Source organism: Rattus norvegicus, chromosome 15 (assembly GCF_021556685.1).
Source record: "Rattus norvegicus strain SHRSP/BbbUtx chromosome 15, alternate assembly SHRSP_T2T, whole genome shotgun sequence".
Taxonomy (NCBI): Eukaryota; Metazoa; Chordata; class Mammalia; order Rodentia; family Muridae; genus Rattus; species Rattus norvegicus.
Window position 1 is genome coordinate 40005429 of NC_141548.1, and position 144179 is coordinate 40149607.

Consider the following 144179-nt stretch of genomic DNA (forward strand, 5'->3'; position numbering starts at 1 on the left):
TTACAGTAGAATTTACAGCGAGCCCGGTGCTGAACATCTACTGGTCTCCACACAGCTGCAAGCCATGCTCATAGTCTCTCCCCCCCCCCCCCCCCGAGTGGATTTGTGAGCAGCAAGGGACTGTATGCTCTGCATGGGATTTTGCTTCTGGGCTAGGGTTGACTGCAAGTTTGTTGGAATGAATGCTACATTTTGTTTTGTTTTGGCCATAAGGGACTTCTGCAAAGAGCCTTTTGCTCACCACGTGCTATGAGGAGAATAAAAAGTGTTTGCAGAAGGTTTCTTTCCCTGGGCTCAAAAGAGTAGAGTCACACTGAGAAGCCCACGTGATTCTCAAGCCTGTCTCGGATGAAATAAGCAGCCATGTTTGAGCACGTTAACTCGTGAGGGCTACTGGAGCCCAGTGGGAGGCTGCGAGAGCCCAGTGGGAGGAGCTTTGAGGGCTACTCAGCGCTGAGGCTGTTGATCCCAGTGGGAGGAGCTTTGTCGAAATCTCAGCCTTGCCACAAACTCTTTGTAGGATCATGGGAAAATAGCCAACACCGATATACACTGGACCCCAATTTCTTAAACTTCAGCCGCTCCTACTTTCAGCATGACGAGGCTCTCAAGTCTGCCTTTGTTCTGACAGCACAGAGTGAGCTGGTGTTGCCCTCCAATGGACCGTGGAGCAGACCCTTCGCTTCTGTAACACTCGACCCTAGATTCTGGTGCCCCTACTTTAGATCTCACAATATGTGACAGCTAACGTTTTCTTAGCGGATCTGCTTCCCTGTGGGATTCCTTACTGAAATCGGAGTCCATCTCATATCTATTTAGATTGTCTGTCCAGTGTCTAGTCCTACGCTGGGATTGTATTAGGTTCTTGACATTGAAAAAAGTGAAAAACACAAGAGAAAACCCAGTGTTTGATGGATGCTTTCTGCTGAGGCTGGGCAGGAATCTGGGTTTCTTTACTCAAAGATCTGTCCTGCTTATATCTGACCTTTCCTTTCCCTCAAGAGTAACAGTTAAGCGTGATATTAAATGAGATGATAGTATTGAAGATGAGAGCTCATTCTCATGACACCTTTTTTTGCTCCATTTGTTCAGTTCCTTGATTTTTAGTCATGGTGCTGTGAGAATGCCACTCTTCGTTGTCCTTCAAGGAACCCTGCCTCTGGTGGCTTAGCAGAGAAGTCTCAGCCCAGCTGAGGAGACGATGAGGGAGGGGAACGGGAACGTTTCTCAGGAGTTCTGACAACTGTATCGGAAGGTACAGCATACAGTTCTTAGATGAGGTTGATGTTTGCTCTCGGGTCCTGAAATCCCACTGCTGCTCCACAGCAGGCAGAGAGCCTTGCAGATCGACGTTAGGCACGAGGTCACCAAAGGCTTGTGCATGGAGCCACTGCCTCTGCCTGCTGCAGCCTAGCCTGCTTCAGAATAGAGAATCCAAGAGTCGAAATGATCCCACAGACCAGGGAACTGCTTTCAAGACAGGGCAACTAAAGGGATAGTAACAGGCACAGGAAGAAAGCCACTTCAGGATCAGCAGGAGAAAGGCCTCCAGCCATTGCTGGCCATAGGGACCCGGCTGAAAATGAAAATAGGTGGAAATTGAAAACATGCCTGTGTGTACAGCTCAAGTCAGACTTAACGAGAGAACGCACGGTTGGTGTTTAAGGGCCCTGGAAAATGACTTACGAGCCTTGGAGAAACAACTCAGGGCATTTGAGTTTAGTGAAGCTGGAACTCTGCAGATCCTGACTGGACTCCCAATCAGTGGGAGAAGAATTCAAGGACAGGGTACGCCCAGCAGCCTGATAGAGCGGAGGACTGTAAGGGATAGGCCGCTGCACGGTGGGGTCAAACACCAGAGAGCTCTGTGTAGTGCTGACTGCTGGTGGCTGACTGCTGAGAAGAGTGGAAGCCATAGGTCTGAAGGATTGCATCTCTGGCTCCCCTGGGTCTTGTGGAAGCCTGGAGTGGAGTATTTGAGGATAAGGCTCCCTCCCCTGCCATCTTTTAAGTTTTGTATTGTGGAGAATATAAACTACGTATAAAAATAAACATGGTAATCTAATAGACCCCTTTGTACCTATCAACCATTTTCAACAACTATACACCCACGATCTTTCTTACATAATTGAATCTAAAATAGTCCATGGTGTATTTCTAAAACATAAGTACTGTTGGGGCAGGAGAGATGGCCCAGCCCTTAAGGGCACGCACTGCTCTTAAAGAACCCAAGGGCAGTTCCTAGCACACACATCAAGCAACTCATGGTCGCCTGTGACTCCAGCTCCCAGGATCCAAAGCATCCGAGAGCACCTGTCCCCATATGTATACCCAAACACTGATACTTACACAGAACTGAAAGTAAAACTCTTTAACAGGACTTCTTTTCTTTGGCCTGTAGTGTTGCCAAGCATCAAGTAAGTGCCCAACTCTGTAACCCTTTCCCTCAGAGGAATGTGGTTTCAGTAGAGCTCTACCCTCCCCCCAACCCCATCCCACACAGAGAGAAAACTGAAGCAGGTACCCCAGCTAGGAAAGATGGCCTCCACACCCTCGCCATCGGGTTCTCCTCTGTAGTAATGCAGCATACATATGGGGAACAGAAAGGGTGACACCTAAATCGGAGGCGTGCACATCGGCAATACAAAGAGAAAGTAACCAAAAATCCCTAATTCTGGATGATGCCCAGAGGAGCGGGGCCTGGAGCCAGGAGCTGAAATACACTTCCATTGTCACTGGCAGATGACAGATTTAGAAACAGACAGGGGATCCTCTTATCATGAGGAACGCTGTCCGCTGAGGCCATTCACATTTCAAAAGTACAATCAAGCTAAAGTGAGCTGGGGGTATTAAACATGATTTTTCTCAACTCAAATGACCCCTTCTCCCTCCATTAAAGCTGCCTGTTTAGATCATTCAAACCGTGTGGCAGCAAATTGAAAACACGGGCTTTCTGAACTGTGTATTTTCTTTCTCATGTTGGAACACTTCCCCAGAGAACCCCAGGTCTTATGATCATGGCAAAGAAAGTCCCACATGACTTTCTGATTAAGCGCTTCTCGATGTGCACGTACAAGTTGATGAACCGATTTTTTTCCTTTCTTTTTTTTTTTCCTGGCTGAAGTGCAGCAGCTGCTTCGAAGAAGCACATTATGCTGCCACTTCTCTGTCAGCCGCTTGGTCTGTTTGTCAACAATGAATGCAAAGGGATTGTATTTCTGCAAAAGTAGTCTCATCTCGAGGCGGCTTCCCCTTAGATTCTACGCAGCATCACGATGACCCCGGATGACATTTTGCCTGGCTGTTAGATGTGGCTCTCTGTGGTCACAAGTCACTAAAGGACTTGAATAGGTATCTTCCCTACCGCCTGCTTGGAAGGGCTAATGCTTTCTGCTTTGAAGGTTGGGCTGGATAACTTCACATGTCGGCTTTTCGATATTTGTATCCACTGACTGATTTGAAATACAGACAACATACTGAAACCAGTCACTATTTACTTTAATATCAGTAATCCTGACTTGATCAAAAAATATTCACAAGGATTTTTCGCCCCTAGTTTGTGTATGTTTTTCCCATTTCTTTGAATTAATGCATCACATCAAAGTGTCTAGGTCTTTTTTTTTATAAAGCTTTGTTATAATTTCCTTTGACCTCTTTTATGTGCATCCAAGAAAAGGTCCATAAGCAGCAGCTGTCTGTGTTCTGGGCCTGAGGGGACTCCTCGGGGCTCCTCAGAGGCACTGCACTTCCCACCACAGAGTCCCTGGAGAGAAAGACTGCAGCTTCCCCTTCAGATTCCCAGCCATCAACCTTCCCCACTGTTAAACCAAGTATCTTAGAGGACATTAGATAATGGAGCCGACCTTAGTGCTCCACTCCCTAACTTCCTTGACTTTCTTCTGATGAAAATATGGAACAGATAGCCTTGTGGGTGGATGATCCTCAGTTCAGACAAGAACACCAAAGATATTTTCAGAAGAGGTCATTTGGCCAATAAAAGGGGGGGGTAGATATTCACTGATGAAAATTTTGTCTAATTAAACTAACCCCCCACACCCCTGTTAGAAGGCAGAGGTTGAAAAACAAGACTTCTGGGCCAGACATTACAAAGACAAGAAAGCCCAATTGTCTTCTGAGTCATGCGAAGGGAGACCATGGGCCTTTGAAGCCACTGAGCAGTAGCAAACCATGGAGACAGCCTGTCCCTCCCCTCTGAATAGCTTCTCTGAAAGTTCCCTGTCTGACTTCCTGATGGCAGACATCTGATGTGGGGAGGCAATGATGTGGTCTGGAAAGCAGCAGCTCTTTCAGGATCACGCAAGCCTCATGGGAAGTCTTGATGGTGTACTAGTTGGCAGATCTCCACGTTCATACCCAGCTCCACTCAGCAGTGATTTTCTCCCACCGATAATCTGCCGAAACTAACTGAGGACGGGAGCAAGTCGAGATGTTTCCGTGAGCTTCCGAGGTGATGCGTGTCTGCGGAGTGTAAAAGACTGGGCCTGATTCAGCACAGTGTAGTCAGCTCACACCTCAGCAGCGACAGGCCTCTGCAGACTGCGAAGGTGCCAGGCTAAGAGAGAATAGCGCCTTTTCATTTTATAGACCATTTGGATTTTTTTTAAGTGAGAAAGACACAGAGGGTTCTATACCACCATCCAATCCAGTTTTAACTTTCTTACCGAGAGTATAAAGAGCAGGGCTAGTGAGATGGCTCAGCAGAGGAAGGCTTTTGCCATTTCCACTCAAGTCCTTTTCGGGATAGTATGTGAAATTTAGATTTACAATTTAAAGGCTGGAGAAGTCTCGGTGGATAGAGGTCTGTGTTACCAAACTGTAACCTGAGTTCAGTCCTTAGAACCTCGTTAGTTAGTCCTTAGTTAGTCGTGGGGGAAGGGAAACACTGACTCCTTCAAGTTGTCCTATGCACCACCTCCACGGGGACAAATACTGTAAAGATTTGTCAAAGCCTTTAGTGCCAGCTGAGCGACCCAGGAAGATCACTCCACAATGTTGTCTGTTTATATCATTCAGTGACCTACTTCGCTCTCAAACTCAAAAATGCTGCTAATTCTGAACTAAGATTTCAATAAGATTTGCTGCTAAGGTAAACCTGGTTGATTTGAGTACTGTGGAATGTGTGCTAGGTTTTGATTAATGTACTATCACACATCAGAAGCTGATGCTGTATAAAACATCCGGGTTCAGACTCACGATTACCGTGTATTATGAACCTCAGGACTTTTTTTTTTTAACTTAACAAAGTTTTCTACTCTTACAGAAACACAATGGTTTACTTACATAAGAGAAAGCATTTTTGTTCTTTCTGTCACCGTTCCTCACACGTAAGCATATAGCTCAGCAACAGAGAGACCATGTGTTCTACAGAGACAAACGTCCTGAAGCACAGAGCTGGGGTCGGTTGGAATACCACCAATGTAGATTCCATAGGCACCCAAAGCCTTGAAAGCTGTGCGTTACACAAAATCAAAAGCTTGTTCAATGGTGAAGGATCACCATTGTTTGTAAAATGCCACATTCAGTCAGGAGTTTCCAAGATGTGAATAGAGTAGACAATGGGAATGCAGTTAGCAGCGTGCATTGTAAATACAGCCCTGGAATTCATTCGCCTTCCCATAGAACTCTATGGAATTGTGCAAAGCTCGAGGAAAGCAGCTTAGACCTTGGTGGAGATCTTGACTGCTGAGTGATGCTAACAGTCCTTAAATTGAGTCTGTTACTCATCTCTCACTTGGCACTCGCTCGTGCGATGTGGGGTGGGGGAATCCAACACTGGGCACTATTCTGGGTGTGTGACATCATTGGGCAACCTACCAGACACACAGCTGGTGCTTAGTCAACCACAGTGACCAAAGGGCATCTGGAGATGATCAATGGGGAGGACAGGGTGGGATGAGGCTGTTCTCTGATATCAGGGGGAGCAATACTGAGCCAAGGCTTTGAAGTACTCATGGTTCTTGGGTGTTAGACACTACACTCTATGCCGATTGGCCAAGTTTGCTAAAAATGAATACCCCACTGTCCGGACTAAAAGAATGGCCCCTTCCCAGGTGCTCCATCATGAGTCTCAGCTCTGATCTTACAGATTGTAGCTGGGCTCCTATCTGCATAGCAAGCCCCTCTGCCCACACCACTAATCAAGTAGATGTTTTAGCCATGGAAGGAACTGGGCTCCACATAGTCCTATGTACCTATGAGTAGAATATGGCCCTTCTACTGTATATGAATGTGTCCTACTCCAACCAAAGCATTACACACTGAGAATTTAATAATAGATATGCTATTCAATTTCCTGTTAAATTTTGGTTAAAATCCAAAAGTTATGCTCCTTTTGCTCTCACACTGTCAGATATGGCTTTGATTGTCGTTTCACCAGATCTTTTCTATAGGGAACCATGGTTACTTCTGTACAAATTATGATATTGATTGCAACACAAAGGTCATCACACACTGGGAAAACTAGGCTTTTCTCACCTCGTTCCCTAAAATTAACCATTTCTTAGAGGCCATTGGAATTCTCCAGTTGGTGGCCTATCCCTACAACAAAGAAACCAGGGAAATAAACAAAACTATCAAGGAAAATTCTTCTCTGGGTTGCAAATGGCTAAGGTCCCTACACAAGACCCTCTGTGTAAAATAGTTCTTCCCACCAAGTGCTTTGTAAAGGACAGGAACAATAGAGTGTTCTCTCCAAGAAAGGCATTAGTGCCGTCAGATGGCCGAAAGGGAGATCTGCTGACTTGACAAACCGTGACGACTTTTTACAGCTCGTGAAACTGTCTTCTTAAGAGCCGTGTTCCAGGATCTTAAGTTTATTGCACTCACAACCTTAGAAATGTCGTCTTTTGGAGAGATGAGACACCTCAATAAGAAAAGACAAGATTAATAGCAGAGCCTTTGCCCAACACTAAGCATGTTAGCATTTACGTTGCCAAACAGAGGAGAAAATGGAGATGAAATCTTCTGAAGCCAGGTGCCGGGGAGCTGCACCATCCATCAACAGAGATAACCCCCAACCTCACTTCATTTCTTATCAGGGCCTGTGTGTCTGCTCTTTTGTAAACTGATAGTTAATGGGCTCAGTTGGTTGAAGGCTTTACTCCTTAATAGACAGCGACTTGGGACACACCACTTATTAATCTTTGCAAATCCTTGGCCCTTCTTATGTGACCCTTCTCCCTGGAAACTGGAATTATCAGCCACTAAATGATTCCTGTTAAGTCACTCCTTTACTGAGAAGTGTCCAGGAGAGGAGGGCTGGTGATGTGGTTTGAGGATGGAGAGAATGTTTGGAACCCTCCAGTGGGTGACCATGCCATTCAGAGTATAAGTTATAATCCTGATGGTGGCTCCCAAGAGCCCACAGGGTCTGCTACCCATCTACCCAGCTGACCTTTCCTACTCTGAAACCTTCCTGCAGGTGACACACTACCATTCTTTCAACATCTTCGTGACCAGGATTCCTAACTCAGAAGGACTCTCCTCAAGAATCCTGTCAACCAAAATCTGCAACCTTCCCTCCAAAATCTTTCCCCCTTTACTATCTTGTGTTCTGGCAAAGCTTTATCTGTTTTGTTCCTTTGCAATGCTTTCCTACTGCCTTGCTGCTCCTGGAGGAGTATTTACAGAGGGAGAAATGGTTTTTCTCTTCATTGTATCTCAAGCTCCCAGAACAGTGTCTGACACACAGTTGACACTAAATACGTGTATCGAGTAAATGTAACATGATCAAGCACTTACCACTGTCTGGAGAATGCATATACCAAGCATCTTACTTCAACCACCGTGGCAAACACCAGCAAGACCATCAAGAGGCTCTCAGCTACCCAGGGAACACGTGGTAAAGATAAAAGTGTGTTGAGATGGGTTTTGTGTGTTTTTATTTTTCAAAAAAGGGGAACTTCTCTTGGTAGTAGAACGCTAGCTCATGATGTTGAACGAATAGAAGGATCCAGGAAACGCCAATTTTCATCCCACAGTGAAATAATCAACTCTGGCTTCTGCTCACCAGAAGGTGGTGCAACTGGAAAATGAGCGATGAACGAAGAATGCAGAATTGAGGGAGGCTGACAGGTCAGTCCACAGACTTCCTGCTTGTCAGTCATATGGGGTAGTAGGAGGGAGAGGAGGGGGGAGGAGGAGGAGAAGGAAGAGGAAGAGGAAAGGGAGGAGGGAAGGGAGGAGGAGGACAGGGAGGAGGAGGAGAGGAGGAAAAGGAGGAGGAGGAGAAGGAGGAGGAGGAGGAAAGACAAACAGAAAAAGAGAAAGGAAGGAAGAGAGAGAAGAGAGGGAAGGAAAGGGAGGGTGACCCTTCCCTACTGCTCTTCCTGCTGCTTCAGCTACTTAGGAAAGAGGGATAAAGGATAGGTTTGCTTTTTGAACATTCATTTATCTATTCCCAAAGCTCCAAATCTAGGGTTCCGAAGCTTCCTCGGGACACATGATAGGTGTTCTGGAAGGATCACCTGGTCTCTAACAGTCAGTGGTCTTTCCAGTGACCAGCAGCTTCTCACTGAGCTTCCCACAGCCTTCCTTCCTTTTGCTTCTTCTTTCAATCTGAGACAATTAAATTATCTGCAAGGAGAGGTGTGGGGAGTGAGCAGCTATGTTAAGACATCTCCTCCAACTCCCACCAGCTCCTGTTTCTCATTTTCATCACTTGGCAGACCTCAATGGGAGCCCCTATGGCAGAGGACACTTCCCAGCCTCTGTACACACACTGCTCTGTGAGCCTGTGACCCCCAGAGTCTGCTTGTAGCTGTAGAACTACCATCACTATCATCAGGCATTCGACCTTTGCAAAAAGGAAGTACACAGAGGTCAGGGATACATGACTGACTGGGAAACCTGGACTTCAGTACTCATAGTGAGTGATCCACATGTGAGGAGACCCCTGGAAACATCCTGCTGTGTCCTATCTATTCCTTTCATAGACAAATGAACCTACCTTCCAGTATCTGTGAGAAGTTTATCACTGGAATAAGCCCTCGGCCCACAGGCAGGGGAACTCACTCGTAGGTGGTGCCACTTCAAAAACCAATGTGCAGCTTCCTGGGAAAGCACAGTAACATCCCCCAGCATGGAAGAGAGTTAGGTGGCGAGCTCCACCTAGAAGGACCTCACTAACCACAGTCTTTCTAAAGCCAGCCTTGGAGGGCCCTCCTGGATTTGGCAGGCTGACTTTCTCTTAGAAAACCTATAGATAACTTGAAATAAAGGAAAACATGGTTGCTTTATGGGTTTGAATTGGCTGGTGTTGAAGAAGATGGACTGTGGGAGACTGGAATATGTTTCCTCCAAATGTGAAGAATTGTTAAGGAGGAGCAAGTTAAAGGCAAGTAGATGCAGCTGAGCTGTCTGACCCTACAAGCAAAGGGGGCCCATGGCCAGCCCCCTTCACCATCCCTACCTCTTTTACCAAGGAAATCAATTAACCACTGCCTTGCTGTAGATAGAGTCTCTTGTGCACTGTATGGTTACATCACCTGCCAATTAAAACACTGTTGACCTATTAAGTTAGGTAGAAAATAGAAGATTCGAGTTCTGGAAAGGAGAGAGGATTCTGGGATTGAGTCAGGCATGGGAGGAGACTGACCCTGAGGAGGAAATTTGCCCTGAACGCTGATGGAAATGGTCACTTGACCCTGAGGAGAGGTAAGTAGCCAAGTGACAAGACTTAGAACAGAATAAACAGGAGAACTGAGTTACAAGCCAAAGCTTTTGACCTAGGCATTTATTCATAAATAATTTGGTCTCAGAGTCGTTATTTCTGAAACTTGGGCACAGGTGGAACAGGCCAAGGTCACACCTTGCTCTATTCTTAAAACTGAATGCCACATGTGAGGGAATTTACAAAAATCAGAGGTCTCTTATGCCCACAGCTCAACAAGCTGGCAAGTCGAAGAGCATGATGCTGTCATCTGGAGAGGGCCTTCCTACTCCATCAAACCATGATCGAACTCCCATGTAGAGTTCCAGAGAGATTTTTTTTAATCACCATGCGATCTCAGCATACCCATTGGCCTCCATCTTCGAGAGCTTGGTCACTTCTCAAAGGTCCTACATCTCAAATACCATAAATATGTGACTTTGGGAATTAAGTTTCTAACACTTGAAATCTGAGGGACACAGCTGGCACTGAGGACAGTTTTGAACCCATACTGGCCCAGCGATCTGTCTTGGCAAGCTATCCTAGTTAACTTTTGCTGCCAGTTCACTCCTCCAAGTTGCTGCACTAGAAACTCTTTCCTTCCTTTGTCTAAACCTGTACTGTTCCTTAAGGAAGATGGCGTCTAAGCTGAAATCCAAAGACTCCTTTAAGAGTATCAGGGAAGAGGGTTGGAAGTATTGTAAGACTTGAAGGTCATGGAGATCTGGGGTTGGTACCATCAGATAACACCACCGTTGCGTTAACACCACCACTGCATTCATGAATTCATGGCTACTGAGGCTGCGGCATGAGATCAAACCAATCATCATTCCAGCATGGATTCAACAGGGATACAGAAGGCCCCACTCCTAGTTGAGGAGCTATTGACAGGCGATAGACGCTAAGGGAGAGGGAGCCAACTTTCTTTAGCCCTGGTAGGGGTCCCTGGTAGGTTGATCATGCTCCAGTAGATAGTCTCAGATGGATGCATATATGGGCAGCACAAATTGAACTCAGTTGATTAATTAAACAGGAAATTAAAAAAAAGATATGAAGTTGGGAGGAGCCAGCTTTGGGGGTGAGCATCCCAGAGGAGTTGGAGGGGTAAACAAGTCAGTGGAGATGATCAGCACAAAGTACATTGTGTGTGCACATGTGTGAAATTCTCAAATAATTAATTACATAATATAATATTAAAATGTCTATCTCATTCTGTGGTTAGACCTAGTACACACACACACACGTCTATGTTTATACATATCTGTTAAGGGTTTCTCCTAACAAATACTTTATAATTATAATTATTTTTGCCTTATAGGCTCAAAATTGAAGTTGGTATTTCTGATTATGCCGGGACAGGAGGGTGCCCATAGCTGTTGGTTCATTTTCTTCCCCTCTTTGAGAACAGGGCCCCTAGTATAAAGTGTGTGGATTCTGCACTTCTGGAGTTGTGTATAGGCACACACTCTATCACAAGTACCAGCTCAGGTTGACCACTGATTTTTCCTTTGGGTTCATGAATTTGTGCTATGTGATATTCCTCCTGGAAGGATGCATTGGGAAACTTAGGTGATGAGGTCATAGTGGCTACTAAATATTGTGAGAGATTAAGGTGCAAGGGTCTATCAGATGGCATTTCCTATGAGGTTTCACTATTTCATTCAGGAGGCACCAGCAAGCCTGTTCATAACAGAAAATCAAGTCGACATGGGAGAAAAGTAGTCAGAACAGAAGGTCTAACTGAGACCTGGAGAAAATTCCTGGACCTTGGGTGTCCTCAGAAAGACTTTTATCTGCTTTCCATTGCCTTCAACCTGAATGACTGAATTGGTGCAAGAAAAATTGTGCAAGAAAACTTGCTTCTGCACACCCAACACCAGTCTTGAGGCCCTACCCGAGCCTAGGGGAACATACAAGCAGATAATGGGCAACCTACATGTCAGTCTGTTTTCATTACTAACCACACGTCTGAGGCAGTTTAACTTTATAAAGAAATAGTTTATCTTGTTTTCTTTGGGGAGCTCTGATAACGTGTGCTGGCATCAGTTTATCTCTGGTCAGAGTCCTCTGGTCTCTGTCCTGTGTGTGGAGGAGGCCATATAGCCAAAGGGGAGCCGAGAGTCAGTCAAGGTCCTATCTGCTCTTGTAAGAACGCTTTCTCACGAGAACTTACTCCAGCTTTCTTTTGTGAGGTCAACGCATCCAGGGACTCAAGGATTTCCCTCTGGGTCCCATCCCATAAAGGCTACACCAAGCTAAGGGACAGATTTTCAAAACACGAATTTTCAGGACACACGATACTAACACTATAACAGCAGATCTACCGAAGGTCTCTGAGCTACGATCTCTGCAGAAAGTGACCTAGGATAACTAGGGTTTGGTCAGGGACTACAGGTTAGAGGAGCATTCAGAGGACCCTAAGATTCCCCAGATGGCATCAAATGCACTCCATCTACATTGCCCATTTCAAGCTACCTCATGCTAATGACCTCTAAGCAGGACACACCTGAAGACTTCCTCTTCCTCTCCAGGGAGCCTCCTGACCCCTCCCCTGTCTATAAGTCTCTTGCTAAGTACAAGTTTAATAGCCTGTTAGCACACATTTGGGGTGTCTGCTTCCCCAATGTCTAAAACTACAATAGACACGTGAGGATTTATTGTTTAAACAAATGCCTCAGAACCTACATCCCTGGTAGTGCTGCGTTCTTCAAGTGGCCTCTTTAGTGAGCTGAAGGGTGCTCCAGTGACATGGTCTTACACACACACACACACACACACACACACACACACACACACACACACACTGTGCTCATGTTCTTCTTGGCCTGTAAGCTATACAGGACAACTGGAGCTCAGATTAGTTTCCGAGGATTATAAAATATGTGAGGGAATGTGGTTTGCCAGGAGTTACTTGGGCTTCAGTCTTGTTGGATTCCTCCAATTAACTGGTACTTGCCCCCCATACGTTACTGTTCTTAAGTTCAAACGCTAGAATCCTGCCAAGTGGCTCTTTCTGCTTGTGCGAGCTTATGATGACTCGGGTTCTTGTGAAGGAACTGAACAACGAGGCTCTGGTTCTCTGGTGGGTGAGGCTATAGCAACAGGCCGTTGGGAGCATGAAGGAGCGGTTCCTATGTGCTCAGGCTACAGAGCTCAGAGTGAGCGCGTTGAGGACAATGGCTGGAAACAGTCTGTAAGTGGTTCAGACTAACTACTCAAAACGGGTGCCTGGTTCTCAAGTGATAAAGTCATTGAGTTATTTGGAATACTCACACTGACCTTTTGTTTGCTCTGAGGATGGAGATGACTGGCTGGCGGGCTATTAGAGCACCAGTGGCCTGATCTTTCCCCCTCTGTAGCTACTGGGGTAGAGATAGAGATCACTCCAATCCTCCTGCTCTCATCCCAGAAGCTCGGAGGCATCTCCTGTCCTTGTTAGTCTCTTCAGTCAACTCTTCCGCAGAGGTACATGTATTGGCATGTTTGTCCTGTAAGTATGAATGACCTTGGCACTGACAGGAAAGTCAAGGGAACCTAGAGGGTGGTGGCTGCCAAGCTTCACATTTGAAAAAATATTAAAAATAGATTTTTTTCATATCCTGCTTATAGTTTTCCCTTCCCCAATTCATCCCAGACCCCCCCTCCCATCCATATCCTTCCGTGATCTTTCTCATTAGGAAGCAAATATGCATCTAAAATGATAATAATTAGTAGTAATAATAATAAATAAACCAGAATAATCCTCACTAGGACATCATAAGATAGTGAGGAAAGGACATTTCACATGACTTGGTACCATGGACATGACCATTATCCAGCCCTGGCAGCTTTGGGAAGAGGCTGCTACTTCTCCCTCATGCCTGCTTGATCTCTCACCTGGGGTTAGGTATCTCTGTTCTCTTCTTCTAGCACACTCTGCTCATCTCTCCCCTCAGACATCTCTCTGATTGGGTCAACCTCCCAAGAGACCTTCAATTTCTTAGAGCAGAGACTGAGTCTGAGGATCACTGGAATTAACTGGATCAAGAAACAGGAATGAGGGGTTGGGGATTTAGCACTTGCCTAGCAAGCGCAAGGCCCTGGGTTCGGTCCCTAGCTCTGAAAAAAAGAAAAAAAAATAAAAAGAAAGAAACAAGAATGAGAAGTGACCTAAATCAAAATTGGTTCCTGGGCCTTTCGGGACTAGGAGGGCACTATATGACTATGTACACCTAGGAAAGCATATTTGTGTGTAAATTATTTGCAGATATTCATATGTTTGGCCTATGTTTCAGACTGTAGGGCTGAACTGCAGAAATACAGAACTAGAGCTGGTGATCATTTCCAAATGGCAGCTCGTGAGACCCAAAGAACTGAGCAGATGGGAAATGATTAAAAAAGTAACGTCTTTCAGTCATAGGTATTGTATTAGTAACACGACGATTAGAGTGGCTTTTTAAAGCATGCTTGCTGGGCATACCTGTGATTCTAACACTTGAGAGGCTAAAGCAGGACTAAGGCTAGCCTGGGCTACATAGATAGACCAAGACTCTAATACAAAAACATGATGGTTGGTGTTGTCAGCTTGGCAGAACTTAGAACTACCTAGGTGGACCTTTAGGTAGGTCTGTGAGGAATTTTCTTGATTACGTCAGTTAGTATGGGAAGGCCAATGTTAACTGTTGGTGGGACTGTGGAAGACAGAGAACCTGGACTGAGCACACATGCTTGCATTCCTCGTTCTGTTCTTCCTGGTGGGAGGAGTGATATGACCAGCTGCTTCAAGCTTCTGCTAACTCACTCAACTTCCTCACACAATGGATAAATCCTCCTTTAAATTGCTTTAATCTGTCAATGTTATTACAGAATAGAAAATAGAGCCAAAATAACCAACCAATGAACTGATAACATGGCTTTTTAAAAGTTTGTCTTACTTATTTCAGAGACAGAAATGAGTAACTTCTCAGAACTTCGATAACACAGCTCCCTACTGCTTCAGAAACTCTCCTGTAAGGAAAAAATATCTGACTATGCGCAGTAGCCAGGTTTGCCTCTCTGTGGGTTTGATCTCGTTCATCCCAATTTTATATCGACCTTTTGCTCTGTATGTGACTTAGATTAAAAGCCACCTTAGGATTTTTGAAGCTTTATTTTTTTAAAGTATAATTTTTTTAACGTTATTCTTTCTCTTGTTCTCTGTGTCTCTGTGTCTCTGTCTCTCTCTGTCTCTCTCTCTCTTACACACACACAAACACACACACACACACAGAGCCTTGGCATTTGAAGACAGATGCTTTATTACATGAATCCTATTACATACTTTTCATTGTTGTAAAAATCAGCATGTGACATTGTTTCATTATACTGAAATATCTTAATTTTCCCAGGCTGACTTTCATATTCTTATTTAGTCTAGAACCCAGCCAACATCTAGATAAAGTATTTGACATCACCTGTCTTGATCTCTTCCTGTAGCCGTCATTTTGTGTGTGTGTGTGTGTATGTGTGTGTGTGTGTGTGTGTAGTGTGTGTATGTTTGTGTGCATATGTGAGTGTATGTGTGTATGTGTGTGTATATATGTGTATGTGTGTATACATGTGTGTATGGGTATGTGTGTATCATTCTTATTGTATTCTTTCTGAGCTCGGGGAGAGAGCAACTAGCATGCCATTACATTGACTTTGCATATTGACTGAATTCAAGTTAAACTGTTTAGTAAGAACCCTGTATCTGTGATATTGTGCATGATTTTCATTTCTTTGCGTCACATTATAGCAGAAAAGTTGGAGAACAAAAAGGAAATGGCAAACCCCACTGTCACAAATCATACTACTATGGCATTCAGATACACTTAAAGCATTTTCTCTTTTTCCTTTCCAATAGTGCCGCTGAATTTCCCATCCCATCTCCTTGTCCTGGTCTGCCCAGATGTGAGCATGCAGCCTCTGCGACTGCCACTGCTGAAAACCACTCCAGTCTTGCCCTTGGTCTTCCATGTGTTGCTTCTGCTCAAGCATTTAGTCACACAGCAAGTCACGCTGTCAGTCTGTGTGGTAGAGCAGCAGCTCCCGCACTTGCTTTTCAGCTGTCAGACTGTCAGCAAATAACTTCTCCCTGTGTTCCGGCAGCCTCGGGCCAACCTGAACATTTGTCTTTCCTCGTTTTGTATCACCTATGTGTGCTTTCTCTGCTAACCCCTGTGCACCCTCCGTGTAGGGAACTGAACTCATATCCTAAGGCCAACAGTCCAATACTGCATTTACGTGTCCTCGTGTTGAGTGATCCAGAGTCTGTCAAGTGTTTTTAGCTAAGAGCTTAGTGTGAAAGGCCTTTAGTTCAGCTCACTGTGTTCCCTTCCCTACCCCAGTGGACTGTATTGAAAAATCCTTCTGCGTCAGCGTTTATACAGCGTGTAATTTTTTTTTTTACTCTCCTCCAACAGACACATTTGGGTTTACTATTTCACTTGAACAGCTGATGTTTACTGGCAGCAACAGGACAGAATTTATAGCAGCAAATGGAAGCTGAGCTCGTGCGCTGGCGTCTCAGAGAAGAACTTTGTTTGCCATTTCGTGGTTGTGAAAACAATATGGCCACGATTTTGTAGTCATCAGCACTCTGGTGTAACGACTTCCATCTGGTCAAAGAGAGGCGTTCAGACCCTTTATCTCCTTGACTTGAAGTCTTCATCCACTCGAAGGCAACCTGTAACAGACTTAATGCATTTTGAAAAGTGTCTGTAACAATCTGCTTCCCAGAGGAGAGCTGTCCTGAGGAGCCTGTGTGATAGGCAAGGAGAGACATGCCTGGACCAAACTAATGGGAGGGACTCTAATTGGAGCAGGATGGCGGGATGACTTTGAGGTGGGAAAGAATAAAGGGAGCAGGATGATTTGTGGTGCGTTTCAATTGGAGGTAATAAGGACTCAGAGCTCCACAGAGACCAAGGGATTGGAGGGTAATACCGGAGGCCAGTCACGTGGTAATACGGAACAGTTTAACATCCTGTCTTGTCTCAGAACTTGCCACTGACTGAAGAAATATGAAGCTCCTGATGGCCTCCACACTCTCTGTGACCCTCCTCATTCATTAGGTGAGACAAGAGTGCAGCATGATATTGTCAGTCTTCCATGTGCGTCTATTTGGCAAACATTTATTGCGTACTACATTGCGTATTGGGGATACCTCTGGGTGCTAAGATGTGGGATCCTGCACATCTCTTGTCTCCTGTTATAATTAAGTGAGGAATATGAAGTAGGCATAGGCTGGTCCTAATTTTGAACTGTAAGCAATCTATGGAGAGCTTTCTTACACCTCAGCATGCATATGCTCCATGGTGATCTTTTATTCTTCAGTTTCTTTTTTGTGTTTCATGCAAATCTTTTTCTATTTTAGCTTCTTTCTTTTTCCTCAAGTGAGTGTGAGGAGAAAGAAGTCTAGAAATAACTCTGAAACTGTTCTTCCTTCTAAGGAACAGCTGAACCTCGACCGGAAGGAGATTCTATGCACGACCTTACGAGCCTTAACTATCAACAGCATTGTGGGTTGTCAGTTGTTAAAGTCACAGATATGCAGAATAGGCACTAGTTAATGCATACAGATTAGCCAAGCAGAGCAAGCTGGGCAAAACTGTTCCCAGGCCCTATATCAGTGATTCACAATTGTCTGTAATTCAGCTTCTAGATGTTTGACCCCTCTAGCCTTGGCAGACACCTACACTTGTGTATATATACACACATGGAAATGAAACAAATCTTTAAAAAAAATAGCAAGTCTGAGGCTGGCAAAACAGATCAGTGGGTAAAACTAAGGTCAATCTCTGGCTTCTATATGCTCAAAGGGACATACATGTGAGCCATGCACACACAAACATGAATACCACATGCAAAAGAAAAAGGGTATATTTACTGTCTCATAGGTTAGGGGACCAGTTGGCACAGCTTGTTTTCTACTTGACACCCCACAAAGCTGAAATTGAGGCTTTGTTCCAGCTTCACTCCCTTCAAAGGCTCTAGGGAAGAATCCATTTCCATGCTCTCAAACGTTGTTGGCAGAATTCAGTTCCATTAGGCTGTTGGACCAAGGCCCCTGTTTCCTTGTGGGTTGTCAGCTAGAGACCACTGCTGGCTCCTTGTAGCCTCTCTCTGGTTCTTGTACAAGTCCCCTGTTTGAAAGCCAACAAGAGTGTAGAAGCCCTTCTCACACTACAACATCGTTTCAGATTCAGTAGGGAATGTTCTACCTTGAAAGACTTAAGTGTGTTGAGCTCACCCTATATTCAAGGGTGATCCCTTCACCTCAAAGTCTGTCAACTTGGACCCATCTGCAAAATCCCTTTGGCTATGTAATGTGAACTTCTTCACCATTTGCAGGGATTAGGCACGGGGTTGAGAGGGAATTTTTCATCCTCCTATAGACACTGGAACCTGAACATGTCAAAGGGCAGGAAGTAGACGGAGAGCCTGCGTTGGCTGAGTGAGAAGAAGCAGTGGTGGCTGGGGCCAGCCAGATGCCATCCAAGAAGGGAGCTGGACTCAGCTTGTAATGAGACTCCACATAAGAGAAAGTGAGAGACAGGCTTTCAGAAGCCAGGACTGAGAGAAAGCTGTGGCAATAGCCGCAAGGGACAGTTTCCTCATGTGCAGTGGATTATCTTCTGCCTTCCTCACAGTACTGTAGGGATAATGAGATGACATAATTGTCATGACTAGGCGTACTATGTATTCAAATTGTAATCTGTGTTTATGAGACTGAGTGCATTACTAAGCATTTATGCACAGTTATTGTCAATTTTTAAAGGCATCTGAGATAGTATCTTTAATGGACTCTTCCTATAAAGTGGAAGGGGCTGCCCCTGGGCAGAGTCTTGAGAGAGATAAGGAGGGAGACTGACTTTTCATTGTGTTATTTCTTGGACCTTTCAAATTAATACCATATGTGTACATTCACACCAATAAAATCCAAAAACTACTTGAGAGTTGAAGAAAGAAGATATATTTATTGTTAATAATGTCATTGACCTAATCTAATCTTTCTGGAAAGGAGCATTTCAAGAGCTTTAAAGTCTCAGGATTGGATGAGATAATTGAGTTGACATAAGCAGAACACAACCTGGCACCCGGAGGTGTTGGGAAAGTGGCAGTGGCCTTGGTTCTGAGGTCATCACTATGATGATTGGGCCCCAGTGAGTTGTCCACAAAGATACAGCTCATGGGATGCTGGATGTGAGAAGGTTTCTTGGACTTTACTGGGATGTTGGACACAGATCTAAGGGAAGATGCCAGAGAGTTGATGGATCGTGTGGAAAATGAGAGGAAAAGGTGAGTAGAGCCAGAAACAAGGCCGAGAGGGGAGAAGGGAGCGAGTCTGGAGAGAGGCGACTGCACCCGTCACATCATGAACTCACTTCCAGCTGCTGACATTTCCAGAATGCTAAGTGCATTTTACATATGGGGCTATTCCGATATTCGTGTCATTAAATGCTTATTAAGTAACAAATAACTTGAAATCTCATTAGCTTGCCTGCAGAAGTTTTTTTTTTTCTCCTCATTTTATGGGGAAGAGCACTGAGTCCATAAATCAGAGCACTTTATGGCATGGTGCAACACCTCGCTCCAATGCCAAGACAGAGAATCTGATAGCATGGCTCTTAAAATTAAGACCCCTGAAGACTGCGATTCCTGCTAACAGAATGCCCAGGGCGGCCAGACACCATGTCTCTCTCTTTTTGTTTTTAAAGTAGTTGCTTTGTTCTGTTGTTCTGTTTGAAGCAAACACCTAGAAGGACCCCTGCAACTCTGGTGACTTGAAAAGAGATTACAAACCAGGGAGGAGCCATCCCGTGCAGGAACTCCCATCAGTGCTGCCACATCGTGGGAGCCATTGTTGAGATTGTACTCGACAACTTAAAATTATGCTCCTCAAAATGTGTGCTCTTCAGCAAGTCTCAGGAACAAGAAGCAGAGTCTCGGGCTCTCCTCTCATACCTGTAGAAGGCCCAGTTTTACAAGATTCCCAGGTGATTCAATGAAGGTCAGACAGACCGTGAGTTCTGATTTAAACGTGCCAATGTGCTAGAGACAGAGAGAGACAGAAAGACAGAGACAGAGAGAAAGCAGTGAAAACAAATAGCATTCGTTTCTCTGATCACTTGGTCATTTCTTAAGAAAGAAGAATTAGTAAACTGAACCAAAAATATATTGTGGAAGCACTTTTTCCCAAAGGAAAGGTTTGGGGACAATGGAACCACTTAGGAGGCAATGGGACTTTGAGGAAGAAAAGAGGAGGAAGTAGTTTAGAGATGGAGGTTCCAATCTCACTGAGTCCAGCAGTCCCATTCTGGTCACCAAGAGGACAAAGGGGATAGTAAGTGAAGAAAGACTCTAAATGAGATGTTAACGATGTGGCGTTCAAGCTAGGAGAAGTAAAACCCAGGAATTTCTTCATAGAGTAGTCTGGTTTTTGAATCAATGATTCCTTTTGACACCAAGGGCTGGTTTCATTGCTTCCTTGTCTGTCCCTGAAAGAGTTCATCTATCAGACATTTACTTCATCGGTCGAGTAAGACAAGCCTTCCTTTCAGTGTGAGCTAACAGGTGTGACCATTGGGGTTGCTCTGGTTACAGGCGAAAAGCAAAGAAACGTGACTGGTTCTGTTGGTGTGTGATGCTTCCCGTGTAAAAAGTTGCTTAGGAAGTAACGAAAGGCTTTACTTGTCTACATGAGCCAGATTTTAACAAACGCAGAGTGACTGCCCCTGGAGGTATGGTGTGAGAACTAACAGCAAGGGTGGGTGGAGGGAAGCAGTTTTGCTCCTGTTTCTCAAGAACACAACTCAGTCCGGGGAAACAGGAAGGCATGGTCACTGTGGAGAAGGTTCAGGCCTGCCCCACTAGGAGAGAGAGCAGAGGAAGAAAAGCTATCAGGAATCAGCTACTGCCTCTGCATTTTGATCCTTGGTAATAAAACAAGGAAAATAATTTTGAGCCATCATTTCCAGTGTGGAGGGCTGTCGTCATTCTAAATTGTAGGGGGTCCAGGTTAATATTCATTCCAATGAACAATTTCTCTTGGAAATACCTCATTAATATCCAGACTAGCAGGAGTCTAGCCAGCTTTATGCTTTGAGTGTGTGTGTGTGTGTGTGTGTGTGTGTGTGTGTGTGTGTGTGTGTGTACCAACATCTCAATTCTCTGGGTGATACTCATTTGTCAGAGGTAAGGTTTTCAATTAAGGAAATGAAAAGGGAGTGCCATTTTTCATTTTTATTACTGAAACGCGAACCAGATGAGAGGAGTTCTGAGCTGGCAAGTTTAGACAGTGAGGAAGCAGCTGTTTTATGTGACAGGCTTCCCACCTCTTCTGATGCATTGGCTTAGGTGCCGCCATCTTGGAGTTGACTCATCCTTGTACATATTCGTATTTCACAGCTTGTGGTGATTATGCTACAGTCTCTCGGCGTTGCTGTGGACTCCTATGTGGTAGAGTTATCCAGTTCAAACTGTCTCACAGTAGGATGACTTCACAGCAGACAGTTGTGTAAGAATAGCACGGTCACGTGAATTGAGCTGCTAACAGATCCAGGGAAGCATGCTGGAATAAGCAGTCCAGAAAATTGCATTCTGGTCCTAACTTTGTGCAGCAGGGACTATTTATTGGCCCGGCAGCAAACATCCTTCTATTTTCTTATTCTATTTTCCTCTTTTGTTTCTGTCTTAGTCTGGGTTTTTGATTGGTTGCTTTTGAGGGGTGTGTGAGTGTGTGTGTGTGTGTGTGTGTGTGTATGTGTGTTTGTGTGTGTGTGTTGTGTTTAACAATACCTGATATGAGTAATGTAAACTCAATAAAACTATTAACAGTGGGACTTTGGTGAGGCTAATGATTAGGCCATGAAATGGTCAAAGTTAGAATATTGTGTATCCTTGTTTAGATAACAAAAGCACTTGGCCCCTTGCTACCCCAGGGTCTCAGCATGGAGGGAATGTGAGTGTGTACTTGAATTGCAGCAGTTGCCGAGGGAAGTGTGTGAGACAGCCCAAACCATCCCAGACTATAGACATTTTTGCTGCCATTCTCATAGAAAGGAACCAATGTAGTCAATCTAGTGAGTTGCTAAATCCCACCCTCATAACCATCAATTCGTTCTGTGGACCAACCATTTCCTTGCTCATTCCTTGACAGAGAAGAACTGGCCATGTCTTCTCTAGATATCAAAACCTTCTTGACAGGACATAAGGAATTTCTGAAGATTGAGAAGAGAAATTGTACTGTGAGAAAATACTTGACAGGACCTGTGGGAAGGTTCATGGAGGTACAGTTCATCCTGGTAGGGGAAGACGTGGTGGCTGGAGTGGCTGGCTCCTTGCAAGCAGGGGGTTTCGGTATCAGCCTTGGGAACCAGCTCTGTCCTGAAAGTGCAGGACTCTGCAAGCAGGCGAGAAGCAGATGGGGGTGCAGCTCTCAAGCCCTGCCCCTGTGGCCCACTTCCTCTTGTGAGGCCCTGCCTCTTAAGCGTCCATGGAACTCTCCACGGGCTGGAGACCAAGTATTCTTGAATCTGTGGGCGCCATTTTACATTCAAACCATAATGGTTATTCCCTGAAATTACTAGAAACAAATAAATAATTGAATAAACCACGGCAAAACCCTTTCTAGGTAACATAACACCAAAGGCAAGAACCCAAAAGGAAAGGCAGCTTTAGCTATATGTAAATGTAACACATCTGTCTACTCTAGGCCACCATAGAAGAACAAAGTGCAGATAATCAGCAGCAGGAGAATTAGATTTGTAACTCACATGACAGGTAAAAGCCATGCTATTGGTTGCATGGCTGATGTTATAATATTTACGTTCCTACCAAATGTCACTATAATGAGCCAAATAAGTAAAAATAATACAAAGTCATAAAGAACTCCCAGGAGAAATGCTGGAGGAGAAGCCAGCCGCCCCAGGCAGCCCCATCAGGACGCTCTGGAGCAGGAAGGGACAAGGAGGCTGAAAGGTGGAATATCTTAGCACAGGGAATGTGTAATGTCCAACAAAATGATCAATAATGTAAGCCAGTGAAAGAAAGGCAAACTTAAGAGATCCTTGTTCATTCACCTCACGCAAGCGGAAGTGGAAACTACTACAGCACTTTTCCAGGTTTAGGTAAAAACATCGACTGAAGTCACAGCCCCTGAGGAAATTGCGCAGGTGACAGAAGAGCAGCCTGGGTGTGGTGCAGGGTGTGTTCCGGGACTCCAAAGGCTGACTCAGGGAGGGCACCAGAACGCCATCCTAAGACCTCCTTTCTCTGTCACACTTGGCTTCTGTTTTCTCTCTTGTTATTAACACAAATCTACCACCCTTTCTGTGTGACAGTATCAAGCCCGTCCCATGACTCGGCACCCAGTGAGGAGGAGACAAAGGAAACCGGGCCAGCACAGCAAGAGACCCAGAATGATGGTGGCACAGAGGGCCATGGGCAGACGTTCCTGTAAGAGTGTGCATGAGCCTATTTGAACAGATTTTGCCTAATGAGAACCAGAGAGGAGGCTGCAGTGTACACTGAGGGCGGAGACAGAAACACCAGAACAGACCAGGTGCCCAAGGTCACCAGCACTCACAAAGGAGCAGATTCTTATTTCCTGTGCTGTGGTCCAAGAAGTCCTGACGCTGGGCAGGAGGGATGCTGGACGAAGGCTCAGTCTCCACTCCGAGGAGGAAAATCAGCGCAGGAAGCAGGGAGCTCACGGGTAAGGACCGAGGGGCACAGGGCCTGATTCCTCTGCCAACGGCATGCGTGTCTGTGCCACTGAAGTGAGACACAGTGGCAGAGAAAGCAGAGGAGAGCAGAGAGATGAGTCACATGCAGTCATGCCCTGATGGTCCCGCTGCTTACACAAAGGGACACGGAAACCACCAGTGTTTGTGGAGGTGCTCAAAGGAATCTCAACTCATTCTTGATGAGAGTCACAGACTTTGAGAGGGACAAGGACTGGGCAGAGCATGAAAATAAACACAAACGAAAAACAGACAGGTTTAGGAATACCAGATCAAAGAGCTTACTTATTTCAAATGACAGTAACTTAGTTTTTATTAAATAAATGAGACTTATAAGGTAAAAATCTTGCTATAATAATTAAGCTTAAATAATTTGTCTCCCAAATACATTAACGACCCCCTAGTTAAATAGACAAGAAAGATGTCTGCCCTTGTATCGGCTAACCATCCTGTATAGCCGGCCTCTGTGCTGAGGTTTTACACAGTAGGCATTTGTTTATATATGGGAGCATCACACATAAACACAGACCATGTTGAGCCGCCATAACAAAATATCGCAGAGCAGGTGGTTTAAACAAGAGACATTTGATCCGTTCAGTTTGAGAGGTAGACGTCTGACATAGAGGTGGATGAGGTAGAGGTAGACATAGCATGGATCTGGTGGGAGTCACTTCTGGGTTGGAGACAGCACTTTATCCCCATGGCCTCATGTGGGGAACGTGGAGAAGTGATCCCCCAAGAACTGCTGTCCTGTCCTGCATGATGTCATCTAAATCCACTCCTCTCCTGAGCACTGGATTCCCCAAGACCATCACGCCAGTTTTGGGGAGCCAGCTTCCAAACTGCGATGGGGGTGCACGTCATATCTCCAAAGTCAGGAAAGCGATGGTTAACAGTGAGTTCCAAAGGCCAGGATTACACGCAGTTCCCTATCTTTTACTTGTGTTTGTTTTCCAAGTTTGACTTACCAATCCTAAATGATACTCATATTTATAAAGTACTGGATTTTTAAAACAGAGAGATGCCTTCGTTCATTAGGTATGAAGTATCGATACGGTTGATAGAAACCTTTGAGTGACACACAGCCTAGCACCAACTGAGAAAATAACTTTAAGTTATGTTCCTCCTACTACTACTCAAACTACTGCAAATTAATGAACGTTACTATTCCTTCTTATAGTCACTGCAGGTTCTGCAGCTCCTCAAAATATTTCTCATAAGCTTTAATCTCAGTTGTGCTGGTCGCGTTATTTTTGTGTTCACGTTTTGCTGATTCTCCCCTTGAGTTTGGAGTTAAAGAGAACCTGAGACTCCTCCATCCTTTCTGCTCTCATGCAAAACAGATAACAGGATGAGAAAGGCACATATGCTACACCATTGCTCATGTCTTAGTCTCCTGAAAGGGAAGTCTGGCACAGAAGATATCAAAAGGAGCACAGCCAGAGACATCAGCAACTCTTTCACAGATGAAAAGAACATAGTCTTGTCAGGGAAGACTGGTGCAGAGAAAGACCACCTTGATTTGAAGCTGTCCTGTGAGTTCTATCAGTCAGGGTGTGCTAGGTTTTGCTGCAGTAACAAACTATCTCCCAAAGTCCAGGAATGTATTCCTCACACATTCATCCTATACGTTTATCTCTTTGCAGTGGAGTTGTCTATAATGATGGCCCAGAAATCCAAGTTTCAAGAACATTTGCAGCCTCAAACATCACTGACTGTCATTCTATAAGGATATAGAGGTACTGTGGATGGTCCTAGGCCAGCAATCATGCTCTCTGGTATAGAAATATAGGTGCTGTTTCTCCTTGTAACCCTCTTCACTCAAGAACAAGCCTAAAAGGAGAGATCTGAAATGTATTTTGAATAGCACTACTGCCTATAACAGGCACAGTCTGGACTGACTCGACACATACAGGCCCAATTCCCACTCCCCTCACCTGCAGCAGTCCTGGGTCCTACCTGGTGTCAGATATGACCTCCCAGGTTTGAACAGCTCGCAAGTTCAAGGCATACAAAGGAAGCCTGCTGCCTCAGGAAGGAGGCCTCTGAGGCTCACACACAGACAGGCACAGAGTTGTGTCCTGTGATTGACACAGTGAAGAAGCCTACATGTCTTTCGACTCCCCTGGCTCAGAACCTCAGGAGGTGCACACGGCATTAGCTCACCTCGTCAAGGAGGGCCAGACACTGCACTGCATCAGAGAGAAGGATCGAGGTTTCCTCCTTTAGCCAGGATAGGTTCCGTGTGCAGAAAGCTCCTGTCCAAAGTTAAGCTTCTGCCCTGTGCCTGGGCAGTAGCTGTTTCCCTCTAACCTAAGGCTTTGGAGCATAAATGAATTGGCCAGCCATGACACTCAGAAGTGAGAGTCAGCCCAGTCCATATACCCTGGTGACAGACTAAGAGTCAGTGGAATTAAGAATGTAGCAAAGGAGTCCAGAGGCGGGGCAGTGGTCAGGAGGAAAGGGTCAGAACTCATCTGCCTGGAGCTGAAGGTCCGGCTGCTGTCGATTGGGCTGTACAAACAGATGGAGGCGAGCAGGACTAAGCTGTACTTTTTTCTTCGTCTGTGCAGCATTGGCCGGGGAACATTTTGTTCATTTCACCAAGTCAGGCGGTTACTTTGCCAGTTTGGGGTACAGAGTCTAAAGACGATCATCACACTCCTGAACCAGGCTTGGATAGCGTAGTCATAATTAGGATTGGAGCACAGCCCTAATTAGGAACAGCTACTCGGCCATCCTCCAGGGTACGGTGCCCCTGCCTGGAGAAATTAAAGGCACAGCCAGCACGATTCTGGCACAGCGATCTCCACACATGACAAGGCTCACATGTGATCCATGATCTGACCGCAGATGAGAAAACCTGATGCTTGCTTCTAGAGAGTCTCTTGACCTGTTTTTTTTTTTTTCAAACGTATTAAATTTTGGCAGGAACTTTCATGATTCAAAAATGCAATTTTAATCCTTATTTAAAGCTTAATGTATGTTCAAAAAGAATTGAGTATTTGAGTATTTAAGTATATATCCATATATTAGATAGATAGATAGATAGATAGATAGATAGATAGATAGATAGATAGATAGGCAGACTCATCAAAACAAAAAAGCATGTCTCTGGTCATGTTTAAATAAAAGCCCTGCAATATCAAAGTTTTGCTAACATAAAAACTCTTCTTCAACAAGTTTTATATGCCAACTGAGTCTGATTTCTAAAATAGCCCAGGACAGACAGACACATCTGAAGGGGTATGAATAGGGAATCAAAGCCTCTGTGGGGCTCTAGAAGACGCAGCTAGGCTGTGGGCATCCTCCTGTTGGCCTCTGATAAAGCAGCCCCTCAGGAACTAAGAGAAGGCAGCCCTCCACCCTAATACACACACACACACACACACACACACACACACACACACACACTTACTTGAAAGAGAATCTCATTGTATTGGACTTTATTGAGAAGCTGGGAGTTGGGGGGCTGCGTTTTTCACCTACTACAAATAAAAGACCGTTCCTCTGAGGGCAAGTGAGATTCTGATGGACTGACATTGCAGTGCCCTAGGAAGACTCCAGCGAATGCTGGCCCTGTGAGTTACTAATGAGAGCTGTGTGCAGAAAGGATTCCTAGGCTCAAATAAATTCTACAACACAGACTCTAAACATGGCTTACACAGGTTGAGTAGTTTCCTTCTTAAAGACTTCCATAAACTAATGTGCATTCTACAACATTCATCTCCAAGATGAATATACCTGCCTGCAACATTCCCCAAAAGCAGTTCCCAAGAATCCTACCACACCCTTTTTTTTTTTCTCTAAGAAAACTAACAGAACGAAAGCTCTATGGGCGCTCACCTCCATGGACAGACAACACAGCACAGGGAGTCAGCCTCTGCATGGGCATTCACCTCCAGGACAGACAGACAGACAACACAGCACAGCCTCCCTGAGCTTCATGACTCTTTCTGCCCGTCTCTAAGGTTACATTTTGGAAGTGTTTGTTTTGAGTTCATAAGCACTAGCCTATCGATTGTTCTAAACACATGCCACATATTTCTTTCCAGTGCCGACTTAACTATAAACTATGAACTCCTTGGTTATCATGACATCTGCTCCCCTCCTTTGGTGAAGACTGACAAGCACCTTGCTGTGTAAGTACAAGGGCTGAGGTGGGAGCAGAGGACAGGCAGGCAAGACCTTTAACCCATGAGGGAACACATTTGTCTCACTCTCCGCACCTGTCATGAGAAATTCCCAGCAGACTCACTTGGTTAAGTCGGTGTCGATAAGCCTAAGATAGCAGAGATTCAAGCATGCAAGGAGAGAGGCAGGGGGGAGACCGGACAAGGGAATCGAAGGGCGATGGTTTCTCGGGTTCCTTATGGGGTCTGCATCTAGAGAGGATTTCCTTCCATATGGAAGTCAAAATACTCTTTGGGAAATTGCAGGAGCTTCTGCTTTTCAATTCAGATTGAGACGTACAGTTTGGATTTCTGCAGTTCTGTTATGAGTAGGCAAGAAAAGCATTTCACCAAGTTACCAGCTCAAACCAGTAGGCAGAGAAGCTACCAGTCTATCGAGTGGCTGCATCCTGGTAATTCCATTGACTGCCTTTGGAAGAGTTGGATGACAAGGTGGAATAAACTGAAGTCAGAGGGATGCCTCAGTGGTTCAGAGCACTGACTGCTCACCCAGAGGACCCGGGTTCAATTCCCAGCACCCACATGGCAGCTCACAACTGTCTGTAACTCCAGGATCTGACAGCCTCACACAGACATACATGCAGGCAGAACACCGATGCACATAAAGCAAAGATAAATAAAAGAACTGAAGGTGAAGTAAACAAAGTGTGTGCATTTCTACATGGTTGCACTATACCTGGGACTAGCGGCAAATGATATCATGAGTTGCAGAAGAGTAAATATTGTACTTTAAAACTAGTAAGGTGGGGTTCAGGAGAGATGGACGAACTGTTAAGAACACTTACTACTCTTGCCAAAGACTCAGGTTCTGGACCCAGCACATGGAGGGTCCAACTGTCTGTAACTTCAGTTCCAGGGACTATGTTACCCTCTGCTGGCCTCTATGGGTACTGCATATACATGGCACACATAACATGTAGGGAAACAGCCACACAGGTAAGATAAAAACATGTTTTAAATGGTAAACATAGACAATCATCCTTGTATTCGCAGTTTGTGGGTGATCAGATCTGGCAGGGTGAGTAGTGTGGCTACTGTAGCCATCGCAATGAGTGTAAGACGTAAGATGTATGTTTTAAATCTTTAAATTTCTGTGCCTAAGAGATCCAGGAAACAAAAATACCTCTCGCCTTTAAGCCCCTTGCCCAAGTAGAAATACTTCCTGAAACACTGGAGGCTATTTGTCTCAGTTAGGGTTTCTATGACCAAGGCAACTCTTATAAAGGACATTTAATTGGGGGTGGCTTACAGGTTCTGAGATTCAGTCCACTGTCCTCATGGAGGGAAGCATGGCAGTGTCTAGGCAGGCACTAGAGGAGCTGAGAGGTCAACATCTTGTTTCAGAGGCAAAGTGGGGAGACTGTCCACCATGTGGCTAGGAGGAAGGTCTCAAAGCCCTCCCCTACAGTGACACACTTCCTCCAACAAGGCCACACCTACAAATAGTGCCACTCTCTGGGCTAAGCCTATTCAAACCACCACACTATTGTTTATGGGCTATAACAAGCCACATTTTCACACCCTTACCCAAGTTTGCTCCCTTAAACAAGCTTATTGCACCAGATGTGTATCTGGGCAGGGACTATGTCAGAATGCACACTTGCCCCTGATTGGAAATGCGGTGAATTGTGAGTTTTGCCTTTTTAGGGTCAGGCAAAACGTGACTCGTGACCATTTTCTGGGAAATCAGAGATGGACCTGGACAGAGAGTCCATCAGCCTGGCCAGCATTTAATCAAAGCTTGCTTCAAATGGGCTTTACACCTTGGTGGTAGTCTTCTTCTCGAGCAGCAAGATATTAATGGGAGCTCTCTCCCGGAAGCTGCCTCACAGCCCATGAACAATATAAGCAAGAGACATACTGCCCAGAGAAAATGGAAGCCATCGTCCTTGTCTCCCTTCTCATGAAGACCATGGGTTCTTTATAGGTTCTCCCAGTTACAAAGCCAGTGCTCATTGTTGAAAGCAGAAAACTAAGACAAAAACATTAGTTTTGTCAACTCAAACCTGTAAACTTTTAGGTATCCTAGTGAAAGAGGAAAAATGACCTTACATATACTACTTCATTTATTAATTTATATCTGGATTAATTATATAAAACTAGGAATTAAGTTATATGCAGTCATTGAGGTAGAAATCTCACCTTATTCCATACTGGTCTTTTGTCTGTGTGTCACACACATCTTCTCTATAAGCCACCTTGCCTCCATTAAAAACACTTTTGATTTTTAACACTTTCTTAAAAGACACTGTCTGTTGTTCTACTAATGTAAATCAAAGGCATGCTGTTGGGATCTTTATTCTCCCTGAGGAGAGGAGAGAAGATGACTATTGCCCTATCCCCCCCCCTCTCTCTCTTTCTCTCTTTCTCTCTCTCTCTCTGTGTGTGTGTGTGTGTGTGTGTGTGTGTGTGTGTGTGTGTGTGTGTGCGCGCGCGCACATGGGCATGCATGTGTGCCTGTAGAACAAGGTTGATCACCTCATGGCAACTGAGAAACTCTAAAGATACAGATAAATATAGATTGGAAGTAAGAAGACAAGAAAATAGATATTGTAGGCTGCGGGGAACCTGGGAGTTGGCCTGGCTCAACTACTTTGAGAGGTGTGAGTCACAGGTTTTTCAGGTTAGAGTCCATGGCCCTTCGGGCACTGTGTACCTTCCAGTTCCTGAGAGACCAATTCACTCCCTCAGCAACCAGGATGCTTTGTGTTTCTCCGCATGTTCTCTTAGTAGTCAAGGAAGCATGGACACTTCAGAGGACAACTGGTCTTAGGACATGAACCTTGTGCATCCTGTAAGGTTTGTAAACCCCACTGTATCCTGGCAACCACAACTGTATTGATCCTGGCCACTTTATTCAGCTCCTCATAAAGTTGTAAAAAGTCTCACGCTTTCAATAAAATAGTCACAGCCCCAGTCTTGCCATGGTCCCGCCAACCATGCCTGATTAATTCCTTGAGGCCATACCAGGTGACCATGGCCTGGAAAATAAGCACTTACTAAGAAAGCTGGAATTACTGTATGATTATTATCAAAGCAAAGAAAGAAAATTTGGGCCGATAAAATGCCCATAAAGAAGTCTTTTAATCATTAGTGTATGTAGCTAATGGTAGAACTTGGCAATGCCTGTGACAGATATTGACAAAATTAAGGAAGAAACGGCCGATCCTATGATCTGAAAACTTGACAACTTTATCTCAAACATTTGCAAGAAAAACAAACAAAAGCCTCAATAAAGACAAAGAGATACGAATATCCTAGTCAATGAACCATTTAATTGGTATTGTAGATCGCTTTATCAAACAGCAGAAGACTAAACATCTTCTGGTGCACATGTTCACCAGAGAGATTTTAATCTTCAGTTTAAAGTAATTCTTAATAAATTAACTGACAGCAAAACCATGCACAATATATACATAGAACATCAAGCTCATACAAACAACTCAAAAAATCTAAATATCAAAGGAACAAGTAATGTAATCAGTAAATGGGAAATAAACAGTCCAGACACTTCTCAAAAGGATGATCAAAGAAATGTTGGCTGTCCTGAGTGACAGGGAAAGGCAACGCAAACTATCCCGAGATTCATCTCACCTCAGTCGGAAGGGAGATAACAAATGCCTGTAAGGAAGCAGGGGGACAGCCACCTCATGCGGTTTTTGTAGGATTCTGAGGTAATAGTGATGGAGATGTAGTAATTCTGAGTTTGTAGTGATGGAGAACCCTCAAACACCTAAAAGTAGAGCCACTGTATGATCTGCCTGTACCTCTCCTGAGGATGTGCACAGAGCCATAGGATGCCGCAGAGACACTTGACACATCCTTGTTTTGTAGCACTGTACACACATGGCATCAATGCCTAATGAAGTCACAGTAAGAAACGTCAAAGCTAGAAGCACAAGATAGTTTTCTTAGGGCTGAGCAAAGACTTCTTAGATTGGACAACATAAATACTAAAGAGCAGCAATTAGACTTCATCAAAACTAAAACTATACTCACAAAAGGGACTCTATTTCTGAAATGCATAGGCAAACACAGGTGGTAGAAATCCTCCAATGTGTGTCTGACAAAAGGCTGTCGCATGGGACATACACAAACCTGTAATAAAGTGACAAAACACAATGACCAGGACGCCTTAACAAAAGAAAGCATTCAACTGGGTTTACAGTCCCAAAGAGCTGCAATTCACTATGGCAGAGCAAAGGCATTGTGACAACTGAGAGCTTTCATCCTGATCCATAAACGACCAGAAGAGAGAGACACCAGGAATAGTGTGGGCTTTGGATACCTCCAGACCTATACCTAGTGACACACCTCCTCCAACAAAGCCACACCTCCTAATCCTTCCTAAACAGTTCCACCAACAGGGGAGCCCCAAGTATTCAAATCCTGTGGACTTATGAGGGACACCTCAGTTAAACCATCACACAGAGTAATAAAAAGAAAGGCAACCCAATTAAAAAATAGGGGGAAAATTTGATCAGATACCAAGGAAGAGATATGAGGGGCCAATAAATAGCATTCCATCTCTATTCATTAATGAAATTCAATTCATAGTATCCTTACATAATCACTAGCATAGCTAAACTTTTCAAATATCAGAGATGACAAGTATGACACTACAATAATCTGATGCTTTGTTGATGAGAAAGTCAAAAAGGATAACAGAGAGAGAGAGAGAGAGAGAGAGAGAGAGAGAGAGAGAGAGAGAGAGAGCCTGATACACCAGCGTGCCTGTATCCACACCACCAGAGTGAATGCTCTAGCACTGCCTGGGCTAGCTATCCAAAGCCACAGTAGGCAAAGGGCAGGGGCAGCTCACCCACACCTTTGCCACCAGTGCCAGCTCTACTGTGCTGTCCAGTTGAGGTGCAGGGTCCACTCTCCAGAGCGCTGCAACTAATGAGGAGTGGGGCCAGTTCTCTTGCTCTCATGACCTCCAAGCCAGCTCGCCCACATGCTGCAAACAGCTAGGGTCTCCTAGACCCTAGCTAGATCATCTCTCCTTTGCCCATACTACCCCATGGCAGACAAGGATTGGATCCAAATCTCCTATGCTCACACCCTCAGGGCCAGCTCACTTGCAGCCCTGCCCTAGGGTGAGCTCTACCATGCTGCCTAGGTGAGGTGCAGGACCCACCCAGTGAGGGCAGAGACAGCTCTCTCACTCTCAGGACCCCAGAGCCTACTCTCTTGTCTGCCATAGATGGTGAAGGGTATGGGAAGGAATTTGGTTTGGGTTTTGTTTTGAGACAGGTTTTCTCTGTGTAGCTAAGGCTGTCTTACATAACCAATGTAGAACTAAACAAGAACAATCAATCAAAACAATAACGTGATTTAATCTGAAACATATTAAAAGAGAAATAGCTAAAATGTCTAGTTGGCATACCTTTTGTGAGGTTCCAGAGAGGGGGAATATGTGAGTGCATCTGACTGAAAGAGTATCCCCGAGGGTAATGGGCAGATGGGTGAAGGATTGATGGGTGGATAGATGGAGCATCAGCTGAGGCTAGTCAGCAAGCTAATGACAGAATTGCCATGGTGACTTTTCCATGGAACTTTACTGCAACTTCCTAATACAGTGTTGCACAGACCTCAACCTTAATCCCTCAGTTGTTTAGAACCTAAGCCCACAAGTGATGATTCTTGCATTTTGATACTGGCATGCTGCAGAATCACCAGCACATGGTGATAATGAAAAGCAGATCAGCTTTCATTTGTGTTTATTACTCTTTCTGCATTCTCAATAGCAACTCACATTCTTGTCTGCGCCCAGGGTGGGTCCTCCTACTCTATTCTCTTGGTACACCAAAGCATCGTAACAAGAATCAAACAGATATGCCTGATGCCCAAGCCCCTTCCAGTACATTCTCCTGCTGGCTGCATTGCCAACTATGCAAAGTTGAAAAAGAAGGGATTATTGTCTACACGGAGAACAACGCAATGGCTATGTCTCATACAAGTCAGCAATAGATTTTCAAATGACGTACTGGAAGAAAATGTCAAAGCTTTTATGAGAATTGTTATGTCTAAAGTGTACTCTGCTTCTTCTCACCTATAGCCACTTGGAGGTTCTCTGTCACTCATGGCCTTCCAACTGAGTTCTTTCCCATAGTCTAGACCCTCCGTGAGCTGACTGAATTCCTCTAACTTCCTGTGCCCCCAGGGTTTCTGGGTCTGTCTTACTCTATAATAACAGGATGCTGCAGACCACGTCGTTGTAAACAACAGGAGTCCTTCTTGTAGCTTTGTAAGGTGTACAAGACTGAGGGATTCTGCACCACCAGGATTTCATTATGGCAGTATCCCATGTTGGAAGGTGTGTGTGTGTGTGTGTGTGTGTGTGTGTGTGTGTGTGTGTGTGTGTGTGTATGAGAGAGAGGTGGGGGGAGAGCATGGCAGAGGGATAAAACAGGGTGTAGGTACCTACTCCAAGAACAATGTCATTAACACCTAATAGAGACAGAGCCTTGTGGTCCAACCACCTATGAAAGTCCCTGCCTCTTAAGATTGTTGCTATAGCAATTCAAGTTTAAGATGAGGTTTGGAAGAGACAAACCTCAGTGGCGTACTCCATGACCATCGAGCATGCATACACACACACACACACACACACACACACACACACACGCACGCACAGGCACACATATACTCATGCACACCACAGTAGCTTACTTCTTATTGTATTCTTCTCTGCCTTCTGGCTTTTGCCAGGCAATGCTTTCTTCCTGGAAGGTTCTTCGCACTCCATTTAGCCTAGTATTTTTATCTCTTGTGTAAATCTAGCTATTGCCTAAATTGAGGAGTCTGCGTGACATGGATCTATATCTGATGTTTCTGATGATAGCCCAGTGAAGGGAGTAGAGGAGGCCTGAGGGAGTGAAGTCTGCAGTGAATGTGATTTGACACATGCATAGCTTGCCAAGCTATGACTCTGAGACCAACTGCGACACATGATAAATTGGCAAAGCCATTGTCCATATGGCCAGGCTCAAGACAGTAAAGGAGCCCAAGTACAAGAGTTCATGAAGGACTAGTGACTAGTATGTGCAAAGACTAGTCGCTATGGCTTGCTCTCCTGATGTTTACAGCCTGAGACTGTTACAGACTATTCTCCTGCAGACACTAGCTAACTCCTGTGCTATGCCTATTATTAGGTTCTGGGTTGCAGTAGGCAAAGAACTCCACCTGTGCCCAGCTTCTCTGTCTGTTTCTGTGTGTCTTTCCTCATTCCTTACTACTCCCAGCCAGAGTTCTGGGACCCAAGCTGCTCAGGTCGAGGTTAGGCAGCAGAAGATAGTCAACAGACATTTGCAGAGTAAATAGAACATAGCGATTCAGTGGAGTGGGGATTCCGTGACTGGATGAAGGGGCGTCTTACTTTGTTAAGGACTGGAGACAGAGAAGAATGCTGGTAGGGAGGCAGCTCTGTCAGAAGCTCAAGGGAGGAGGAGCAAAAGGGCTAAGGGATGAAACAACAGGCACTTCCTGTTAAAGTCAACTCACAAGGGGCACTGTGGTTGACCAGGAGGAGAGTGGGTGGGAATTATGTCTTCTAGGAAGGTGATGGAAGAAAAATTTACAAAACTGCCCACCAGTCACGTCTATGATGAAAGCTTCTAAGGGGTGCGCTTTTTCTACTGTTTTACAACCCCAACTGGCTGAAACTGGTTTATGGTCAGAATCCTAAGGCTTTCCACTTTTCTCATTAACATAGGGCAACATTAGCTTGCACCGTTTTGGCCAAATGTGTAGATACATGTGACTCTAACATACCAGAACACACAAAGCTCCCAGAGAAATGATTCCAGAGATCTTGAGTTCTTACGCAAGCAATGATGGAGAGAGAAGCACAGTGAGCAGAAGAGAAGTGGAGAGACATGATACCCTGTTGTTGAAAACACATTGGTTTCTGCTTCATTTCCTGACACATCATGGGGGCCTGCTTGGCAATTTAAATGCTCTGGAAAACTTGTACATACGTGCAGACTTTTATCCCAGCCTTATCTGGGTTCCTGTTTACGGATCCCCTGACATATTCCACTCCAATGATAAGTGACTACGTGAAGGATAGAAGCTAAGCTAATGTACACAAGGACCCAAACCTGATCATCCAGCAGATTGTTCTTTCAACATCAGGAGTCCTATAGGCAACTTTCTGTAACAAGAAAGATCAAGTCATTTTACATTTGGGACCACATACCGATTTACAAACCAAGCTCTTAACTTTCCCCCCTTAGCTTTCTTGGCAACTAGGCCTGGACTTTAATTTCTGAGTATGTGTAAAATTAGGATACCAGACAAATGGAGCCCTGCTGACTCCCATGACACATAAAGCAGACATTGCTAATCACCTACTGAGCTTTACACAGCACATTCTATCAGGCCCATCACTACCAATCAATTGAGATTGTCCATGAGTTGAAATCTATTTACTCTCCTGGAACAAGATGATCCCCATAGCTTTCTACAGCTAATCTCTAAAATCTAGAGTTGTAAAGCAATATCCCCCAACACAGAAGCAAATCAATTTGTAACTTATTTTTTAAGACAGGATCTCTCTACATATCCCTAGCTGTCCTGAAATTTACTGTGAAGACCAAGTTGGGCTCAAACTCACAGAGATCTGTCTAACTCTGCCTGGGATTAGAGGCCTATGCCACCACATCCAACAATTTATAGCATTTTAGAAGCTTTCCTAAATAGACCCAGATCGAATGAGAAGAGAAATAACTTTACTGAGGTTGGAGAGGTAAGTGAACATCTCCACCTTTTTTGTACCTTGTCGTGTATAAGTAAAAGTGTTCCTGATGCCGCATTCCCATGTCCCTTACTACACTTCCATTCTTCCTGAAGCCATGGAAATGCTTGGGACAGCCCTCTCCCCTGGGATGCCCTCCTCTTCCAGCCCTCTGGGCATCAGGGTCCTTACTGCCTGCTGCTCTCCCATCAACACCTCACAGAATGAAGAATCAACAAAGCCAGCCAAACTGAGGTATTAACTCAGCGATGGCCTAACAATGACTTTGCTTTGTTGTGACAATTGCTCCAAATCAAGGAAGTGCATGATCCAGTGCTAGGAGTATTTGTTTCCAAACTACAAGGGTTAGAAAGTTGTTGAGAAGAAGATGTAGGGAAGAGGACCTTTTCAGCTTCCCTGAACTCTCCTCTAAGGTTGGGAGGCTAACCCTGCTCGTCCTTGAAAACTGGCTTATTGCCATCTGCTGACCCTTGCAAATGTGTGGAACGTGTGCTCTGACATGGCTTATGAACCACCCAAACCAAGATGTCTCGGTACCTGCTGGAAAATATGCAGAGGGTTGAACCCTACCCAGAATTCAAAGCTCAGGGATCAGGTCTCAGGAATGTGAACATTCCCTGCTCACCAAGAGAGCTCTTATGCCCAAAGGAATCTGAGGAGCAGCTCCTTCAGAGAAAACTGGCAAAGCTACATCAGGATTTACATTCTTCCAGTTGGGTTGCTGTTTCCCAACAGGATTGTAAAATGCCAGAGGGTAAAGACGAGGCTTCATACTTTAAAAACTCTCCATGAGTACTCTTGGTTTATATTTTAAATGATGTCTACACTTGAGCAATGTTTTCACAATTAACATTATAAAAGAACTAATGTCTTCAGAGCCCAGGAGAAATCAATTAAGTAGACATTCATCAGATATTTAAATTAAGTAAGAATTAAACAGCTACAGTAACTGTTCTCTGCCCAATTTATGCCCCTTTCTTCTAGATGTGGTTCCCAACCTTCCTAAGGCTGTGACCCTTTAATACAGGGTTGTGGTGAACCCCCAACCATAAAGTTATTTCATTGCTACTTCATAACTGTAATCTTGCTAGTGTTATGAACCGTAATATAAGTATCTGGATATGCAGGATATCTGACATGTGGTCCTCACAAAGGGGTCGTGACATACAGGTTGAGAACCACTGCTCTAGGACTTGCACACAAGCACACCACGTAGTATTTACAAACCAACCGTGTTTTCTTTCCTGCATTACTATGATTCTGTCACACGGTAGAGGTAGCATGGTCTTCCCTAGCATTGGACATTGTGACCTCACAAAGATGTTTACTTTCCATACAATTCCTTGAGAACATATCTACTCAAGTGAATTTAAGCAATATTCTCTTTGTTCTGGTAGAGGAAGAAGGTCATTTAATACAGCTTTGTGTCTGTTGTTGCATGGTTGTCTAGCACAATGACAGCAGCTCCATACACACCATTCATCTGAAAGAAATACAATCAATGAACTGATACCATAGTAACGTTTAAAGTTCTCAAGTCTTTTTTCCAGATTTTTTTTCTTTCTAGCATCTGGTAGAAAGTTTATGTTCTTCTGAGTGAATGATTGCTTTGAAATCAAAGAGGTTGGCCTTTGGGGTGTGTGGGATGTGTGTGTGTGTGTGTGTGTGTGTGTGTGTGGTGTGTAAATAACAGTAAAGTGACTTATACAATCAACGCAGAGCTTTTTAAAGATCAAGCAACACCTTCCACTGGCACAAGGATACATGCTACTTAGAGGGAGAAACTGTTTGAAAGCTAACACCGGAAGCCACATTCTGGACACAAAGTTTATGGTGTGTATTTGGTGTGGTTTGCAGCCCTCAGCCCCAAAGCACGGAGATGACGCACTTGCAGGCACCCATGGACTAGCTGGGGTCACTTAGGGCCTTAGTCAGGATGCACCAGGAGCTAGTAAACTATCCAGAAAAATACAAGACTGGAAATAATTTGGTTATTGTGGGTCACATGATCCTTGTTGACCTGTCCACTGATCTATGAAGGCAGCCGTGGTCAACAAGGCAATGGGTTGGGCTATATTCTGGTAACATATATTAGCAGGTCACTGACCATGGACTGACAATTCCAGCCTAGAGTGTGAAGGAAGAACTCAAGAAATCTGAACTTAGGGTTTCTGTATAGTATAGAAACACCCCTCCTCATCAGGGGAGTTCTCATACGAGGTGCCAAAAGGGCTACAGAGTCACTGGGCCAGGTGCTTTTCATGGTGAATATCTTTCTTTAAAATATTCCTGTGGCCAAATAGCTATTGGAATAGTTGAGATAAAAAGAAAGAAAATGGAGAGAGGAGATGGAGAGGGAGGGGAGACAGAAGGGAGGAAGGTGGGGGAGGGGAAGAAGGGAAGGAAAGAGAGAAAGGAAGAGAAGGGAAACTTTTTTCAGGAAATAGACTCATTTGTACAGGCCAGGTCTGCACAAGCCTGTAGGACCAGAAAGGGTTTGGTGACAGAGCAGATAAGACATAAGTCTTTGCAGGCAGTGGTCTGCGTTGTGTAAAGCAGCTGACAAGTGAAGTTGGTGGTTAAGTGCAGACTCTAGAATCGGGAGGGCTAAAGTTTAGGACGTCTGCTTTACCAGCTAAACTAGCAGGCTGATTTGAAGTGCTGATTCAGAGGCTAGTTCTGTGATTTATCCACTAACTGGTGTTCAGCAAACTGCTTAACCCACCAGCTCCCATTTTATCCTCTGTGAAATGTAATGAGGATATGGCGCCTTCTGAGATATGTGAAAATAATAAAATGGTGTTGAATATTTTCTATACTATAAATGTCCAGTGCATGGACTAGTGTTATATCAACTAGAAATTAAAAACATATCCAACACAGCATTAGCTACTATATTGTTGCTGTAATAAAATACCACGTCCAAGACAACTTATTTTATTTTGGATTATAATAGTTCTAGAGTGTTAGAGGCCATAATGGTGAAGACAGCGTGGCAGCAGGCAAACCAGGGCAGCCACATGCACAAAGTAGAGACAGTGAACTGAACAGAGGCAGGTCTGGAACTCTCCCGCTCCCAGTGGCCACTATCTGCAAAAAGCCACACCCCCTAAACCTCTCTACAGCGCCACCACCTGGAAGCCAAGCATTCAAATGTCTGAGCCTATGGGGGAGCATTTCTCATTCAAACCACCACAGAAGTTCTCGGAGAACAAAGAACAGGCGATACCAGGCTTCCTGTTTAGAATTCTGCTTTCCTGCTCTGTTCATTTCATTCAGTACGCTTCTCAAGCACCTATCATGTTGCAGGCGCTGGGGAGTTTCCGTTATAAAAATGGTAAAAAATGAAGTTTCCTTTTCCTTTCTTTTTATTTTTTTTTTTTACTTATTCACTTTACATTCCACTCACTGTCCCTCCCCCATCCCTTATCCCCTTCTCTGAGTGGGTGGGGGTCCCTGGGTATTCCCCCGCACCCTGGCACTTCCCGTCTCTTTGAGGCTAGTCTAGGTGTATTCTCTCCCATAAAGGCCAGACAAGGCAGCCCAGCTAGAAGAACATAGCCCACCTACAGGCAACAGCTATTGGGGCAGCTCCGGCTCCAGTTGTTTGGGACCCACATGAAGACCAAGCTGTACATTTACTACATATGTGCGGGGAAGCCTGGGTAGTTGTACTTGTGGATAGTAACTACATTTGAGAGGTAAATCAAATGTAGCTCTCTGGGTAGATTATACTGGGGATGATGCGGGGAAAACAACAAAAACTACATTGCTGCCCTTCGCCAGCTGCTGCCTATGAGACTCTGCCAAGGGGGCAGGCTGTTGGGAGACTAGAGAAGGAGTGAGGATGGATGCTTTGTTCCTGCCTGCCTCCTGTGATGTCAGCATCAGCATAAGCACAAAGCCTTCCTCCTCCCCCTGGCAGCAGCTGAGTGTTTGCAGTAAACTTTCTTCCAGGCACCCCATTGCTGCTCACAGACACCAGCAGAGAGCTGAGATGGGGGAAAAAAAGAAACAAAAACCCACAACCTCTTCCTCCCACATCCTAACTTATTTCTCTGCATTATCTAAGCGACTCCTATTTCCTCCTGGTTCCCCAACACCTGTTCAGTGGCACTTCCTGCATTCATTTGGTGTTGCTGGTGTTGCTGGTGTTGCTGGTGTTGCTGGTGTTTGTTGAGGTTTGGTCTGTTGCTGTGTACTGTAATGCTAAATTCTGTACCAGAAGGTCTAGGACTACAAGTGAATTCTCAAGGTTACAAACTTTTGTTCTGTCAATCTTGTTCCTTAATTTAAAATCATTGGTTACATAAAGTTGGCTACAGCCGATTACTGGAGGGATTAGAGGTAGATGGGTGACCGAGTTACTGGTTGAGGGTGAAGAACAGAGGAGAAAGCCGCCCTGAGGGGAGACGGACCACAAGCGCATAGGCCAGGAGAAACAGCAAATATTTGGGGAACACTGCTGGGGAAGCAGTGAGGCCAACAGCTAGAAAAGTAGATTAGGGATTTCACCCTAGTAATTGTCAAAGCCAAGTTAAATAACCCTAGTCTGAGTCTCATTTATTTGTAAGCTAGTTGGAATAAGCTTAAAGTGGTTGTACTATAGGTATTCGTTCTTTGTTTCTCTCTCTTTTCCCTTCCTGTGACATGTATGTGTGTATGTGTATATGTGTGTGCATATGTGTGTATGTGTGTATGTGTGTGTGTATGTGTGTGTATGTGTATGGGTGTATGTGTGTATGGGTGTATGTGTGTATGTGTGTTTGTGTGTATGGGTATATGTGTGTATGGGTGTATGTGTGTATGGGTGTATGTGTGTATGTGTGTATGTGTGTATGGGTATATGTGTGTATGGGTGTATGTGTGTATGTGTGTATGTGTGTATGGGTATATGGGTGTATGTGTGTATGGGTGTATGTGTGTATGGGTGTATGGGTGTATGTGTGCATGGGTGTATGGGTGTATAGAGGTATGGGTGTATGTGTGAATGTGTGTATGTATGTATGGGTGTCTGGGTGTTTGTTTGTTTGTTCATTTTGTTGTTTTTCAGAGGTGGGTGAGCATACGTATCCCATAGTATTGTATGGAACTCAGAGGACAACTTTCAGGGGACAGTTGTCCCTTCCCACTCTGTGGGTTCTGAAGATGAAGCTCAGGTCCCCAGGCTTAGCTGCACTTATTCACTGAGTCTCACTGGCTCTCTCCGTGTGGTTCCTATCATTCCCTGTGCCATGGCTGTGCAAGAGATTAAAGGGCAAGCCATGAGGCACATTAGCAACTTCAGGATTGCAGGCTTTGTGACCAGGCTTTTATAAAGGAAAAAAGCCTACAAGGAAAGACTTGTTTTTAAAATACAACGGAGAAAAACCGAAAAGCCAGTTTAATCTCGAACATGGGTGAAAGCCAACCCACGCAATGGGGAAAATATTTGCAAATCACAAATCTGTTCAGAAGTTCATATAAGAATATACGTTAAGAAAATTCCACAGCTGAATGACAACGGCCAGAGCAAACAGCCCGACTGAAATCCTAGTGCCGGTGTAGACAAATCTCCAAACCACGAGTACAGAAAGGGCCAAAAAGTACCTTCAGCCTCGCGGCTCATCAGAGAAATGCAAAACAGAAGTGGACTCTGTATCTATTAAGATGGCCATCCAGAGACAGGAAAGGGGACACAGAGATCTGGAGCTCTTGCCCACACTGGTAGGCAAGTTAAACAGGTGCAGCCATTGTGGAAAGCTAGCATTCCCATTCACAAAGAGGAAATGGAGGGGCGTGGCTCAGTGGCACTGTGCTCGTCCAGCATGCACAATGCTTACCACCAGCACCAGCACCAAACAAGGTAGAACTGATGCTCGGTGACACGGCAGTTCTGTTTCTGGGTGTGCAGCCCCAGGGACCGAGAGCAAGAGTTCAAACATACACCCCTTCATTAACCTTTACAGAAGCATCAGTTACAACGTCTGAAAGGAAGGCACAGCCCAAATGTCAGAGGAATATATAAACAACATTCTGGCATATCCTACGACACAAGCCTGTGAGAGACATGTCATAACCAAATCATAATAGAGGGTTGTCTAATTGATAGAGTGTTAAAGTTTTGGAAGGTTTAAAACACTCTGGAGGTTGACAGTGGTAGCAATGTGAATGAACGTAGGCCGTTAAAAATGTTTGTAGTGGTGGCTTCTCTGCTACAGCTGTTTCACTGCAATAGAAGAGGAAAATATGTATGCCAATGTGACTATTCTTCCTCTGAAAATCCCGTTAGTGTGGACTCCTCGTCTCGTCAAAGGTGTGGGCTTCAGATTGGGAATGCTAAAGAAGGGTGGGGGAGGGGCTGTGTGAGAGGTGGGCTGTGATCTGGGTGTAAAGTGAATGAATGAATGAATGAATGAATGAATGAATGAATGAAGAAAAAGAATGCTAAAGAAATCAGGTATCCCCAAATGGCAGCATTAAAAGAGAACACTTCTCCTGGTCCCTTCATCCTATGATCTTTGGGATGGGTGTTTCTTCATCTGCCTGGTGCTGTGAATGACAGAGACTTTTCAGCTTCTACCAGAGGAAGGTGTCGGAGAGATTAACATATTTGGAGAGATTCAAATTCACAAAAGGGCAAAGAAATCAATGCTAATTAAAATTACAGCAATATAATTGTGACTTCCCAAAACGTGTTGACCACCTACAATGCACACTGCAGGATCCTGATGCCCATGCACACTGCAGGATCCTGATGCCCATGCACACTGCAGGATCCTGATGCCCATGCACACTGCAGGATCCTGATGCCCAGTAGCTGCCCTCCCACCAAGGCTAGAGAAGGCTGTGCCCCATCAGTTGACTATCGATTCATGGCTTCAACATTGTCCTTGGTACAATAGATGGAGTGGCAGAAACCCTTCTTCAGGCCCAGGAGACATGAGCTCTTTGAGAAATCCTGGGCACAAAATCAACTAGGTATTTTTTTAAACAAATTTATTTCTTTACTAGCAATCAACACTGATAAGGTATTTCATTTTATGACTTAGTTTCATATCCATTAGCTCTTTTGATCCATACACTCTAACAGTGAAGGGGTGTCGCCCCAGAAATGATATTTTTAAAGGCATTTAACACGCCTAGTCTTCCCTTCTCTTTCTCTCACTGTCTTCAAACCAGCTGTAATGAGGTTTCGTCCTTTATCACAGGTGTCAGTGGATACATCTACTCTTCCTGACACAAAATGTGCACTTTAAACATTTCACTATTACTATATTCAATACAATAAAGACAAAATTATGAATGCAGCAGGATGTGTGGACACATGCCTTTTATTAGTGTAACTTTAATTTTTTCTGGGAAAACTAATTTTGGCATATCTGATTTCTGTTACATTTATCCCTTTACAGCGAGCTCTTCTGCTTTGACACTGGTTCCAGGCCCTCCTATCAGAATTTGGAAGGAAGCTACAGAAAGGCAGCCACAGTGCAAGATGTATATATATTTTTTTTTCAGTAGAAGCAGGATACTTTATTGAGAAAAGATGGGCTTCTTAGGTACAGCAAGCCAGAGCAAAGAGAGAGTGTTTAGTGACTTCAATGCTTATTGCAAAAATGGTGGGGACTCCATGTCAGGCCGTGGGGCTTTTGACTCCTTCACATAGTACACACTCAGTATGTGCCCTGTCACATGGAGCTCCATCCACAATTTAATGCATGGCATATCTCGTTATTATCTTACTCTGGGGTGTGTGTTTTAACCCTTTTGTATGATATTTTTATTAATTCTTTGAGATTTTATATATGAATACAATGTATTTTGATTGTATTTCTATCCCACTTTTCCCACTAGCTCCTCCAGAGCCACCCTGCCCTCTCTCAACTTCCTGTACTCTTCTTTTTTCTTTTAACCCACCTAGGTCAATTGCGCTGCCCGTTTACTCATGAGTTCTCTGCACTTGACTAGTTATGAGTCTACATTATAGGCCATCTGCTGCATGAACTTCCCCGATGGGATTGGAGAGCAGCATCGCTCCTTGAGTACAGTAACACACGCTCAGAATGTAGAAGACAGCCTAAGTCTAGGTCTAGTTAGCAAAAGAACAGTAATAACCTCACTCCTAGAGCCTATGAACTCCTTAGTACCAGTTACTGACCAAATTTATAGTACCAGGTACACATTTCCTCATGAACTGGTTAGTTACCCCAGTAACATTGATTCCACTATTACTCCCGTGGGCATATTATTGTAGGTCACAGAGTTTGCAGCTGGATAAGACTACTGATAAACAGTCTCCCTTATAAAGTGCCTAACAGAACTATGAATGCTAATCAGTGTTAGGAATTCTTGATCAGTCAGTACCAACTTGATTTCTCCATGCCCTGTGTCTGAAGTGAACAGTGTCTTTAGCAATAGGGTTTCACCATCAAGTTCTGGTGGGTACTGAGAGCATTACACCCTGAATTGTTTGGGGTTCTCTGAGACCCCCAGAGATATACTCTAGGGGAAGTATCCCACACCTGACATTGGGTTTTTTATTTGTGTTTTCTGAGAAGAGCATATTCTCTAAGTTGCTAGGGTAACTCCAATTAAATTCATGTTATACAAGGATCTTACAAAATTGTGGGTTTCTATATGTATTTTCAAGCATCCTTGGTGTTATCTATCCCTATTCTGTGTCTCTTCTCTGCCTCCCTCTGCCTCCCTTCTCTCCCCACCACCACTTAAGTTGCCCTCCCCACCATTTCCCTCTATCTTTTTGCTATTACCCGTGGACTATTAGCCCTCTCTTAATAGTTTTCTCCCTCTTCCTCTTCCTCTTCCTCCTCCTCTTCTTCCTCCTGCTCTCCTTCCTCCTCCTCCTCACTAAGGGTCCCTTGATAATTTCCTGGGTTCTACAGATACCCCGAATTAAAGACACATCTAAAGATTCAATGTTAGGACCTCCATATGAGTGATAATGTACAGTGTTTGTCTTCCTGGTTCAGCTGATCTCATGTGAACTCTCAAATCAGAGGTTAGGTGAGCTGTGGAATCTGTTTTCAGGTTGGATTGTCTATATTAGAGAAAAGGATCCTGTGTGTGTGTGTGTGTGTGTGTGTGTGTGTGTGTGTGTGTGTGTGTGTGTGAGAGAGAGAGAGAGAGAGATTGTGTGTGTATGAGTGTGTAGGTGTGTGTGTGTGTGAGAAAGAGTGTGTGTGTGAGTGTATGTGAGTGTGTGTGAGTATGTGTGTGTGAGTGTCTGTGTGTGTGTGCTCAAGTGCGTGTGTATTTGAACACACACATGAATGCAGAGTGCTTTAGAATCACAGGACTCTGGAGACTACAGGGTTTTGGTTTTGTTTATTTTAGTCAGGTTCTCAGTATCTAGACCTTGCTGACCTGGAACACACTCTGTAGACCAGGCTAGCCTTGAACTCATTGAGATCTGCTTGCCTCAGCCTCCCAAATGTTGAGATTAAAGTGCAGGCCACTATGCCTGGCTTAGATTGAGATATTTTACAGATGATCTCTCTCACTCACCTCAATTTATGGCTAGAGAAATGCAGGAGTGTCACAGCCGAGGTGAAGCATCTAGTTCATGGTAAACAGTGCTAGAGTGGACACTGTTTTAGCTGGAGAGGTGGATCAGCTGTCAGAGGATCTGGGAGACCCGCATGCAGCTCCAGTTCCCAGGAGTCTGATGGTCTTCTCTTGCCTCCAAAGCTACTCGCATGCCTGTGGTGCATGTAAATACAGAAATAACATACACAGATATAGCCAATAATATACACAAACACATACACAGAAGATAAATAAGTACATCTTTTGAAAAAGAATGCATGATTTTGAGGCTTCACTCCATGCCCCATCTGATGATTTGCCTCCATTGTTCTTACAAGTCACCAGAATAGGTCGCCCTCTGCTGAGCTGTGAGTCTGCTAGAAACGGTTTTGCATTCACACGCACACTCAGCTCCAGTTGGAAAGAGTGGAGCTGTAAACTTTGACTTTGGCAGTTGAATGAGACATTGTTTGATGGAACTGTGTGGGCAGGGAGTCTAACAAATAGCCAGTTGCCAACTCTGAAGCAAACATACTCTCTTTATCGCCCGATGTAGTTCTTGACGTAATGAGCATGGCTTCCAATTTTCCTTGCAAATGGGTACACTGGTGACCATGGCAACTGGCATGCTCAAAAGATGTCCTGTGAAGGCCTTTGAAAGGCTACAGACATTTATATTAGGCGGGCACAACCATGCCAACGAGTGCTTAAGAAACACCCAACTAGACAGTGCTCCTCAAAACCAAGCAGCCTCGAAATAACATTTGTGATTCGTTAAGTAGAAATTAATAAGACTCCATTAGAGAGGAGAGAGGCAGTGTATTTTATGTACAGCTGTGTCTTGAAGTGACACAGAGAATACTCAAACAACAACTGTGCATGGCTGTAAAGTCTGCCTTTCACTCCTTATGCTGGTTTCATCCCTGTCCCCTCCTCCCTCTCTTTCTTTCTTTTGTATAGGTTTTTCAAAACTCAGTCTCAGGTTCCAAAGTTGGCCAGCACAGTGGTCTTGCCTGTTCCTTCACATGCCACTGGGTAGCCCTTTTATATTTAAAGTATCCTTGGTTTGCTGGTAAGCTATACTTGTGAAAAGCAGATTCATTCTCTCCTTTCATGAGGAAAGGCTAGAGGATTAATACTACTAGGACGAAATTAAACTCTTAAGACTCGGTGTCTACATATAATGAGAGTCTAAATGTTAAAAAAAAGTGGGGAGATGAATTGTGGGGTTTTGTGTGGCTGAAGAGAGAAGGATCAATTAGATTTGGAGTGTCTCTTGGGACAGTCTTTCCTCAGGTCCGAGGCCCCACCTTTTGTGAAAGGTGGTTTGTTACTCCATTACAGGATGGAAAAGGGAACTGGGGAAGGGAGCTGGTGAGTGTTTCTGATGAGAGACATGAGGAATTAAAGAACAAAATGATATGCCTTTTTGTTTTTGAGCCACTAGTCAGCGTTTTGAACACATATCTTCCTGGGGCAGCCATCTGTTTCAGTTCTTTAATGGGTCAACCTGCACATTTGTCATTTTGAGACTTTTACATATGAGTACTGCACTGACATAATTTCTGCCACCCCAAACCTCCTCCCATGGTACCCAACTCCCTCCCAAATTTATGACTTCTTTAATGATTATCACTGCACACACATATATGTACACAGTTGTGTGTTTATGTATATACAGCCTGCCAAGTTTACCTAGTGTTGTTTGTGTTTAAGTAGAATCTCGTGAGGCATCGTCCCTCAAAAAAGAGCTAAGGGCTACTGATGGTCCTGTGCATTTCTTCCCTTTTTATTTTTAAGATTTGTTTTTATTTTATGTGCACAAATATCTGCGTGTTTTGGTGCAAGTGTACCATGTTTTTGCCTGGTGCCCAGAGAGGCCAGAAAATGGTTTTAGGTCCCCTAGAATTGGAATGATAGAAGGTTGTGACCCACCATGTGTGTTTAGGGAAAGGAACTCGTGTTCTATGCAAGACTAGTAAATGTTCTGACCACTGAACATTCTTTCCAGCCCCATGTCATCATCATCTTCTTATTCTTATTCCTCCTCTTCCTCCTCCTCCTCCCCTCCTTCTCCTCCTCCTCCTCCTCCTTTGCAAGACTAGTAAATGTTCTGGCCACTGAACATTCTCTCCAGCCCCCGTATCACCTTTCTTTCTTTCTTTCTTTCTTTCTTTCTTTCTTTCTTTCTTTCTTTCTTTCTTTCTTTCTTTCTCCTCCTCCTCCCCCTCCTCCTCCTCTTCTTCCTCCTCCTCCTCCTTCTTTTTGAGATCAGGTCTCACTATGTAGCCCTAACTGGCCTGGAACTCACTCTGCAGACCAGGCTGTCCTCAAACCCACAGAGATCTGCTTGCCTCCGTCTCCGGAGTGCTAGAATTAATGGTGTACCACCATGCCTGTTTTCATGTCTTAAAAGAAGTTAGCACAAAATGGGGAGTAGAAACACCAATTGGGTTTCTGTTCCCAGGCCCAGGTGCCCATGAGCACAGAACCCTCAAAGTCAATTACCTCCCTGGTCACAGTGCTTCTTTATGGCTCCCCTAATCTGCCACCCAGAGTTTATGTCAGGTAAGTGACCTGGGCCTCTGCCACACTGCTCTTTCATTTCTGCTTCATGGTGTTTGAAGAGTTTCCTAACTGTCACATCCCACAGACTTGACTTCCCCTTTGGCCAGCTGTTTCTTGTGGTGTGTTTTCACCATCCTTGAAACTGCTAGAAACTTCTACTTGGCTCTGAAAAAAAAGACATGCTGTTCCACCAGGACCCTGGCTTTCCCAAGACTGCTTTCAGAAAAGAAAAAGAGGCTGGTTGGGGTTTTCATCCTCTCCCTTTCATTGCCAGGAGTGGTTAACTATCCAACAGAGAGCTCTCTGGACAGCCCAAGGACCTGAGTTGGTCAGAAAGGTGTTTTCCTGTCCATACACGATATGGCAGATTATTCCAGTGGGTAGCTGTAAGGCTGGAGGCAGCACAGAATGGAGTGCCAGTCTTTTCTAGACGGTGAGGAGAACATGAACAAATCCTTTGAGTCCTTAGGATACCGGCCTACCAATGACAATAAGAAGCCAGTCATTATGGCACTAAGCTGTAATCCCAGCATGAGAGAAGATGAAGCAGGGGAGAGGGGGCTGCAAGTTTGAAGTCAGCCTGGATTACATACATAGCAGGCCTCAGCCTTAAAATAAAATGAGTAAAAAACAAATAAATAATGAACTCGATGCATTCACAAATAGGGATACTGGGTTGTCAAGGTGGGTCAGTGTGCAAAGGTCTTGCTGCCAAGCCTGACAACTTGCTAGCCTGGGCGCCATCCCCAGATCCCACATGGTAGAAGGAGAAAAATAACTTCCTGTAAGTTGTCCTTAGACCTTTTTACATACGCTGTGGCACATGTGCACCCACAAATGTACATACACAGGCATGCACAAGCTCCATTAAGTAAAAAAGTAAAAATATGTTCCTTTTTAAAAATAAGAATACTGAAGAATGAAGTGTTTGAAGTAGATCAACAACACCATAAAAAATGGCGATGTATTTTTGAGCACAGAGTAGCATTCTGTTCAAAGCCAAGAATTGCTAAATAATGGGAGCCATGAGAAGTGGGGAGTAGCTCTTTGATTTGACAAACACACCCTTCCTATTAGTGTGTTATTATTCCCACCAGCAGGATGTGAGGGAGACTCCTGAAGGTACAGCGAGGGGAAGGAAGGAGGTGGAAGGGAGAGAGAGAGAGAGAGAGAGAGAGAAGGAGACTAGGTGGAGGGCAGGGAGATTGGAAGAGACTGGGAAGAAAGGGCTTTTTCTTCACCCGTTTCCAACGTAGTCCTCTTATGGCTTGGGAGGGAGAAGATCCAGCCAGGGAAGACCTGATCATCCTCATCACTATCATCACTATTTCCCCGGCAGCAGTGGGTCACATGCGGGACAAATACTGCCTCCCCCCAGTTTCACACCCCAAACGTTAATGTGGCCAAGTTGTTAGGCCTTGGCCTTCCTTGTGCTGCTCTGGCTTCCTTCTGCCTGTCTGCAGCCCAAACATCTATGAGGACTCTTGGCCCGTGTCATCTGGTAACAAGTTTCTCTCCAGTTGTGCTGTCTAAAGGGCCCTTTTCTTCCTCACAAGGCGGCTGCTGCTCACGACACCTTTCTTCCTCTTTTCAGCTGACTATGATTCAACCACCAGGGTGCTGCTTGCTTGTGCGATGTGACTGCTTGCGTTTGGCGGAGCTTCGTGGGCATGTGGGTGGCTGTTTGGGGTCAAATTTAAAGGAATTTCAACCAACACAGATGCGTGTTTCCAACTTCATTCCTGCTATTCTATCCTTGTGCGTGTGACAAAGGTCTTGAGAAACCCCAAAACTCGATGCCAGCCTTCTTATCGTTAAAACATCCTAACCTTGGTTTAGGTTGGCTCCCACAGTCTGGTTTTCATGGTTTCTTCTTTTTTTGTTTTAGTGTAACAAATCTCAGGACATTTTGCTTTTCAGTATTAGTAAATTTTTATTTTGGTCTTTCTTTTTTTAAGATTTATTTATTTATTATGAGTACACTGTAGCTGTCTTCAGACACACCAGAAGAGGGCATCAGATATCATTACAGATGGCTGTGAGCCACCATGTGGCTCCTGGGAATTGAACTCAGGACCTCTGGAAGAGCAGTCAGTGCTCTTAACCACTGAGCCATCTCTCCAGCCCCTCTTTCTTTCTTTTTTTTTCTCTTTCTCTCTCTCTTTCTTTCTCTCTTTCTTTCTTTCTCTATTCTTTTTTCTTTTTGTTCAAAGGAAAATCTTGATATGCAGCCTTAGCTGGCCTAAAACTCACTGGTTAACCAGGCTGATTCTGAGTCTATGGAGATCCAACCGCCTCTGCCTCCCTAGTATTGGGACTGAAGATGTGAACCATCCATTTTGGCGAGCCCAAATTCCACTTTCTGCCTCCTGATTTCCACTGAATTGCCAGCCTGTACTTCAGTGCTGTGAACCCCAGACTGGAGGGGCCGAATGTGTACCAACTGTGGGGAATTTGCTCACACTCTGTTTCCGTGTTTATTTCCAAAGCTTATGATAGTTAACATCCAAAGGTTCTGCTCTCCGTTACTCACTTTGATAATTCCCATGTGTGTCTTCTCAAGTATATTCTGGATAGTTCTATCCCATCTGTCTTTCCATGGGACAGCTCTCTTCTGAGGTTTGTTTCAGTGACTTGAATCTCTTAATAGAATTTTTTATTTCAATGACTATACCTTTCACTTCAAGAAAGTCTGGAGAAGTTGTGTGAGGCTCATGAACCTTCACCATGCAAAGGTCTTAATTTTCTCTTGTGTTTTCAGTTCTTTTTTGAACTACATTGTCATTTCGACAATACTTGTTTTACAGCCTTTGCCTGGCATCTTATATGACCTTTTCATTAAGGGTCGAAGCAGCTTGACCTCTACTCATGGTGGCTGTGACATTGTGTGCTTGAGGTTTTTACTCAGCATTAGAACCTGAAGTTTAAACACAGTTATATTTTATCTGAGATAGTGACATACTGTCCTTGGCAAAGGGTACAACCCTTCAGATAAGTTTTTCATCAAATTGCCAGAGTCCTATGTCATCACTCCCTGGATAGGCTTCAAAAGCATCCCAAATTCCAAGGTTTCTGTTCTGGTTAGCTTTACTGTCAACTTGACACAACCTAGAGTCACTTATGAGGAAAGTGTCATACTATGAGTTGCCACTATTGGGTTGATCTGTGAGGGATTGTCATGATAGTCTTAATTGATGAAGGGGGCCTGTCCCGGTGTGAGTAGCACCATTCCCTGGACAGATGGTTCTGGGCTGTAGGCAAAAGCCAGCTAAATACAAGCAGCCTGTGAGTGGGTAAGTCAACAAGCAGCATTTTTCTATGGCTGCTGCTTCAGGTTCCAATCCCAACTTCCATAATGGTGGACTATGACTTGGAAATCTAAGCCACAGAAACACTTTCCTCTAAGTTGCTTTTGGCCAGTGTTTTATCATAACAACAGAAAGGAAAATAGAACAGTTTGTCTACATTAACATTTTCCCAACTAACATGTGGGTTAAACTCATCATTTCTTTGACATAGACTGTATCGATGGGTAGGGGTTTTTAATTTGTTTGTTTTATAGTTTTTCCTATAAAGTTAACTATTTAATAGTGCTGGATCCATACATAATTTTGAGTCTCTGTGGGTTCAAGATTTTACTTTTATTTATGAATAGTCATTAAAATCTAAACTTTTCAGTTACCAAAATGGGAAAGGCCTTTCCTCTCAAATGTGGGACAATCACAGGACTAGCTGTACAGGACTTTATCTCAGTCCTTAGAGCGATTAACTCTACTTTTAAAAACTTCTTATCTATTAAAAGATTAATTTCCTCTCTCTCTCTCTCTCTCTCTCTCTCTCTCTCTCTCTCTCTCTCTCTCTCTCCATATTGTGAAACACAAGACCCCTATTACTAACATCTTGTAAGGAGCCTGATCTGTGGCTTCCAGATCTTGTTCTTCATGCGTATACTTCACATAAAAATCTGTTTCTATTCTCTCCAGAATTGAGGCTCTTGGGCAATGCTGCTTTGCATCAGCATGCAGCAGTGATCTGCAGGAATGCGCTGATGGCTTCTCTTTGTGAATCAGATACTGCTCTAGGATGCCCATGGTCACTTCAGCATCTGCAGGCACCCGGGTCTGCTTTCCCATGCTCCCTGCTGAAAGAGTGAATGTTTGCATTCACTGGACTAAGGGGATTTAATCTGACTTTTATGTTCAACTGTCAACTAAATCAGTTCTTCTTTAAGAGTCTTTTTCCTCTTCCACATCTTCATTTTAAAGTGGTAGCTTCCTCTTGTTGCCTAGTGTATTTATAAGTTGGACTGAAGCTATCTTAAAGAAGCCATGAGATGCTGGACATTCAGGATGCAGAGAGAGACGTGTCTAAGCAAACTAGATTTATGCAGACCTTCTTTTAGCCTTAGAATCTTCCTCTGTGTATTAAAGCAAGATCTCACCAGATACCTAGAGCTCACCCATCATCCTAACACTTCAGAGGCGAGGTAGGAGGGTCATAAGCTTGAGGCTCATTTGAACCACATAGTGAGATCCTTTCTCAACAAAGCAAAACAACAAAAATCACACAAATGCATGTGTGTGCACATGGGCACGCACACAGACACACACACACACACACACCAACATATGTTCTCCTTAGACGCTGCATGATTGAATGTGCAGGAGATATAGCAGGCAACAGAAGACCTGTGTTCCATCTGCAGACCTGTCTTTTGCCAGCCCCATCCATCATCCCCAGAAAGACCATGTCTGCATCTCTTTCTCTGACTCTAGCTATCATTCCTTGCAGCCATCACCCCAGGCAGGTAGGAGGAATGCAGCCGCTCTCTTCAATGTTCTGGTGAGCGTTCTGACAATTAGAAAATTCAGGAAGAGCTCCCCGGGTCACCCTGCTCATTGTGGAGAGTAACAGAACAAAAGCAAGCAGTGAGGAAAGTGATCATTGCCTCTGCCCATAGCCCATCTAGTAGCTTGCAAGGTTAAAAACCAAGAAGAACAAAAATCCCCCAAGCAAATAAAAAGCTCCCAACTTTACAAAGTCTTGTGTGGGCAAAATAAAGCATGCCTGTAGCCCAATTTGAGACACTAATGTAGAGAAAGAACCCTTAAATAAAGAGAAGAGCTGCCTATGATTTATGTGTTTAATAAGTTAGATATATTGAATTCTGAACTGCTGCGCTCAAGTTTACATCCCTTGCATTCCCTAATGATTTTCTGTGTAAATCTCCAGCTCTCGTTAGTCCCAGTGGGCAATCAAACCATTTACTCGGTGTTATTTTCTCATGAAGCCCAAGCACGGTGTGAAATAAAGAACAGATGTTTATTCTAGCTAATGTTTTCATGGAGCTGTAGATCTAGAAAAGACCCCAGGACCTTCTGATGCAGAGATGGTAGATGTTCCATGCCCAGCCAGGGTCTCACATCTACCTGACAAATCCTGCCAGGCACAGTACCTAGAATCCTGATCCTCACAGCCTGTACATCATTGACTCGAGACTCGGAATCTTCCCAAGACTTGGAGTGTATATGTGTGTTTGTGTGTGTGTGTGTGTGTGTGTGTTTGTGTGTGTATGTTTGTGTGTGTTTGTGTGTGTATGTTTGTGTGTGTTTGTGTGTTTGTGTATTACATGCATGTGTTTATACGAGTAGGTATGTGCGGGTACACATGGAGGCTGAAAGCTAATATCAGGTGTCCTCCTCAGTCATGCCCATCTTAGTTTTGAACCAGTGTCTCTTACTGAATTCGGATCTCACTGATTTGTCTCAGTAGGCACTGCTGCCTATCTCCACTGCCCCTGTTCCCCAGTGCTGGTGTTATAGACACGAATGGCATGCCCATGCTCACACATCAGGCCCTTTACCAACCAAGCGGCCTCCCAGTCCCCAAGTGCTATTTTTGAGGAAAAGCATTTCAATCTATAACCCATGTGTTTTATGGGCTGTCCCTAAGTATTAAATAACTCCCATGGTTGAATAAGTCAAGTCTTAGCTATGGCTTGAGTTCTGTCTATGTACCTTAAGTGGTTGGGAAATAATATAATTATAATACAACATGATAACAATTATATATTAGTAATAATTATGGTTACCACTCCCTGGAAACACAGCCAGGATCTATGAAGCCAGAACCAACAGTAAGCAGGTAGGCAGGAAACAATACCTGGCCATACTGACACACATGTACAGAAGCGCCATTGCTATTGCTATCGCGTGTCTTAGAAACTATCACACTTATGTGTGGACACAAATATTCCACCACAGTCACTCTAGAGAACACCGGTGGCGCTGTGCTTACAAAGATGAGCCCTTTCCTTCACCTGCCAACCTCCTCTTTCAGGTCTTACTAGTCAAATCTCATTGAGCGCATCCCATCCTCTGGGGTATCCTGAGGAATATGAGTTTTTAGAAGGATGTACATTAGTACTCAACACTTAATCTGACTTAAGTCAGCGGGGTCTCTGTTGGAAGGCTTTCCAGAGCTCCTTATGTATTATTAGGATGCTGACTCTACGAAGAGATTTTTGAACAATTATTTTATGACCATGACATACCCCAGCCTCTTACCTCATACACAGCTAGGCTGTTCTGTTAAGCACACTGTAGAGATACGCATATTAGACTGTTAATCTGTCGGCTGTTGGCTACTAGTAGCAAGTCTCTTCCTGTAAAGCACAAGCTTGTGATAAATCCTAGAGACAGCTGGCACAGGGAAGTGGTCCGTGTTGTCAAGATTGCAGACTTGGTATTCATAGCTTTGGTGGACTTCTGAGCAAATCTGGGGTACACAGATGGCAGGACCTCAGTGCATTCCTCCATCAGCATCACTCCCAGGCAGCGGCTCCTGCACCCCAACATACCACTGCTTCAAGCAGATTAGCACAGTGAACTCACAAAATGTACTTCTACTGGGGCTTTTTGATTCAAGTTCAGAGTTTATCAGCATTCCCAAATGTGAGGAGTCACTTTTTTCTACTGGTGAGTCACTAGTTACTCACCAGCATCTGTTTGCAAATTATTGGAAAAGAGCATTTACTAGTAATTTGCAGCATACTGTTATATAGGAATCAGGTTATAGCTAAAGATGCCCTCATAAAACAAGCTGTGATGTTTACTTTGTCTCTGTAGAAATATGTGCATTGTTTCCTCTGTGAGATGCAGTCACGGGTGTAGGGATATGGAGGTGGAGTATAGAAAGGGCTCTATCCTGATGCTTCAGAGCTGCTGGGATGAAATAAAACCAGCCCCGAAAAGTAGAGCAGCATCGGTTCTTACCCACAGGGATTGCCTCAGAGATCAAACCCAGGGCAGAGTGAGGAGATGAGGCATTTGACTGATCTCGTGAAGATGGACTCTGTAGCCCTGCAGAAGGAACTCTGGGAGGGTGGATGTCGGTAAGGATGTAGCCTTGACTTCTTCTGTGTGCTCTCTGGTACCTTCTCCGGCTGGTAAATCTCAACCAGTGGAGGTTATAAATCATTGCCTTAGTGTCCTGCTCTGCCCATCCAAACATGTAAAGCACCTTTCTTCCTTGATTTCTCTGGGCATAGAGGGATGGAGAGTCAGCAGCTCCTTTCTTTCCTCTCCTCTTCAATTTCCCCTGCCTCTTCCTCTTACTCCTTGTTTTAGTTTGCTTTTTGTTGCTACGATAAAATGCTCCAACCAAGGCAACTGAGGGGAGAGGAGGGTTTATTTGACTTGCACTTTCAAGTTACAATCTGTCATTGAAGGAACTGAAGACAGGAACTCAGAACAGGAACCATGGAGAAATTCTGCTTGCTGACCCACCCCATTCTCTGACTTACTCAGGCTCGTGATCAACTAGCTTCCTTTTATAGTACAAGACTACCTGCTCAGGAAATAGTAACACCCACAGTGGGCTAGGTCCTCCTAAATCAATTAACAACCAAGACAATCTCTCACAGACATGCCCAAGGAGCTAATGAAGAAAGCCTCTCAACCAAGACTCTTTCTAGATGATTCTAGGCTGCATCAGGTTGACAATACTTACTAGGACATACCTTGATATCCCCACTGAAATAACCAAATAATTACACTGAAAGCATTCTATCCTGTCTTTCCAGGCTCTCACACCCTCCTTTTACTATATGAATCAAAGGCAGCCCATCCTGACAGCCTATACGTAGAAACTGACTTAGCTATTGGACTTTAAAGCTGAGGCCTTAGCTACATTCACTAGCAGAGACATCAGACAGGCAATGCAAATGAAGTTTATTCATAGACCTAAATGGAAGCATTGCTGATCTCCAAACCATCCCACTCCAGATCAACCAGCAGGTATGCCCATCCACACAAAAGGGGTGGAGGTCACTGTGAAAAGCTTAGACAGGTGGGGCTTCACTACACTGCACGGCAGAAGTCGAGCATCTCCTCACAGGTATGGCTGCTCAGTGGAGGGAGAATGCATAATTGTCTTTTGAACAAAAGAAAGAGGGAGGTAGACCTGACAGATGAGTGGCTGATGCTGTCTGTCACAAAGAAGGAGGAGGGTAAAAAGGGAAGAAATAGGTTGTCATCAAGTTCAACAAGACATTGGAAATGGATATTTTGTAGGTACCTAATACCCATCACTAATCTCCACAGACCTCCAAGGTTAGTCCCTGCCATGACAGGGGAACCCATGGAGAGATCCCCACACCCAGGATGGTTCTTGCCATGCCTAGGGAACCCATAGAGAGATCCCCTCATCCAGGCCTCAGCTGTGATTGCTCTTGGTAAAATAAGAACCCAAGGTTTACTGTTTTCTGTTTTGTGTTTGCTTTGATCTTTGTGTGTGCACATTCATGTGTGTAAATGAGGGCATGTACCCTCCATGAAACATGTATGGCAATGGGAGGACAGTCTCCAATGTCAGCAGTCCTCATATTCTACCTTTTTATTGAAACGGAGTCTTTTGCTGTTTATTATTTTCCTGCCGACTGATTGGCTTATTTCTCTCTACACATACCAGTCCAGCTGGCCCAATAGCATCATGGATTTTCCTGGCTCCATCTTCTGTCTTACTGTAGGAAATCTTGGATTAGCTTAGTGTGCTTGGCTTTATGTGGGCTCTGGAAATTTGAACTCAGGTCCTTGTGCTTGTGTCAGAGATACTTTGCTCACCGATACAGCCCTAGCACTTCTTGGTTTAAAGAGCATTCCAACCCCAGCTGTAACGAGTCCCTGCAAAGCTCCAGTGCAGACATCTAGGTTTGCCCCTAGGTTTGCTGTGCATGAGGATTTCTGTGCTACCTGGATTCCTAGAATGTCCAAATGTTCTAGGGAGCTGTTCTAGGCTGGGAAATGTTGATGAAATGCCCAATAGCAATGCCCTGAGAGGATCGCTGTCTTCTTTGCTCATGAACTCGTGCTGGAAGGCACATTACCACTGACACCCGGAATTCAATTTGGGACATATTAAAGAAGGATTTTCTAGCTGCTTGCCTCAGAACATCAGTCTCTGGAGACCAGATGCTTTACATTACAAAAATGGATGGAAAAATGTACCTGGTACCTGTGTGAAATCCAAAGCTACAGGAGTTGCACCTGCTGTCTGCTGTGACGTCAGTAGCTCTTGCTTCCCCCAGAGAGCTGGAGGACTACATTGCCCTAGCTTGATGTTTCAAGAATTGAAGAAGAGTTCAAGAAGAAGGGCTGAGAGGAATCTACAGGAAATTAAACCTCCCCACATTCTTAACAGACCCATCCTTGGAGGAGTAGAGCCTTTTTGAGAGAGGAGCAGTGTTCAAGTGCATTTAACTGTGTCTCAACAGAGGACCAGCCAGGAAGTCCTCGCAGAGAGGAAAAAATGGCCATTGCTTTGAAATTCAGGCCTTGTCCTATATTTGTTTACTTTTACTAGCAGTAATATTGGACAGGCAACATGAAATTTCCAGACCTCTTTCTCTGATCTACTGCAGGGAGACCAGCCTCCTTCCCTGCATCCACACTGTCAATGGAGATATGTTTTGTGTTTGAACCTGTCCTGAGGCTCTAGGTCAACCATTGTCCATTAGATCTGTCTGTCACCAGCCTGCAGCCAGAACTCAGACATAAGAGCTAGCATAATGAATGAGTCTGGGGACTATGGGGCTTCTATTTGAGCCCCTCAGTGTCATATGTCAGGCACTTTGGAAGCACCATACGTTCATGTCACTAAGACACAACCTGGTTCTCTGCAGTCAATTTGCCCAGGGGCGATTTATGGGATAGCTTTGGCTAAGACTCTCCCTGGCAATCCCTTTGAAAGACCATCACTACCTACCCAGCCATGGCAGGACACAACTGGAATGGGAGCCAAACTTACCATGGGCGAGACAGGTAATGCTAAGGAAGCAGGAATTACACTGGACATCAACATTTAAATCTGTCACCAATATAGAGAGATTTCAGCTTACATGAAAAGATGTCAGAGCTAAAAATAATAGTGTCTAGGACTGAGAAGATGGCTGAGGGGATAAAACACTGACTGTGTAAACACGAGGATTGGGTTCAGATTCCCAGAGCCCACATAAAAGCTCCATGGTCATGATGGCCTGTCTGTAGCCCCAGTCCCCCCCTCTCCCGAAGCAAAGACAGGAAATCTTCTGGGGAATCTAGCCAGCTAGAGTAGCCAAATCAGCGAGCCTCAGGTTCAGAGAGAGACACTCCCCACACAGAGACACCTCAGTAAATAATCAAGGAAGATGCCTAGTGTCCACCTGGCCCACACACTTACACACACACACACACACACCCTTGAACTTATACACCATATACACACATGCTAAAAATAAATGTTCTTTACAAAGAAGCTTTGCCTATTATACTAGCCTCATTTCCAAAGTTGTAGTTTTGCAGGAGGTCATAGCAAGAATGGAAACTCTCCCCCTGGGCTTTTGCTGTATTAGACATAAATATGGCCATTGATCCTGTAGTCAGCATTACCCACTGGAAACTGAAATGTGAAAATTGGGCTGCCAGACATTCCTTCCAGCGCCAGCTCCGGCCTGAGAAACTGTCAGTGCCAGACTGAGTTGAGGGCTACAGCACAAAACAGTAAACTAAGCAACCCAACCCCTCTTCTCCTTGTGTGGCAGTGAGGGGCAGCCTCTGTGGCCTTGCTCTCTTCCTCACTGGCCTGCAGCAGAATTTCCCAATTTGGTGTCTCAGGGTTTCTATGGCTGTGAAGGGACACTATTATCCTGGCAGCTCTTATAAGGAACACTCCACTTGCTTGAATGTGGCGGCTACAGGTCAATCAGGCCATATTTTTACTTTTTTTTTTTTTTTTTGGATCTACAGCAGAGATGTGAAAACACCAGTTTATCCCAGCCGCTAAATAATGAGACAGAGGAGGGTTCAATCCTTCAGAATCACAATTGCTTAGATAGATCCTATTGCAAAGAACCAGTGCTACTAGAGAACTGGGTCGGGGCTGAGAGCAGGCACCATATTGAAACACAGTGTGGATTTGGCCACAGAAAGCCTACATTGAACACCATTTTACCTGCCCAGCTATACAGATAAGATTGGCATGGATGGGTTCATAGCTCTGGGAGAAACAGCTTTTGGACTTAGCATTAGCCCTAAGCTCCTCATCAAAGAGCCCAATCATTAGAGAGTCTGGCTTTTCCAATTACCTGTGCCAAGTACACTTGTTAATACACTGAAGAAAAGACACAACAAATTACATGAAAGTGTTTTTCTAGATCCCAGATAGTTGAATGGAAGCTTCCGTTAAAACTGGCATTATCCAACATGAATATAGTTTGCCATACAGACTAATCTAATCCCAGTAGCTCAGTAAACATTTGATAAATATGTTGGATTCAGTTAAAGGAGAAATCCAGAAAAATCAAGAACAGAGAGAAGTGTTTAATAAATATACGTTGAATGGGTAAAGAAACTTATCTAGAACCAGATTCCTTAAGTTCAAATTCCCACTCTAGAACATGGGGTCCCTATAGCTTTGGACAGGTCCCTTAGTTATCTGTGCCTAGTTGGATTCATTTGTAAGATGTAGATGATAATGTTCACGAGTAAATTTGAGGAAAATGTAAAATCAATTATTTTTAACTCATTAGGTAATGAAAGAACTAGTTCGATGTTATCACTCAGTCTTGGTTAGGGTTCTTCTTTCTATGACCAAAAGCAACCCAGGGAGGAAAGGGTTCATTTCCTCTTATACTTCTAGGTAACAGATCATCATCAAAGGAAGTCAGAGCAGAAACTCAAGGGAGAGGCCATGAAGGAACGATGCTTTCTAACTTGTTCCTCATAGCTTGCTCAGTCTGCTTTCTTATATACCCACCACCTGTCCAGGGACGGCCCCGCCCACAGCAGACTGGGCCCTGCCACATCAATCATCAATTAAGAAGATGCCCTACAGACTTGCTCATGGGCCAATTTGATGAAGGCATCTTCTCAGTTGAGAGTTCCTCTTCTCAAATAACCATAGCTTGTATGTTGACAAGAAACTAATCTGCACAGACTCCTCGAAGAAGAGCTTGGAAGTCAAGAAAGGTAAGGAAAGAAAGAAAGAAAGAAAGAAAGAAAGAAAGAAAGAAAGAAAGAAAGAAAGAAAGAAAGAAAGAAAGAAGGAAGGAAGGAAGGAAAGGAAGGAAGGAAGGAAGGAAGGAAGAAAGAAAGAAAGAAAGAAAGAAAGAAAGAAAGAAAGAGAGAAAGAGAGAAAGAGAGAAAGAGAGAAAGAGAGAAAGAGAAAAGACTGTTCTGTAAGATAAAATTTTTATTTTGTCCAAGAGATTACAAATGCCTGGGCTTATCTGTTTTAATGAGGAGAAAATACCTGTAAAATTTCTAGGACTAAAGTACTCAAACTAAGCCATGACTCCTCTAAGTCTGGGTATATTAGTCAACATTAAGCATTGAGGTGATCCAAAAAAATTTCTCAAAGGAAGTCCTTGGGTGACCTTTGCTCCCTGATGTCACTGCAAGAACGGGGGGGGGGGTCAGTTTTTGCTTTTGCTCCAAGTTTTAGGTCTTTTTCTGCCAGCGGCCTAGCTATTGTGAGCCTTGAATGGAGTGATATGTGTGAACTGCTAAAACGTCTACTTGCTATTGGCTCGGAAAATGACATTAAAGTTCTTCTGACTTTTCCCAGGCTGTTCAGGCAATTTAATAATCCCAGATGAGTGATTGAGTGACGATATCAGAAACCTGTTATCTGTAACCCTAGTACTTACGAGGCTAACCCTGGAGGGCTGCCAGTCCGCTCCATGAGACAAGTTCCAGCCAGGAATCTATGGTGTCTAGACTCTGCCTGTTCTCAATATGCTGCCTTGCTCCTGCTCCCCAGTGCTTTCTTTTGTCGCCTCTCCATGCATATCAGACCACCCATCCAAAGGATGTCTCTCTGCTTAAAGCCATTGCTTACTCCTCCTTGGAAACCTATTTTCATCTTCCTGATTCATTGCCATAGTCTGGCTCTCAAATGCCTCCCAAAGACCCATGTCTTCGGAGCACGAAGCGACTGGGAGGTGCCAAAGCTCCAAGGGATGGGGCGACTTTAGGAGAGAGTGCTTAAAGAAGATTGTGGGGCCCTGGTATCTTCTGCTTTCCTTTGCTTTGCCTTATAGTCCTGCTGTGATGTCTTATCTCTCTACAGGCCTAAGTCCATGGTCATGGTGTCTCTTTACAGCTATAGGACATAGAGCCTGGACAGGTGCCCCCGTCCTTAACCCTGCCTGAGAATGTGGCCAAAATATATTGTATGTAGTGATTCTAAGGGTTCAAGCTGGCCAATGATGTGTGTGTGTGTGTGTGTGTGTGTGTGTATGTGTGTGTATGTGTGTGTGTGTGTGTGTCTGTGTATGTCTATGTGTCTATGTGTGTCTGTGTGATGTGTCTGTGTCTTGTGTGTCTGTGTGTCTGTGCCTCTGTGTGTTTGTGTCTGTGTGTGCCTGTGTGTGGGTTTCTGTGTGTATAAGAGAGGTGGGGGATGGCGAGAACATAAATAAATAAAATCAAGGCTGAGGAAGACCAGGGTGAAGACAAGACAAGCTATTCTCGGACTGACTAGAAGGAATCTCAGTGGTGCGTGTATGCTCTAAAGAGACTCCATTTACCCCCTTCCACCTCTGCTACACCCATGCCTCACACTGTGTGTACAGCTAACAGGCTCTGCTTCCTACAGCTGAAAGTAAAGCGAAATTCCAGCACTTTCCAAGAGACAAGAGGTGAGACTGTGATAGGGGAAGATGAAAGTGTCCTGCGGGGTTTGGTGTGGCCGTGGAGCTGAAAAAGGCTGCTAGCTGAAGCCTCTACTGAGGAGCCCTGCAGGCAAGGGGACTTGCTCCCACTTGTTTATTGGGGGTGGGGTTGCTGAGAGTGGGAGTGGGAGCAAATCTCCAGCTTCTCCGGGGCACACCCCCTATCAATGGGATGTTCTTCTCAATCCTCATCTTTTCAACCATCAGCGGAGGGCGAGGTCCAGGGTGGCAGCTGGGCTACCTCGGAAGCTAGCAGAGCTGCTAGGATGGCTGCAGTGACATGGCCCTTGGTTTTCCTCTCTATAACTACAAATAAACTGCTTGAGTTTTGGAGAGCATACATCTGGAGCCTGCTTCCCAACACATAGCCTCATTGCAGTAGGACAGTGGCATCTGATTGCCTGTCTGTTGTTCACATGAAATGTTGCCTGGGGGGTGTCTGGTGTCCTCCATCATAACGTGCAGTGTGTGGGGTGTGCATGAGCATTCGGGTTTTTGGGTTGGAACTGGGCAGACACACAAACAAGCATCTAGTACTTATTCTTAAAAGCGTGCAATTACAATGCCTTTGGACTGGCCTGAAGAACAGCAGGATACAGAGGCAGACCACTCCATGTATGAGCTCCTAGGGTAAGCGCACCAAAATGAACCTCTGAATGATAGCATCCCAATTCCACACGGCAGCTACCCAAGCCCGGAGAAGTGAACTGCCCACTGTGAGTACTTTTAAAATAAAGTTAAAGGGCACATAAGGAGTGGAAACATCTCAGCACAAAGTAGTATTTCCGCAAGTCTCGGTATCCCAAAGATGTCTACTTTATATCCCTGTTTATGTATCTGTCAGCATTAATATTGCTTTTGTTTCAAAACTAAAAGAGACAAGATCTGAAGGGGGAAGTTGGAGCTGCGTGGGAGAGAAGTTTGTTTTTCTCCTTCCAGTCTTCTTAGAGTCTGTCTGAGACAGAGTGTAGACTTTGAGGTGTCCTCTTACACTCACAGGGATCTCGTGTGAACCTCAAGGATGTTCCCAGATTCCCAGGTCCCCTGATGGGTTTTCTTGGAATCTTTGAAGACTGACTGTGGAGTCTATCATCCAGGTTCAGGGACAGCGCTGAGAAACCTTTATCCTCCTCTCACACACTAGCAAAGAGGAAGTGTGCCAGAGACATTCAAAACTACAGGGAATGCAGACAGCCATGCTGTGGTGCCGAGCTCGGGGAGGAGGTGGAGTCTTACTGGCTGGGAAAGGAAAAGAACTTTGTCCACCACTCAATCCAACCATTTCTACCCACATCAACCAGCTTTACAGATGTCCCCAGGGAAACCAAAGATGCTCCGTTGGTTTCCTGAAGAAATAGTCATAGGATGTTTTTGTACCCACTTAAAAAGCAGTGTCTCCCCATCAAGGTAGGAAAAAAGAAAAGAAAGGGTTAGAAAGTTAATCACCAACCTGACTACTACTGAAGCTATGTCCCCAGGAATGTGGGAAGGCAAGGAAGGGTCAGAGCTACCATGTGGCCACCTGAATGAGGTGACTCTGGCCAGTCTCTGAAAGATGGGGTTGGGGCCAAGTGAAGACACAGAGGAAGAAGGCAGTAAATCCTGGTTCTGGGACTTCAAGTTTAAGCCCCATGGACTCTAATGAGCCCACCCCCACCCCTCCCTGCTGCAGACACCTGACTAAAAGAGAAGAGGCTCCAGTGACTGCTCTGCCTCGTGCCACCATGTTTGCTACCGTAGTCCAGCATCCGCTCTCTTTCTCTCAGTCAATCATGCAGCTTACATGGAGAAGGGAAGGGCAGTGCAGAACCCACCCATGTTCTCTCACCCAGTCTGCCTACATTCCTCGGAAGACAGCAGTAGAGATAACATGGCAGAGGTGGGCCAAGATGGCACCCGTAAAGAGCATATATACCACTGCAAGAGCATGACATGGCCTGGTCTTGTTTAATATTAATTAACGGCCCTTCGGTGTGTTGAAACATTAAAACAGACCATCTCGGAGTTTTCACTGACAAAGGTATCACGGTTCATTGCGTTCCTATTAACTTATCAATAAGTGGGTACTATTAATTAAGTATTTCACCGGCTGTCTGGAGTGTTAATTCCCATTGAGATTGTTTTTAAAGCTCTCTGCAGAATCGCGGTGCGGTACAAAGACCGGAAATGGAAGAAAGGTAGTATGATTATCTCCACCAGTGGCTACTTACTCATTTAACTAACTTTGTAAGTTAAAATATATCTGTGGGTTGGCAAGATAAGTACTTGCTACCAAGCCTGAAGACCTGAGTTCTAGCCCCAGAAATCACACGGTGGAAGGAGAGAACTAATTCCTGTGTGTTTTCCTCTGACTTCCACACACACACACACACACACACATGCCACAACACACATACTTACATGATATGCACACATTAATAATAAATAATAAAACATGGGTCAGAGCAAGTTCACTGGCATGCATAACCCAGAAGTTTAAGGAGCCTTGTGCATAGCTAACATGAACAGCAGCCACACTTCCTTGTTCTCCACAGACTATCAGTGACCTATTCCAGATTATCTACTCCATTGGGTGCAGCCCATGATGCCCCTCCCACTTGGCATGTGACTGAGTTCTGAACAATGGAACGTTGACAGAAAGTGAGGAATGCTGGATCACTTGCAGGCCCACTCTAAACTCCAAAGATGTCTCGTGTCCAGCTCTTCTGGCCTCTTCTGGCAACATTGAGTTAGATCCAGGGAAAGTCAGGAAGCCCCTGTGGCAGGAAAACAGGTCTGGGAGAGGGAAACAGAATGCCATTATCTGGGTGTGAGCAACACACAGAACCCTTTAATGTCACACTTTTAACAAAAAGCAGTGAACACACCCCAACACAGCAAACAAAACGTGCTGCAGACCAGCAGTGGGGATGTAAGTCTGTCAATGTTTAGAAATAAGCTTGGAACGGGGGCAGGCTTGAGGGGCTCAAAGCTCTGAGTATGGGCACACTGGATAAGGCTGGTTGTTTGGGAATAAACCACAGGAATATGAGTCAGGAGAGCAGAGCTAGGAACTTAGATTCAACCAGCAGAAGTAGCTGGCATGGAAAAGAGGAGCTCTGAGGGGCCTAGTCGCTGCAAGCAGGCTTCTATTCAGGCTCCAGCCTGAGCCAGGGCGAGTAGCACAGCCACTGGGAGACCTTCCGGATGGCCGCAGCCCAAGCCGGACTTTAACACTATCCCACTCTTTCTGGAGCCTGTTGCAGGATTGAGGAGCCCAGGTGAGGTGCTAATATTTCAGCACTCGCTTTCAAATAAATCAAAGGTGGTTTTCAACTGGGAATGAAAGAGAGGAAAAGAGTAGATAGCAACTTCTTGTCATATTTAAAGATGGACTTTCTGTGGTTTGTTAAGACTTTAGTTCAATAGCTGTGGCACTTTCTTGGGACTGGAAAGATAGAAAAAAAGACAAGAGGGTTGTTGTTATTGTTGTTATTATTATTACTATCATCATTTTCATCATCATCATTAAACTCAATAAAAGAGAAACGTCTTCCTTTGGGACGTGGCATGTCCACTTGATGCTACATGTCTTATGTTACTATTTCAAGATTATTATTCATTTTCTCCAGTTCTGTGCCCTAACACTAGCCGGAGCCTGAGGAGAAGACAAAGCATGTGGTCCCACTGCTTTGAACCGGTCCCACCCCAAGGGACATAGTTCTGCATGTTCATTAAATGTCTACTGACCCTTCTCCTGCCTTAGAACTTGTGCTCAGAGAGACCGTGCTAACAGGAGTTCATGGTCTAGCCACTGTACAACAAGGCAAACTTCCAAGTCCTTATAACGATCGACCACACAGAACGGCCTTGTCGTGACGGGTCATTTGGAGGGTGACAGACATCAGTCTGCCCAGTTGTGGAACCTCTTACTGATATTAATAGAAGCAGAATGAAAGGAGCGATAGAAACAATCTAGTCCATGCGGAATAACTCTGTGCTCTGAGTTCCTTCGAAATAACTAGCATGTGCAACACCATATGTATAACTCGGGTTACACAGCATTACAAACTTCACTGAAAATTTCTCCATTTAAAGCTAAAGGTGGAGTGCTGAGGGCAGCTTTCTCAAGATCGTGTTATCCTTTGGCGGTGGGGCCTGCAGCAGGTCCTTGTGGCGACCAGGAGCAAGCTGTCTCTACTACCTCACCATTGAGCCGCGCAAGGACTCCTGGGTACGTCAGTTCAGTTGGTCTCGCCCCGTCCGGCTGCAGCAACCTTAGCCAGGCAGCCTTGTTTCTCTGGAGTCCTTGCTCCAAGGTCCTGCCTGTGCTGCCCTGACCTCCTACTCTCTAAAGGGAGGCGTTCACCCTTGAGCCCTCCCTTCTCTCTCTAACTGGAGGGCCAAACTTAAACATGCATTCCACTCTCCATTCCCACTACTTGCTACTCCTTTGGCTTCCTGTCTTGGCACTCAAAGGCGGAAGCTGCCCAGGTTTACTTTCATCAGATCTTTTCGTGCTGACTTGTCTAGTATGGTCCATGCCCTACCTCCTCTCCAGGAGATTGGGCAGATTAGTGGCTATTTTGCAAGGGAGTTGTTTTATTAACTGTGGAGATTTCTGCCTCTGCAGTCATATTGAACTACACACAGAGACTTGGGGAGGTTAGGATCTTGTCTAAAACAGACTCTGTAATCCAGATGTGATCTTACACAACTGCAGTCCTTGGGACAGGCAGAGCTGAAGGATCATACCAAGTTCAAGGCCATCCTGGTCTACCTAATACATTCTAGGACAACTAGGGCTATATAGCAAGAGCCTACCTAGGAAAAATAATCAGTTGATGATTGATTGATTGATTGGAAATGAACTCCAAAATGACTGCTACACCCAGTCTTCTTCTGGTGCTACTGTAAAGGGGATTAGCATATTTTATATAAATTCTTTTGACCCAAGGACAATTGTTGAATAATGTTGTCCTCAGAAGTTATGCCAACTTCTCCTTCCTGGACTTGGAGACTATCTGATAGCTACATGATAGCTGTCTGTGCTGTGTTATCTTCATTCTCACAAGGGCAACGATGGTGGTACTGATGATCCACTCCTGTGCTGCTGAAATACTGATCTCCCTTGTTGGATTGTTCCGTGTGTACAGATTATCACACTGTGAAGAACTCTGAGAGAGGAAAAGAGAAGGGTTTGGGTTTTTGTTGTTTGTTTTTGTTTTTTCCTGAAGGAGAAAGATTGACAGGGGACCCTGAAGGCTCCAGACACAAGATCTGGATGAGGTTTGAAGAATAAATCAAGTCTCACCAAATGGGTAAGATGCCTACCCTGGGATTGACACATTGTAGGGAGTGCATGGGGGAAGTGTGGTATATAGGAAGTGTGACAGCATAGGATGGAAGCTTGTGGCATGAAAAGGACAGAGAGGTGGCATCTGGTAGCTGCAGCAGGTGGCATTCATACCCAAGAGCACTATAAACAGTGCTTACCCTGTATGACTGAGTATAAAAAGAAATTTAAAAACCTTCAAAAGTATTCAAGGGAGAACTTGAAAGTGAATACAGAAACCAAGAAAGCACTTCTCTTGCTGTTCGAAAGTCTCCTTCCTTTCAAAAGAAATTAGACACTCTGAAGACTATGGAGCCCTTCTCTTCTTGCGTAATTTTAAAGTACTAATTGAAACCAACTCCTCTTAAACTGTCCTTGGGTGAAGAAAGAGCACTAAGCGTGAAGAATATAGCCACTAGCAGAACTTTTCAAGCAGGACAAACACGCCATTCTCCTCCTGCAAACAAAGCACTTCAGCAACGAATGAGCATGGAGCAGCCGGGCTGAACAAACCACCCAGAGCCTCCAGTGTTTGGTTTGGACAAACACTCCACTTTGGGTTTTTGTACCTTCAAATCTTTGAATTATGGAGAGTGGGCTTGTGGTCCTTGAGGAGGTAAAGAAAGAGAGCTATCAATGGTGTTGATAACTCTGTGTGTTTCCTACCTCCTGAGATTCTCCTAGTGACCTGATAGATAATGGTGCAGCATGCAGCCTGGGGCCCTGCAATTCCCCACCCGTGTGAGGTTAGCAGAGGAAAGGCTTAGGAGATGAACACTGGCCAGCTAACCAGTGGGGACCACTCGCAACTCGACATGAATGTTTTTGGGTGGATTACAACTTACTAGAAATAAAGATTCTGTATTAGTAATGGTTCTCTAGAGAAAAAGAGCTGATCAAATAAAAATAGATAGATAGAAAGAAAGAAAGAAAGAGAGAGAGAAAGGAAGGAAGAAAGAAAGAAAGAAAGAAAGAAAGAAAGAAAGAAAGGAAGAAAGGAAGAAAGAAAGAAAGAAAGAGATAGATATGAGATTTATTAGAGTGACTTACAGGCTGGGGTCTGCCTGTTCCAACAATGGTTGTCTCCTAACAGAAGGTCCAAGAATCCAATAGTTGTTCAGTCCATGAGGCTGGATGGCACAGATGGTCTTTAATAGACCCGGGAATCCTGAAGAAGTGGGTTCTAATGCCAGTGAAGGGCTGAACTTGCCAGCAAGAGTGAGAGCAAGGAGGCAAATAACAAGAGCTCTCTTCTTCCAGGTCCTCTACACAGGCTGCCAGCAGAAGGTGTGGGGTTACTACCTACTTCAAATGATCCAATCAGATTAATCCTTCACATGCCCACCTAGCTTGGGTTTGGGTTAAGTGCAGATGTAGTCAAGTGACAACCAGGAATAACCATCAAATATTCAGACTCTGAGATGCATATCCCTTGCAAGAAGACCCCTTTACCCTTGTTTTTTAAAATTCCCGTTACTGGATCAGCCAGATGGCTCTGTGGACCAAGGTGCTTGGCACTAAGCCTCATGATCTGCACTCAACCCCCTCTCAATTCCTGCAGCTCACATGATGGAAAGAAAGAACTTATTGTTGTCTTCTGACTTCCACACTCAGGCACATGTATGTGCACACACACACACAAACACACACACACACACACACACACACACACACCACTAAATAAATAGGTAAGTAGGTAGATAAAAGATAGGTATATGGATGGATGGATAGATAGATAGATAGATAGATAGATAGATAGATAGATAGATGATATATAAATATAAAACAAGATGTAAAACCTCACAGCTTGTGAGATCAGCATGTTCACCAGAGAGGAGACTAAGTAGTCCCCACTTTATACACCATCTTCTCTCCATCCATCCACCTGCTCCCACTCCAAATATTGCATCATTCCAGACAGTCACCATCGGGCATCGTGTCTTTAGGCCTGCATTTCCATCTTTGTGTAGCCCCTTTCTGTCTTGTTTTATGGGAAAGGAGATAGAAGGCTGTCTATTGCCCTGCTACTTAAGAGATTTAGTTCAAATGAGATAGGCGACTCAACACTGCCCTCTTCTGGTTGCTACAGAAACATCTCATCCCTTTTTCTCCAGACTTCAGCCATATTCTCAAGGTGGGCAGAGTCCTCAGAACAGGGCGGAGGGGCAGCAGGGGTCTGTTAATCAATGCACTGTGGATTGAAATTTAGAATAACTATTAATCCATCTACCAGTGGATGCATGTGTAATTTCTAGAAGACTCTTATGTAGCATTAAGTTCAGATACCTCCTTGTAATGATTCAACTTCATGTGGCTTCCTTTTCCTTACAGCAATTTTGGAAGCAGGAGGCTGAATTCACAGAGATCCCAGCAGTCTACCTCCTTCTGCTCCCCCAGCGGTGTCATTGGTGGCTACTCGATTTCCAATTGATTTACAGCTACTTTCTAATCTTGAATTCCAAGATTTAATGGCCATTGTAACTTCATTCTCAACTAGTACGTTAATAATTGCACCTCCAAACTAAGCTTGTGGTAGTGCCTTAGTTGTCAGCCAACGGACAGACAAGTAAGACCCAGGGTGACTAGTGCCCCTGGGGACCCACCATGAGGGGCAGTCGGGCTCTGAAACCAGCCAGTGTTTCCTGGAGAGGTTCAAGGAAGGTCAGTGAAGAAGATTGGGCACACACACACACACACACACACACACACACACACACACACACACACAAACTGTAATCTCAGCACTCAAAAGGCTGAGACAGGAGGATGGCAAGTTGTAGGATGGCCAGCTTCTGCCACATGGTAAAACTCTGCAGAGGAAACAAGCAAGCTATACACAATTAGTACAATTAGTTATCATTGGAAAGCATTTGCCATGTTGGTCCCGCTAAACACAGAACACCAGAGGCAATTAAGAGGGGCTGATGAGGGCAATTAAGCAGATGTTAGAGTTGTAGGAAAAACTCAGGTCCAAACCAACTCTCTGAGGACAAACCCTTGATCTGAGTGAAATGTTAGTGATGTCTTAGGAAAAGACATCATTATGTCAATGGCTGAGCTGCTGTTATTTTTACACAGAAAATAATACAAGGATTTGCTGGAGGTTTTTCCTTAAAAATAAAATAATCTCAATATGTGTGTTTGTTTCTCCAACTCCCTTTAAAATATATCTAAATGTTTTAACTTTTGAATAGTTAATACACATTTGAGTCCTAACTGTAAAACCTGAAAGGTCTACGGGCCCTTCCAGGTGTATTTGACACAGCTGTGTGCATTTACTATATATGTGTATGCGTAATTTTATATTTTTATTTACCTATTTCTTGTTCATTTCCCCATACAACAATATAATGCACATAATCTTTTTTCTTGTGACCTCAGATATTTCCCCATTCATTTTTGTTTCATAGTAACTTTGCATTATATGTGTTCTGCAACATATTTGACCTGTGCCCTATTGATAGCACTCATCTCAATAATTTGTTGATAACATATATCATTTGCAAGCATATCCATTGGAAAATTCCTAGACTTGAAAGTGCTAGGCAAGAGATGTGTTCACTGGTCTGGATAGACATCACCTCACACTGAGCTACACAACCAGCAAATGAGATGCCCCTCCCTTAACCCCTGGGCTCTGCTTATTATAAAATGATTGGTCTTTGTCAGTCTGCAATGAGATTCTTTTCTACTAGATTGATGTGAAACTCTCATTTTTAGTGAATTAATACTAGGCTTTTTTCCCCAATGTTATTAGATTGTTAGATTTTCCTTGTAGATTTTTACATTTGGATATTTGAATATTTTATGTTGATATGTGGCTGGCACAAGTTCTGATTTACAATAAATAGAAAAAGTATACCAGATTTCTTATGCAAACAATGGAGATATTTCAGTTGTGGTACTGTATATCACTTATTGATCGGAAAATAGATCTGTGCAGCTAAACACAAAATATTATTAAAATGAATTCACCTCTTTGCTCTTAGCCTGACGACAGTGTTAGAGACTTTGTAGAGACCATTCTGCAGTTATTTCTGTTCAGTGGTACAGCTTCAACTGGGAGTTTCCACCCTTTGTCGAATTGTTTTAAATTTATAATTCTGTATAATATTCTTATGAGTTTTTACCCTGATGCTTCGGTTTGCTTCCCCAGGAAGACCAACTGCTGGCATCTACTTCATATGTATCAGTCATCGACAATGTGATGTCACGTGACTCTTTAATTTCCTGTGTCTCCTTTCCACTCACTTCTCCCAGGTGCTCTTTGCTTCTGTTAAAGCCCTGCCCACCATGTTTACTTGTGGCTTTCATCATTCGCTCTGAATTTTTTCCCTCTGCTTTGCTGTCTTGGGGCTGTTTCCTATGCAGGGGCCTCTAGGTTGTCCCTCCCATTTTATTTAAACCAGGGAATGCATTGTTTCACAATTGTAACCTGGCTCATGAGATGTCTTTGCAGTAACCGTTTCTTGATCACCTCTTCTCCCCTAACATCACTCTCCTTAAATGTCTCTGTGTAGAGCCTATACTGGGTCCTTCTATCTAACTCCCTGTGGAGTACAGTGTTGTAGAACCACCCCCTATGCCCCAAGATGATAATAGAATTATATTATCCCCACTTCCCTGTCCTCTCTCCAGACAACCTTCCATGTACCCCCAACTCCTACACTCTCTTTTAAGTTCATGGCCTCTCTTTCCTTAATGTTACATAAACCAGTTGTTTTTAAAAGACTTGTATGATAGAGAAGCTTCAGTCATGTTCCCCTGGCAGAAATTTTTCTCATGAAGGGAGATGGTGGTTATTCTGGCTTTTGTTTTTCTATAGCCAAATGGCCTCAGGCCAAAGGACCTTGCTCCTCTCTGGCACACTACAGCCAATTTCATCTTACCTCCTTTTTCTAGAAAGCTTTCCAGTGATATTTAGGGATGTTGCCCTTCAACTGGCTTGCCATTCCTTCCTCAGAACAAGGGCCAGCATTCCAATACAGCTACCAACTCCCTGCCTGTGTATAAATGGGTTTATGGGACTGTCCTGCCATCTTTTTTTTGTGATATATGGCTGTTTTAACACTACATTGGCAGTTAAGTAGTCATAGTATAGATTGTATGTCTCATAAAATAAGATATTTACCATCTAGCTAGCCCCATTGTAAAACACTGGCTTTACATTTCGGTACATGCCTTGGAGTGACACAGATGATGGAGTCATACGTTGTGATGTTTCAGAGGGAAATTTGAGGGTCCCTCAAAAAGCTACCAGGGAGCTGGTAAGACAGCTCGATGGTTAAGAACACTTGCCGCTCTTCCAGAGAATCTGGGTTTAATTCCCAAGATCCATACAGATGGCAACTCACGACCATCTGTAACTCCAGCCTCAAGGGATCCAGCACCCTCTTCTGACCTCATTTGCACACACATGGTACACAAACATACTCGCCAGCAAAATATTTATACACACAAAATACAATAAAAGAACATTTAAAGGCTCTTTCCAGGCCATTCTTGTGATAGTTTTGGATTAAGAAACTGTGGAAGCCAAACCTTCACTGTACTGGGACAACAGATGCTGGTCAGTTGGGACTGAAGAATCAGCTGGGCTTCGTAAAAGACTGAGGTGAATTCTTCTTGGGAATATTTCCTCAGGGTCAGCACACAGAAGCTGTGTTCTAGGAGTGGAGAAAGACTGCATCTCAATCTGACACCTAAGTTTGGTAATGTGCAGGATTCCCCCAACGTAGCACTGATTTTGAAAGCACCAGGTGTGGTAGAACCTTCCCCTAATGAATAAAAATTTCAAGGGACCAATCACTGGGCAGGGAGTAGGCGGGACTTCTGGGTCAGAGAGAGGAAAAGGGGGAGGCAGGAAAAAAATACTTTCTTTTGGACAGGAGAGATGATGGAGAAGACAAAATGTAGGTACGGGAGGTCCGGGTTTCAGGTGGGATTCGCTACAGGAGGATTTAACTTAGAATGGCTTACAGATTAGCATGCTAGTTGCTGCACCCAGCGATTGCGTTACCCGTTGGTTCTATACTAAGATTGTGTGGTATTTTCCTTCATGCAGAGACTCAGCAGGGTTACAGAGAGAAAGATACGGTGGCAAAGACTGGGTTTGTGAGAAGTGCACCCCAGTGGGAATTTGGAAGCATGGGGCTGATGTGACAGCGACCCAACACGGGAACTTAGCGAGCCAGGTGGAGAGATTTCAGAGAGGCTGCCCGGCTGAGAAGAGGCTAGGCTAGCCTGCCAGTGGGTGCCTTGAGGGAGGCAGCGTGGGATTCATATTTTTTATTTCCGGCAACAATGAAGGTGGTTCATGGAGAGCATCTGAGATTTATCACTGTGAGAAGCCAGGAAAGGTTAGAACACTGGAGGTACTAAGGATGACTACCATGGCCATGGGATGACCAGCAAGGACAGCAGGAGGTGTGAAATGGAGCCAGCGTGAGCCTATGAGATGCTGTGTGTGGATAACAGAGGCCGAAGCGGGGAATTCTGCCCACCCCCTTTGAGCCTCAGAAGACCATGAGTCCCAGCTCTGACTTTTGAACTTTTCATGATACTGGATTTTGGTTTGCTTTGTTACGTGCCTCTGTTCTTCCCTTTTCAGATAATAAAATAGTAAACTTATTTTGGTTTTTTTTTTTCTTTTTTCTTTTTTTCGGAGCTGGGGACCGAACCCAGGGCCTTGCGCTTCCTAGGTAAGCGCTCTACCACTGAGCTAAATCCCCAACCCCTTATTTTGGTTTTTACAGGCACCCACAGCTAAGAGACTGGATTTTTAAAGTGGACTTGGACTTTCATATCATTGAAATTTTTTGAAGACTGGAGGACTTTTAAAGATGAATAATGTTTTATATTGTGACATCAGCATGGATCTTGGGGACAAGAAATGGAAGGATATGGCTTAAAGTGATGTGTTTGTGTGTCGATGCTGACAAGGGGTGGAATGACATCGCTTTGTGATCAGTTCGACAACCTGGGAAAAGGGAAATTCCACAGAGTAATTGCATCCAATAGACATCTGTGGGATTATCTGTGTGACAATCTCTTTATTGTTGTGGGAGTACCCAAACCATTGTGGGTGGTGACACCCACAGGCACATGGGGCTGGGCTGTACGTAAAAGGTAGCTGGACTTGAGCCTGGAAGCAGTAAACAGTGTCCTCTAGGATCTCTGCTTCAGTTCCTGCCTCCGGGTTCCTGTTCTTAATTCTGCCCCAGCTTCCTTCAATAATCAACTATGACCTGAAAACTAAATAAACCATTTCCTTCCCAAGCTGTTTTCGGTCATTATTTTATGTTGCATTATTTATGCAACTGAAGGCAAACTAGAAAGACCCTTAAGGAGGTGAGTCTCAACAAAAGTATTTGTCACAGAAAAAAAAAAGGCTATTGTCTCAAGGAACTTAGAATTTCACAAGTAATAAAAAATACATGCTAGTTATCTTTAAAAACAGATGGAGACAATCTACTTTCAAAAAGCCTCACCTTGGCCCTCCAATTCTTCTGATATCTAAGTATCTTAGTTAGCTTTCTGTTGCCGTGAGGAAAACCATGACCCAAAGCGACATGGGGTGGTTTATCAAGTCAGTCTACGGACTGAAGCCACAGCAGGAACCCAGAGGCGGGAGCTGATGCAGAGGCTGTGGAGGCCTGCAGCTTACTGGCTTGCTCATTGTGGCTTAATGGGTTTGCTTTCCAGCCCAGGACCACAGGCTGGCTCCTGGTAGCACCGCCCACAATGGGCTGTGCCCTCCCATAATTACCATTAATCAAGGAAATGCTCTGTAGACTTGTAATCTGATGGGGGCATTTGCACAGTTGAGGTTCCCCTTCCTAGAAGACTCCAGCATATTCAAGCTAACAACAACAGCAACAATAAGGACACTACATATTAACTACTCGTGTATTGGTCTTATTTTCAAATTAAGCCAATATTTTCATCTTTTATGTAGTTGTATATTTCTCAAAACAATAGTACTCAAATATCTTTGCAAATTATAATTAGATTTCTAACTAAGAAATGTAATTTTTAGTAGAGGGAAATCACCATCATAATTACATTTTCTGGTACCATATCTGTTTGGATTTTTCCTTTTTTGTTCTACTTTTGTGAAAGGGTAGATTGGAAGATCCTGAAGTCGGAGAAATAGAGAGGTTCAGGGAGAAAGAATAGCAATGGAAGGTCAGAAACTTTGGCCGTGTTAAGATGAAGAAAGTGAACAAACGTGCCTTGGCTGGGACCTTCCCACCTCATAACTCAAGGACTTGGTCTGCATCTTTTCTGTTCTCCAGGGTGGTGACCGTTATGTCAACCCAGTCTGTGGTTATTGAAGTCTTCTCGAGGAATGATGCGAGACAAATATCCTTTTCAAAAGAAGAAAGGTGGGAGGTATCAGAAGTAGCAAAAGCTAGAAGGCCAGGAGAATGGCCTGGTGGGATAACAAGATGTTTACTGCTGGCCACCCAGACTTCCGCTGGAGAGAATGGAGATCTGTTCAGACAGAGGTCAGTCTGCAGGTGCTTCAGCTCTTACTAAGCCTAAGGACTTGTTAGTTCTCCCTACTACCCTTCTCCACTCTCATCTTTTCCAATCCCCCAACCCTAGGTCGGAGAGAGAGAGAAGGTGAGAGAAGGAAGGGGGCATCAGTATCCTTAGACCACTTCCTGTTGATTAAGGGTGTTGAGATCCGTGAGACAAGTCCCATCTTCATAGTCCGGACATCTTCAACCAGCAAGCAGCAAAAGCAGCAGCAGGAATTAGCAAGAACTAATAGTCTCTAGGGGCTCTGGCATTTTTCTACCCTCTTAAGAATTCCCAGAATTCCAAGCATAAACTCTTCAGCTGGCAGATTCACGCCCATGCTACAGCATGCAAGAAATCGGAGTTAGCTTCTGTGGACAATCTGAAGCAGCACCTTATCCATGCGTGTGATTAAAACAAAAATATATTCACATAACACTTCTATGTTTAAAGAAACCAAAATTCTCACTACAGATATTCTTGTTCAATTTTTGTAACAAAATCGGTGCTTTATATTTTTTCTTCATTTTTAACAGAAAAAAAAATCAGTAAAGCCAGACGTAGCATGCCAACCTGTGATCCCAGCACTCAGGAGACTGAGGCAGGAGGATTGTAAATCTGAGGCCAGCTGAAGCTATGTAGTGAGATGCTGTCAAACAAAAATAGAAACTGTGAAAATAAAGGTGGAGAAGTCACAAAGAAAATCGTACATACTGTCCTGGGTAGCATTTTAAATTAAAGGGCAGTTTAGAAGCACATGCTTCTAATCCCACCAGTTAGAAGACTGAGACAGTAGGATTGCTATAACTTCAAGGAAGCCTGAACCACATAGCATTACTGTGCCTCAATGTGCACATACACACACACACACACACACACACACACACACACACACACACACACACACGATTAAAAGGCACCACAGTAAAATTATTATGTTAAGGACATTTCTTAAAGTGGGACCAGTTCCCAGATTCTCTGTCAATTCTGCAAGTCTGGAACTTGTCTGCTTACTTGACTACTCTGAGCATGGAAATGATAACAGTTTGATGGAGGAGAGTCAGATGATAAAGTTCGGCCAGTCTTCCTCGCCAGCTCCTTGTCCCTGGGAGGTATTAATCAGTGATGTCTTTGCCTTGGAACATAGACTTTGAAAGGAAACCATAAGAACTTCATCTCCCAGCTGGAGGAAAAGAGAGCTTCACTCGATCTATTCCAGAAAGTATGGGCACCTGGGAACTGAACATTTCCTTCCATTGGAGCCCAATGATAATCTCATTAGGAGTGCTGCGTGCTCTGGGGGCGATAAACCAAGATGTGGTCTGAACTACTGCATAATTTTTGTTCTAAGATTACATCACACTGGGCAACATGACCCCATCAATCAACCTATCAACTGAAGTAGGAAAATAATCCTAGCTGGTCTCAGATAGTGAGAGTTCAGCTGCCTGAGAGACAGGTTTCTGGTGAGTTTGATCTAGGCATCAGTTGGTGCTCTCTATCTTCAGTCTGCCCAGGAGAGGCCACTCAGGCCAAGGGAGAAGCAGTTCTCCACAGAGCCTGTAACCCAAGATGGAGAAACTTAGCCAAAATCATTTTCCCCCTTTGGGGTGGATCCTGAGGCAGTCTAACCTGAAAGATCGCCCAAATACCAGCAGAGAGCTCTCCTCAAGTGTCTCTGAAACCTAGGTGTACTGGGACAGAATCTCACTGTCTATGTTCAGTGAAGATAATCAGGCAAATAAAGTTTGCTTAAATGAAAAAAAATTACAGTAACTTTTCAAGTAAAAAAAAACAAAAACAAAAACAACAACAACAAAAAAAAAGCTGCAAATACCCAGGAGAAGTTATTGTGACAGGGCGTTCTACTGGGTGATCCTCTAAGCCGGCAGCTACAGAGCAGATCTGTGACACAGCAGCTGGCTCAGGACAGGGGCAGCAGCCGATTCCCCCATCCTTGCTGGTTTTATTTTGAGTTCCAGGACAGCTTCTATGCAGCTGGTTGCTGGAGAAGAGAGGTGCTAGTGAGCCTTCACCACCTCCTCCTCACACTTTCTGGAAGTTCCCCTTGGAAACGAAGGCCTCAGCCCCTGGAGAACTTGCTGCTGCACGGTGCCAGGCTCTGCCCCAGACACTCTCCAGCTGGGTCTCCAGACTCAGTCTCATCTTCCAGCAGTGAGCTCTATCGTCACGCTCCACAAGAAGCTAACACTGGTTCTGACACCAATCCAGAGTTCTGAGCTCTTAAAGAACAGCCAGTTCAATGAGGCACAGCATTTCTTACAGTCAACGACTGCCTTCACGTTCTAAAAGAAGGGGACATTATGACAACAGAGGAAAAAGTCAAGAAAAGTAAGCACATGTCTATTAGAAAAAAGGGGTGGAGCCTTCTCAGTGCTGTTAGATCTCCTGGGCAACTCGTCTGTTTTCCCCGGCCTTCTCCTTGTGATCCAGAAGGCAGAAGACTACAGCAGGACGCAGCCCCATCCACCCACTGCATTAGGGAAAAGCCACAGAGCTCTTCTTGCACCAGAGGCTGGGGGTGGGGGTGGGGGTGTAGCATCCCATTCGTGCGTACAATCTGTCACCACTCATAGCTCGGTGGTGTGTGGTTTGGAGTTTTGGTTTATTTAAAAGTTTTACAAATTTTATATTGAGTACCCCCAAGAAGCTCATATCTTCTTTACAGCCCCGTGGAATGTCAAAGAGCTTAATGATGTTTGCCTTTCGGTGACCCCAAAAGTCCATAAATACTGTGACTGGGAAAGGATTTTGAACATTCTAAACTAACAGAGGTCAGTGAAAGCTTCAAGCTGAATAGGCTGCTTGCAGAAAGGGATGTGTGTGTGTGTGTGTGTGTGTGTGTGTGTATGTGTGTGTGTTTGTAGTGTGGTATGTATGTGTGCAGTGTGGTGTGGTATGTGTGTTTGTAGTGTGGTATGTGTGTAGTGTGCTGTGGTGTGTGTAGTATAGTGTGTGTGTTTGTAGTGTGTTATATATGTACATAGTGTGGTGTGGTATGTGTGTATGCTTGTGATGTGTGTGCACATTAATGCATGTGTGTACTTACACTTGTGTGTATGTGGTACCTATGTTTTTACATATAACTGGTATGTGTGTAATGTGGTATGTGTGTATTTGTGTAGTATGTTGTATATGTTTCTGTGTTGCATATGAAGTGTGTGGTATGTTTGTGCATTGTGTGTATGAAGTGTATGTTTGTGTGCACATTAGTGCATGTGTGTACCTACATGCATGTATGTATGCGGTACACATATTTTTACATGTATAAGTGAGGTAGGGGTGTGTGCGTGTGTGCGTGCGTGCGTGCGTGCGTGTGTGTGTGTGTGTGTGTGTGTGTGTGTATGTGTGTGTGTGTGGTGTAAGCTAGAAGGACTGCCAGGATAAGCCCCACTTTTGTTAGGACTCTTGAACCTCATTTAGTTTCTCTGACCTTAGTAGAGGAGCTCTGTACTTCAGCGCCTTCATAAAAGACATCTAACAGGAGAGGTGAACCCAGCCTGAGAAAGCTTAGACAGAAACTGGAAGTTAAGAACTCAGCCTGCAAAGTACCAGGGGAAAGAGGAAGAGGGTCATGGGGAAGAGGCCAGGCCCATCTACTTGGAACAAGCCCTCTGGCCTGCAGAACACACCTCCCCTGAGTAGAGCTGCATATGAGCTCTCCTGTAGGCAGAATTCCTATCTGCTAAACAGAAATACTTACAGTTGACTGGGATCTCCAAAGAACTGTGAGGGTTGGCATTTCTGAGGCAACTCTCCTCATCTACGTGTTCCTGGCATGGACACCGGTGTTTGGCTAGGGCACCCTTGTCAGAGCCAAGTGGCTGGGATGCTGAGCTGAACAAGCAGAGAGATAGCTCCTGTAATTGTTTTAAGGCCACGGAAGGGAGTGGCTGAAAAGGGACTGAAGGAACTGAGGCCAGCTCCAGCTTTGTGTTTAAAATCTAAGGAAGATGAGGACAGCATTCCCTTCTGACCTTCAGCCACAGAGCCCTCTTTAAACAAAAATGCTAATTGAAAATCATTTAAATGATAAGCCTGGGGGCCTGAAGGCATGGGAGGATGATCACTGGAGCCCAATTAAAAAATGTATGTATTTCTTATAAATTATGCCTACTTTCTCTGTAAGGTTAGATTGAAACTGATTTTCTAGAAGCTTCCTTATCATTTTCTCTAACATGAACATCAGAAGTTTTTGAACTTTTAAGTAAATAATACTAATTTAACCTAATTTAATAATTTATTTTATAATTAATCAATCTAATAATTAATAAATGGCAGTACAATTAATTTAAATAAGGAAAATAATTTTAAGTTAGAAATCACTCATATTAAAAAGCCTAGGCCCAGATTTCATATATAGAATAACATAAATACAAACATGGGGTTTTAAGTGATATATATTTAAATCATGTTGAGCTTCAACATGGGAAATTTTTAGGTTAGCAAAGGAGCACCAGTCACGTCTGGCAGAAAATCAAAGAAACAGCTTCTTTAGGCTAGTTTCAACTTTTAAAAAAATGCATAGAAACAGAAATGACCAGGTCTGCATCTCTCTGAGCAAAGTCATCATCATTACTGTGTTTTGAAAGGCCTCTGGTGAGAGGGGAATGTGGAAATAACACACACGGACACAGTCACATTTGAAAATGTGGAGTTAGGATGCTTGTTGCCCGGGTTTGATGAAGAGGAAGCTGCATATGGGCGAGCCAAGGGAGCCCATGGTTTGGTTTTATGGAAGATTTTGATGGTGGTCAATTTTATTACTATCTTAGTTACTTTTATATTGTCATGACAAAACATCATAATCGAAGTAACTTTAAAAAGAAAGCATTTCATTGGGGCCTTGCTTACAGTTTCAGAGAGTTAAAGTCCATCCCAGCAAAAAGCATGGCATCGGGCAGACATGGCACTGGAGTAGTAGCTGAGAGCTTACATCCAATCCACAGACACACGACAGAGAGAGAAAGCTAATTGGAAACGGCATGGACTTTGATTTACTTTTTTTTTTTTTCTTTTTTTTTTTTCGGAGCTGGGGACCGAACTCAGGGCCTTGCGCATGCTAGGCAAGCGCTCTACCACTGAGCTAAATCCCAACCCCCGGCATGGACTTTGAAACCTCATTTGAAACCTACCCCCATTGACACACCACCTCCAGTAAGGCCACACCTCCCAATCCTTCCCAAACAGTCCCACCAGCTGGGGACCAAGCATTCAAATCTTTGAGCCCATGGGGGCCATTGTCATTTAAACCACCACAGTTGTATAAAATTTAAAGAGTGAAGAATTATCCAGACATGAATATTATTAGATTTCTTTTTTAAAATTATTTAAAGAAATGGTTTTTGTGAAGAACAATATTAAGTAAATTGAAATTGATTCTGTGGTGCCTTAGATTTCCGCTGCAACCCAATCCATTTTCAGTCCAGAAAAACTGAGGACCGAGGCTGATGGATCAACAAAGACCATCCATACATCCATTATTTGTCCTTCCATCCATCCATCCATCTGTTTATCCACTCATCATTCACCCAGCAAGTATCTGTCCTCTTATCTTTTATACCTTTCTTGATGCCTCGCTCGCTTCTTCTGTGGAGTGGCAAAGCCACTACGAGTAGTTTATTTGGAAAACAACCTGTCATACTGACTTGCTAAGGTCTTGCCCTTTGCCCCACAGAATTATCTTCAATTTGTGATGAACTGCTCAAAGATTATAGCTCCAAGACAAATGCTCCATTGGAAATGTGATATAGTAGTGATTACTACTAAGTCCATTTGAGGACATGTAAGATACCTAATCACTACTTAGAGCTGTATGTCATTCTGAAGTTTCTCATTTCTATCGCTACATGTTTGTTAACAGAGATCCACTACACTCAAGAGATCTTCCCAACCTGCACTTCCGTCACCTAAATTAGGGCAAGAAGATTAGGAGAGAAGAGCTGGGAATAATTTGTTCATTGATATAGGAAAGTACACACACACACACACACACACACACACACACACACACACACACACACCCCAAATTGCTGGGTTTTGTCTTCAGTTACTCCATCACTGTTAGATCAACTGTTGAGCCAACTCAGTCACTGTGGTATAAGGAAATGACAAGCCTGCCACCCTGTGTACCTACCTATAGGGCATGGTGGCTTGCAATAGCACCATGATCATGTAAGGTGGGGCTGCTGACCAGTGCCTGGAAGCCTTCCTCAGGTACATGTGAATCTGTGAATGTCTGTGACTAATTAACACAGCATTTCAAAGCAAGACCCATAGGAAAGTGGCAAAACAATGTTTGGGGCATTCATCAAAAATTATAGCCCTAGATCCTTCAGAGAGCACTTCATCTTTTATGGAAAAGTCCTAAATTGGTTTTGAAAACAGATAATATTCATAAGATGCTATAAAAATATAAAATACAAAATATAGCATGATACAGGTTTAAATGTAATTGAGCAGAAGTATGAGCTTGATTATATAAACAAGGTTTATCTCATCCTTACCCCAATTTTTCTTCAGTCAAAATTGCTGGAACACAGGAAAATAGATAGAAGGTACTCACATTTCTCCTGGATGTAACGTTCACCCAGTGTGAGTAGAAACAGCATTCCTGGTGTGGACACATGGTGTTCAATTCTAAAAGTCACTGCATGTGTCTACCAAACACTGTGAAACCTGAGACTGGGCTGAAGGACAAGGGGATAGGTGAAAAGTGGGGCAAAGAACCAGAGACCAACATCTGTTAATTTTACTTATGCATAAAAGAATATTCAGAGATGGAAATCATAATGCAATTCAGCCTCATGAATGCCTTTGGCTACAGCTCTGTGCAAGACGCTCCAAGAGACAGAGAGGGGCTGGGAGAGAACGAGGATTAAGAGATGAGAGGAGACTGAAACCAGGGTGGAAGCTTGCCTGTGATTGCTTTTCCAAGAACTCCCGTGGCACTGGGACTTCCAGGCCATGAGAAAGTGGGAGCTTGATGCTTTTCATTAGAGCAAGTCTAAAACCAACCAAGCTCGTGCAATGATCCTAGAAGGTGAGATAGTGGTAACCACAGCACGCACGTCTCTCACATTAATCTACTGTGTTCTTCATGTTTGGGTTACAATCCAGGCCTCCTCTGTGTGATTCCACCCCTCCCTAGCCTCTCTGCTCAGTGCTCTTCCCCTTCTCCATCCCCACCCCCTTCCCATGTTCTCCAAACTCGTGCTGTACTCTACGCTCTCATGTTACATTCTGAGCTATATCCACAAAGGCAGAGGGAAAGGGTCTTAGCAGAAGGCCTTCTTCTCTTCTCTGTACCGATCGAAGCCAAAACTGTTCTCTGCAACTTGTTTCTGGGCTCGCTGGGAATTTGTTTTTCTGCCAGATACCCTTACGCTCCACAGACATTTCCTAATTCATCTCTACAAAAGTGAAGGTGAAACCAGGACCATTATAATTTTTTCATTAAGGCCAGGGAAAACGAATTAGTGACACTCGTGTGCCATGCCAAGAGACGTTTCTTCTAGCCTTGGAGGAGTCTTCTGACTTAGGACTGTAAGCACAAAGCAGACATGAGCTTTTCTCTAGGAAGCAACATGGGGTTAAGCAAAGCCAGGACTGTGGTATTTAGCCATGGCCTGGAACATCGTACTCCCTTATGAAGAGCCCCCAGGTGACGCTCAGCTTCTCGGTTGAGTTCCGCTGAATAACGTGTCTTGAAATGCACGGATCCTCAGGATTTATCATTATTTCAGATGGATTTACTGCATGGGGATCTGGCACTAGAGAGGGAAGAAAAGTGGAAAGAGGGCCAACTGTTGAGAGGGATTTTAAGATGGGAACGATTTGATGCTTGCAGTCCAACATTCTGTCTAACACAAGTGTCTGAATGGTTTCCTATCCACTGAAGGCCATCATTTAAATCAAGGGAGCCAATCCACTTTGAGGAGAAACTGTGTGTCTTAGGGTTTCTACTGCTGTGATAAAACACCAAAAGCAACTTAGGGAGGAAGGAGTTATTTCAGTTTACTGTTCCATAGCACGAGGGAAGCCAGGAAAGGAACTCAAACAGAACAGAAACCTAGAGGCAGGAGCTGGTGACTATCACCCCATGGAGGAGTGCTGCTTACTGGTTTGCACTCCATGACTTACTCAGCCTGCTTTCTTCTAGCACCCAGGACCACCAGACGAGGGTTAATACTATCTACTGTCTGCCTGCCCCTTGAATCTCTACCTTTATGAGCACATTGTCTCCTTTCCTCCCTAGATGGTCTCCTGCTTCTTGCTTATAAGAAAATGCAGTGCTATTGAGTATCACGCTCAGAAAATACTAGCCTCATTACAACAACCTTGAGATATTATTCATAGGTTCCCTTGATTAGGATACAAACATATCTTTTGGAGACCCGCTCATTTAGTTATGGCAACATAATCAATACACATACAGTGGAATTCAAACCATTATAGGAGCAATGCAAAATTAAGAAAGAAGGGAAGGAAGGAGAATGAATGAATCCGAGAGCGACGTGTGTGCGTGCGTGTGTGTGTGTGTGTGTGTGTGTGTGTGTGTGTGTGTATGCGTGATCAATAGGGACTGAACTTAGGGCCTCACACATGCTAGCTAAGCACAATACCATTGAACTATATAATCTTACAAAGGATACTATTTTTATTAAAGGAGCACGCCATTTATTTTAATAATGTGGCACTGTGGCTGAGAGCCACCTGAAGAAAAAGGAAAGGCACAAAAGGCTCTAAAAGTAGCTGTTGTGTCTGAAGAGATGAGGGCAGCACAGAGGCCAGCATTCAAACTAGAAGTGCAGCAGGTTACAGGGCAGTGAGGCAGGATTCGAACTTTAACCTCAGTGAGGAGAAAGCCGTTGGCGACGGGCTGCCTAAGCTTGAATGTCAACTTTATTAGAATGAGCGCTGCCTAGGAGGTTAGCATGGCACGCTGTGGCTAAAGCTCTGAAGACATTTCTGGGGAGGTTAACTCCGGCCCCACAGGCCTCTCATCTGTCTGATCCCTGGCTACTGGGAGGTGCTCATTTCTTCTTCCCGACACTTCCTACCATGGTACTCTGCTTTACCACAAAGCCAGAAACTATAAAGTCAGTCAGTCACTGCTTAAAGTCTCTGAAGCTGTGAGCCAAACCCAATCTTTACTCTTTTCAGCTAGTTCTTGGATGTTTGACACAGTAACAAAACCCTGACTCACCCGGTGTGCTTCAGTTGAAGAGGAATTGGCTTGGTTCCCTTGTAGTTGATGGCTGAAGAGCACATAATAGTGAGCAAGCAAAGGGGTAGCATGGCCGTTAGGGGTAAAACGCAGCATCCAGTCTAGATATAGGAGAACCTGGGACTAGGGTGATAGCTATGTGAGTAAAATGATTTGAACATTATAGAGAGAATATCTTGAGTATTGGATGGATGCATCATCTATCAATTAAAAAGCTTACAGCCTATGGTTAAGGCAGGAAAGGGAAGGTGAGATATCCTGGAGGAGAAGGAACTCTGGGTTAGAGACAGGCATGGTAAGATCTGCCCAGGAAGATGTGAGGACAGAGGCTCACAGGCAACCAGCCATGCGGCAAAATGTAGATTAAATAAATAGGCCATCTTAACTTATGATTCTAGTCAGAGAAGAGCCTAGCTATATGGCCAAGTTATTTGTAAAAGTATTTTGGGTTTGGGTCTTATTTCTGGGAGCATGGGGCTGGATAGAAAAACCAGGACCTAACTTCAACAAAATGTATTTGAAGGTTACGTAAGCAAGATTTGCTGATTTGTGAGTAACCAAAGGGGTCAAGGATGAGTTTAGCAGTTTTATGCCCAGATGACCACAAGAAGGGTCATCATCATGTGAGATGTGGTGGATACAGGAGAAGCAGGTATGGAGATCAAGAATTCCATCCTAATATCTGAAACACCTTTTCTTCCTGTGACTCTGTAGGTACCACTGTGTCAGAATGGAGATATTCTGTTGTCTGCTGGACTGGTGGGACTGAAGAGAGCGCCCAGATGTCACTCGTGAGTAAGGAGAAAAACACCAAGGAGTGACGAAGAGGGGAACCCAAACTGAGCCACATCAAATTCAGGGACTCAGAAATCTTGAAAGAGCCAGGACATCAGACCTGTGGCCAACAAAGAGGCAGAACTGCCAGAGTCTCATGACCTGGAACCAAAATGAGAGGATGATCCAAGAAATGAGTCACCATGGACGTCAAAGCTGCTGATGTGTCAGTAAGGATCGAGTGGGACTCGCCACTGAAGCTAGGAGTGTGCGTGTTATCAGGGGTCTAAAAGAGCCAGGTTGATGGATGTTGGCCATAAAACTCATTTAAGGGCATTCGAAAGAAACAAGAGATGGACTCATAAAAGCAGAATTATTGCGGTAAATTTTGCTGCTAATAATTCTAAAAGATTGGGCATGTTCTAACACACTGAAAACATGCTCTGTAGACCCTGAGGATATGTATAAGAGGGAAGGCAGTTGAGTGAGTAGAAAGGGCAGCATCGCCGGCCAGAGGAACTCCAGAGCCTCGTGTGGCATCTGGACAGGTCCTCCTAGAGGCAGTCTGGAGCTTTGAGTGTATGACTACAGAGGCAGGCTTAGTAGTTTTATATCCCCATTCAGTGTCTTTCACTGTCTCTGTGTGCTCAGAAGCCAAGCCACACACTGAGGATGAGGACACTTGGGGGAGGTAGCTTGAGAAGGTATAAAACAGCCTTCAGACTGGACAGTTAAAGAGAGTAGTGAATTTTCTCTTGAATGTTCTTCAACAGCACGGCCTCACAGAAGTACAATGCAAGATGCTCACAGAGCCTCATGTATACTAGTAACCATATTGAAAGTTTTCTTTTAAAGGCACACTTAATTATATGACATGTGTGTGGGGTTTTGTGTACAGTATCTTTATGTAGAATTGGGTATGTGCACATGTGTGCAGATGCATGTGGATGCAGAGCCCAGAGGAGGACATGGGGTATTTCCGTTGATCACTTTCTATCTTCTTTTCTGAGACAGGGTCTCTCACTGAACCCAGAGCTCACTGTTTTGGCTGGGCTGGCTACCAGAAAGCTCCCAATATCTGCCCGTCACTGCTCCCCAGTACAAAGCATTCATAGCTCTACCCAGCTTTTGTGTGGGTATCAGAGAGTTGAATACCAGCCTTCTTGCTTTCAAAGCAAGTGTTCTTAACCCTAGCTCTTCTAATTACCTGTTTTATTCAACCCAGCATGTTCAAAACATTATCACTTCAACATGCAATTAGTCTTAAGATATATTTAGGTATTTTAAGTCCTGTCTGCTTGCAGCAAAAATACTAAAGACTCCTGGGAAAAGAACAAAAGGATCTGATCATGCACAGCAAATGTACAGATGTGTACAGGTAAATGATCGTGAATGCTGACAATAAAGATGACTCAATAGCTCACAGTTAAGTGGGAAGGGATAAAAAGACAGCAAGGACCACAGGACTTTCAGAACCTAGATGCTGTGCGACATATACAAAGATGGAGAATTCTTGCCCTCAGGAAGCTAATCTCAGTGTATGATCTGCGCAGGATTGCAGCATCAAGTATACTCTAAACACATTACGACAGAAGGACATCATTTCCAGAAGGGTGACCCAGAGTTCAAAGGGAATAGAAAGTCAGTCAGGTCCCAAAGGATGAATGAGTATTTCATCACCTCCGGGAACCATGATACAGAGTAAGGGGAGAAATCAGAAGCTCAGACAGAAAATCAAAAAGTATTCAATATGTCTTAGAGTAAGAGTAAAAACACAACACTTCATATTATCAAGAAAATGATTGGGGTTGGGGATTTAGCTCAGTGGTAGAGCGCTTGCCTAGCAAGCGCAAGGCCCTGGGTTTGGTCCCCAGCTCCGAAAAAAAAAAAAAAAGAAAGAAAATGATTAATTAAAATGAATCAGGCTGTCTACAGGTGATGATCTGTCTGTCTTTAAAGAGCAATTCTGGGACTGGTATTGGTTCAGTTGGCAGAGTGCTTACCTAGCACACAAGAAGTACTGGGTTCATCCCAAGCACCACAATCACTTGGAGTGGTGGTGCACACCTGCACTCCTAGCACTTGAGATGGGGAAAATGGAATGGTTAGGAGACCGAGGTCATCTGCAGTTGCATAAAAAGCTCAAGGCTTCCCTGGGCTACATAAGACCCTCTCTTAGAATGAAATAGTTCTGGAATCATTTTCTCATAGGAAAAACTACCTCATATAAAAATAAAGTTATCCCTTCAGAATATGATGCTTTCTAGAAGTGGGGGAAGTGAATGACAAAGACTGTTCCCAAGAAATAAATGCAGGCCTCATGCCCATCAAGAACTCCATTATAGAAACTTACCCAACAAAGACAAGATCACGTGGCAGCACCAAGAATCACCTGAATCATCAAAAAGCCAAATGCCTAGACACCAGCCCCAAAATACAGTAACAGCTGAGACAACATGTTCCTGCCTAAGGCCAGTAATCCTACTACTGAAGGCCATAAGAAATACAATACAGGTGAAGCAAAAGAAAAATTCTTCAAAATAGCATGTTTATAGAACTTGATGAAGTCTATGAAAACACAACAGGAGAATTAAATGATAAAACAGGTCAAATCACAAAAGCAGAAGCAGAATCACTAAAGAAAACCAAAACTGAATGCCTTATTCAGTATTTGATTGCTGTGAAGAGATGCCACGAGCATGGTAACTCTTACAAAGAAAAGCACTTCACTGGGGCTTGCTTGGAGTTTCCAAGGGTTAGTCTACAATCCGCCCAGTAGGAAACATGGCAGCCCCTGGCAGGCAGATGTTGGAGAAGGAGCCAAGACGTCTATGTCTAGATTCATGGGTGACAGAAAAAGAGGGAGATGCTAGTCCTGACTAGGGCTTCTGAAAGCCCAAAGCCCACCCCTAGTGCACACTTCTTCCAATAAGGTCATATCTATTCCAATAAGGCCATGCATCCTAATCCTATCAGTAGTCCCACACTGTGAGCCTATGGGGCATTTTCATTCAAACCACCATACTGAGATAAAACTTGAAAAGAAAAATTTAGGAACTCAAACAAAAATTTCAGAAGTAAGCCTCACCAACAGAATACGAACATGAAAGAGTCTCAGACATCAATAACGAGGTACAAGAAATAGATATTTTAGTCGAAGAAAATGTTAAATATATATGTGTGTGTATATATACACATATATATGCATATATACAAATATATACATACACATATACATATATGTACAGTACATATATAAGCATATATATATATATATATATATATATATATATACACACACACACATATATACAGTCATGAAACATCCAGGAAATCTGGACACAATGAAAAGACCAAGTCTATGAATACTAGGAATAAGGAAGGAGAAGCAGCCCAGGTCATGTGCACAGAAAATACTTTTAACTAATTTTTAACAAAATCATAGAAGAAATTCCGCATGACACATAATAATCAAAACACTAATCATACAGAACAAAGACGGACTATTAAAAGCTATGAGGGAAAAAGACCAAGCTATATATAAAGGTAGATAGATACATTAGAATTACACCAGACTTCTCAATGGAGACTCTAAGATTCAGAAGGGCTTGGACAGCCGTTCTACAAAATCTAGGAAACCACAGATGGCCAGCCCAGCAAAACTATCAATGAGAATAGATATAGAAAGAAAACTATTTACAAAAGGGATTAGAAGAAAAATTTTAGTCAGAAGATGTTAACTATAATCAAGAAAATACAAGGAATAGAGGATCCCAGACCAGAAAATAAAAAGAAGGGGAAGAAACCCACACCAAAACAATGAAATAACAGGAATCAGTAAACACTGCTCATTAATAACTCTCAAAATTAAGGATCTCAATTCCCTAGTTAAAAAAACCACATACTAAAAGATTGGATTAGAAAACAGGATTTTTCTTTCTACTGCATACAAGAAACACACATTATCACCAAAGACATCACCTCAGGGTAAAAGGATGAATTCCAAGCAAATAAACCAAAGAAACAAGCACATGTAGCCTTTTTCCAAACTAAAAATAGTCAGAAGAGATATAGAGGAATACTATATACTCACTAACACTACATACTTTTCAGAGGAAAAAAATCAACCATGAGAATATTACAACTCTGAACATTTACGCAGTGAACAAAGGGCACTCAAGTCCATAAAAGAAACACTACTACAGCTATAACTACACTGACCCTCAGACAGTGACAGTGAGTGATTTCAATACCTCACTCTTACCAAAAGACAGGTCATCCAGCCACTATACAGGAAAATGCTTGAGTTAAATAATGTCATAAACCAAAAATACCTAGCAGTTATTTACAGAACATTACAGTCAAAACACAAAAAGATTATACCTTCTTCTCAGCACCTCTTCAAACTTTCTTCAGAATTGAACACATTCTTGGGCACAAACCAGGTCTCAAAAAATGAAATGAAATGGAATGGAATGAAAGGTGTCTTATCTGTCACCCATGGACTAAACCTGACTATCAACAACAGCACGAACAACAGAAAGCATGCAAACTCATGGAAACTGAAAGACTCATTACTTTTTTTTTTTTTTTTTTCAGAGCTGGGGACCGAACCCAGGGCCTTGCGCTTGCTAGGCAAGCGCTCTACCACTGAGCTAAATCCCCAACCCCAAGACTCATTACTGAATTAAAAATGGGCCAATACAGAAATTAAGAAGAAAATGTAAAACATTTTAGAATTGAATTAAAATGAAAACACAACAACCCCAAACCTGCACGACACAAGAAAGGCAGGTCTAAGAGGCAATTTCAAAGCACCTAAATGCTTACATAATAAAATAAAATATATAAAAATTAGCTAGCTCTCACATTAGTAGCTTACCAGCACACCTGGAAGCCATGTAACAAAAAGAAGAACTCAGGTCTAAAATCAACAATATGGAAAGGAACAAAACCAATATATACAATCAATGAAACGAAGGATTGGTTCCTTGAGAAAATCAGTAAGATGGCTAAACCCCTACCCAAATTAATTCATAGATAAAGAGATGCTCCAAATTAGTAAAATTATAAACAGGGAAGGCATAATAACAGACACCAAGAAAATAAAATCATAAGGACATATTTTAAAAATCTGACTTCCACCAAATTGGAAAACCTAAAAGAGTAAAATGAGTAAATTTATATAAATATAAATATAACCTGTCAAAGTTGGACAAGAAATTTAAACAGATTGATCCATAATACGTAGTCAAATAGAGGTGGGAATCAAAAGTTTTCCAACAAAAACAACTTGGGACAAACAGCTTTGATGCAGAATTTTACCAGACCTTCAAAGAAGATATCTTAGTATTAGTACTGAAGAGATACCATGACCATGACAACTCTTATAAAGGAAAGGGGCTCCATGGAAACCCCCAAAGTTATTGTCAAGGCTATCATTTGCTCTTCACAAACTGATGGTAAGGCCCTGTTGCTGAAGACAACACTTACATATCTCACTGAACACAGAGAAGATGAGCTGATGCCTTACTAGAGCCTCACCCCTACTGACTAGTGTTTCCGGTACTGGAAGATGCTCTGTACACTACCAGAGAGGGTAAACCCCAGCCCATTTGCAAGCCCTGTGATCTGTAATAGTGATCTATCTGCATGATATGCTGGTCCAAGAGTAGCACAAAAGTGAGTAACTTACCCCTATCTGATTAGATTTAAGGCCCTCTCTATGAGATGGAACCCATACCTCTTACTGCTTGAGTAACGAAGAACCTGGAACCAGATAGGCCAGAAACCTAAGAGAAAACTAAACACTACCATTCCACCGATGGACTGCAGCAGTGACTTCTTCAAACACTCTGTGATATCTGTAGGTCAGCGTCGAGCTCAGTCATCATCAGAGACGCTTTCTCCTATAGTAGATGGAAACTAACACAGAGACTCACAACTGGGGACAATATGCAAGAGGTGACTTTGGAACACTCAATCCTAAATGGTATATCTTCATCGAACCCCTCCACTCAAAGTTTGGGGGACATTTGTGGAAGGAGATGGGGAAAGATTTTAATAACCAGAGGGAATGGATGACCCCAAGGAAACAGTGTCTTCCAGACAGAACAGGACTGATGCATGTATGAACTCACAGAGGCTGTGGTAGCATGTACAGGGTCTGCACAGGTCCAAGTCAGATGGGTCCCAGCACGAGGAGAGGAAAACAGACTGGAGATCACATCTCTAATCAAGAAGCTATCTTCAATTGGCAACCTCTTGCTAAGGAAAAATCAGCTTTCTCTAGTGGAGTCTCGGTAATATAAACCACACTTAACGGCCGGCCTCCTATTCAGTGGTAGATGGCCAGACGAAACAAGCTCGGTGGCATTCTGGAGATATCTTTGCCTCATGTTGTTTTGCTTTGGCATTTTTCTTAATCTTACTGGTCTTTTGCTTATATATTATGTTTTGTGGTTCCATGTTTTATCTGGGAGGAAATGAAGAAGGGGAAACTGTGTTGGGAATATATTTATGAAAAAATATTTTCAATAAAAGAGGCTTTGATTACTACTAACACTTATCTTAGACAGATACCTCACAACTGATGAGATCAGTTATTGATTCTTTCAAACGCAAGGCATTCATGTACGCTATGATCTTCCTACCCGACCCTGAACCTGATGCTGTTTCCACAACAAACTTTTATGACAAAACAAGGCCCTTTTTAGCTCCAGATAGCATTGAACAATAGAAAGCACATGTAGATAACTGTTACCAAAAATTAATTAATAAATTAATTAATTAATTAATTAATTAATGATTAAACAACCTTCTCCTTCCAGATCCAAGTGTTGGACGAGGCAAGGAAAACTGCTCACATGCCCACCCCCTCCTTCTTGTGCCAGCACTTTCCTATTTCAATTGGAATAGTCAGAAACGGTAAGAGAAGCTAGACGGTTCCACATTGAGACTTTAATAGTATGTATTTGTATTTGCATATCATGTCTGCTTGGTACCCCGTAGTGCATTATCATTTTAAATGTACAGAGCAGTATATGAAAGTGCAAGGTTTAGAAGCAGCTCTCCCTGCCCAGTGGTAAATTACTAATGATAGGGCTGGGCTCACAATGACTGACACCTATAGTTCTACAACTAAAGATCACTGTCACTGTCTACGTGTCCAGAAAACAGACTGTGTCAGTTACTAAGTGTCCCATTTACTCAAGATCCCATGAAGAGCCATAGTTTCTACTGTGCATGTCCCTAGTCAGCCTTATAGCTGACAATAATACAAATATAGAATTCAAGTATCATTCAAAACCAAGGCTTAAGCTGGCTAATAAATATGTACATATATAATCCAATTAGCTCCACAAAGAAATATACTTCAGAAAGTCAGCAGTAAGTGTACTCTAAAAATATACACTGTAACTTTAAGAATGTGTGCACTACATGCTACCATGCTGAAGGCTAAAAGTGCTCTTGGTCAGACGCAGACATGAACATCAAGTCCTTTTGGGAACACTAACAGCCATCGCTGCTGATCATTTAGAAGGTGAAGGATTCTGTTTTCTTGGCAGGGCCAGCTGTAGTCTGGCTGTCTCTCGTGCTCATACATCTGGGAGATTCTGTAAGATCTGTCTCAAGGAAGCGCAGGCAACCACATGGGCATCTGACGGGAGATTGGCAAGTGACTGGATCAGCTTCTTCACTATAGTTTTCAGACACTGGTGGGCGGCATTCAAGTCTCTGTCAAACTGCTGTCCTTCAATTTGCAGAGCCAAGTGACTGCAGATGTTTCTAAATTCCACGCTATCCTGAAATGAACAGCAACACGAGGGAAATTAGACTGATGACGTGAGCATGTATTGTACTTCCATTGTCTAATTTCCAGATTTTTCTCAGAGAACTACCCTTTCACATTTTTAGCCATAGGAGAACCAAAGCTGACCCAGTCCCACCCCCAGATCCATGAGAGGATATCACACCCAGTCAAGTGAACTGGTCAGATATGGCAGGACGACCACAGCCAGTCAAGTGAACTGGTCAGATATGGCAGGATGACCACACTCAGTCAAGTGAACTGGCCAGGGACAGGTGACTGACAAATGCCACTGGCCCCATGGCTGCTGGGCTGGAAGAGAGCAACTCCCTTTGACCAGGATTACTTGGAAACATCTTGTAGCCTACAGAGTAATGTACAAATGAGGATGTCTCCGAAACAAAATGGTAGATGAGAGAGATTAATGGTGGCTGACTCTAATGGCATTTCCTGTCTATATGAATCCAGCTACACTCCAACGTGGATTTTCAGGATTTCTCATCTAGCCTAGCTAAGGAATAGCCCTTTTTACTGAAACCAGCTGAAGCCGAGATTCTGTTGTTTATTCCTAAAGGAGCTCTGACAAATAGCCTGTGCTCTTACTGTTTGGGATTTACCATGGTCAAGATTCCATAGTAGAATTTACTGTGCAGTGGACATGCCCTCCAGAAAGGACCAACCAGGGCTACAAAGCAAGTTCCCTTTCCCCCCATCTTAAAAGACTTTAAAAACCCAGGATCATCCCAGCTCCGAAAAAAAGAACCAAAAAAAAAAAAAAAAAAAAAAAAAAAAAACCCAGGATCATGCAACAAAGTACATCATGCAGTATGTACTGTACAGAGTGGGAAAGACTAGTTTAAACCAATGGGGATAATCAAACAGACATTGTTCTCAAACACATGTGGAATAATTGTGGACTCTGATGCCTGCATGTCGTCCCAGAGCATACCTTAGCCGATCAGAACTTGTGTCATGCAAAGGCAGTGCAAGCAGGGAGACCGCAGTGAGGCAGATTATCTCCCCAAACACACAAGACTTTAAAAAGCACTTCTAAACGATTCATAGGTCTAAGGGGAAAAAAGGACTTTGGGAATACTCTATACAGAACACACTTGGAAATATTGTATCAAAATCTGTGGAAAGTAGAAAGATAAGCAGACTTAAATATTTATGCGCATACGGGAAAATGATTGAAAGTTCCTAAGCAGCATATTAAACCCAATGGCTTAGGAAAAGAGAAAGTATAAAGTGCCACCCCCGACTTCCTGACACCAACAATAGGAAGAAGGGCTGGGGGTTAGTGGAAGATTGAGGAGTGGGTGACTTGAATGAGAAGAGCCCCACAGACTCATGTATTTGAATGTTCGGTCCCTCGTTGGTAGAATTGTTTGGGAAGCATGAGGAGGTGGGGCCTTGGTGGTGGTGTGTCCCTGGGAGTGGGCCTTGAGGTTTCAAAAGCCCACACAGTTCCCAGTTAGCTCTTGCTCTCTGCCTCCTCACTGTTGACTCAGTGAGCTCTCGGCTACTGACCAAGCACCAGGCCTGCCTTCCTGATGCCATGCTTCCCACTGTGGGGCAAGTGGACCATGCCACCAGACAGAAGAATGGGTAAAGCTGAGTGATCTCAGATCCTGTGGGTCTCAGAACTGAGAAGAGTAGGAGTGTAGCCACTTCCCGCCTACCTCTACACCCTACTGAGAGGCATATGGCAATCAGTCACATAGCATAAAAACCTGGAGTTCTCCATGCTAATGCGGTATCTAGATAGGTCCCTCGTGTTCAGCCAGTGAACTTCCCTTCCTGGGCATCCCTTCCCACAAAAGGTATTTAATCCCTGCGTAAGGGGTATGCTTTCACCATCGAATAAAACAGTTTGAACAAGCAAGGACTGTCTCTTCATCAAGGATCGCTTGAGGGGAGGCCTTCATCATAAAAAGCCATGTCTAAATCTCCAGGAGTAGGTCATCTCTCTCCCAGCCCCTCCATAGTCTCAGCACTCACTGGGAATCAAACTGGGTTTTGCCTTCATCCTGGGCTCTGCCTTCCCTTTCCTGCCTGGTGTGCAGCAGCCCCAAGAGTAAGCTCAGATCAGGGACCTCTGGTACACAAGAGACAGGGAACAGCAGCAATTGTCCCAGACTCTGCAGTTTCCCACTCTTGGAAAACATGGACTGAGGACCCCCATTGCAGACTTCATTCTGTCTTCCCTGAGCACCATGGCAGTGGCCCTCCAGGCACCCCAGGGAAAAGGCAGACACACAGCCCAGCACCCTACCATGATGGTCGTAGACTCACCCTCTGAAATTGTAAGTCCTCAATAAGCTGGCTTCTATAAATTTCCTTGGTCACAGTGACTCTAAGTCACTAACACAGTGAGGGGCTAACATTTCTTCCTAATTATGTATAGAAGAGGAAACCGTTTTCTCCCAAAACAAAACACTGTCACTTGAGTAAGAAGGACTTGGGTTTCCACTTACTTTCCAGGATTTCCTAGGAAATAAAACAAGTTTAATTTACTGCAGAGTGGTAAGGCCAGTGTGATAGCCTGGAGAGGAGAGGCAGGAGGATGTGCTGCTGTCCCTAGGAGGCTAGCATGCCCAGAATTTGGTTTAACCTTCTCTGCACAGTTTTCTTGCCTTCCTACCTTCCTGTGTTTCCTGTCTCTGCTCAGAAGGTATCAGGGTCCCAAGAATCAATTCCTACAGTTGATGGGGCAATGGGACTGCAGAAGCATATTGCTTGGAGTGAGACAGTCACTATGGATGGTTTCCCCCAAGCCACATTAAGGGAAACTGTGCACTTGCTCTACGAGAAACCCAATCTAAATACAAAATGGAAGGATCCAAGGAGATTTGCCATGGGGCCAGCAAGGTCTACGCTGATGTACGCCTGCTCATCTTTAATCAAGATTAAAGCACCTTGAAAAATAAACACGTGGGCCTGAAACCTGATGTTGATTCCACATTTACTTATATAAACACTCAAATGGAAAAATTATGAAAGCTTACAGCTGGTTCCTGATGACCTGGGCAAACTGTGTGGGCTTCCCGTGAATTTTGCAAGAACTCTTTATTTTATTTTCCTAGTACAATTTTTTCTTTAAACCTTCTCTAAGATAAGATGCAGTAACAGTTAGGGAAATAAATTTTTAGGAATTGACCTTCCAGGGTAAGGGGAAATAAAAAAGGTGTTCCTTTCCTTTCTTTCTAGAAGGGCTGAGTGCCAACACTACATCAATCCAAACAACTTTGTGCTACTCCTGCTGGGAAGATGAGAATCCCAAGACATGAGGTTAAGGCTCATTAACTGCTCTGTGGCTTTCAGTAGAAACACACAGAGACAATACTGGCCATGACCTCACTCTCAGTGCCTTCCATTCGATGACAAACCATATTCTCCTGTGACTGTTATATAGAAAGTCCCAGATGCCCCCAGAAATGACTTGATAGGCTATGATGCTTTGAGCACTGTGCCAGAGTTATATCTACACAGCCGAGCAACTGAAAGCGGTTTAGGGAGCCTCTAAAGCATTTTGTAACTTCAGACTCTGCCTATGAAACGTATTGATGGCTACAGTGACCCAAACTAAACACAGCACTGACCTTTCCATGCGCATCAAGATTCCCCTCCCATGTCTTAACCAATCTACTGAGATACTAGTCTGCGCCTGTTTGACTCAGTTAAGAAAGTAGCAGTGTTGTTTGAAACTGTGCACTAAGCTATGCTATTTTACTACACTACACTAAAGTCAAGGAGAAACATTTCCCTGTCTCTAAAGAGTTGATAACCCGGCGAGGAGAAGGAGCACCAAATCGTCTGTCCAAACACCCAACGAAAATTGATGATTTCTGTAGAGGGAGGAAGATGCCCTGAGTGAGTGTGGATTTAGGATTCCCAAGGCCCTGGGTCCTTGGGACAATTGGCAAAAGACATTACCCACAAGGACCAAGCTCATTGGACAGTGTATACAAAGACAATCAACTGAGATTCCTCCTCCACATGCTTATAGCCTGAGCCTGCTTGCTTACAGAGATGGGACTAGCTAACTCCTTCCTCTGTGCTGGACCTACCAGACATGCTGAGGTTCTGGATTGAGGTGTTATTGTTAGACAAACCCCACCTGACCACAGCTTCACTCTGCATGTGTCTGTGTAACTTTTCTTCATTCTCCCACAGTTCCTAACCAGGGTTCCCTTTCTACCATGTGCCCTATGTGCTGATGCCAAAACTTCATGCAGATCTATACCAGGGAAAGCAATGCTCTTACAATGAAATTACTTGTCATAGATTACAGTTTCATTTATTTATCATTATTTAAGTGTATGTATGATACACATGTTTACACACACTAATCCTTACTCACTTGTGTACCCATTCCACAGGCTGCACATGGAGGACAGAGGGAGTGCACCTTTTGGCAGCCCATTCTTTCCCTCCATCATCGATGCTAAGGATTAAACTCAAATCATCAGGCTTGCATGCCACCATCAGGTTTACATGCCAAAAAACTTTTACCCACTAGACCATCTCTCTGTCTAAAACAATTTTTTAAAACAACTGTATATTTTTCTATTTTTAGCAGAATTCTGTTCTATAATAGTAAAACAGTAGCCTTCTCCAAAGATGATAACATCCCAATTCCCAGCCCTCGAGAATATGTCCCTCAGAATGGCCTTTGTCGTCATCAAGATGGGCCTCCCTTTGAGTCAGCAGAGCCCATTCTAAGAGCAATGCAATTACCATCAACACCCTGGTTCCACCCTTTGATAGGTTACCCTTGGACAACCCATTGTGTCTACGGAGATCCATGTTCTTATCTGTAAAATATAACAGTAGTAGCTGATTTGGAGACCTGTCCATACTGTGTAAAGCCACCCCTGCTAATCAGTGGCCTACTCAGAGGTATCCTCCCTTCCAGATCATAGCAGGAAAGACGGGAAGAGAGGCAAGAGGGTGGCCAAGAAAATTGGCGCGGAGGCTGTGATTCAAAGACAGAGGCACACACAAAAATATACATGGAGGCAGAGGCAGAGAAAGAGGAAAATACTAAGCCTTTCCTGGGTTTCTTGGGGAACACCTGGACCTTAAACATCTGCCCAGCCGGTAAACAAGCTCCTCCTCTGCACCCTGCCTAACAACAGGCACGACCCCAGACCCATTAGGATTCTTTACAGCACATATATCAGTGACATGGGAATGGCGTTCTTAGAGGAAGACTGGAGAACTGGGAACTTTCCAAACCTCACCTGGCTCGTCAATATCTGACTTGTAACTACAAGCTCAGGGCCCTGAGCCCAAGGCCACTACATAGAAAACCCAGTGGAGGACCCAAGTAGGTACCAATCACCATGAGGAGTCCATTATCTGCAGGAAACTAAGCATTTTACCCGTGAAGTCATAACGAAGCCCCCTCAAGCTTTGGCTTTGGGAATGGCACCATTTTCAATGGGAAAGCAACAAGACTCAATGAGCTCATGCCCATCAAAGCCTATGGAGTTTCTGTCCAGTAGCCAAGCAAAGCTCTGACTTAAAGCCTTTCTGGCCTCTTTCACCAAAACTTCATTTCATAAAGCTTTTATGTAGTGACTTTCACATTATTTCCATTAAAAACTATTATAAAACTATAAATAAACCAGACATTGGACCACAAAAGCAAACGTATCTGTAGTAACAAGCAGTCCCATGGCTACTGACAACCATGAATTTCTATTTCTTCAGCAGTGATGCTCATAATATGTGTGTGCACATGCATGTGAGCATATATTCAGGTGTGCATGTATGCATATAATAGCATTCTATGTCCAAAGGTCAATGCTAGGTGCCTTTGTTGAGGGACAGACCAACCCAAGGCTTTCCCTGAGGCCCTGATATACAGAGAAAGACCACAGCTCCTTCTTTAGACCGGGAACATACTTTGACAGAACCGGTGATGGACTGGGGTCCATGCCTTGAAGAAACCATAGCTTTGGATCCTGAAAACCCAACTCTTCCCATCCTAAGGGGCTTACATTATCAGTCCCAAGGACACTATGTCTGATCTGTGATGTTCCTGGGAGGCCCTTGACTGTTTGGCTTTTCTCACTGCCTCTGTCCCATTTTTCTCCCCACAAATGGTATATAAGACACTGTACTTAATAAATTTAGCTGGTATAAGACATATGCACAAAACCTCCTGACCCCAGTTCTCTTACCTTCTTTTTCTTCTCATTCCCTGGCCGTCTGTTTTAAGGCCCCCATACTGAAGAAAGGTATGCTGATCCTCGTCAGTCTTACTCAACCATTCACACATATTTGTCCCTGGTAGTGTCCCCCACTGAACTTGGAACTCACCAACTTGTCTAGACTGGCTAGACGGCAAGCCCCGGGGACATTCATGCCTCCATCTCCCCAGTGCTGAGGATAGCCATGCACACCAGCCCGCCTGACATTTTATATGTGGGTCCTGGGGAAGTGAACATGGGCACTGAAGCACACATAACCGATACCTTACCAGGTGAGCCATCTTCCCACCCCTGCTTTCATTCTTTTTTAGTATTTGTTGATTTATAGTACATATATGAGTGTTTGCCTGTGTAATCTGTACATGTATGTGTGTGGTGCCAGAACAGGGTGTTAGATCCCCTGGAACTGAATTTACAGCTAGTTGTGAGCCACCTGATGTCGGTGCTGGAAGTCAAGCCCAGTACTCTGCAAGAGCAGCCAGTGTTCTCAACCACTGAGCCATCTTGCTTCGGGCCTCCAGGCCTTAGTAGGACACAGACCTTAGCACAACTGACACCATGATGGAAGTGGGATTCAGGCCTTGGAGCACGGCATGTGGGCAGCACCACCTGCCAGGACAGAACAAGGGGCGATCCCACCCAAGCCCACAGTCCTAGGAGAGTCGTTAAATACACTGACCTTACACCCAAGCCCACAGTCCTAGGAGAGTCGTTAAATACACTAACCTTACACCCAAGCCCACAGTCCTAGGAGAGTCGTTAAATACACTGACCTTACACCCAAGCCCACAGTCCTAGGAGAGTCGTTAAATACACTGACCTTACACCCAAGCCCACAGTCCTAGGAGAGTCGTTAAATACACTGACCTTACACCCAAGCCCACAGTCCTAGGAGAGTCGTTAAATACACTAACCTTACACCCAAGCCCACAGTCCTAGGAGAGTCGTTAAATACACTAACCTTACACCCAAGCCCACAGTCCTAGGAGAGTCGTTAAATACACTGACCTTACACCCAAGCCCACAGTCCTAGGAGAGTCGTTAAATACACTGACCTTACACCCAAGCCCACAGTCCTAGGAGAGTCGTTAAATACACTAACCTTACACCCAAGCCCACAGTTCTAGGAGAGTCGTTAAATACACTGACCTTACACCCAAGCCCAGAGTTCTAGGAGAGTCGTTAAATACACTAACCTTACACCCAAGCCCACAGTTCTAGGAGAGTCGTTAAATACACTAACCTTACACCCAAGCCCACAGTCCTAGGAGAGTCGTTAAATACACTGACCTTACACCCAAGCCCAGAGTTCTAGGAGAGTCGTTAAATACACTAACCTTACACCCAAGCCCACAGTTCTAGGAGAGTCGTTAAATACACTAACCTTATTTTTTTGGCATCTATAGTTCTGCTTCTGGCTGTTCTTGCTAATTGTGGTGCATCAACCCAGCATGTGATCTGTGTGCTTAAAAGCTAGACCTGATGCACTAGGATGGGGGAGACCCAAGGGGTCCCACCCTCTCAGAGGAGAAGGGGTGGGGGAGCAATTCTGTGAGGAGGGACCTGGTAGGGGAGCAGCATTCGAGATATTAATTAATTAATTAAAAAGCTAACCCTGAGAAAGGCTCAGAACTGCACTCTGGTCCTAAATACCCAGTGTAGCTGCTGAGTGGCTTAAACCAATATAAAGTCCAAGTGGTCTTCTCTGGTGGACACCTCATAATGATCTCCTCAGTATCCAAGGTTTACAATTTTTGAAGACATTATTTCCAAACCTGTAGGCGCTGGTTTCACTAATCACTATGGATGGAGTAGTGTCTTCTTTGAACAGTTGGCAGTCACACTTACTGTGTGCAAAGAACATGAATATGGGAAGGAAGCTAGGGTCAGCAGTGTGTGGGCTGCTGGTCTCACTCTAGAACAGGAGACACTCACCAAGAATTTGGTAGAGCAATTGTTACCACAATGAGCTTATTGAAATGAAAGAGTTCACAGGAAAGTTTACTGAATGGTGGTAGGAAGTTCTGTCTCTGAAAGTTGGCCTCAGCTAGTCTCTGTCAGCTTCTTTGGGTTGTAGCTCTTGGAAGCTAAATGCTTTTAGTTCTTGAAGACTAACAAAACTTAGGTCATTTCAAAACTGTCTTGGCCATCTTTTCAGCAGTTCAGATTTGTTTCCTTCCAGTGTTCCTAAAGGTAACATAGTACTATTTAGGAACAAATGTCTGTCCCATCGTTGCTGATATTATTAGCTTAATAGTAATTTCCTGTGTTTAGTGACTGCTCAGTGCTTTGGGTCACCCTATAAAATGGTCTTCAGGGAAGGACACAGGCATGGCAGACTGCATACCTTGAAACTTCCTATGTTGAACCTCTACCCACAGTGTGACTACTTGTAACACAAGGCCTGTAGGAAGGTAATTAAGGATAAAAAGTCAAAAGAATGAGGTACCATCCATCACCACACACACACACACACACACACACACACACACACACACTCAGGTGAAGGGTGTTCATGGAGCCTCAAACTCACTATGCAGCCAAGGATGGCCTTGAATCTATCAACTGAACTATAGCCCCAGCTCTCACATCTAAGATGCTCTAGAAGTTTGTTCGTTCTGTCTGTCTGTCTATCTATCTATCTATCTATCTATCTATCTATCTATCTATCTATCTATCTCCTGTCCCTCTTTCCCTCCTTCTGTCCTTTACTGTCTCCCCTTCCTCCCAGTAGGATACACGAAGACAGTTTGAAGACCCTGAGAGGTGCCTCTGGAAGGCAGATAGGAAGCCCTAACAGAGACTGAATATGTCATTGCCTTGATTTGGGATGTCCAACCTTTGAAGACTGAGAAAATGAAATGTGTGTTGTTGAAGCCATTTTGTTACAGCAGCTTAGCCTATACACACCCAGTCTACAGACTACAGCAGCCTGAATGAGATACACTGCACCGTTATGCACAGCTGTGGCCCTATCCATCACACACTCTCAACTACGACCTGTATTTTAGTTCATAATATCCACAGGACCTGGCCTGTGATATTATCAGGACAAATTACATTAACTCCAATCATGTCTTGGCTCTCAAAGCCCTATAGTTGCTTAAGCCTGTTTCCTCTTGTAATAAATATTTTCCAAGCTAGTTACCTGGACCAACTTTAACAAGGCTCAGAGCCTCATCATCTACCATAAAGAAACTCACTACGTTTTTTTATTATTGTGTTGGTAATTTTCTAAATGTTCAAAGAGAATAGCAAATGTAAGTTTATTTCATTAGAAAAAATATTTAATAGAGAAAAAAGTGCCCTTTGCTGTTGAGATGAGAATGTCTGCCTTCATACCTTATACCATCTCTCCTCCTAAACCTTCAGAAGGGTTCATCAATAACCCCCTGGACAATGACATATATCAGTAGCACTAATGAAGCCAAGGCATAAAGCCAAGCTGACTTCTATGTAGAGGAAACTTCTTAGAAATTCACTTAATTATCTGTCCTGACTGTGTGTCTATCAACAGCCCTGGAAACAGAAACAGTTCATAAGTCAGAGTCATTCATATACTGATATATATACAGATATATACAGATATATATATACATATATATGATACAGATATATATAGGGATATATACATATATATACAGATATACACAGATATAGATATAGATATAGATACAGATATATACAGATATATATATGATACAGATAATACAGATAGATGTATATACAGATATATATATATTAGTGGTTTATGAGTTGTCAGCTTATTAATAGCAACAATAACAACTTACTAAGGAAAAATCACCAACTAAGACTGTTGAGTCACCCATCCTTTAGGTGATTCAGCCTCTTTATAGAAGAGGCTGGGGCATAGGAAGGTGAGGGAACTCACCCAAGTGCCTACAGCCAGAAACATACAGCAGATCCTAATGGCTCCTGGGATTAGGTGCTGGTGTTGGGTCATCACCATGGCACAGTCCCCTGTAGTGTCAACTAGCCCTTGGTTTCAGCTTAAGTCAATCTCTTTCCTACCTTGCATGTCAAGTAACACCATCAAAAAGGCCTGACATTGAGGAACTCCTCACATACATCTCATTTCTGTGAGCAATGCCCATCCTGAAATCAAACTATACAGCAGACAAGCCTTGTGGTGTACAGGGAATGTCCTTCCAAATCCTTCAACTTAACAGTACTAATGAAGCCAAGTCAGCATAGCCAGTCCCCAGAGGGCTGCAGTCCTCTCTAATCTGAACTGTGTGACCAGTATTCTAGAAGTCAAATAGAGATAACCCTTTCCTCCACATTGCAAGCCAAGCAAAATCTCTAGATTCTGGCTGTCCCTGTTCCTCTCACTTCCAATAGGACAGACTGTCCCCCCTGAAATTCACCAGTCCCATACAGGTGACACAGTCTGGCAGTGGGAAGAAGGCCAAGACCCCTCTTGATGAGCATTCTGCAACTTTCCAGAACGTAGCCGCAATGCATCAGAAAATTGCTGGAGAAACAGAAGAATAGAAATGTGACACAAAAGGAACGGGAAGATGACAAAACGCTGAGCGTCTCTGTAGACTGAGGGACTCTGGCAGAGAGAAGGCAGGTAACACAAGGCTGCTCCCCCCTCCCATTTAGTTACGTGCTGTCAACAACAGGCTAAAAATATTATACAGAGATTTCCAGAATTAAACAATGTACACATTTTAAACTGGATCTAGTACTGTGATGCGCTCTGGCAATGTCCCTTTGCACCTGGCCCAGGATGTTAATCTGCCCCTTGTCCAGGTTCTAACTCGGCCATTCTTCCCACCTATTAGTTACTCTTTAGTCAATGCTGTTACTCTATTTACAGAGCTGTGTTCAAGAGGCCCTTATGTAGGTGCCTAATGCTAACTCCTAAGGCCTCTGTCATTCACCTTACCACACACAGCCATTGCATGGTCCCAGGTCATCACCGGGTGAATACAGTGTGATGAGATTAGACAGGGGGATGTTTACATGACTTATCACTGTGCATTGTTATTAACTGTTCTACCTTATATTTGATCATCCTAGTTAATCTCTAACATAATTTATAAGTTAAACTTAATTATAATGTACATATAGGAAAACACAGAGTATCTATGATAGGGCTGAGTTCTCTTCCATTGAAAGCATAATTAGGGACAAGCCAGGATTTGCTTCAGCAGCACAAGAAAGAATTCATGGGAGAGAAATGTTTATTTGTTTGAGATGACAAGAAAGATGGGTGGGAGACTGAGGAGAGGGCTCAACATGTGCAATGCTTTCTGGGTAAGCAAGAGAAGCTGAGCTCAGATCCTCAGCACCCAGGTTTAAAACAAAAAACAAAAAAACAGTGACCAGTAACAGCCCTCTAATCCCTCTAATCCCAGCACTGAGGAAGCAGAGACAGGAAGATCCCTGGGGCTTAGTAGTCAGCCAACTTGGCCAAACGAGTGAGCTAGAGAAACAGGTAAAATGAGAGGTCCTGTCTCAAAAAGTAAGATGGAGAGCAACTGAGGGAGACACCTAACATAGATCTGTGGTCTCCATGTGTACCCGCATACGAGCATGAACACAGGCGTGCTCTCTCTCTCTCTGTCTCTGTCTCTGTCTCTGTCTCTGTCTCTCTCTCTGTCTCTCTCGCACACGCACTCTCTCTCTCTCTCTCTCTCTCTCTCTCTCTCTCTTTCACACACACACACACACACACAGAGGGAAAGGAAGTTAATTGGTTATTTGGGCCCATTGGCCTTAATTTTCCCAGCAGATGAATAAGATCTAGACACCTGAAAGGGGGTGGAATGTATGCAGGCCTTTACCTAAACTAGGAATGCCTCAAGGATTACCAAGTAGGGGCGACCGCTACCCTGAACAAAACACCACAACCTTGGTGCCAGCGACCTTCTGGTGCTTGGTCAGACAGCCTCAGCACATCAGCACTGACCTGATTCACACGAAAACCCAGCCGTCTGGGGTTGAACCGCCTCCCATTCGATGGCTATGGAATATTGTGCATGTCCTTCACCTGCCAACCCCCAAGTGTCCAGGATCCCTTTCTCCCTCCTTCCAAACAGAGCTACTTGCAGCCGCCAGCCAACCATCAATGCTTGGGGTTTGAATTGCACAGGCCTCCTTATGTGGAAAGCAAACGGTCATTGAAAGAGAAGAAAGGGAGGGAAGGAGGGAGAAAGTAAAAGAAAGAAAAGGTTGCTTCCCCCAAACAGCCTTCAAAGATCACCCTAGGCAAAACAGATCGTTCAGTATCTGTACCTGCCAAGCCTAGCCTGTTTGCACCCTGTATATCTGACATCACACTGCTGTGGCTTGAATCTAAGAAATACCCATCGGCTCCTGATTTGAGCGGTCTCCAGCAAATGGCTCTATTTGAGTTGGGGCTGTACAGCTTTTAGAGGGTGGGCCTATATGTTGGAGGCAGTCCTTTGAAGATTAAAGCCTGGCCCTAGCCCTCACCTACCCATCCCTTCCCTGCTTCCTAGGCCCCATGATGTTTGGCCACCAAGGATCTGGTCCACCGTGCCTGCCCCCAGAGGATGGACTAAAATCTCTTTGCAACTGCCAGTCAAAAATGTACCTGACAGTGGGGAAATAATTCCATGGAGAAATGATTTGCCTGGCATAATTGGAGCCCTCCATGAAAGAGAAAAAGGGGTGAAGTCTAGCCCAAAGTAAACCTTTCCTCCTGTAAGTTGTTTCTGTGAGGATTTGGGTCGTAGTGACCTGAAAGCAACCGACGCACACATATATTTCCAACATGTTCCTAATATTACCGCACTTCAAATTTCATCAGATACCTATTCTTTTCATGTCTTAAAATCAATGAAATTACTACGTAACTCACAACCAATAATAAGTCATGCATCGGCAGATTTTAAATATTTTCTTGGAGAATATTTTTTAACAATAATAATAATTTTAGGGGTTGGGGATTTAGCTCAGTGGTAGAGTGCTTGCCTAGCAAGCGCAAGGCCCTGGGTTCGGTCCCCAGCTCCAAAAAAAAGAAAAGGAAAAAATAATAATAATTTTAAATATTTTTCTTGAAGAGAGACGACTCAGACATTGCTTAGTGACATTTGATTTGAATTTTTTTACACCATATGATGCAACTTAATATACTGCATGTTTCCCCACCTTTGGCTTGTGGAGTAAGAGCAGCATCAATCCTTAAGGAAAGGACCAAACTCTCCCAGATTCCCAAGTAGATGCTCCTGGCACAGGTTGAGAGCCAGCAGGTCTCAAAACTTGTGGCCCTAATACAATGACCTAGTTTGCTTCCTGTTGCTGTGATAAAAACCCAATGACCAAAAGCAACCTGGGGAGGAAAGGGTTCATTTCAGTATACAGTTCGTATCTCTTCATGAAGAAGTCAGGGCAGGAACTGGAGGCAGGAACTGAAGCAGGAGCATGGAGAAGCCACGGTTACGGGCTTGCTCCCTGTGCCTTGTTCAGCTAGCTTTCTCATGCCACCCAAAACCAGCTGCCCAGGGGTGGCACTGCCCAGGGGTGGCACTGCCCAGTGGGTCATGGGCTCTCTCCTCTCCTCTCATATCTATCATTAATCAATAATGCCCCCAACAGACTTGCCTATGGGCAATCTGATGGTGGCATCTTTTGAATTGGAGTTTTCTCTTCTCTGATGACTCTAGCTATGTCAAGTCAATAAAATCTAACTAGCACAGTCGAGTATTACATTAGTTAATGGCAAAGCCAAGACTGAACCCCCAAAACCCTAGACCCTAACCTACCTCAGGTCTCATCCCAGTTCTGCCCGCCTACACGTGAGCTGGCTAATTCAGCAGGAATCTCTGGTACTATTAGCAAGCTTGTCAACATCTGGGACCACCTGCCCCCAGCCCACTTTATGACGATTTGAGTTGATTCTGTTGGGTCTCTGTGCTCTGTGGGGAATTGGATTCATGCAAAAGAATTGTGGTTCACGCGTGTGAAGCAACTTTAAACGTACATGATGTTGTCAAAACATATGCAGCTGGGATCTTCAGGTGTACTCAAAGCCTTAATAGAGGAGGAGGCAGGAGAGCTGACCTCCACAGGTAGAAAAATGATTCCTGTGACAGGACCCCTTATACACAGACACCTGTCCCTACACACACACACACACACACACACACACACACACACACACACACACACACACATCCAGGTCTAGTTCCACAGTTTGACAGATCCCAGGTAATTAGTTCTGAAGCCTTCTGTACCACATGCTTAGTCCTCAGTGTGTGTCTCACTTTGCACCTATCCCCTTCCCTGCCCAGAGCAGGTTGACCACACCCCGCTTGGAGTCCAGTGACCCTCTTCACTTCATCCTGGCACTGCAACCCAGAGAGGAAGGCAGGCAGACTCACCTTCAGGTGAATGGGGAAGGGCCGCTCCTGCTGGAGAGGCCCAAGCAGAGTCTGCTCTACGCTGACCAGCTCCGAGGTCGAGTCCACCACGCGAGCCAAAGCGCTGCGCATCGCCATCCGCGCCAAGGTACAGGGCCCGCGGTCCCGGGGAAAAGGCAGCAGCTCCGCGCCCCCCTCTGCACCCCGCAGCTCGCCTGCCTCGGGGGAGCCCCGCGCTCCCGTGCTCCCGCGCCCCAACCCCCGCCGGGTCCGCATCTGGCCTGAGCGACGAGCCTGGGCGATAGGCACGTGGTCCGGGCTGCGCGGGCTCCCTGGGGCACTAGGACCGTCGCCCCAGCCCCACTCCTGCTGTAGTAGCTGCAGGGTCTGCAGAGCCACCATTTGGTGGCTGATGGAAGCCACTAAGGGCGCAGGGCTGGCCATGGCCGGCTAGCAGCTGGGCGCTGACGAGCAGGTGGAGCGCAGGCAAAAGAGCCTAGCAGCTTTCGGCGTTCGGGGTCGCGGGGTCACATTTTTCTAACTCCTGGCTTTTCCCCAGCCTCCACGTCCCTCAGCGTGTGTGGCCCGCCCCGCCCCCGGCCCGCAGGTGGTGACGGGTGCTTGCCCCTGCATTCCCTGCCAGGCAGAATGGGCTCAGAATGACCCAAAGCTGCCTGGAGCCTGCTCGGTGAGCGTTTGAACAGGAGCCAGATGCTGAGCTCTGGTTCTTCCGCCTCTCGGGGCTTTGGTGGGGAAATGCGCTGCTTTGTGCGGATGTATCTATCCCCAGATACCCCGCCCCCTTGTTCCCTGAAGGATGCCAGCAAAGGACCACTTAAGGCGGTGAAGGCCCAGGGTCTGCAGTATTAAAACCTCGCCAGGTCATTAACATGCCCAGAGCTCCAACCAACCTCACAAAGGACACTGGTGGGTTCTTCTCGTTTCCCTGAGGATATTTTCAGAAGCACCTTGAAATAGCCTTCAAGGCCTTGCACACCCCCAAGCAAAATTACCAAAGTATCTCAAAGTTCAGCCCTGATTGCTGGGTTCCCCACAGGTACTGGGGATGCAGAAATGACATCAAGACAGAGTTGTCATGGCCTGCTCCTGAAACCCAAGCCTGCCACTGCCCAGATGAGGAGTTGCCCGTTCGGAAGGACTCTGGCAGCAAGGTCAAAGGTCAATCCTTTTCTGGAGCAGGAACCTCTGGGCAGCTGTACACTTACCCATTTTTAATTATATCAAACATGGCTGTGTCCTTTAAGTAATGGGAAAGAACTGGTAACTTTAATCTTTCTAGATGGCAGCCATCTGTGCGTTTTACTTTGTTTTGTGGAGTTTTGTGTTGTTTGTTTGTTTGCTTGCTTGTTTTTGAAGACATTTGAAGGGAATAATGAGGAGAGAGCTATCGCTGAGAGCATCTTTTTCTGCTTTCTTCTTGCAAGGAAAACTGTTGGAGAATCCAGTGACCCAGCATAGCAGAGGCAAGGGCACAGAGGGGAGAGAGGACTCATGGGGAAACCAGAGGCTCAGGCAGATAGAAGGCGTGTCTTGTAGAGTCAATTCTGGAAGCTCTCTGGATGGAAACGCCATTGGGGTGGTCCTGTCAGTACAGAAAGGTGATCAGTAAGAGATATGGGACCCTCGTTGACTGGAATAGTTGACCCTGAGTAATCTTTCTGATGACTCTCCAGCAAAGGTTCTTAGAATTCTCAATGTTTCCTTCCTTTCCAAAAACCAATCTGAATCAATAAAGAAGCTTTCTTAAATAAAAACAAGTGTGCTCATGCAAATTATATCTAGGTAAAATGCTAGTCCGTGAAGCCACAGAGAAATGACTTTGGAGAGAGAAGCGGTTTAATATTGATTAGTGTAAAGTTGCTTACATTCATATTCAGAAATACAGAAATTCTTCCAAGTTTCGTAATTAATTTTTAAATCTTCAGATGTTGACGCACATTCAGTGCAGAAAGGGCTAAGCAGGAATAGCTTTGTTTACACAGAGCATGCCAGTCTCAGGGCTTCAAAAACTAACCCATCTGCTCTTAAATAGCTGACCGCAAAACTCTCCTGACAGACAGAATTCCAGTCAACAGGACAGCAATCACCAGACAGAGCAGGACGTGAGCCCCACTCTTCTCCTTACCACACTGATCTTGAGAGCCACAGACAACTGAACTTCTAGAAGTACATGGGGTGAAGGCCAGCACCCCAGGGCATGAAGGGTGGTTTGGCCTACCGAAAGATGACCTGCTTCTAGCAAAGCAATGCTTCCTCTATTCAGCCATGGGTCACATTTGCATTTGGTGTCATCTCAAAACTACTTATGGTCCAAGCTGGAGATCAGAGACCCTGAGGGAAAGGCTTCATGGGGTATTGACATGAATTAATGGTATTAACAGATCTGTCCTTGGTCTAAAGCATTGCAAGCGTCACCTTTGCTGGACCATCAGACAAGTACACATGCACACCCATTGTGGACCCAGTCTGAAACACTCGAAGAAGGATTTAGTCAGAAGCACAAAATATTGTGCATCCAGTATTTTTGCTTCAGAATCTATTTTAGGATTTTATGGGCCCTATGTTCTCACTGCTTAGTGAATAGTCTTCATCTTCCATGTTCAGCCCACGGACTCAGATAAGATAAGCAGAAGCCAATCACACACCATCTCCCCAAGGTTTGTGTTTAGAGACTATTTAGAATTCTTTCAGTCGAATGCACTGTAAAGGATAAAAACAATGGAGGTTCATACTATAGGCCAGGAGGTCACACAGAAGCAAAAAACACTTCCTCTTTTAGTAAGAAAGTATGACACAAAAGACTTAAATGGACAAGAATGTATTGGCCCACATTATAAGAAGTGGCTCTCATATTGATTAATGCTGGGACTTTGAGGTGTCACTGATGCCCTTGGTTCCTTCCATCGTTCTCTAAAGTCATCCAAAGCACACCAACTTTGTCTTTTGTACTTAGTCCTTGAGCTATGTCCCCTCTACCCACTAAATCCTAACAATGGCTGCTAGACAACAATCGCTAAGCCTAGAAGTTATCTCTTTTTGGGTGTCTGTAATGGCTACTCCTGGGTGTCAACTTGACTGTATCTGGAATGAACTACAATCCAGAATTGGAAGGCTCACCTGCGATCCTGATCTTGAGGCTGGGAGATACAAGTTTCTGACCTGGATCTTGGTACGGAGATCTTGTGGCATAGTGGTTATGAATTCCAGGAGACTAAGGCAAGGAGAGCTCTGAGTTCAAAGTCATCTGGGATAAAGGCCTTTAATCTAGGTGGTACATGCCTTTAATCTAGGACACACCTTCTGCTGGAGACCTACATAAGGACATTGGAAGAGGGAAGACTCTCTTCTTCATCTGCCTGCCTTGTGGGACTGAGCCACTGCTAGATCCTTGGACTTCCAGACAGAGCTGCTGCTGACCATGGTTGGGGAGCTGGACTACAGACTGTAAGTCATCGACAAACTCCCTTACTACATAGAGACTACCCATAAGTCCTGTGACTCTAGAGAACCCTAATACAGTGTCCCTACTCTAGTGCAGAGAGATGCTTTATAAAAACTCCAGCTGACTTTACTCATCCTTGCCTAAATTGTAGAACATATTTATGTCAAGATAATTGTGTTTGAGAGGAAAGAGTCCAAGATGGGAATGAACCAAAATTCAGTCCTGAAGAGCTTGTAAGGAGGATGGAGAATACTGGATAGGAATCAAGGTTCTGTAACCAAGCAACAGCAGTGGAAACCAAACACCAGGAAGCTTTTGCAGTGGCCCTGTGGAAAAAAACACAACTGATTTCCAGGGTCTCTCCTATTTCCAGATAGTCAGGAAACCCAATATCATGAGGTTAATGTTTCCACTATAAATGGATGGCTGTGGTGTCCCTTGTACAAGAGAAACAGGAAAGATATGCATTGTGGAGCCTCTGCAGCCATCCTGTGAGTTTGAGGGGAGAGCTTGCCTATGAACGCCAGAAAGAGAAAAGACAACACATCTGTAGAGAAAATCAGGATTCCTTATAGCGTCATTTGCACCCTGCACAGAGCTGCTCATGAAGACAGTCCCACTTCTGAGCTGTTTGGTTACAGGAGACAATTGAGTGTCTTTTCTGGTTGGTTGAACAAATGTGGGGTTGAATTTATTAGAACAGAAGGAATCATAATATAAACAGACATCATAATATATCACTGAAAAAGGAGCAGCTCAATTTCCCTGACCTTGTGACCCAGCACTAATGAATCCATACAATCAACTCCCTCCACAACACTCTTGCCATCTTCTGAGCTTTGCAGATTAAAGCTCTCAGGGCAATTCCTATCCTCCCCATAGCCCACAAGAATATTTTGACCAGGCACCAAAATCACTGAGACTGCTGTGGATGAGAGATGGGAATAAGGAGCTACGAAGCTCAGTGAGTGAGAAACAATATTCTGCCTGCTGATGACAAGGGAGAGTGTTGCTATGTGGACTGGAGTTCCGGCACTCTTTCATTTCAAAGGTTCACAGTCCTTTCCCACATGAGCCAGTGCTCATGCAGATGTTTGAGAAGCTGATCTCAGAGAGGATAGAAGGGGACAGTACACAGAGCCACCTTTAAAGCACTAACTCTGCAGAGCCCAGATGCATTTGATCTCTGCTTACACTTTTCACCAAAAGGGAGCCAAGAGAATTCCAGAAATGGAGCTGTTAACCTTCAGCGCACTCTGTGGAAGTCCATGCAGGGGGTATAAAACATGCCCAAAGAGGCCAAAGTGTTGTTCCTGTTGAATAAAAACCACAGTGTGGAGCCACAGCAGAGAAGTAAATGCTGAAGAAACCAAGATATTAAAAGGTGCAGTGAAAGAGACAGTCAAACAAGATGCAGGCAGAAGACCAAGCAAGAAAGATCAGGTTCCCTAAATATGTAAATGTAGCGTTTGAAGGCGTTAAGTCGTAACGTGCACAAGATGGTCTAATTTCAGCCTAAACATTTGATTTTCAATAAAGAAGAAAGAGAGGGATGCAACCCCACCACAAAACTGCTAAGTTGCCAAGAACGATGTTTACATGGGCCATGTGCCTTCAGAACGTCATATTGCACGGGCCTCTCAGATCCTCTTAGGATGATGACTTGGTGAATCTAAGTAAAGCCAAACAGGGAAGACTGAGTGAAGAGACCATGGTGGTTTGATACAAAGTGTTTCCAAAATGGGTCAGGTGTCAAAGGCTTGGCCTCCAGCTGGTAGAGCCAGTCATTGGGAGGGCATCAAGTGGAGAGGGCTCTGACCTAATCAGGAAGTCATTGGCCAGTTGGTAAAGAAATATTAGATGGCAGAGGATACTGTTGAGAGTGAAGATGAGATCATGGAGGGCAGTTCTTGTGGAGAAAAGTCCCTGATCCCTGTGTCTGCCTTCACCCACCACTCCCTGCTTCCTAGCCACTGGGAGGCAAGCAGCTTTCTTCTACCACTTGCATTATGGTGTTTGGCTTCACCACAGGCCCCAAATATGGCTGCACACTTTGTCATCACAAAAGTGACTAACACAAGAGGGAAAAGAAGTCTCGGAAATGAGTGAAACTTTTGTGGCCTCCTGATACAATTGGGCATAATTTACCCTGCTACACCTGTACCTGTTGCCTTTTCAACAGGTACGGAAATTAATTGACTTGGTTTACTTTGTTTAATTAACCGAATTCTAGAAAAACAGCTGTTGCTATGTAGCCGGGGATGGCCTTGAACTTACCATACTTTTGTCTCAGCCACCAAATGCTTTGCGGAATGTGGTGGACTGCAGGCGAGCACCCCACACTTGACTGTGTCTTTACAGTTTATTTCTAGGAAGACTTTTTGACACTGGAAGAAAAAAGGTAAGTTTTAAAGATACTTGCCAACTTCTTGAATTGTTGCAACTTTGAAGATGAGGCAATTTTTAAGAATAAGAGAATTTCATGCCACCTCCAGGTTACTTCCACAGAGCTGGATGACCAATCTGTTTCCTTGTAGGAAACATTAAAGGGCTACCTATCCTAAATTATCTTGACTCTCTCTATAAATATGGTATATGTTTTGAAATGGGAAAATTAATGATAAAAATGGACCAAGGGTGTGTCTTGGTGACACATACTACAACCCTAGAACCCTAAAGGTAGAGGGATTGAGAGTTTGCGTCCAGCCTAGGCTGTGTATTTATGACCTATCTCAAGAAGAAATGTGTGTGCCGGGTGGTGGGGGGAGTTGATGAGTTTGTCAGTTGGATTTGAGGCCTTTAACCTTAGTGAAAATACAACGTCACCACCCTGTCAGTTTAGGATCACCATGTATTCATATTCTAGTAGGTTCCATTTGAGGGGGCATAGGCATACTGGTTCATCCTTGTAATCGCAGCAACAGCCTGGTCTATATAACAAGTTCAATCCCAATCAGGGCTACATAAAAAGACCTTATATGTACAAGAAGGAGGAGGAGGAGGAAAGAGGAGAAGGAAGAAGGATGAAGAGGAGGAGAAGGAGGAATGAAAGAAATAGAAACATGTGATTTGTCTTGACATATTTAAAAAATAAATCATCTAAACCTTCCAAATACTTTTCCTTAGGTATATCTCCATTTCCTTAGACTTCCACCCTAAGGAATTTTCTACTCTTGGTTCCTAATGGAACCAAGTTTTCTTCAGACTTCATGGCGGAACAGACACTGGGGTTGGTTTTATTGATTCCATGTGCTTCCTTCTGTGTCTTCAAGGGTCCTTTTTCTGTGATTACAGTGAATAAGAAGGGATAGATCTTTGGTTTGGCTTGTTCTGAGTCCTACAAATAGAAAACCATGAAGCTAAAAGCTCATACTTGGAAGATTCCACAGACTCTCCCCAAGTCAAGTCCTGCCTGTTGGGATGAGAGCAGGGCCAGCTCTGAGGACTAGCAGAGTCTTCCTTCCTTCCTACCTCCCCTCTGCCCCAGGGAAACAAGGGGAGCCATCAGATCTACGTATACTATTCTTTTTTTTCTCCATCTTTATTAAATTGGGTATTTCTTATTTACATTTCAATTGTTATTACCTTTCCGGGTTCCAGGAAAACATCCCCCAACCCCTCTCCCTCCCCTTCTTTATGGGTGTTCCCCTCCCCATCCTCCTCCCATAACCGCCCTCCCCCAACAATCACGTTCACTGGGGGTTCAGTCTTAGCAGGACCCAGGGCTTCCCCTTCCACTGGTGCTCTTACTAGGATATTCAATGCTACCTATGGGGTCAGAGTCCAGGGTCAGTCCATGTATAGTCTTTAGGTAGTGGCTTAGTCCCTGGAAGCTCTGGTTTCTTGGCATTGTTGTACATATGGGGTCTCGAGCCCCTTCAAGCTCTTCCAGTTCTTTCTCTGATTCCTTCAACGGGGGTCCCATTCTCAGTTCAGTGGTTTGCTGATGGCATTCACCTATGTATTTGCTGTATTCTGGCTGTGACTCTCAGGAGAGATCTACATCCGGTTCCTGTCTGCCTGCACTTCTTTGCTTCATCCATCTTATCTAGTTTGGTGGCTGTATATGTATGGGCCACATGTGGGGCAGGCTCTGAATGGGCGTTCCTTCAGCCTCAGTTCTAAACTTTGCCTCCTTATTCCCTCCCTAGTGTATTCTTGTTCCCCTTTTAAAGAAGGAGTGAAGCATTTGCATTTTGGTCATCCTTCTTGAATTTCACGTGTGTTCTGTGCATCTAGGGTAATTCGAGCATTTGGGCTAATATCCACTTATCAATGAGTGCATACCATGTGTGTTTCTCTGTGACTGGGTTACCTCACTCAGGATGATATTTTCCAGTTCCATTCTTTTGCCTATGAATTTTAATCACATTTGTTACAAAGTATCATTGAGAATGGTCTGAGGTATTGAAACAATGTAAGAGATACTAAAAGTAGAAAATTGTTAAACATCACTGAAGTTATCCTTCTATTTCCCTTTATAGAAATGAAACAAAACAAAACAAAAACAATATTCTTAAACATATATTGCTACACATCTTAGCATAAAGAACATGTCTTTTAAAAAAAAAAGAAAGAAAGAAAGAAAAAAGAAAATCTCTTTTTCCCATACTGTTCACACTTGGAAATGGAATCTTAGAAATGCTAATTTGAACACAAAGTTAAAAGTGCCCATGGAAATGATCAAATATAATTAGCATGAGCAGGAGGAACTACAATAATCAAAGGTGCTGGGACTCTTCAGGTGTTGTCTGTGCCTGTCCAGAGACAAAAGAGGCACACTTTTGTTGTGGAAAAATAAAAATCTTGTAACCTTTTATCCTGCACTAGTGTCAGCACCGTGACATCTGTGGGATATTTTCATCTCAGTCAGGAAAGCGTCTCACCTGCTAAGCTCCATCCCATCTCACACTGCTGATGCTACTCTCTGAGCTGAGCCCAGCAGCAATCTCTCTACCATGTAGTTCCCAAGGTGGGTCGCTGCCATGCTAGTTTCATACAGAGACCACCTATCTTGCAGCTCTCTTAATGTGGACTCAATTAAGTCACCACTTGAGTGAACACACCACACGATAACCTCTGATCCAGTTGATAAGATAAAATTTGCCCATCTAGACAGCACAAAATCCTGTACACACCCATCTCTTAAAATTAGTCATAGCAACCTGTATCTATGCGCACAGAAGAATCTTAACATCTGCTGCCACGTTCTCCCCACCCCTCCTCCTTGCTCTGGCTTCTCTCCTTTATAAAACTTTTCTCCCACCCATCCTTCCTTCTCATCCAATGACAAGACTTGTTCTATCCTGTACCTGCCTTCACAAACCTACACTCTTTGATTGCATCTATGCGGGGTTTCCAGGGATAACTAACAGATGAAGGAAGAACCCCCCATGTTGGCTGAAGACCCAGGTAGAATAAAAAGGGGAGAAGAAAGTACAGGTACTCATTGGCGCCTTCCAAACCCTTAAAATCTTGGTTGCCACAGGAGGGTAGGGAATTGCTCCACTGTGCCACCTTCTCCCACCATGGGGGATGGAAACCTCTGAATAACAAGTAAATCTTTCAGTAGTTTTGCTCAGGTATTTTGTCATTGTAAGCAAAAGTTTATACATAGAGTTATACACTCAGATATTTAAGTATACAATTTACACTTACAGCGATTCTTAAATTATGAAATGGCACAAGAAGAGCAAATAGTTTGGTAGGGATACATATGTGTATAATATTATTTCAAGGATTGAAAAACAATCATGATGTGATTATTATTGCCTTAGTTTTATTCCTCACAGCTCTGGAAGAAAGGAAACCACAGCCAAGGTGTGATGTGGTGTCCAGTGAGGGCTACTCTTTCTGTTTCCAAGATGGCGCCTTATTGCTGCATCTTTCAGGAGGATGAATGCCACCCCTCATGTGGTATAGGGGGAGAGAACAGAAAGTAGTAAATGATCCATAGGTCTTTAAGATATATATTTTTAGATTCATTTCTTCTATTTCATATGTCTGAGTGATTTGCCTGCATGTGTGTATGTGTGTCATATGCATGACCAGTATTGTCAGAGATCAGAAGATATTAGTAGCCATGAACTATCAGGTAGCTGCTGGGAACTTGAATCGTGAATCCTCTACAAGAGCAAGTGCTCTTACCGTGGAATCATCCTCTAGGAACAGTCATGGTTTGAGATGCACACATCTCAAGGCCTCCTAACTCACTGCCCCAGGACCATGCCTCCCAGTACCTGATGATTTGATTTCAACAAGGATTTTGGAGAGAGCAAAAAACATTCAAAACTCAGTAGCTATCAGTGGGACTAAAACTAAAACTAGATATGTTCTCCCTTCCTGTGTGAGAATAAATAACAGATGGATTGGGTGCTGCATGTAAGCTGTCAAGACTGTGAGAAGGAAGCAGCAGTTAGAGTGTGTTTGTGGGCACTGAAAACAGAAGCATTCTGATGCAGTCAGGACACTACCCTACCAAGGCAGCTGGGTGGATTTCATTATATACAATATTAAAACTTTTGCAGTAATGAGTGATAGCTTAAGTTACATTAAAAGACACACATGTCTGGAGAGATGGGCCAGCAGTTAGAAGCACTTGGTACTCTTTTAGAAGACCCCAGTTCAGCTCTTGGAACCCTCTAAAACTCCAGCTAAAGATCCAAATGCCCACTTCTAACCACCATGAACACTCCCACATGTGTTACACAATCCCCCCCCCTCTCTCTCTCTCTCACACACACACCACACACACACACACACACACACACACACACACACACACACACACACAGTGGTTGTTGGAATATGCTTGTCCCAGGGAGTGACACTATTAGGATGTATAGCCTTGTTGGAGTATGTGTGGCCTTGTTAGAGGAAGTGTGTCACTATGGGGTGGACTGTAAGACCCTTGTCCTAACTGCCTGGAAGAGCCAATGTTCTCCTGTTTGCCTTTGGAACAAGATATAGAACTCTCAATTCCTCTACCAATGCCTGCCTGGACACTACTACCATGTTCCTGCCTTGATGATAATGGACTGAACCTCTGAACCTGTAAGGCCGCCCCAATTAAATGTCCTTGTAAGACTTGCCTTGGTCATAGTGTCTGGTCACAACAATGGGAACCCTAACTAAAATACATACATACATGAAAAATAAAAAATAAATCTTCACAAAAGTGACAGCCTGAAAATAAAGGGACATAAAAACCACGGTTATAAGAAAACAACCACAGGTTTTTAATAACTAGGAGTTTGATTAAACTTTAAAAAAAAAACAACTAGAAAAAAACGAAATGTTCAGCAAAAAATGAAAGATAATCTCACTGGTCAAAAGAGAAACAACAAACATCAGTCTGGTGTAATTGATCCTCTCACTACTCATGGGTTAATGTGACATTAGTGTGACAATGGTGCAGGGCAGGGGCTGGTGCCACATGCCATGGAGGAAAAGGCAGTGTCCGTCTCGTAGAGGGTGAATTTCCCTGCCGACATTTTGACACACGAGGACAGTTACACTTAGAGTAAGGGGTTTTTCTGAACAGGGATAAGAGTGGAATGCAAGTGAGTGAAACCCCTGTCTGTAAAGGAGTGGGCAGGTGGGTAAATCATGAGGCACCCAGGAACACATGCTTTCACAGGGAAGGTTTGGTTTGGTTTCCATGGTGCTCCAATGGCTGCTGTTGTGGAAGGCCAAGCACAGGTGGCCTGCGTGCTGATGCTGACCCATGGCTCTTTCTCCCGCCTGGTGAAGCAGGGCAGATTTTTCCCTCATGAATTTCAGTCCTCGCATCCGTTCAACATGCACAAGTAATAGACGAGCGGGGCCCGACATTGGTAACCGTGAATGCCAGAAGAGGAGCAATGCTAGGGGAAGGAGGGGCAGCCGTGGATCGGCAAGGACAGGAAGGCCCTCCCAGCTGCTGCTCCATCTTCTTCAGTACATGGCTTTACCCTCTTGGTCACATTAAGGCTCCTGCACTCCATACAGCTAGTAAACACAGCATGCACAAAAACCAATATATATATATTTTTTTTTTCCAATGGAGTTCTGGGAAATAACTCATTAGGTCATCCGCCATCAAGGCAACCCAACCACCCAAGTGTCCCTTCATGATACCTGAGACCCATCACACATGTGATGTCACTGCCACAAATCACAGGACTCTAATCACGAGGGAGATTTTATCTGAGCTCATATGATGGGAAAACAAATCAATACAATACAAGTAGACAGACCATTTTGCTCTGCCAAACCTGGCGACATAAGTTCCACCCCAGACTTCCTTCTGGCGGAAAGAGAATTAGTTCCTTCAAGTTATCCTCTGACTTCCACAGTGCTCTGTGGCACGTGTACCCCCACGTTCCGCACACATAGTAAGTGTGATTTTAAAACAAGGAAATCGTATGTTTACTTTTGTTTGTTTGTTTGTTTGTTTTGTTTACTGGGCTAGGCTCAGTGGTCAAGAGTTTGCGCACCAGTGAAGGAGGCTCTGGGCTCAATGAGCAGATCCTGAAAAGCCTAGAACTGTTAAACGCAAAGTAGACAAAGCCTGAGTCAGAAAGGGTGTGTCCACCAGCACAGAGTCTGTGATGCCGCTCCTTTAAGAAGTTTAGTCAGCCAGTGATCCTTGAGAGGAGACACAGGGGATTCCGGAAAGCAGGCAGGTGGACTTTGAAGCAGAGTCAGCAGTGGTGAACAGCAGTGGTGGACAGGACAAGAGAAATCCTGGAGCCGGATCGTAGACAGGGAGCGAGGACAGTGGGTGTTATCCTTAACCTCTGAGACTGAAGGGTAATGCAAATCGGGCAGTTGGAAATACTGCGTGTGCTTCTCCTCTTACCTTGTTCCGTATTAGTATATGTCAGGTTTGCTTCCTCTCTCCCTCAGTCTCTCCTTTACCTCAACGTGTTTTAAAACTATCGAATGAAAAAGCATCTCAACCCTCAGCTCCTAAGGACTTTTTATGTCCTCTGTGTACAGCTTCCCCAAAGGCTTTTAAGTCACTGACTTTGTTCCCAGCTAATTGGGGATAATGGAGACAGTGGAGGAGCTGCTCAGTGGAGAGGGTACATACTGGGGACCTCCAGCTGAAGCTGCTCCTTGGCTTTTCTTTGCTTTCATTGGTATTCTTAGTTTCTAGAACTACAGTCAAGCTTCAGCTGTTTAAGCTTCTGTCTACTTGTATTGGATTGGATGATTTTCCCCTCATCTACACTCAAAAACCGCCTCAGAATTAAAACCCTGTCATTTGTGCCAGTGAGACCATGGGTGTCATGAGTCTCTTGTAGGCCCTATTTTGAGACTGTATTGCTGTCCGTAAATAGTTCCAAGCATTTTGGGTTTTCAATGGGAGGAAGCCTCCCAAGAGTTACACTGTGATCCTAGTATTTTGAAACACTGAACTCTATGTCTAGGAGACTTGAAAGCCATGACTAGCCCAGAATTCTACATCACTTAGGAACTTTATAAGAAAAGCATGTCCCTGATTTCCCCCTGTACTTTTTTTTTTTAAGATTTATTTATTGACTGATTATATGTAAGTACACTGTAGCTGTCTTTCAACAAACCAGAAGAGGGCATGAGATCTCATCACAGATGGTTGTAAGCCACCATGTGGTTGCTGGGAATTGAACTCAGGATCTCTGGAAGAGCAGTTGGTGCTCTTAACCACTGAGCCATCTCTCCAACCCCCACTCCCCCCATACTTTCTAAATGCTGTTTTTAAAACACACAAGTACAGAGCAAGCTACACAGTCCCACAACCTCCCATTCTTAATCTTCACCTAAAAACCAAGTGTCTTGCCCAGTGTGAGACTAGCCCTCTCCTTTTCACACTGGGAACCAGCGTGAACGTAGGAAACACGGAGACAGCAGATGAAGCACACAGAGCAGCTGCTGAGCCATTCGCTGCTTCTCCTCTCCTCTCCTCTCTGACACTTCCAAATACGTTCTCTATCCTGGCTGCTTTTCGTCAAATGCACTTTCTATTTTTCACAGCTTAAAAATTCCATTTTCCCCCCAATCCGGCTCCCTTCTGTCCTCTACAGCTGAAGCACCGAGCTCCATAGATCTCCTCAGCTTCTCATTCCCCCTTACTCTCAGTTCCATTCCTCCCCTGCAGCACAGCCTGCCCCAAGGTTCCTGCACACACTTCTGAAGTCCGTGGTCACGTGTCTGTCCTTCCTACTCCAAGCCTGAAGAACTCTTCTCTCCATGCTTCAGCCAAGTTGCTCTGTGTTTTTATCCCATTTTTTTCTGCCTAGTCTTTCTTTATGGATACAGAAGGCACTTGGACTCACAGGTAAGCATTGGAGAAAGCAGAAATGTTAATCACAGAGTTGTCCCTCAGTGGAGGGAATGAATACCTGTTTTCCACCTAGGAGGCTGGGAGTGGATGTTGTTAATGACCTGGTGACCTTTGCTATCTGTAGAGCCAGGCCTCACCCAAATCCCTGGAATGTTATTGCAGACTCTTCATCCATAGACCTTCTCTTTATTTCTCGGTCATTGGAACCCATTGTTAAGGTACTTGTCACATGTACTTTATGTTCTGCTGACCTCCATACTATTTCAGTCAGGGATCACACCAGATCCTAGGCCCTTAAGCTACAGATCCCATCTTCATGGTAAAGGTCACATGTAGTTTTTCTTAAACTTAACCATGCCTTAAGTATTATTGTACACATGGGCTTGGAATAATTGTTACCAGGAAATTTTTTTCCAAGATTATGCTATACTTAAATATGTCTAAATAAACTGGCCTGGTGTCAGACTCCAGCCTGGCTAATTAAGTCGAGCTAAACTGAGTTTTCCTTCTTGCCTCACTGTGGATAGTTTCATTGCTGGCCATGAAATGGCATGAAACAGATTGTATTGATGGTGTCCTCGGTGATTTAGAAACACTGTAGACAGCCCACAGAACCACTACCAGGCCCCACTGTGGCCACAGGGGCTGGGACTCACATAGACAGCCTTTATTATCCTTGCTAGTCTCCATCTAGTCTCTCAACACCCCTAGTCCTGCTCATCAACACTTACCTCCATCCCCTCAGGGTTCCAGCCCTTGGTGCAGATACAGGGTCCTCCTACATCTTTACTGCCACCCCTTTCATTCTTTCCTTCTAGTGCATCTGCATTCCTTTGTGATAAACACAACCCTCAAACAGCAGGAGTGCTTTCTACCCAGTACTACCCTTTGCTAGGACTGAAAGAGACCAACAGCAGCCAAAGACTAGAACACCTATCAAACAAGCAAGAGACCAGATATCAAGACAAAGAAACACTACAAATGTCATAACTATAGTTGTCCAGATCCCAGTCTGAAAACACAAACATGAAATACCAGGACAGCATGTCTCTTCCAGAAGTCAGCAACAAAACCAAATTCAAGCAATGTTCAGCAATTGAGCTTTACAGAAGGCACTAGAAGGAAAAAGTCTGAACTACACTCAAGAGGACACAATGAATAATAACCCCACAAGAATAAATGATAGGAGGGGCTACGCTACAACAAAATAGCACAAATCAATAAACACTGCTCACTGACAACTGTCAGTATTAATGGCTTTGATTCACTAGTACAAAGACTTAGACAAATAGAATGGTTTAGAAGACAGGATACACCTTTCTGTGGCATCTAAGAAACATACTTCACCATCAAGGACAGACATCATAGAATAAAAGGATGAAGAAAAAGGTATCCTGAGCAAATGAATCCAAGAAACAAACAAGTGTAGCTATCTTAATATTTGACAAAATAGATTTCAAATCAAAACTAATCAGAAGACATAGGGAAGGATACAACATGTGCATGGAAAGAAAACATATCCAGGAAATAATACAAATATAAACATTTACACACCAAACACAAGAGCAACCAAGACACAAAAGAAACACTATTATAGCTAAAATCACATACCAATTCTCAGGGAGGTAGTAGGCGATTTCAATACCCCATTCTCATCAATAGTTATCCAGACAAAAGCTAATAAGATCAATATTGGAGTTAAATAACATTATAAATCAAATGGACCTAATAGACATCTATAGCGCATTCTATCTGAACACTAAAAACAATACTTACTTCTCAGCAGCTCATAGAACTTTCTCTAAAGTTGACCACATATTAGGATACAAAGTAAGTCTCAACAAATATTTACAAATTAAAAGAATAAATGTATGGAAACTAAAAAGCTCAATTCTGAATGAATAATGGGTTCAAACAATATTTAAGAAGGAAATTAAAATGTTTTAGAATTGAATGAAAATGAAAGCACAACCTAGTGAAACCTATGGAACACAATGAAGGCAGTTCTAAGAGTTCATAACACTAAGTGCCTATGGAGAGGTCGCACATTAGTATCTTAATGACACAGCTGAAAACTCTTGAACAATGAGAATAAATAACACACAAAAGAGTGGGTGGGAGAAATAATCAAACTCAGGGCCAAAATCAACAAAATAGAAATAAACAAAGATACAAAGAATCAATCAAATGAAAAGTTGGTTGTTTGAAAAAAAATTCAACAAGTTTGACCAGTCCTTAGCCAATTAACCAAAAGATGGAGAAAGAGTCAGATTAATAAAATTAGATGTAAAAGGGAGACATTACAACAGACACCAAGGAAATTTAGAAAATAATAAGGACATACTTGGAAAACCTACACACACACACACACACACACACACACACACACACACACACACACACACTCATAAAACAAAACAAAAGTTACTCTTCAAAGAAGCAATGTAAAAAATTTTATACCAAGTGGGCCCGATGTTGAAGCTAGTAAAAAAATTACAAATAGTAATTGAAAATATATTTTAAGTTTTAAAGATATTAGTGGATAACAGAATGGGATATTTCAACTTAGAAATAAAAAGTCTAAAGAAAGATTTCTACAAGTGAAAAACATAAAACTAAAATTAAAATTCATTGTGTATGTTTTTAAAGGCTAGAATCTACAGAAAAGAAGAGTGTAAATAAAAATCCCCTCTGACAAAACATTAAAAACTTATGAGCAGGATTTAAAGGTCGTCTATGACAGTATCAAATAGTTAACATATGTGTGCTTTGAATTTAAGCAGAAAAGGAGAACGATGAAGAAACAACAAAAGCTATATGACAAGATAGATCTTAAAAGATTCTCAAGTAAAGCATGACTTCACAGATCAAAGAGGCTCAACTATTCCTAAATAGGATGAACTCAAGACAAACCCCTCCCACACCTCAGAACCAAGTAACTAAAAGGGAAGAGAAAGCAAAGCTCAGTGAAAACACATACGCTATGGAAAGGAGGAAAACAATGATTACCTGACCTTGCAAGAAAAGCTGGGAGACATTGGAAGGATGACAGGGAAAATGTCAGCTATGAACTCTGTCTTATAAAACTGTTCTTCAAGATAGAAGAGGCAAGACCAAGATTTCGGGTGTGTGTGTGCGTGTGTGTGTGTGTGTGTGTGTGTGTGTGTGTGTGTGTGTGTGTGTGGTGTGGTGTGGTATGATGTGTAGCAGTTTCCTTGAGATTGAAACATTCCATATACAAATAAAAGTAGCTTTAGGAAGTCCCTGAAACTGAATAGATTTACTTACTCCCAGAGTAAGTAATAAGTGGGAAGAATAGTTAATAAATAATGTTGGAGGTGTTGTAGCTCTTACAGAGTTATGTCCATCAGAAATTATAATTAATCATTCTAGAAAAATCTGATCTGCTTATTGAAGACGAACTTCAACTCCCCCATAGAAATCTAGAAATTTAAGATGTGCCATATTTTCAAAGGTAAGGGATACAAACCCTAAACAAATGAATAAAATTATTTTAGACTCAAAAAAGAACTATTGTTAGAGTCCAAGAATCACTAAATGAAGACCCCAAACTCAAATAGTATGCAAAGGCAGAGAGTGTTTATTCTGAAGATTTACCATCATGCAGAGGTCAACCATTCATCAAAACCGCAACAACCCAAAGGGCTCACAGGCCGCCTTTGTATGCAGGGCTAGTGGAGTTTTCCAGAAAGGTTACATAACCTCTAAAATGATTGGTAGGGGGCAAAGCAGTGACATTAGTACAATTTTGATTAGCTACTGTGTTGTTTCATTAGATTTGGTGAGGCTTAGGAGAGTTTCAGAAAACAGCTCAGTTCTGGCCTTGAACTCTCCTCCAGCCAGGTGTCCAGGAGCCAAGTCAGCTCCACACTTGTCCTCAGTCAGGGTCTCTGATCAATCACCTATTGGTGATCACCGGTGATGGCTCCCTCTGAGGAGCTTGCTTCCCGTGGAATTGAAAATTTTTATTCCCAAGGTTTTTATTTTTTTTAGTGGACCTCTCAGTATAGTAGACAAGAAAAAGTTATACTTTAAGAAAAGCTAAAGTTCCAGTCAAGAGAAATTGAGACATCACAGGCTGGAGAAAGTATTTCGATATACATTTGAAAATGAACTTGTATCCTGATGTGTACAAATTAATAATTAAAACATCTGGGTTTTGAAATGAACAACGATCACAAAACTCCTTGGAAAATTCACACGAGAAGATATACAACAAGAAAATTAGCTGGACATCATTTATGATGTAGGAAATGAGAATTAAAATCTCAATGTGTCACATTCTTCAACATTCTCCAAAATGATGTGGAAGGAGAAAATTAAGGAAGAAAGGGAGTGCCAGGACAACTGGCGACAAGTGTGGAGTGTCTCCTTATACGTTACTAGATGAGCAAGAATCAAAAACAAACAAAACCATTTGGAGGAGAATTTGGAAGTTTCTTACACAGTTGAACATGCATGTCCCCCTGACTGAGCAGTCACATTCTCTGATACATACCACGAAAAATTAAATACATGTTATCAAAGATTTTCAAATAATAATAATAATAATAATAATAATAATAATAATAATAATAATAATTTTTCCATAGAGTTTTTATTCACAATAGATCAAAACTAGGAAAGTCTGTGAGTCCAGTAGGAAAGGCTTATCAAACTATGATACATGTTTATGGAGTGGGGTACTTCTCTCTCAGAAAAGAAAGTTTAAAACTCTGAATAATTGTCAACATATACTTGAACCTTGAAGACATCAACAATATCGCAGCAAATGAAGAAACATTTTAGGTTGTAAAACTGGGTCAGTGACAGTGACTGTGTTGTAACACCTGTAAGCATGCTGAAGGGACAGTGTAACTGTCATCGAGGCTGGACATAAGTTAATAATTCTCCATTAACTTATAGACCTCATTAGCCATAGGAGCTCTTAAAATCAGAGGCTACAGGAGAAGCCTCAGGAATTCAAGGCTCAGGAAGAACTCAGACCAGCCCGAGGTGGGAGGGGTCCGAGTGGAAAATATGGGCTGAAAAGGGATGCTGTAAACTGCCAGGCTTGGAAGAGCCCTGACCCCGTTGGAGTCTTCAGTGGGGCTGCCCCTTGATTTGAGGAGAAATTCAGCTATGTTCTTCCAGGCATCTACTTTACAAAACCAAAACATAACTATTGGCTGTTGTTTACTATATATAGATATACAATATATATATATACATATAATATACTGTATATAATATAAAATAAAAGGAAAGACAAAGCAGCAAAATGGGGAAAACTGAAGATAAAGAGGGAAGAAACCAGGGCAGAAGACTTCCCGAGGCTTGGAGTAAGACAGACAAGGGACCAGTGACTTTAAACATTTCGATTAAACCTGGCTGCCTAACACACTCTTTGATTCCATTTATTGATTTACTGGAGAACAGGCAAAAACCTCATGAGTCAGTCAAAAAATGGTTCTCACCCAAAGGAGAGAACTCACTCACTCACTCAAAGAGGCATGGGAGGGGCAGCATGCATATCTAAGCTAATTGAAGGTTGGTTCTACTGGTGATAGTTGGTTTATAAGATTGCTGGAAGACCTTAAAACCTGCATTTCTGTTAAAAGCATGTGCTCTCTCAAACAAGAAAACACTGTTCTATGTTCACTAACAGAGTTCAACGTTTATGACAGAGTTTCCAATTGCTGGTAAGAAAATAAAATTATATAATCAGCTTGGTAAAGAGTCATTTAGTTTCTACAACTCTGCACTGGCTGGTTTTGTGTGTCAACCTGACACAAGCTAGAGTTATCACAGAGAAAGGAGCCTCCCTTGAGGAAGGCCTCCATGAGACCCAGCTGTAGGGCATTTTCTCAATTAGTGATCAAGTGGGGAGGACCCAGCCCATTGTGGGTGGTGCCATTCCTGGGCTGGTGGTCCTGGATTCTATAAGAGAGCAAGGTGAGCAAGCCAGAGGAAGCAAGCCAGTAAGTAACATCTCTCCACAGCCTCTGCACCAGCTCCTGCTTCCTGCCCTGCCCCTCCCCCTTTTTTTTCTGGAGCTGAGGACCAAACCCAGGGCCTTGTGCTTGCTAGGCAATCGATCTACCACTGAGCTAAATCCCCAACCCCCCTGCCCTGTCCTTTGTGAGTTCCAGTCTTGATTTCCTTGGTGATGAACAGCAATGTGAATGTGTAAGCTGAATAAACCCTTTGCTCAACACAGTAATTTATTTAGTTACTCAAAAATACAAGGGTTGTGGCCATGATCCATACACTGTGTAAAAGGAAAACCATGTAGAATTGTGGCAGTAGCTCAGATCAGGGCTCTATTGAGGAGGATTAAAGGAAAGATATTCTTTCTGGACAAGAGAATAAAATTTACCACTGGTCTTGAGTAGAGACCTAATATTCCAAGTCTACTAATCTAGCTGATCCTGTCAAGCACATGGTAGATACCTCGCCTCAAGAAAAGCCACAGTAAAGAAATAGGAGGACTAATTAGCAAAAACAAAAAAACAAAAAAACAAAAAAAACAAAAACAAAAACCAAACAAACAAAAAAACCCCTTCCCTTCCCCAACTTGCTTCTTGGTCATGATGTTTGTGCAGAAATAGAAACCCTGACTAAGATAAATTGTAACTAATTTTTTCAAACCTTATTTTTAATGATGGTTCTTAAACACTTTAGTCTCCTTTGTAGCCCACCAGAGGTAGTGGAAAGGAAAGGATACTAGGGAAGTGGACCTGTTTAGAAAGGTTGTTTTTTTTTTTGTTGTTTTTTTTTTTTTTTTTTTTTTTTTTTGAGCAACTCCTGTCTGTGTTGTCTGGAAATCAGCAGTTCAGTTCACAGGTTAGCAGGCGGCAGCAGCTCGATCCGTTTGCAAACACTTCACGGATACACCAGCAGTCCAGTTTAGTAGAATCAGGTTTGCAACAGTGGTGACAGGACCTAGGAGAGACAGGCAGACTTCAGCTTTGGCTCAAGTTAGCAGGAAGGACCAGGAGGAACACCAGGAGAACTTCTCAGCTGTGCCTCTCTCAGGGAAGCAAAGATCAGCAAAGACTCGAGACCCACAAATGTTTCACAGCTAGCTGTACCAAGCGCTGTCTCTGTCACTCCTGTTTATTAGTTTCTCCAAACATCACATGTCTGCCATGTGTCTTGCCTCAGCCCGTACATACAATCGGCCCTAGTCTGCAGAATCAGCAAGAAATTGCAGCACGCCACCAGAAGTTTTTTGGTGCTTTCTGTGGAGTCCTGACAAATGCAGATCAACTACTCAATGTAAGGCAGACCAATACGTGCATGTTGGTAGCAAAGAAGCCTTCATCACGTGTCCATTCTCGTGCTTGTTTTAGCAGAACATCCTCTCTCCTGTGTCTGCTTCAGCGAAACGTTCCTTCTTGAGTCTGCCTTAGCCTTTCCCACCTGTGTCCACTTTCATGAAACATTCCTTCACATGTTTGCTCCAGCAAAACACCATCCAACCAACTTTGCACAGAATCCTTAAGTTTCCACTTCATACAACAGATATGTATTCCTCCCATAATGCCACAGTTGCACTCGTAGAGATTTATGTAAGAGAAGCAAACATTTATGTCTACAAAAAGACTCGTGTAGCTCTGCTCACACTCTTCTTGTTCATAATACCCTCAAGTCAATTCATCACCAGGAAATGTATAAAGAAATAGCAGAATATCCATACAGAAAAATCCCACTCAGTAACATAGGGAATGCAATGGCAAATAACAAATAAATTTAAAATGTTTTCTGCTTAATAAAATAATCTCTGGTAAAAAAAAAATGTACGCTATTAACTCAGTTTAGATGAAGTCGTCAAGTAGTAAGGCCATCCACAATGACAAAAGTCAGAATTTGGGGCCTCGGGGTTTCAAGGGAGGATAGTTAGTTGGAGGAGGGCACAAAGGAACTTTCTAGACTGATAAAAAGATTCTATATTTTGGTTTTGATGGTAATGATTAGTGAATATAGATAAATGGCGAAATTTCAGGCTGATTGTCCAGGATCTATACACTATATTAATGAACGATCCTACCTAGATCTAAAAGAATAAAAACATATACTCTAAGAAAGCAGGAGGATGGCTTACTTAGTGACAATTTGCAGGAGTTGAGTAGTTAATTACTGTGTGTCTCACTCTTGCTCTCATCTCAAACTAAAGGACCACAAGATCTGATGGTCTCTGTATGGTTATCTTAACAAATGTGGGTCAAATTAACCACATTAGACCTATCCAGGTGTGTGTGAGTTTGTCTTTCTGTGTGCATGAGTGCAGAAGCCAGAGATCAAGAGTGGATGTTTTCATGGTCTCTTTTCACCTCGGTTTTGATACAGCTTTTGAGGAATTTACTAAATCACTACTGCCCTCAGTCCTGGGTTTGTGTGTGTGTGTGTGTGTGTGTGTGTGTTTGTGTGTGTTGTTTGTTTGACCTGAGCGCTGGGACATGCACTTGGGGCCTCAGGCTTTTGGGATACCAAGCCCTAGTTTCTCCTCGATGAGAAATTTCATCATTACAAACAGATCTTGATTGTGAGAATAGTGAAATATTCCATTTTATAAATATTCGATTAACCTGAAACGTGTACTTTCAACAACTATGACAGGAAATAAAGGCTTATTCTCATAGAGTATGGAGAATGCTATGTCTAAGAAGTAGTTTGAGTTAGGATTCTTTGTTCACTCAAACTTCCTGGGTTACTTTTCCCCATTTATTTTATTTTATTTCTTTTTTTAAAGATTTATTTATTATATATGAGTACACTGTAGCTGTCTTCAGACACACCAGAAGAGGGCATCAGATCTCATTACAGATGACTGTGAGCCACCATGTGGTTGCTGGGATTTGAACTGATGACCCTCTGGAAGAGCAGCCAGTGCTCTTAACGATTGAGCCATCTCTCCAGCCCTTTATCTTATTTCTAACTTTATGTTTTTGAGACAGTTTCCCTGGCCTGGAACTCACTAAGCCAGTCTTTGCTGTCCTCAAACTCATGGCTTCCTCCTGCCTCTGCCTCCTGAGTACCAAGATAAGGGCATGAACATCATGCTCCATTCATTCATTCACTGCCTCTACCCTTGTCACAGTCTGAGACTTACTTTCTATTATGATGACCCTGAAGAGCTAAAACTCTTATGTTGAGCGATGGGATTGTTATGGAGGCATGCAGCTTATTATGCAAGTCCACTTGCATTTCCCTTCAAAATTTAAAGCACTTTATAGTTCATAAAGGCAGAAATACCTATGACCTGGAAGCATGTAATAGAACTTGTCATTCCAATAACAAAAGAAACATCTATTAAGAATTAGAGACTATGTTTTTGCCTCTAAAATCTATTTTTACACTGATATCGTTCATTATTCATGTTTGGCTGATGCCCAGAACCAGCAGGCCATTTTTATTTTATTCTCTCTTTAGTGACAGGGTCCTAAGGGGGATGTTGAGCAGGGGCTGAGGAGATAAGGAAGATAAGAGACAGAGAAGAAAGCGTGGGATCAGCAGTTCTCCCGTGATCGATGGCTCATGCGAGCGAGTTTATTAAGAAGTACAGCATCCTCCGCACAGCGTTGAGGGAGACATGGGACGATCTCAGCAGAAAGCTAACCAAGCCATGTTGCTCAAAGAGAACACAGAGCAGCTCAAGCTTTTGAGACCAAGAACATGGTGGCCTCGGGACTGGTAACTCCAGTCTCTTCTGGAGGAAAAGCTATGTTCCCAGGAACCAAAACCTTAACTCCTTCAAGACCCTGGCCCAAGCTCCAGATCAGACCTTGCCAAGTCTTCCCCTGAGCAAGAACACAGAACTGGGTTCCCTTTATCCTTTCATCAGGTCTCTGAGAAAGCCTTGGGTCAGCCTGACTCTCAACCGGCTGGGCTACAGTACAGTTGCTAAGGGGGTGTAAATGAGCAGTTTTTAAAAAACTATTTGCCCTTGTGCATTCACAACCTTTAAATGCAGGCCTGCAGCCCTTCTACAACACCGTGCTGTGCTTAATAGAAATGTAGTCATGTTAGAATGTGGCGAGGGAGACATTTGCAGCACCTTAAAGTTAGCAAGTCCACATGCAGTAATTGGTATTTAGATACGAGATGCAAAGAAGTTGGTACGTAAGTATATTTGTTGGTGAATTACTTTTTGTTTAAAAATGGTAAATAAGTCCTATATCCAACCATAAGGAATTGGTTGTAAATTATGATGTTTCGACGTCCCAAACATTGTGATCCCGTAATAGGCATGTTTCCAAGAAAATAAATTAAGATAGTTGGAAATTCTAGTGCCGTGATACCTTAATGAAAAGCAGGATGCAAACCTCGCCACGGAATGAGCTCAGCTGTGCGCACGTGAACCATCACGCTGCCAAGTACATGCACATGTGGTCCTGGCTTAGGTTTAATCAAAATGTTGAGAAGACTTTTGCTAAGGTATCAGACTATAAAAACATTTGTCATTTTGCTGAAAGCGTTCCTTATTTCATTAACGAAAAATGACTCAGTGAAAATTGTTATATTTGGGACTCATTGTTGTGTAGGATCCGTAACAATGCGTTCCTCCCCGTCCTCCCCATCCCTCAACCCCCCGCCCCCATTCTGTTCCTTCACTGATCATAAACTCTGAATCCAGGAATACAGTATGTGGAAACTGACAGGATGTAGCCAAGAGGCAGAGCAGGGCTCATTGGACAGTAAGTCACATGGTGGAGAAGAGAGATAATGGCTAAGCAGACATAGTAAGAATCTCACTGGCCAGAGTGCTCAGACATCACACATAGATTGGGTTCCATTAAGGTATCAAAAAATAAAGTGGAAAAATCATTGAGGATATCCCGACCTTCACATGTGTATACATGAGTAAGCATATCACACACATGTGCAAACATCCCCAACACACACTCATATTAGGAGACTTTAGAGCACCTGAGACTAGGGATGGAGACATGGCCCATTGTTTAAATATGTTTATTGCTCTTCCAGAGGATCCAAGTTCAGTTTGTACCACCCAGGCCAGGAAGTTCATAACAGCCTGGATTACACACACAATTAAAACTAACATCTTTTTGAAAGTCTGAAACTATATACAATAAAGTGTAAAATCTCCAGTCTGCTTCCCTGTACAGAACCAACTGATTTTCCTGTGTATTTGTATGCACATTACATATTTGCATATATTTGCATATGTATAAAGGCATATCTGTTTTCTCACGGAAGCTTAACTGACAAAGGCTATGACGCTCTGCATCTATCTAAAGTGTGCACCATTGTTAGTTTGACAGATTACAACCCCATTAAACCTCCCAGGCGATCCAGGCACTGAGCTTATCACCTCCCCTAGGAGGCTGCTTCATGCCCTGTGCACTCCCAGAGTTCCCACCGTTAGCCAGCATTTTGTTACTATAGATTAACTTGCTTTCCTAGAATGCCTCACAAGTGGAGATACCCAGCACATGAGTCTTTCTATGCAGCTTCTTTAATTCCACGAATATTTTGAGAGTCATTGTGGTTGTTTGCACAAATAATTCCTTTTTACTCTGCTTGATAGTATTTAGTTATATAGATATGCCACGTCCCACCTGTTGGCACCCCTGAGTCATTTCTAGTTTTTTTTTTTCTTTTTTTCGGAGCTGGGGACCGAACCCAGGGCCTTGCACTTGCTAAGCAAGCGCTCTACCACTGAGCTAAATCCCCAACCCCATTTCTAGTTCTTTACTGTTGGGAGTAGACCTGCTGTAAGCATCTGTGTAGAAGTAGATGTATGTTTTCATTTTTCTCAGGTAAACGCATGGGAGTGTGTGACAGTCCATGTTCTCAGGACAGAACCAATAGGATAGGAGATATACGCATATACACATACATTTTACCAGAAGTAATTGGCTTATGTAATGATGGAGCATAAGTCTAAGGTCTGCGGCTGACAAGCTGGAGGCCCAGGAGAAACAGCAGTGTGAATCACAGTCAAGGTCAAAGCCAAAGCAAGAAGAACTGGTGCCTGGCTTGGAGGCTGGCAGAGGGTTGTTTCTTCACTGGTTACACTTTGAATGGATGGACTGTTTACACTGGAGGGGGTCACGTGCTTTATGCCCTCAAGTCAACTTCCTCAGACACACCCAAAGTAACAGACAGCTCACGATTGTCTCTGTGACACCTTCCCAGGGTGTACTGACCTCCTTAGGAGAGATAAAAAATATTAGCTCAAGTGACTTGTTTTCTCCTTTTGTACTCCCAGCAGCAGTGTGGGAGAGGTGCATGTCTCCTGGTCTGACCCAACGCTCAGAGGTTTTAACTCTATCCATTTTGGAGAAGGTGGAATATCATCCCACCAGGGCAGTGACTGGCCTTCTTCTAATGACTATGACATTGCCTGCCTGTTTTGTCTTTCTTTTGCTATTTGTATGTTTCCTTTGATGAAATGTCCAAAATTTCCCCTAATTTTTAGTTTCTCCATACTAGTAAGTCTTGAAAGTTATTAATATATTCTATAGATGCTTGCATATTCTTTATCAAATACACAAATATTTTCTCTCAGCCTTTGGCTTTTTTCCTTTAATAGTGTCTCTTCAGGAGCAAGAGTTTTATTTTTGACATAATTCAATTTACCTTGTTTTTCTTTGAAGATTTATGCTTTCTTTCATTGTCACATTTCAGAATTCCTGACCTAACTCACAATTCTCTCCTGTATTTTGTTTGGAAGTTTTACAGTTTTTACATATGAAATATGCTTTTAGTTAGCTTATACAATGTAACACTGGACCAAAGTTGTATTGCAAATTGACAATCAAGGAGCTGCATGTCCTATTAAAAATCAGTTGTCCAAATGTGTGAGTCTATTACTGAACCTTTATTACCCAAATTCAGTGTCTGTGTTCCCTTGGTCTATGCTTAGGTCAACAGCATATAGCCCTGATTACTGAGGTCTTCAACTTTCAAGTCACTGCAGCCTTAGTCTGTGGGGCAGTGGACCATGCCAGGAAACTTGGTAAGACTGAGTGGGTTTGGAATCTGAAGAACCTCGTACCAGAGAACTGTAGGTACTTCACCTGCTCCCCAACCAGGCCCTTGTCACGTGACTACAGCATCCCATGGAGAGGATCATGACAATCCCCAAGTGGCAGTGCAGATCCTCCACATGCAGATGAGACGTCCCTAACATCTCAGACCAAGCCAATAGAATGCATCTGCTGTGAGACCCCAACCCACCCCAAACTGTATATAAGAATTCTATCCAGAAGGAGTAAAAGTTGCCAGAGAGCTTCTGTTATACAAGGGCTGTAACACTTCCCTAGGAGGAGACGTCTCTGAAGCTTTTGCCGCTGGAAGCTGCCCAGGCCCACCATGGTCTCTTCCCGCCCCTGAGCTAAACACTGCCCCTCATCTGCTACCAGAGCCCCATGCTCTGTGCTTTGGAGCAACAGCAGTGGTGGCTGCACTTCCCTGTTCATGCCAGTCCCCCAGCACCATAGCAGTGTCTAGGTGCTGTATTAGCAGCTGTGGAAGGGAGCAGCAGCTGCCTAGATCTGGTTCCCCTCTCGCCCTCAGAGAATGCAACTCCTTCCCTCAGATCTCCTCAGATAGCATCTGGTTCACAGACTGGCATTAGTCCTTCAATTTTCATCTTTAAATAACAATGTCAGTCAGGTGTGGTCATGCACACCTATATAATCCTATCATTGGAGAAATGGAGGCAGAAAGACCAGCAGTTCAAAGGCAGCATCAGCTACATAGCAAGTTCAAGTCCAGTCTAAATTATGTGAGACTATATCTCAAATAAACAAAAATTAAGTCATAATTAGATTTTTTTATTTTAGATTATTGGTATTTTATATACTCTAGAATCAGCTTGTTATTTCCTACCAGGAATGTCATATAGAATTTTGACTGAGATTATGATTAATTGATAAATCAACGTGAAGACAGGTAACATCATAAGCATATTGAATCTGGGCCAGTCAGTGGCTCAGCAAGGTGCTAGCTTCCTTATATGTGACACTATTCCTGGGGAGACAAAAACAAATGTTTACTCATGCCATATAGGAAACTGGTGGCAGACCAAAATGTAGCTATCCCAAAATTCCACCATGGTGAACTAATGAGTTTTATTCAGATTAATTACAGTAACATGGGTGAGGGCTTTCTACAAGGGCAAAAACACCTCAAAAACAGAAGCATTGCCAAAAGCCCACCCCAGCATGTGTGGCAGCTATGAAAGCTAGAAATCTGGAATGCATTCCAGAAGTGTCCTTTCCAGGTGGCTCAACTGATTTGAGCCTCTTCTGGGCAGCTCTGTTGGTCTCCACTTCTTTCAGATAGTTTAGGTGATCTGGGAGCATTATTTTTAACAATTTACACCATATATATGCATGTATATATGAGGAAGAAAGAGTCTAGTGCATCTGGTCAGTTTCAGGGACTTCCTGAAGCAACTCCTTTGTTTATTTCCTGTGTTAATGAGCTTCCCTAAAGGAAAGAATGTTTTAGAACTCCCTGCTGATCCTGTTGCTTCACCTCCTGATCACTGTTGTTTCTAACATCCTGTTTTAACTACTAACCCTCCAAGATAGAAGATTTTAATCTTGCAAGAAACTGCTACGTAATACTACCAAGGCTCATCACCTAAGTTTGATTCCTAGGACCCATGTAGTGAAAGAATCTGTTTCCCCATGTTGTCTTCTACACGCATGCATGCATGCACGCACATAGGACAGGTGGGAAAGATGAAAGAATAGAGCAGCTCATGCACTGGGGAGAGAGGAGGAACTGAAGACTTGACAGTGTTAGCAGGTGTGAGAGGGCTGTGGTTAATGGTAGAACATGTCATCGACCAACAGGATTAGCAGGGTGCAGCAGCCTGGAGCTTATGCAGATGCAGACTCAATGCCCTGAGCACAGTCTTGCTGCAGGATCACTCTGGCTCTAGGCAATTACGAACCCCCAGAATAGGAGTGGCTCACTTCCTGGATTGAACCTCCTCACTGTGGTCCATGATACTACTGAAGGCCATGTGAGAGTCAGTATTCCCGAAGCACCTAGGGACTGGGTTGAGGTTTGAGAGCCAGAGACACCACGTGGGTGTCAATGGTCTATGCTGCAGCCTAAGGCCATGTTGATATCCATTGGCCACATTGCCACAGATAGCCATGTTGATGTGGGTGGATTGTGCTATTGCCTGGGGCCATGGTGATATCCATGCTGCTACGGTGGACCATGTCTGAGTCCGTGGTCCTAGGGCAGTTGTGGCCTTTGTTTTGTGGATGCCTGTGGTCTGTGCCACAGCCTGCAGCCATGTTGATGTTCATGGGCCATGCTTCTGGTGGGGCCATATTGAAGTGGATTGCATTGACTGCCACCTAAAGTCATGGTGATGTCCTGGTCCTTCCTGCCTCCAAGGGCCTAGTCAGGGTCTTAGGTCCTGTTGCATCTGAGGTCTGTGTTGATGTGGCCACATAGAGGCTGTGTAGAAGTCCATGGTGGTGCTGCCACCTGAAGCAATGCTGATGTCTATGGGCTATGTAGCCTCAGGAGGCCATACCCATCTGAGTGGTCTGCAATGCTACATAAGGCCTTATTGATGTCTGCTGTCCATGCTTCCTCCAAGGGTCTTCTTTAGGTCTGTGATCCTACTGCAACTGGGGGCCATGTTCGTAGTCTATGCTGCGAACAGAAACCATGTGGAAGCCCATGATCTGTGCTCCCACTGACTGTAAAGAGCAAGGAAGCTACTATGACAGTGATATTGATAACTACAGATGCACAGTTGAGAAAGAGGGACATGGAAGGCTTCTGTGACAACCCCTATCCTAACCCCAAGCCACACCCTCAAAGTAGCAGCCTAAGCAGAAAGCCATCAAAGAGAACTCTTTAAAAATGTGATAAGGATGCTGAAACTTAGCTCTCTAAAATGATGGCTTCCAACAGGAGTGCAGTGAAGAATTCAGTTCTATTTAAGGAGTGGGCCACTGAGAGTTTGACCATGCTCCAGTGAGTGAAGAGATGACACACACTAGACTTTTTTGTTGCTGCTGAGGGGGAGTCACAGTGCAGGGGACAGACACAGGGCAGGTGAGCGAGTGTGATGGGGTATGTGATGTGAAATTCCCAAAGAATCAATAAAAATATTATGTTGAATAAAACCAAACCAGAAGCTATGAAAATTATCATCTATTATAAAGAACCTCAAAAGGATCAATTAAAAATTATCAGCAATAGGAAGACATATAGCCACTCATTCTTTCTCCATCTCTCTCTCTCTCTCTGTCCCTTCTCTCTCTCTCTCTCACACACACACACACACACACACACACACACACACACACACACACACATTTATAAACTTCTAATTTGCAGAGAAGTGTCTAATTCACTCTACTACATAAATATATTGGTCTAGTGCAGTGGTTCTCAACCTGGATTGCGATCCCTTGGGGCTGGGGGTGGGGGTGGGGTCAAACAACCCTTTCACAGTAGGATTCATAACAGTTATGAAATAGCAACAAGAATAATTTTATGGTTGGGGTCACCACAATGTAAGGAAGTATATTAAAAGGTCGCAGCATCAGGAAGGTTGAGGACCACTGATTCTGTGCACTCTGTCCTGTTCTGAAAGCAGTGCATACGTGTCTTGACATACTCCCATGGTTTCACCATACCTTTGGCTTGCAGCAGTTGGACCCTGATATGCCTACTTGTGTCTTCTTTCCATCAATCCTATTAGTAGTCACTGAATTTATTAACTGTGAGTTTTACTGTCTTCCAACAATTTGAAAATTCTTTGACTATTTTTGACACATATGTTCCTTCTGTTTCATTTTCTCTTGCCTCCCTGCTAGAGATGAGTTTGTAGGTTGATGTCATTATGCAAGTGAAGGCAGGTACAGAATAGAATGAGGCCTGTCATTGGAGGAGAAGGAAGGATGGGTGGGAGAAAAGTTTTAGAGAGGAGAGGAGACCAGAATGAGGGGGAAAGCAGCCAAGAGAAGCAACATGGAGGCAGATGTCAATGATCCTTATCATGCATCTCTACATAGATACAGGTTGTTATGACTATTCTTAAGGGATGGATGTGTACAGGATTTTGTGTATCTAGATGAGCAAACTACATCTTATCTAGATGGGTGGTTTATATCCTTATCTACTGGTTGTAAGTTAATGATGTGGACGTATTGTACATTGAGTAATTAACATATAAACCTGGTTGTTGTGTTTGTTGTATCATGTTTTCTCTGGTTGTTGGGGTGTGAGCAGAGTCCATGACAGGAAGCTGTACTAGGCTATAGAATGCTTGGGGTTAGTGTGGCATAGGGCCATGCTAGCACAGCCTGCAGAATGCAATGTTAATCTCAGGTAACAACCCACCAAGGGGACAGTGTGTCAGTGTGTGAAAGTGGCTGACAGAGAAACAGCAAAAGCACGTGGATCTGTGTGGAGTGGGAACTCTCGGGAACCAGGTTGTGTGCCCTTTTTAAAAATTATACCACAATGCAAGTTGACATTTTCATACATATGTTTTAAAACAACATTTTCAAAGCATCATCTTAAGTTACAGGAAAGTGGCAAACATAGTACAGTTTCTATATACCATGCTAGCTTCTTTTGCTAAAGTCTTTCATTTGGAGGTATGTTTGTCACAATCAACAGTGCGCATTAACACATTACTATTAACAAATCTTGAAGTGTCTGTGGCCTGGCTATGCTAAGATGGTGGCATAGGTAGAAAAATAACAAAAAAAGAATAGAATATACAACAAAGGCCTATTGACACTTACCAGCAGAGAGCAGGCATGCACACTGGGCAGGAAGCACTCATGGAGGACCAGCAGTGGTGACTGGACCACAACCTTTTTACAGATCTGCTGAGGTCATGGAAGGCTATGCGCAGAAGTATAGTATATATGCAGCAAGGTGGGTTTTTTTTCCCACAATAATGCTAGCACACAGAGTTCTCAGTGTGCCAGAGAGAAGTAGCTGGATGCTGCAGTCGTGAACCAGTCTGTTGCCATAGTTTCTTCAGCTTGGTTAAATCCTTAGCAATGGAAAGAGTCATTTTGGGGACATGATGTCCCACTTCTCTCATGGTTGATATACCACAATTTAGTAAAAGTTCTTTAGTTTCACTTGATGTCCTTTCTGTGTTTCATTATTCCATAATATACTTAGTTCCATAGAGATGGACCCCACAGCCCATGATATCTTCTCAGATGTCTATTACTTATCATGGCCTTTGCAGTTTTGAAAGTGCCTCATTCATGCTGTCAAACTTCCCTACTCAATACTTGTACATTTTTTTAATGCTTGTACATTTTAATAATAATTAAAAACTTTTCTGCCTATCAATTGCATTCTTGGCTATCAGTGGATCTGCTTCTATTGACATTCTTTTCCCTTGACTGTGATTGACATTGTCTTACTGTTTTAGTGATTGTCCTATCACTATGAAGAGACACCATGACCATGGCAACTCTTACAAAAGAAAGCATTAAATTGAAGTTTGCTTACGGTTTCAAAGATTTAGTCCATTGCCATCTAGGCAGAAAGCATGGTATCATAAAGGCAGACAGGATGCTAGAGAAGTAGCCAAGAGGACCAAAAGGTTGTAGGATTTACTTCTTCTACTTAACCAACTGAAGATAGGCACAGTGAAAAAATGCATTTCAAGGTTAAAAAATTGATAATAATATTAATAGTTTAAATCAAAGGAGTATGCTATTCGTCTGACATAAGACACAAAACCATTTTTCCTTCTGTAATTTTAATTTACCAACTGTAGAAAGAAATTGGCACATTTTCTGAAGGCTTGGATTATGGTGTAGGTTTTGCTCAGTGCACAATCTTTCATATGACAGTTACTAGACTCCACTATAACAGAATGCTAGCAACCAAAGACGTAGGTAAACACACTGGCCAGATGTGTTCCAGAAGGGTTAGTAACAAAACAGGCAGCTGGCTTCATTTAACCTGAGGGGAGTTCGGGTAGTAATTAGATATGACAGAAAACATTACAGGTGCAATGACTTGACCATAATGGTTTGACTTACAGCTTGCTGCAGGTGAAACTCCTTGTTCCCCTGCTTATTATATGCAACTTTACATGTAAGCATTTCTAGACAGAGATTATGGAATTTATGACGGAGTGTCATATCAACTAATCAAAACCTTGTGTCTGCCTGTGTTTAGGGAAAATTCCCAATAGACTGCTGTAGTGGGTAGTTTGTCTTTGGGTGGAAGGATTCGGCAAAGAGAACTTGAAATGCATAGACGCTTTCAATGCCATTTACTCAATCAGCACTGATCTTCATTATGTTTTGCTTGGACCTGGGAAAACACAGTGAAGGAAAAGGTGTGACTAGTCCCAAATGGCTCACAGGTTCATGACTGAAGGGATGGGAAACAAATAATTAGAGGGACTCAGTGAAGTCTACAGTTTCGCCCTGAGCAAGGCACCTGTATTGGGGGACGGAAGCTCTCAACTTTGCTGAAGTCATTAAGGGAGACTTGGTAAAGTTCTCATTAAATCGGTCTTTAAAGCTTGCTGGATAGGCTCTCCCCACCACATGCACAGGGCAAAGGGAGCTGGGTGGAGCTGATGATTCTAGGCAGAGAGACAGTTGTATTTTATTGGCTGTACTTTTTACTCATTATTTATCTTCTCTCTTTGAAACTTCACTCTTCTCTCCCAAATGACACTAATCAGTAAGTAATCATTGTTTGGATTGGCAATGAAGATGTGGCTGACTGTTTAAAGATGGCTGGTTGTGGTACAGGAAACATTGCTTGGTTATGAACCCCTTTTGATCTTAGAGAAGTTGTCAGCTCCAGGGATCTGATGTCTTCTCTAGTATATATTTCACACACATATACTCAAAAGTAAAAATTATATATATATATATATATATATATATATATATATATATATATATATATCCTTGTATCTTATCAGACTACCATGGATTGAAAGCTGGACTTCAACAACAACAGACAGAAACAACAGAAAATCTAGAAACTCATGGAAACTGAACAACTCTCAATTCAATGATCATTGGGTCAGAGAAGAAGTAAACAGAAATTAAAGACTGTCAAGAATTCAATGAAAATGAAGTCATAACTTATGGGACACTATGAAAGCAGTGCTAAGAGGAAAGAAAGTTCATAGCCCTAAGTCCCTCACAAAGAAATTGGACAGATCTCATACTAGAAGTTAAAAATACACCAGAGGTGGGGTTGGTTGTAGTGCTGAGGTTGGGAATGGCTTAGGTGAAATGAAGTCAGGTACAGATGGCACTGCAATAATGTACAGTATGTGTCTTCTATTCCGAGTCTGGAGTGAGGGTACAGATCTGTGTGGGTGGAAAGGTTGGATATGACACAGAAGAGTCCTGAGGTTTAGGGAACAGGGATGGAGGATCCTGACCCAAGACTAGAGCTACTTTACAGTGAAGGCAGGGAAGCCAACCTATACTGTGGGACCCAAGCTAAATCTTGTGGGTTTCAGAAACAGTTTCACAGATACTCGCCAGGCTAGACTCTGGAGAAGGATGTGGGAAGTCTGGGTACGAGGTGGGGTGGTAGAGGCAGCTAAGTAGGGACCTGGATGCAAATAGGGCACCAAAACTATTTTTATGGACAGCCAGGCAGAAGTCTGGTTGGAGACAAGGTATGAGCTGATGGTAATCACCTGAGTAGAGCATAGCACACCCTGCTGCTAAGACTCTTCCTTGTAAATTGTCCAAAGTAACTCTATTTTGTCTTAGCTTTAGCTAATGCAATTGTGTGCCAGCCCTGCTGACCACATCTGGTTGAGAGAATATCTTCATGCAGCTGTAACCGATCACTTAGGGAAGCCCACTGTTTTACAGCATAGGACAAATTGTTTTAGTCAACTGAAGTGAAACTTTTGAAATTTCTGCCCATGCTGTCCCTCCCACACTACCTCTGGTGTGATGTAATTACAGTTTGGAGCTTTATCAGCCCTTTCCTGTCTAGATTCAGAATCTGGCAGGCATCAGGGCAGGACACTCAAGCTGGTAGCAGAAAAGGGGTGAGGCCAAAAGCCTTTTGGGTCTGTATTCAACGGAGTCCATGAAGATTTTGTCTTCTCTTATGTTAAATTATATTGGGATAATCTTTTTGTGTAAATATTGTCTTTGATCCAAACACTGATTTATGTACTGGCAGGGATCTGATTTCAGGCCAGAATCTGTTTGGTGTTGTCATTTTTATTAAAGCATCTCTTACCTCCACATTTTGTAAACACTGTTTTCCATCACCTTCTGATAGATTAAATAAAGAGCCAATAGCTGAGGCAAGAGAGGAGAGGCAGGACTTCCAGCAGAGACAGGGGTTCTGGGAAGGAATCTTAGGTACCGGGAGTCAATAGTCAGACACAGAGAAAGGAGAAAGAGCCAAGACTAGAGATTGAGAGGCAACAGGTCATGTGGCGGGACATAGGCAGGGCCAGTATGTGTGGTACACACATGCCAGG

At 43.7% G+C, this 144179-nt stretch overlaps 1 protein-coding gene and 2 long non-coding RNA genes across 8 annotated transcripts; 2 read left to right on the forward strand and 1 right to left on the reverse strand.

Moving 5' to 3' along the window:
• The first annotated feature begins 16639 nt into the window (after nt 1-16639).
• Nucleotides 16640-88327, forward strand: LOC148000990 (uncharacterized). 6 transcript variants are annotated; one of them, XR_015638315.1, is made up of 7 exons: nt 16640-16743; nt 23014-23387; nt 25062-25154; nt 27471-27557; nt 36184-36360; nt 66749-66884; nt 70317-71861. It is a non-coding gene; the product is annotated as an uncharacterized LOC148000990 (long non-coding RNA). The 6 variants fall into 6 exon arrangements; XR_015638312.1 differs by lacking the exon at nt 36184-36360 and adding an exon at nt 67888-67971 and having other exon boundaries at nt 70317-71120; XR_015638314.1 differs by lacking the exons at nt 36184-36360; nt 70317-71861 and adding an exon at nt 86476-88327.
• A 5146-nt stretch (nt 88328-93473) lies between these two features.
• Dleu7 (deleted in lymphocytic leukemia, 7) lies at nt 93474-109672 on the reverse strand. The gene is made up of 2 exons (NM_001400998.1): nt 108945-109672; nt 93474-94340 (listed from the first exon to the last, which is right to left on the reverse strand). The coding sequence occupies exons 1-2, from the start codon at nt 109365-109367 to the stop codon at nt 94134-94136; spliced, it is 630 nt and encodes a 209-aa protein (NP_001387927.1). The 5' UTR covers nt 109368-109672; the 3' UTR covers nt 93474-94133.
• On the forward strand, nt 108898-143936 carry LOC148000991 (uncharacterized). Its single transcript, XR_015638320.1, has 3 exons — nt 108898-109071; nt 112235-112388; nt 142638-143936. It is a non-coding gene; the product is annotated as an uncharacterized LOC148000991 (long non-coding RNA).
• The last annotated feature ends 243 nt before the right edge of the window (nt 143937-144179 follow it).

Excerpts from the sequence above, each read along its gene's own strand:
- Dleu7 (NM_001400998.1), bottom strand. The coding sequence starts at position 109,367 with ATGGCCAGCCCTGCGCCCTTAGTGGCTTCCATCAGCCACCAAATGGTG. Across the intron at positions 94,341-108,944 it reads CCTTCCCCATTCACCTGAAG|GATAGCGTGGAATTTAGAAA; the intron begins GTGAGTCTGCCT and ends TGTTCATTTCAG.